General features: G+C 41.2%; 1 protein-coding gene, 1 long non-coding RNA gene and 1 pseudogene across 8 annotated transcripts; 1 reads left to right on the top strand and 2 right to left on the bottom strand.

Annotated features, from left to right (window-relative positions):
- Positions 1 to 699: 699 nt before the first annotated feature.
- LOC123329203 lies at positions 700 to 11,401 on the top strand. Its single transcript, XR_006544526.1, has 2 exons — positions 700 to 1,086; positions 11,008 to 11,401. It is a non-coding gene; the product is annotated as an uncharacterized LOC123329203 (long non-coding RNA).
- A 12,174-nt stretch (positions 11,402 to 23,575) lies between these two features.
- Positions 23,576 to 81,967, bottom strand: FERMT1 (FERM domain containing kindlin 1). 7 transcript variants are annotated; one of them, XM_044927906.1, is made up of 17 exons: positions 80,742 to 81,228; positions 80,131 to 80,219; positions 79,974 to 80,036; positions 70,961 to 71,129; positions 68,436 to 68,669; positions 65,365 to 65,511; positions 63,820 to 64,033; positions 61,689 to 61,791; positions 49,107 to 49,214; positions 48,562 to 48,693; positions 46,971 to 47,020; positions 33,386 to 33,510; positions 32,343 to 32,449; positions 30,992 to 31,213; positions 30,028 to 30,152; positions 28,728 to 28,869; positions 23,576 to 25,146 (listed from the first exon to the last, which is right to left on the bottom strand). In XM_044927906.1, exons 4-17 carry the CDS (start codon positions 71,109 to 71,111, stop codon positions 24,973 to 24,975), a joined length of 2,034 nt encoding a protein of 677 aa, XP_044783841.1. In that variant the 5' UTR covers positions 71,112 to 71,129; positions 79,974 to 80,036; positions 80,131 to 80,219; positions 80,742 to 81,228; the 3' UTR covers positions 23,576 to 24,972. The 7 variants fall into 7 exon arrangements, with proteins under 7 accessions (XP_044783841.1, XP_006047795.1, XP_044783842.1 ...); XM_006047733.3 differs by lacking the exons at positions 80,131 to 80,219; positions 80,742 to 81,228 and adding an exon at positions 81,264 to 81,967; XM_044927907.1 differs by lacking the exon at positions 79,974 to 80,036 and having other exon boundaries at positions 80,742 to 81,229.
- LOC123329099 lies at positions 39,763 to 46,672 on the bottom strand (annotated as a pseudogene).
- Positions 81,968 to 106,342: the final 24,375 nt, after the last annotated feature.

Genomic DNA, 106,342 nt, shown 5'->3' with positions numbered 1-106,342 from the left:
GTTGTCCCACTTTTTATCCTTAGAATTGCCCAGCCACAGGTGAGTCTGGTTTGCCTCTGATCTGGTTTGTAGGTCACACTTGAAGTTCTGGGATCTCTTTAATGGGAGGGCTCAGGGTTGCCTTCAGGGAAGAAAGGAGCCTCCAGACAGTTGTAGGGCTTGGGAACCTGGAGTCAAGCATTCTCTCATCCCACGCTGGTCCCAACAAAAACTCCTGAAGTCAGCCCTGCCAGCAACGGATGGCCGAGAGCTGCTCAGTGTGGAGTTTCTGGAGTACTCAGGATTACACAGGCAGCTGGGAGATCAAATTGGGGTAGGTAAGGCAGCAATGGGCTGGTGTGGGAGTGGCAAAGCTATTTCCAACTAGGTCCTGGCCTTGAGGTCCTGGCTTGACATCCCCTCATTTCTGCAGGTGTGTGTTTCTGCTCTGCTGTGTCTGTTGACTGCTAAGTCCCTGAGCAACCACCCTGGATCCAGGGAAAGGGCCTCCTCTTGCTAGTTGCGGGTCAAGGCAATGAGAAAAATCCTGGAAACTGAGTCCAGGAGTCCATGTGTCCAGCAGTATGTCATACTCACCCAGAAGCTGTCCTTTTGGAGTGTGGCAGCCCTGGGTGCCCCTGTCTGCAGTCTTCAATTTTGTCTTGTAGATTCCAGGAGCCAGTGGCTAGCAGTTCAACTTTGAATTTCAGGAGGTCTGTTTCCCAGATGCCCCAGCCCTGGCCCCACCCACCAGGGAGCCTTGGATATCCCAGTTCCCACAACCCCCCTTCCCTATTGAGACACTGTGGTCTTCAGCCAACACCCTCACTGCCTGTCTCCTCCTCCTACTCTGGACCTGGGCCAGCCCCTGCCCCTTTCCAGGCATGGCACCTCCTTTCAGGCCTCCCCCATCTTCACCTGGCCCCATGCCAGCCAGTTAGCCACCAAGCCAACCACCTTTCTGGGGCCTGAGATGGAGGGAGTCAGCTCTTCTGGGCCAACATGAGTGCTGAGGGCTGATGGCTGCAGAGGGGCAGAGGCAGCCCCATCACCTCCCAGGAATCTGATCCTCCTGCCAGGTGGTTCCCATTTCCTGGAGGCTGCATGGTAAGCTGGTATGAGGAGAAAGCCCCCTTCCCAGAAGAGGAAGGCACCCCAGTCCACAGGAAAAAAAAGAGGCAGGAGGGGCGTCTTCAGAGGAATGTGAGAGCAGGGGCAGGCATGGGGCAAATAGAGAAGGACTGGTTTTGTTTCCTTTTTTAAAAAATAATTTTATTTATTTATTTTTGGATGTGCTGGGGCTTTCTTGTTGGGCTTTTCTCTAGTTGTGGTAAGTGGGTGCTACTCTTTGTTGAGGTACATGGGCTTCTCATTGCAGTCACTTCTCTTGTTACTGAGCACAGGCTCTGGGGCATGCAGGCTTCCGTAGTTGCGACTCCTGAGCTCTAGACCACAGGCTCAATAGTTGTGGCTCAGGGGCTTAGTTGCTCCTCAGCATATGGGATCTTCCTGGCTCAGGGATCAAACCTGTGTCTCCTGCATTGGCAGGCAGATTCTTTACCACTGAGCCACCAGGGAAGCTCCATGGCTTCATTTCTCTGGGACCCAGTTTGATGAAAGTACAAATGTTTGTCTCTCATAAGGGGTGGGAATCAATAAAGAGGGCAGAAGTACAGAAAGAGCATTCCTACCCCATGGCTGGGGTGATCAGTCCTGGTTACCACAAGCCCAGGTCTTCCTGAAGCTGTGGGGATGTTAAGTGTGCGTTCCTTTGAGCATATTTGTTTAGAGCAGTCAGTGCCTTTCTTCTCCAGAATTCCAAGACTGTTTGTTCATCTAGGGTCTTTGATCTGCACACCTCCCCCACCCCCGGCCAGGGGTTAATCATTCCCAGCATTGCGTACACAGACTTCTGAGACCAGAACTTCTTCCTCCTGTCAGTCCTTATCTGAACAGCCCTGAGGAACTCCAGGACCTCTGGGGATTGGCATGTTTAATTAGATAATTGCAAATTCCTGGGCATCTCTTCTGAGGCCTTCTCTACCTAAAGCCTCAAAAATATCCTTTCAGCTAAATGCTAGCCCAGAGCCTCGCTGCTCAGAAATATACCTCCATCAGCCACACGAGAGGGCAGGGAGATACCTGTTCTGTGCAGCATTGTTTGGGGGCATTGCATTCACTATCCAAGGAGCCTGAGGTTCAGGCCCCAGAGGTAGAAATGCTGTGTCACAAATTACCTGAGGTCAAGAGGGAGGAGGGGTCAGGGAAATATGGGAAGAGTGAAAGGACTGGCATGGGGGTCAATGGGCAGCCTGAGGTAAGGCCCTGACCTCTGCCTTTGCTTGGTTCTCGTGCCAGAGAGCACCCAGCAGGTCAACCACAACCTCAGCTTCTTTCAGAGAATAACCAGCTGGGTCTGCTCTCAAGGTGACCAGCAACCTGAGGGCAGCAGAGGTTTGGGGTGTTCAGGCTGGGGTGCCCAGATGAGAGGGAGCTGAATCCACTGAAACATGCCCATTTGAACAGAGACCCTGAGGAGGAAGTGGCTGTCCATGGAGGCCTATAAAGAGGACTCCAGAGAGTGATGCTGGGCTGCTCCTCTGGACACCAGTGGGGCAAGAGGTCTGGACAGGCCCTGTTCGAGAAGCCCCCTGAGGTCATTGTCTGACACTTGCCGGAGCCCCAGGCCCTCTGAGCCACCTTCTCATTCCTGCTCTTGCTGGGGCCCACCAGTGGCAGCAAGGGCCTGGCCAGGTGAGGTGGACCCGATGTCTGAGCTCGGCCCTCTGACTGCTCTGTTGCTTTGGTCATACCCAACCCAAGCAGACCAGAGAAGGCAATGGCAACCCTTTCCAGTACTCTTGCCTGGAAAATCCCATGAATGGAGGAGCCTGGTAGGCTGTAGTCCATGGGATCGCTAAGAGTCGGACACAACTGAAGTGACTTAGCAGCAGCAGCAGCAACTCAAGCAAAGATGCTCTTGGTGGGCTGTCCAGTTGGGCCTTTAAGCCAGGGAGTCTAGAGGCAGATCCTTCATGGCAGCATTTGTTCAGGGGTCTCACCCAGGTGGTATGTTGGCCTTGCCTCAGTGGGTGCACTTTGCTTGTTACCAGCATCCTGGACCCTCCCTCTGCCTTTTAAAATTGAGCACTTACTATACTCAGAGCCCAATGCCGTATGCATTATCTTTTTGAATCCTCACTGGGTAAGATTTTTCCCATGCTACAGGTAAGGAAACTGAGGCTCTCAGAGGCTTTCTAGGCTTTGGAGCACACTACTAGTTTCTGCCTGGCTTACCCACTGCTTTATATTGCCTTCCACAGGCTTCAGGATTTCACACTGTAATATCCTTTGTAAGCACAAAAGAAACTCTTCCAAATACTTGGACCCAAATCACACTAGAAGCCAGGACAGATGGGGTATTTCCTTTCATAGTTGAGCAGCTCATTCTCCAAAGAAACAGAGCTGACTTTCTGGGCCCTTGTGGTCTCAGGACTGAGGCAGATGGCTGGGCAGGGTCACTGGGCACCTCTCAGGAAGACCCTGGTCATCTTTTCCTGCCCCTTCTCCTCCCTCAGCACCACCTCTGGAGAAGATGACTCAAGTGTTTGCCCTCTTTGGACAAGGGTGCTAAGGTCCAATGACAAAGTCCTGGAGCCAACAAGTGTGCCAGGCTGCATGCCCCCTCCCTCCCTGGGTGTCTTCCCAAGTGGGCTTTCTGTCTGGGTGCCCTCCTCCGGACCACCTTACTCTCCAATCCAGCTCACTCTTCCAGACCTCCCGTGGCTTCCCTCAGAAGTTGGCCTTTAGGTAAGGACTTGCATGCAGGTAGTTTACTCCAGAGACCATCCTGAGAGGGACGGAGAGGGAGTAAGGAAGTGAGACCCGGAAGGGCAGGTACTGCAGCTGTGTTAACTACAAGCAGTTCACTCAGCCCTCCTGGGAGCCTGTGTCCAGCTGCCTTGGGATTATTTCATCCCGTGGTGAGGAGGTGGGGTGTTTACCCCCTCAGCCTCTGCTGCTTGTTGGCTCAAGAGTTCTTCCTATGGCTCTAACTGCTCAGCACGTCTGCTTTGTCCTGAGAACTCTAAGGAGGGCTATGGGGATGGGTGGGCATTGACAGCATCTGCCTAGCACCTTCAAGGTTTTGCCCAGGCAGGCTTTCACTTGGTGTTCTCTCCCAGGTGGGCCTGGGGTTAACTGCTGTCCCATGGACTGCTGTGGCGCCTCCCTAATTTAAGAGTCAACTCCCTGAGTATGGGACACATCATTCTTCTTTTGAGCCCAGGTGCCCAGGATATAGGCTGGCACACAGGATGAGAAATGAGTTAGAATTCCTTCCAAGAGGCCCAGGAGTGGATGGGGCAGGACTCAAAACAGCGAATGTTAAATGCAAGTGCTTGGGACTTCCCTAGTGGTCTAGTGGCTAAGACTCTGCACTCACAATGCAGGGGCCCAGGGTTCAATCCCTGGTCATGGGACTGTATCTCAAACACTGAAATTAAGAGTTCACATGCTACAAATAAAAGATCCCACATGCTGCAACTAAGACCCAGCACAGCCAAATAAATAATATTTTAAAAAATGCAAGTGCCTGAGACTTACATCCCTGGTCTGCCAGCATCCCAGCCTTGAGAAGAGCTCAGGTGAAGATTGAAGTGGGCATGGTGGGTACAGGTGGAGGTGGTGGAGTTGGGAATGGAAGGAGAGAACTGAGTCCCAAAGAAGTTTCCAATCCTTTTCCTCAGGACAGCTAGGGATATTTGGGGGAAAGTTCTCTTGGAAGAAGATCACAAGGTTAGATGTTAGTAAACCCAGAGCCTTCAGAAGAAAAACAGTAGATCAGTAATTACACACCTGGCTACACAGTTTTTCTGGATTTAGATTGAAATCAGAGTCATGGGTCCTTGGCCTTAGATGTGACTTGTCTGCTTCCACCCCTCCCTGTCCGTTTTAGAGGGAGAGAACTGAGCCCCTTTGAGGAACACTGGCTTGTCTGGGGTCACATAGTTGAGTCCCAATAGTCCAGTGAGAAGGAAGGGTTGACCTAATTCTCACTGTTCTGTTTTGGACTCTGGGCTTGTTTGCATAGCCAGCCAGGTCTCATCTGCCCTGGCATTAGCATGGTGGGCCTTTCTCCATAGGCGTGACTGATGGAACACTCTCATCAGGTGACTGGCAGAGTTTCTAGGGGTGTTGACCCCTGTGGTCTTGATACCATTCCCAGTACCCCAGAGATAAATACCCCGAGACTATATGGGGCTGCCCCAGAGACTCAGATTTGGTGCTTTCCAAAGGGACCCTGTCTAGCTCTGTGAATGTTTCTGCCAGCCTGGGTGGAGTGTGGGGGCCTGGCTTATGTGATGGGTGACTGGGCAGCCAGCTGCCCCATCCTGCCTCCAGATGCCAAATGTCTGTGCCGAGGGTTCTTCCCCCAAGGGCTGGAGTTGGAATGTACAAGTTTGAGGCTCATTCTTCTCTGACATCAGAGATAAGCTGGAGGAATGGGAGGGTGATTGTGGGAGGAGGTGGTACCAGGTTGTCAAGTCTCCAGGCAGCCGCTCTCACAGAATGGTATGCAGAACAGAGGTGGGGGCTCCGCTCACGCGGCCGATCTGAACTTGACAGAATGAAATAGTAATGGGTTGAGACTCATGTTTATTTTTCTATTGACACATCAGTCAGTGACAGTGAAATTTTAACGTGAGGGTTTGTAGGGTGCTTAGAATGAGAAAAAAATTTACCATTTGAGAGCCTGTTAAAATTTGTAGTAGAAGAGAAAAAATCGACTCTAATCTGCTACTTTATTTGGTATGTGGCTGTAGGAAGTGGGATAAGGTAGTAAATAGGCTGTTTGTTTTTTAAGTTAATTTATTTGTCTGCACTAGGGTCTTTGTTGCAGCACATGGGATGTTCATTGCAGCGCATAGACTCTAGTTGTGGTGTGTGGGCTTGGTTGCTCCAAGGCATGTGTGATGTTAGTTTCCCCATCAGGGATTGAACCTGTGTCCTCTGCATTGCAAGGTGAATTCTTAACCACTGGACTGCCAGGGAAGTCCCTAGGCTGTTTTTATAAAACACATTCTGGAATTTACCACATCTCAGAGGCATGAGCTTCCCTGGTAATTCAGATGGTAAAGAATCTGCCTGCAATACAGGAGACTTGGGTTCAATCCCTGGGTCAGGAAGATCCCCTGGAGAAGGGAATGGTTACCCACTCCAGTATTCTTGCCTGGAGAATTCCATGGATAGAAGAGCCTGACAGGCTACAGTCCATGAGATTGCAAAGAGTTGGACGTGACTGAATGACTAACATTTTCACTTTTTTTCACTTTCAGAGGCAGTACACAAATAAAAAGTTCTTTAAAGTGGGACCGGATACTGTGTTTGCATCATAACAGTGCTAATCTTTGATTGGGTACAAGGTCTGCATCCTTAAGCTTCTACTTGTCTCATATATTTTCTTTCTACTCCCAATGCTGAATTTTATTTATTTATTTACTTTTGGTTGTGCTGGGTCTTTGTTGCTGCACAGGCTTTCTCTAGTCGCAGGGGCTACTCTTCATTACAGTGCACAGGCTTCTTATTGCAGTGGTTTCTCTTGTTGCAGAGCACAAGTTCTAGGGCATATGGGCTCAGCTGTGGCTCCCAGGCTCTAGAGCACGTGTTCGATAGTTGTGGTACACAGGATTAGTTGCTCTGTGGCATGTGGGATCTTCTGGGATCAGGGATCAAACCCATGTCCCTTGCACTGGCAGGAGGATTCTTTACCAGGGTCACCAGGGAAGACCCTGTCTCATATTTTTAAGTAAATTAATTGGTTCAGGCTTTGCAATTCAACACATGTTTGAGATAGTGAAGGACAGGGAAGCCTGGTGCACTGTAGTCCATGGGGTTGCAAAGAGTCAGACACGACTTAGTGACTGAACAACAAAAATAGTCCTCAGAAGATGGCAGCATTTGCCCGAGGTGCTCAGGATATAAAATGGTGACTCAGAGATGAACAGGACATGGGACTCTGTCCTCATGCAGTTGCCAGACTAGAAAGGGCAGAGGACAGAATACAGTCCTGCATAGTATGAGTGCACCATCCCGTCACAAAGGGCTGAACTGAAAGTTCTGCTAGCTCTGGAGGTGTCCAGCCTGTTCCTTGGTGTTTTCAGGGTCTGGCAGTACCTGCACACATGTATGCTTAAGAAATATTTCCTGAATGAATAAGGGTTTATTAACTGCATCTCCTTCTGTTTCTGATCAGTTATATTTCCTAATTTAGGATTTTCCATAGAAGGACTGTCAGGATTTGCCTGTATATTTATTTAGATTTTTAATATGTTGAATAAAATTCTTTCTGAAGTAACAATGTTCAAGTTGCACAAACAAGGCAATGATATAGGATTTCATGGAGCCTGAGTGTTATTTATTCCCATTGCTATAGCCACATACACATGCAATGTGGATGTTCAGTACCATTTTGTGGACTGAAGTAATGCATGTCATCCAATAAGTATATGAGTGTGTGCTCGACATCATTAGTCACCGTGGAAACACAAATTTAAGCTACAATGAGATACTATTAGGCACCCACCAGGATGGCCAAAACGAAAAAGATTGATGGTACCAAGTTGTGGGGAAGATGTGGAGCAGCTAGAACTCTGCAGATGAGAGTGTAAGGTGGTACAGCTATTTTGGAAATCTGGCACTATCGATTTGGAATGTCAAGTGTACATCTACCTGGTGACTCAGCAGTTGCGATCTTGGGTTAATATTAAAGAGAAATGAGTGTATATATCCACCAAAAGAATGTATATAACAGCTTTATTCAAAAGCCCTGAACTGAAAATAGACCAAATGATACAAATAAGAAAGTTCAGTTCAGTTCAGTCGCTCAGTCAGGTCCAGCTGTTTGTGACTGCCGCACACCAGCCTTCCCTGTCCATTACCAACTCCCGGAGCTTGCTCAAACTCATGTCCATTGAATTGGTGATGCCATCCAACCATCTCATCCTCTGTCGTCCCCTTCTCCTCCCACCTTCATTCTTTCCCAGCAACAGAGTCTTTTCCAATGAGTCAGTTCTTCACATCAGGTGGCCAAAGTATTGGAGTTTCAGCCGCAGCATCAGTCCTTCCAATGAATATTCAGGACTGATTTCCTCTAGGATGGACTGGTTGGATCTCCTTGCAGTCCAAGGGACTCTCAAGAGTCTTCTCCAACACCACATTTCAAAAGCATCAGTTCTTTAGCACTCAGCTTTCTTTATAGTCCAACTCTCACATCCATACAGAACTACTGGGAAAACCATAGTTTTGACTAGACAGACCTTTGTTGGCAAAGTAACATCTCTGTTTTTTAATATGCTGTCTAGGTTGGTCATAGCTTTTCTTCCAAGGAGCAAGCTTCTTTTAATTTCATGGCTGTAGTCACCATCTGCAGTGATTTTGGAACCCCCCAAAATAAAGTCTGCCACTGTTTCCATTGTTTCCCCTTCTATTTGCCATGAAATGATAGGACCGGATGCCATGATCTTAGTTTTCTGAATGTTGAGTTTTAAGTCAACTTTTTCACTCTCTCTCTCACTTTCATCAGGAGGCTCTTCAGTTCTTCTTCTCTTTCTGCCATAAGGATGGTGTCATCTGCATATCTGAGGTTACTGATATTTCTCCTGGCAATCTTGATTCCAGCTTGTGCTTCATCCAGCCTGATATTTTGCATGATTGTACTCTGCATAACAGTTAAATAAGCAGGGTGACAATATGCAGCCTTGATGTACTCCTTTCCTGATTTGGAACCAGTCTGTTGTTCCAATGTCCAGTTCTAACTGTTGCTTCTTGACCTGCATACAGACTTCTCAGGAGGCAGGTAAGGTGGTCTGGTATTTCCATCTCTTGATGAATTTTCCACAGTTTGTTGTGATATACACACACAAAATTGGAGAATAGATACATAAATCATGGTATAGTCATATGATGGGCTATAGCGGTTAACTCTGAAGAACATCCTAGGCAGAGGGCCCAGTATGTACAAAGAAATGGAGTTTTGACAAGGCTTGGTGTTTTGAGCGGGGGCAACCTAGTATGGCAGGAGGATTGCAAGAGCCAGGGAGGATGCTTGTAGGGAGAGAGATTGGAAGGTTTCTTGGCTCATTTTGTAAAAGGCACTGTGGTAGCCATTAATGTTATTAGCCACGTATTTCAGGTTCTCTCCCTCTGGCCACTTGGTAAGATTTTACTCCTGACCCTTTGTGGTTGAGTGGGACCATGTTTCCATGTTTTGTTCCAGTCAGTGGGTTGTAACAGGAAGCAATGTGTGTCACTTCTAGGCAATGCATTTAACTGCTATCAGTTCAGTTCAGTCTCTCAGTTGTGGCCAACTCTTTGAGACTCCATGAATTGCAGCATGCCAGGCCTCCCTGTCCATCACCAACTCCTGGAGTGCACCCAAACCCATGTCCATTGAGCAGGTGATGCCATCCAACCATCTCATCCTCTGTCATTAACTGCTATAGTGAGAACTTTGAAGGAGTTCTCTCTTCCTCTCTTGCAGTTGATACTGTTTGGGAGGTGGCTGCTCCATTAGCCTGGCCCCTAGGAAGACCAGAGATCTCTTGAGGTTGAACATATATAGTGTGAGAAATAAACTTTGTAGTTTTAGGTTGCTAGTTACTACTGAAGCATGTTTTTATCTATTTTGGTTGATACAGACTTTGGTTACAATGTCAATTGTATTTGTTCGTTAATTCGTTCAACACATTGAGCTTCTGCTCTACACTAACCACTATTCAAAATGCTGGAACAAATATAGTCTCTTCTTTTGGAAACTTTCATCCTATTGGGGAGTATAGAAGACATGCAAATTCATGGATAAGGTAATTACAGATTGCAGTAAGAGCTGTAAAGGAAATAAACAGGCTAGTGACTGTTACATTCCTTTACAATGTAAAGGAATCATGGAGGAGAGTGGAGATGGACATCAAGAGGGGTTGCTTCATTTGAACTGAGACCCAAGGATGAGAGGGAACTGTCATGCCAAGAGCCACAGGAATAATGTTCCAGGGAAAAGCCTTCAGGAAAGGGCCTGCTGGGTCTGAGTCACAGAGAGTAGATCTTTGTGTCTGTAGGAATGTAGGGGAGGGGAGAGGAAGGCAGGGACAGTATGTTGCAAGTAAATTGCACATGGCCTGCTTGGTGTGTTGAAAGGTCACTGTCTTTGCTTTGTTGTAGGCAAGAGCAAAGTTGCTAGGGAACTGTTGACCAAAATGCTGTCTGTGGCCAGGGTTAGGGTTACAATGATAACTACTTGCTTGAATTGTCTCAGAACAGGAGGTCCCAATAAGGAACTTGATGCTGCCACTGGAAGATTAACCAGTAGAACTCAGTAGGGGCCAAAAGGAGGGAGAAGATGACCAATCTCCCAGAATCCTTGTTGCCAGAATCCATCTTGGCTGAGAGATGTGCACACTACTAGGAAGGACCCTGAGTCAGAGTATGGGCCAAGCAAGACGATTGGTCAGAGACAACCTGGAAACCAACCCCATCACCATAAAACTTGAGACTGAGCCAGGTGGCAGAGTAGTTCTCTTGGGTTCCATTACTCTGCTGCTTTCTGCCTGGGCTCCCCTTTCCAATAAAGTCTCTAGCTTTGTCAGCATGTGTGTTTCCTTGGATAAAAGTCCAGTCTTGAGCCCTAGAAGGGGTCCCCCTTCCTGGAACAAAGCTAAGGAGTTACATTAGTAGGGTAATGATATTGGCTTGAGAGTGTTGATAATAAAAGTGGAGGCAAGGATAGATGTTTGATATGTATGAAGTAGAATCCACAGAATTTGTTAGTGGATTGAAAATGAGGAATGGTAGGCTGAATAATTGCCCTCAAAGATATCCAGTCTTAATCCCTGGAACCTATAAATGTTACTTTACATAGCAAAAGGAACTTTACAAGTGTGGTTAAAGTAATGGATCTTGAAGATGAGATTATTCTGGGTTATGTGGATGGGCACTGAATGTAATCACAAGTGTTTTTATTTATCTATTCAGAAGATGGAGGCAGAGAGAGATTTTGCTACAAAGAAGAAGGCAAAGTGGAGACTGAAGAAGGATGCTCCACTTGAGGAATGCAGCTTTAGAGGCTGGAAAAGACAAGGGAGTGGATCCTCTCCTAATTTCTCTGGAGAAGCATGGTCCAGCTGACACTTTGATTTTGGCTCAGTGAATCTGACTTCAGAATTCTCACCTCAAGAATTCTGAGAGAACACATGTATATGTTATTTTTTTTATTGCGGTAAAATTTACATAACTTAAAATTTATCAATTTAACTATTCATTAAGTTTACAAACCAGTAGCATTAAATACATTCACAGTGTTGTATAACCATCACCACTGTCTTTGGCTTAAAAAACCTTCATCATCTCAATAAAAACTCTGAACCCATTAAATAATAACTCCTCATTCCCCCCTCTCCCCAACTCCCGGTAACCTCTATTCTACTTTTTGTTTCTGTATTTGTCTATTCTAGATACTTCCTGTAAGTGGAGTCATACAATATTTGTCCTTCTATTCTAGCTTATTTTACTAAAGCATAACGTCTTCAAGGTCCATCATGTTGTAACATATATCAAAATTTCATTCCTTTTTAAAAAAATTTCATTCCTTTAAAATTTAATTTTATTTATTTTAATTGGAGGCTAATTAGTTTACAATATTGTATTGGTTTTGCCATACATCAACATGAATCCACCACGGGTGTACACGTGTTCCCCATCCTGAACCCCCCTCCCTCATCCCTCCCCGTACCATTCCTTTTTATAGCTGAATATTACATGTGTTGTTTTAAATCACTGAGGTTGCGGCAATTTGTTACAGTAGCTGTAGGAAACTGATACATGAGGGAGAGCAAAGAAGGTATTAAGGATGACCCGCAGGTGGTGCTAGTGGTAAAGGACCTGTCTGGGAATGTAGGAGATGTAAAAGACGTGGGTTCTATCCCTGGGTTGGGAAGATCCCCTGGAGGAGGGCATGGCAACCCACTCCAGTGTTTTTGCCTAGAGAATCCCCTGGACAGAGGAGCCTGGAGGGCTACAGTCCATAGGGTCATACAGAGTCGGACACGACTGAAGAGACTTAGCACCCATGCAGGCTTTTGGCTTGAGGACTGAATGGATTGAGATGCCATTTACTGGGAAAGAGAAGACTCAGAGAACAACAGATTCAGGGTAGGAAAATCACAGGCTCTGTTTGGGCCATACTGATTGAGATATCTGCTGGACTTCCAGAGCTATTGAGGAGATAAGCAGACATCCGACTATGGAATTCTGAGGAGGGCAGAGCGGGAGAGCTGCACTCTGGAGGTGTCACCACGTAGAGATGGTGCTTAAAGCCAGTAGCCTGACTGAGGCTTCCCAGGGAATGTGTGCAGAGAGGAAAGGAGGGGACTCAGTTACCAGCATGTGAAGGTGGAGGCAACCTAGCCAGCTGAGAAGGATCAGCGAGGGAGGGGAAGAAAACTCAAGAAAGTTTTGTTTTATCAGAGTTTTGGTGAGGAGGGCATGACCAATCAGGCTTGGAGAGACCAAATAAAGGGAGGACATGACCTGGGTGAGAGCAGAGTTTGAGGTGGGGAGCAAGGGGCAGAAGCCAGAGAGGAAAGAGTTAAGGTACAAGAAACAGGGTTTTAGCCTTCTTAATGCTTGGAAGAAATTTTGCTGTGAGAAGGAGCGGAAAAATGGGGTAAGGTGGAATTCAAAACTTTTTAAAGTTGGAAATATTGTTGTAGTTTTCAATGGCTGCCTAGCAAGTACCCTATAAATAGTGGCTTTAAGCAATAATCCTTATATTCTATTCCATGATTACTGTGGGCCAGGAATTTGGTCAGAGATTGGCTGGATGATTCTTTTGCTCCAGTTTGTATTAACTGGAGTCATTGTTAGTATTCAGCTGTTGAAGAGGTTGGTTTTGAGGGTTCAAGATGGCTTCACTCACAGGTCTGGCATCTGGTGGGTATGGGCTTCACTTGCCTGTCATCTGGAATGCCTGTTTGTGGCCTCTCTAGTATGATGGCCTCAGAGCTCCAAGAGGGAGTGTCCCATGACAAGACAGAAGCTACCTGGACTTTTATGACTAATGTTTAAGAGTCAAAGACTATCACTTTGGCTGCACTCTGTTGATCAATCTAGCCAGAAGCCCAACCAGATTAAGGGTTGGGACATAGTTCCTGCCCTTTGGTGGAAGGACAGTCAGAGAATTTGCAGCTATGTTTTAAATCCCCACAGATCAGAACATGTTTGCAGGCTGGGTGAGAGTGCACCATGAGATAGGGAGAGGTGAATGATGTGAAAGAGAGAAGAGCAAACTTTAGGAATCAAGTCCTTCACAGGTCACTAGGGGACAATACTCAAAGGCTCGAGACTGAGCACTGTTCTCATCAGGACAGGAGGGAAGAAGAACGTGGTGAGGAAGGATTTGGAGTGAAAAGATGAGACTGCTCCCCTCTGATGACTTCACTGTGCCCAGTAATGTACAGGTCATTACATTACAAATCATGAGCTAAGGGTAGGTGCTGAGGATTGAGAAAAAAGAAGCTGTACAGCACAGTGATTTCAGAAAGTGGGAACATTAGGTATTTGTTTGAAAAGCAGATTTTAACAGAGTTGCCTTTCTATTATCGCCAAAAGGAATATAGATAATACTCTTTGTGACCCCACGGACTGTGGCCCACCAGCCTCTTCTTTTTTTTGGGGGGGGGGGATGGGGGAGGGAGTCAAGTCATTTATTTGTCTTTTACATGAAAACAAAATTGAGGGAGGGCAAACAAGAGGGGAACTAGCTGGCTGCTCAGATTTTTCTGTAGTCAGAATGGGGCAGCCGGCCTTGAGACAGGATGGAATCTTCCAGACAAGAATACTATGCCATTTCCTACTCTAGGGGCTCTTCCTGACCCAGGGATTGAACCTGTGTCTCTTGCATTTGGCAGGCAGATTCTTTACCACTGCACTACCTGGGAAGCCCTAAGTATCTGATGATCAATCCTGAGTAATATATTAATAACAAAACCATTTTACTGGTGATTATTAATTATGTCAAGTATTTATGTAAACTAGGAGAGATACACTAAATTCTAGGAAGTTGATGACCAATTCTTGTTCACCACATTCCTTTCGATGGGAGGCATTTGCTGTTTCTGTTTTATTGCTTGGGGGAATTAGGATTAATTTCATAAATTAAGTCTGAGGAAGAACCCAAGCTTAGAACTCTGAGATCATTTCTTTTTTTAGGAGTATGGAGAAAATGAAAAATACCTGCCTGTTTTATTTAAGAGGATGTTTGGATCACCAACTCCTGAGTGTAATTAAAAAAAAAAAATCTGGCAAGAGTTTGTCTTGAGTGAGGTTACTTGGTAGGTGGTGTCCTTTTGTTAATGATGCTTTCATAGTTGAAACATTTGTGTTTCTTGTTGTGGGATTGCTTTTAGAAGGACTATGATATGCACATAAAACAATCAACAGAATTACTTTTATTTACTAGAACATTCACAAAAATATTTTATCAAAATCTCATAACTCACCTTATTTAGTTTTAGATATTTCCAAAAGCTGAATTCCCATGAAAACAATGAAGATTCATCCAGTCAGGATATCCCAAATAAGGTGAATGAGGCTTTGCTAAGAATTTCCAAAGGGGAGTTTTGACGATGCACCATTGCAAAGATCCACACATACTTCATAGAATTACATCGTACCCAGGAGTGACTGAGATATTAGATCACCCAAACCAAACTCATTGTCTGTGTCCACTGATTATTATCTATGCCTTCTCTCCCTCCAGTAGTCTTTGTATTTATTAATCAACTGGGTTTCCATCTCCCCAACTAGCAAAGTTAGTTTTAAAACGCTATTTTTAAAAACATTTATTTCTTTATTTGGTTGCACCGGGTCTTAGTTATGGTACGCGAGGCCTTGTTAGTTGCACATGTGAACTCTTAGTTGTGGCAGGTGGGATCTAGTTTCCTGACCAGGGATCATGCCCTGGCTCCCTGTATTGGCAATGCAAACTCTTGGCCACTGGACCATTAGGGAAGTCCCAGAATGCTGATTTTGAATTGAGTTCATGGTTACTTTGAATAAAGACCATATTTCAATCTCCCTTGTAGCTAATTGAAGCTGTAGGACATAATGCTTGAAGCTAAAGCAGCCACCAAAGAGATGACACCAAAGTCACACCATGAGATGGCAGAGGAAAAGGTTAAAAGGATGTGGGTCTCTGACATGTACATACATAATGCCTTTTTGGTCTAGGCTTGCCTTGAGAGTTTTAGGTGGAAGAGAAAAAACTTCTTGCTTGTTTATGAGTCACTATTATTTTGGGTTTTCTGTCACTTGTAGCTTAACAATTCTAACTGAAATATGTAAAAATTGTGTGTGTGTGTGATTTAAATACATTGGTTGAATTATTATTGACTGAATTCTAGCAAGGCTTGAAAACTCTTGGCCCAGTGGCTGCATCACGTTCTCAGATACATGGGACACATATTCATGTATTTTAAAGATATGTGCATACTAGACAGGGTGAGCTTCATGAAGCCCTGTGGTTTCACATGTCTGGCTGTGACCATGCGCATTGTCTTCCCCTGAACGTACTTACATTTACAGCCCCTTATCCTGGAGTGTTGTTTCCCAGTGACTCAGTGGTAAAGAATCTGCCTGCCAATGTAGGAGACACAGGTTCGATCCTTGGATCAGGAAGATCCCCTGGAGAAGAAATGACAATCCGCTCCAGTATTTTTGCCTGTGAAATCCCATGAACAGAGGAGCCTGGTGGGCTACAGTCCATGGGGTCGCAAAGTCAGAGATGACTTGGTGACTAAATAACAACAACATCCTAGAGTGGACTCTGCTGGGTTATAAACAGTTGATTATTCAACAGCTTCTTGCAGAGTGTTTGCCCATTTGTTCTCCTGATATCTACTGGTTTCAAAGAACCATCTGTAAAGGGAGGCAAAGGTTAGAATAAAAACATTTCACTCAGCCTCTGAAAATGGCACTCAGTCCCTGAGGGTCACCTCTCCCTGGTGGAATTGGCATCAATTTTTTACATGCAATGGCAGGAGCTGGGCCAACCCTGTATAGGGGTGGGAGTGGGAGTGGGTAGGGTTGTCTCCAGTCACCCTTGGGTGTTTGCACTATTGGGAAGAAGGCACAATTCTTTCCCCTCCTAAACTCTGCCTCTGTCCCATTTGCAGTCAAATGTCATATTGAACAAGTAGGTCAGCAGTTAGGTCTAAGATTTTTTTAGAAGAAATTTTCTTCATTTTGTTGTTGGAAATCTGATGTGATGTAATAGGGAGGAAAAAATGTCTATGGAGTTTTGTAGGTCTGACCTAATATGTTCTGGGAAAAATCACCTCAGGGGTATATTATTATGTATAAAGACAGTCTAGGGCTCTCTGCTCACAAGGACTTGCTGTTCACGTGGGACTATCAAGAGCAGTACTCAAGTCAGAGGTCTGGGTTCACATCCTCGCTTTCCACATTTTAGCTGGTGACCTTGATTAGTTGCTTGACCTCTCTGTACACAGTTATGGTGAGTGCTGGAGTCTTCTCAGCCCTGTCAGAGAGCCAGGTTTTGGAATCTCTTCCCAACTCTGATGTCATCTTGGGTCATGTTGGCTGTGGTAGGCATCTTTAAACCAGGGAAACTGGCAAATTGGGGCTCCCTCCTGCCCATGGAGTTATTAAAAATTTACCAGGACTCCCTGTACTTTTCCAAATCTGTATAATGGGGCTGATAATACCTATCTCACCCAGAGGATGAATGGAATGACCTTGTGGGAAGCACGAGTGATAGCCCCTAATACGTGTTAGTTTCCTAATTCTTTTAGCCATGGATCGTTACCAATGTTACTGTTGAGACTGCTCTTTGGGGAGGCAGAAGCTGACTTCACTGGCTCTTAGGTGGCTGAGCCATTTAACCTCTCAGTATTCCTTTGGCCCCTGGGGCATATTTGACTGCCATGGCAGCTTGTCATCCTACCCTGAAATTTGAGTTATATGACAACAGGTAATGCGGTTGTGTTGGCAGAATGATGACAGAGTTTTGAGAGAAAGGCAACGGTATGGTAGAAAGGCTTGGAGTGTTACACTGGAGTGGGGGATGCACCTTGACCTGACTGAGGAGGTGGGGGGAATGGACAATAATCACTGAAACCTGGGTTATAAAGGGCTACAAGAAACCACCCAGTCTTAAACCCTTGCCTTTCAGCTGAGGAGACAGATACTCTTAGATCAAGGCTTGATCTTCCTCTATGGTTGTTTTTCTGATTTCCTTTTTGACCAGGCTGATGCTTTTAGCTCTTGATTATGGTGAAAAAATGATCAAATTCAGACTCTGTAAGAGAATTTTCTAAATAGGATCAGAAAAGCAAACAGGGAAATATCTTAAAATAGGAATATAAACTGGTGCTGCCACTGTGGAAAATAGTATGGAGGTTCCTAAAAAAAAATGATAAATAGTATAAACAGAATTACCACATGATCAAGCAACTCCACTTCTGGGTATTTATCTGAAGGAAATGAAAACCACTATCTAGAAGAGGTAACTGTACCTTCATGTTCACTGCAGCATCATTCACAATGGCTAAGATGTGGAAACAATTCAAGTGTCCACTGACATGAATGGATATATCTACATAGTGGAATATTAGTCATAAAAGAAGGAAATGCTGCTACCTGTAACCACATGGATGGACCTGGATGGTTTTATGGCAAGTGAAATAAGTCAGACAGAAAAAGATTTTAATAAATACTGTATAATCACATTTATACGTGGAATCTAGAAAAACTGAACCCCTAGAAACAGAACAAATTCGTGGTTTCCAGAGGTGGGGAGTGGAGAATGGAAGAAATAGGTGAAGATGAGGGGAGAAAAAGGAAAAAAAAAAAAAGAAAATGTCTTAAAAGATGAAGCATTATGTTCCATTGTGTGGCCCAGGTGATTATCTGGGGGACCTGTTCTCACAGTGGATGACATGAGTGCAAAAGGGCAGTCAAACTGTACAAGCGCATGAGGGCCTCTGCTCACATCACTAACATCCGATTGTCCAAAGGAAGTCATGTGGCCAAATCCACACAATGGGGCAAGAGGTATGTACTACCAACACCTGGGAGGGGGGCAAGTATCCAAATTATTACACAAACTTCTTTGAAAATAAGTACATAAATATTTTATAACAGAATGTCCTCATTAAAAATAATAATGTTGTAACTTCCCTCATGGTCCAGTGGTTAAGTCTGCATTCCCAATGCAGGGGCTGAGGGTTCAATCCCTGGTCAGGGAACTAAGATCCCATATACCACACAGCATGACCAAAAAATAAAGATTTAAAAATATTAAAAAAAAATAATGTTTCATCTTTGAATTGCATTTGATAGTTTTTTCATTAACATTTATTTGGCTGCACCAGGTCTTAGTTGTGGCCTGTGGGATCTTTAGCTGATGCATGTGGGATCTAGTTCCCTGACCAGGGAATGAACTCCGGCCTTCTGAGTTGGGAGTACAGAATCTTAGCCACTGGACTACCAGGGAAATCTCTGTGTTTTATAGTTTTTGAAACATCTTTGCAGTCATTCTGTCATATATTTTTTCCAGTAACCCAGTGATTCGGTGGGGAAAGCAGCACCCCCATTTTTAAAGATGTGAACATTCTGGCTGCATTATTTTCCTAGAACTGCCATAAAATTTTACCTTAGGCTGGGTGGCTTCAAATAGAAATTTGTTCTTTTGCAGTTCTGGAATCTATATGTCTAAAATTAAGATGTCAGCTGGACCGTGATCTCTCTGAAGGGTCTTGGGAATAATGTGTTCTTGCTCTTGTGGTTGCCAGCAGTCTTTGACCTGCACGTGCACGTGTGCGTGTGTGGTAAGTTGCTTCAGTCACGTCCAACTCTATGCGACCCTATGGACTGCCAGGCTCCTCTGTCCATGGGAGTCTCCAGGGAAGAATATTGAAGTGGGTTGTCATTCCCATCCCAGGGATCAAACCTGCGTCTCTTACATCTCCTACATTGGCAAGTGGCTTCTTTACCACTAGTGCCACCTGGGAAGTCCTGGCTTGCAGCTACACCACTCTAATCTCTGCCTCAGTCATCACAGGGCCTTCTTTCTCCCTGTCTCTGCCTGTCTCTTCTCTTCTTATAAAGCCCCCAGTCATACTGGATTTAGGGGCCACCCTAATTTAGTACACCTCATCCTAACCTGATTACATCTTCAAAGACTTTATTTCCAATTAAGGTTACATTCACTGGTTCTGGGTAAACATGAAGTTTTGGGGGAAAACTAGTCAACTCATACACTGGCAAGCAGGTTTTATGGTATTTGTATTAACAATTCCTCGGTGTTTAATGTCCTCTCCGCCAAATCCATGCCATGTGTCTTAGGCCAGAGCTTCTCAGACTTTGCTGTGTACATATATCACTTGAAGGTCTTGTTTAAATTCAGGAGGTCAGGGTGGGCCTTGGAGCTGGGACAAGGATGAGATAAGGAGGCCCTGGCGGTGAGGACCTCCTTAAGTGTGCCCTGGGTGACTTGCTTGCTTCACCCTGTTCCCGGCCCTGTGGATGTGGCATCTCTAACCAGTGCTGTGGATCCAACAATACACTTTCACCAGTATTCTTGCCTGGAGAATCCCCATGGGCAGAGGTGTCTGGCAGGCTACAGTACATGGGGTTGCACAGTTGGACACAACTGAAGTGACTTAGCACTTATGTACACAAGCTGCAGTGTATGTGGGTTTAGTGCTCAGTATCTGACCCTCAGTAGCAAAGAGCGTGCTTTTCCATTTTGAAGCTGAGTGTGTGGGCTAAGTCCTAGAAGAGAAACACTGGTTCTGCTGTGTTTTTAATGCTGGGTCATGTGGACTGACCTGGCTGCTAATACTGATTTTTTGGGAACATTGCAGGTATCTGAGCCCCTTTGTAAGCCCTTCCATCAGACCTCCATCCCTGAGCCTCACCCGTTCCTGGAAGACCTCACTATTTCAGCACTGGCTTTCCCACTCTCCACTATGTTGCCTGAAAGAGCGTTCTTGTTCTCTCGCAATAGTCACAGTGGGCACAAGTCAGGGCTTCCTTTATAAGGCAGGTGCTGGGCCCAAACCAGCCACTCCACCACCAACCCCTATGTGTGGGGCCTGGGCCCCCAGGCCCTGTTGCATTCCCCATCCCTTCTTTTCTCAAAGATATACAATTCTTTCCCCCTTCCGGGACCTCATTTGCCATCCTTGCTTTGCTGTTATGGGCCCTATTTGGGGCCAACAAGGACACAGGCCTGGGGCTTTGGACCCTGTTCTCCCCTGAGGCCCTGGGTCCCCTCACAAAGGGCTCTCCCCCTCCCCTGGCACATTCCTGCCTCTGGGGATCTCAGAGAGCAGCCAGAGGCTTGCCTCCCAACTTTCAAGGGAGGAGAAGAGAAACAACACCCTGCTGGGTCTTGGACAGCACTGTCATTTGAGGTCCTCTGTATAGGACGGACTGTGGGATTTTCTCTCTGTAAGGACTGGAGAAACCGAGGCCTGCAAGGTCACACAGCGGCGAGTCAGAAGGAAGGAAATTCATTTAGTTGAAAATCTCTTTTGACAGTTGTTGGTGAGGAGCATGAGCAAATCTGAAGAGAAACCTCACATTCCCATTCTGTTTACATTCTGTTTACAGAAGGGCTGCTCTGAGGGAACTGGGTCTTCATGCAACACAGATGTCTGGGAAAATGTGGGGAGGCTCCTGAGGCTCTCTCTAAATCTTCTGACCTACTGTCATGTGAAGTGGCTTCTGGGAGCTCTGGGCTCCAGGGTGGCTTACTGGAATCTGAACTTTCACTCAGATTTCTGCTCTGAATAAATCTGAGAATCCATCACCCCAAGGCCAGCAAGAGTTCAGGGCAGTGCAGGTGTTTGTGAGGAGGGAGAACCCACAGGCTGGTTTTGTTCTCTTCGCTGGAGCTCAGTACTTCCCCTTGGCTTCAGGGAGGAACCCGCTATTGAGAAAGGGGATAGGGAAACTTGAATACAAGGAAGGGCTATGTGCAGACCGTCAGCTTTTCTAGGATTTTCAGGGTCCAATGGCTCTTGGAGGTAAGGGGCATGAAGAGGGGAAAGGGGGTGAAAAAGAAAAGGAGGCAGCTTTCTCCCACCCTTACCATCTAGAGAGATTTTGGGGCGATAGCAAGGGATGAAGAGGAAGTAGGAAACCACATGCTGTGTGGGAAAATAATAAAAATCGTATGTATGTCATTATCTCACATGATCAGCTCTCCTGTGATTTTATAAAAATCATGTGTTTGTGTGGGAAAATAATGAAAGAATGTATTTCATGTATATTTCATTATTTCACATGATTTTGCTGCCTCTTCTCTTCCTCCGGTCAGCCTGGAATCTCTCAGGGAGGTTGGTAGGGCAGAAAAGGAGCCTCCTTTTCTATTTCACTCTTTGCTGAATGTACTGAAGTGAAAAAAAAAAGTCTTTACTTACAAGAGAATTAAAAAAAAATTGTTTAAAAATTTTAAGCAATTTCAGAATGTCTTGCTTCTAATGCCTGCAACTCAAAGATGAGTTTTCAAATGAGAGACTCATCTGCTTACTTTTTCGACCTTGGGACTGAAAATGAAACTTTCCCAGAATCAAAATACTTGTGAGGCAACTCACTTCTCTGGCTCCCAGACCTTTCTGATACCCCTGTACCTCCCCAGCTCCTCAGAGGCAACCAAACCTCTAGCTCCCCTGGCCCTCCCCAAACAGTGTGTGAAATGGGGACACTGAGCTCAGGAGAGGCCTGCACTGGGGCTGGGGTTGGGGTAGGCATTTCAATGCTGCGCAGGTTTTGGTGGGGTTTGCTGGGCTAAGGTCAATGGTCTCTGCAGTTAAGACCTGCCTCTCAATCTTGTTCCATTGCTTACTCTTGCTGTGACCTTGGGCAAGTTACTTTATCTTCTGAGCCTGGTTTCTCCTTTGTGAAATGAGAAGGCAAGTCATTTCTGCCCCTTATGGGTTGATATAAGAATTGCACAAAGGGTGCAACAGTACCTGAAACCATACTCAATATCTTGTAATACCTATAATGGAAAAGAATCTGTGCCTGAAACTAATACAGTATTGAAAATCAACTGCAGTTAAAAAAAAAAGAACTGCATGAAAGGATGTCTACAAACTCCACATCCCTAATCCTTATGGACCATCTAAATGAAAGATGTGCCCTTGACATTTGGCCATAAATCAGAGGCCTTCTGATGCCTCTGGCTATTTTTGCTCTATGGTGCTTTTTCCAAAAGGTAGACCTGGATAAAAAGAGCTCACTATATGTTAGAAAATCTGGTGATGATCAATTGGTTTCAAAAAAGAAGTTGAAACCAATGATTAAGTAATGTTTCTAAGTCAATCTCACTGCAGAGAATATGCTCAAATCTTGGAATTGTGAGCAAAGGCATATGTTAAACCTGAAAGTTGCACTTCTTTTTTAAAATGGAGAAAATATTCACCTTTTTAGAGTCAACAGACTGGAGATGACACAACTAGACCATATTCAAATCTGTAGAAAACTTTTTAAAAGTCATATAAAATAACAAAAAAATGCAGATTTCCCCATGTACCATAGATAAGAAAACAAGGTTGAAAGCCACACATTAATTTCAAATTTCATCATAGGAAGTCAGGTGACCTTTGCACCCAATGTAAAAAAATCTGTAAGTTGCTTTTTAGAATAGCAATGTTTATGATTTTTGTCACACTTGCTTTTTCCTCTGGGATGTTGCTGTATAGTCATGGAAGAAATGCTCCCTTAAAAGTCTGGTTAAAACCAGTCAACTCTTTTGAGTGTTTACATGGAAATATCAGACAACTAGGAAAAGCTGAGGAAGAAAGTTGAACCAAAGGTCTAGCTCTGGTCTAGCTTTGGTAAATTAGGCAGAGCTGTGTTTGACAGCAGACAGGTAAACTGTGATATCAAGGAGCACTATTTTAATCTAGGGCCCAGCTAGGTTCTAAAATAATGGGGCCCAGGACTATGGAGAAATGACCACCAAGTTCAACACCATTCACTTGGCACTGGTTTCTGTATAGAATGTTTCAAACTCAGTTCTTTATGACATGGACAAGATTAGTCAAGTGCCTGAGGCACAATTAATCTTTAAGCTAGGCCTCAGAAGTTCAGGTACTGCCTGAAGATTCTTCACTAACATTTACTTCTAAGGTGAGGCTGAAAGAGGAACTTCCAGTGACAACTTCTGCCTCAGGGCTGAAGAGTCCCCAGCCAAGGATGTCTTGAGGTGGCCCCCCGAATTGCAGAGATCTGTCTTCTCAAATAGCTCTGTTGGAAAATAAAGTAACAGTGGATGTCTTTGGGCATCTGAGGTCCAGCCAGGCCCCCTAAGGTTTGCATCCTAAAAGAACTTCAAAGTGGAAAGGGAGTCTCGGCCTTAACCTTGCAACCCATATCCTTTGTGTGACAGAAGAATATTTATAAAAACATAATAAAATACATCTCATATATCCTTCTATCCCCAGTACTGCTTTCTACTTTCTTAAAACGCACTCATCCCAACAGTGACAAACAAAACAGGAAATGACAATTGAGGCAGCTGTTAATTGGCCCATGTTCATGTCTTATGGCAGAGATGACAAAGCAAAAAGCAGAGGAAAAAAAAAGTTTGTTATCAGCTTTTGATTTACAAAAGTCAAAAGCCTTTAGGGGAAAGGCCATGAGTCATATGTTGCTCAGCTGCTAAGTCATGTCTGACTCTTTGTGACCTGATGGACTACAGCATACTAGGCTCTTCTATTCTCCACTGTCTCCCAGAATTTGCTCAAATTCATGTCCATTGAGTTGGTGATGCTATCTAGTCGTCTCCTGGAGTAAGAAATGGCAACCTGCTCCAGTATTCTTCCCTGGAAAATTCCATGGATGGAGGAGCCTGGTGGGTCACAGTCCATGGGGTCACAGAGTCAAGCAACTGAGCACACACAATCATTAGACACAAATCTAAGAGAACACCGCTGAGTGGTAAGAGCAAGGCTTCCCTATCCCACCCACCCACCAGCCAAAGGCCCAGTAGACGGAAGTCTCCAGGGATGCCAAGAGCTCTTAAATTTGGTGGGCTTTGGGGATGGGCTGTCCTGCTCTTCTCTCCCTTACTGGCTGCAATGGAAACTTTGCTGGAAGCCTCGATGCATGTGGTGGTTTTATGAAGAGAGAACTGGACCCATCTTCTTGAGCCCCAACCCAGAGTAGAAGCTTTGGAGACATGAAGCAGTTTTGAGATGTGGGATTCCCAGAACCCATGTGTTATCACATCTTTAGAAGGACTTAAAGGTGGCTGGAATGGAATGGGACTTGCAGCGGGGTGGGGGGCAGTAACCTGTGTCCAAGACAAGAGGGGTCAATGATCACCTTGGCAGATGTCACTCTGGACTCATGACACCAAGGGCCACTACTCTGACACCTTGTCACCAACTAGTACCAGGTAACCCCACCTTAACCCAGATCTGCACCCTAGACCTTCATCCCCAGGACATCAGAATATTCAGGGCTCCCTCTGCCATTTTCACAAGATGGGAAGGTAAAAGCACTTCTGTTAAGGAAAGACCTATTTCTTTTCATATCTAAGTTTGGGGAATAAGATTTGTCCATACTACATGTGCTACCTGGCTTTCCTCTGACTTAGCAACCAAGCCATAAGCACACAGGCAGCTTCCAACCCTGTATGTGCGGGCTCTTCAAGTCACAGGTGGGGCCTTAGAGCATTGCCAAGTAAGGTGCTCTCTCCCACCCCACATATTAAGTTAACTGAGGCTCCTTCCACCACAGGTGGCAGAAGAGTTGGGGGAGGGATGCGCTAGGCAAGGTGTCTGAAATAAGGAGAGGGTCTGGGTGTCCATGGGAATATGTGCTGTCAGCCTGGAGCGTACACAAGTTTCGGGCCATGGACCCAGCTCCGGGGAGGCCGCCCTCTGTGTAGGCCTGCTTTGCTCACTCCTGGCCGCCCGTCAACTTGTGGAACAGGTCCTCGTCAAGCGTTTCATTCTGGTCCTTGGAGCGGGTGGACAGGAAAATGTAGCCTCCGATGTACTCATGCACGACTTTGCAATCCGCACTCAGGCAGGTGAACGCAATGGAGACGTTCTGGTCAAACTCGATAGCCACCTGGAAGGGGAAGGCATAGGTACGCTTAAACGTGACAAGGATGGATCTAAAAGAAGCCGCTTGGCTGGAGATGGTCCAGAGCTGAGGACTACTGAGGTGCTGACAGATAGTTTTCCCCAAACCCCACGAAACCCCACTGCTTGCATCAAAGCTTACAGAAAAACATCTCTGCTCTGCGTGCGCCCTCTTGTGGTGTAAACTTTGCCGCACACCTGGGAAAATTCGAAGACCTAAAGCAAATATACTTCTGTCTGTCTCTCTTTAGATGAAAGAACTGTCTAAACACGTGTGTGGAGGGACAGGATGCTTTGCAGAGTTTTGAGCAGAGAAGAAAAGGCTCACGTGAATTTTTCTATGGCCACGGCCCTCAGTCCTTCCCAGCTAGAAATCATAAACTCTACACCAGAAGAAATTGAAGCTTGACGGGTTCTCTACCTTGGCTACCCACTGGAATCAGCTGAGGACCTTTAAGAATTGATGATCTACATAGAAACATTCTAATCTAGAATGCTTCATTTCTCCCAATTTCTTCTTTCCATCATCCATCCAACAGTGGGTACGTATGGGCACATGTCTCACTTAGATGTGACGTACAATTTCACTTCCAAAGATCCCTTTCAGAAGATGGCCTTTCAATGAATTTTAACACAAAATGTGCAAAATGTGTTAGTTTACTAACTGTACTTTTGTCAAACATTGGCTACTCTTTAATATCTAGAGACTAGATATTAAACAATTGGGACATACTGTCCAGTATTTACAAAGAATATACAGTAAAGCTAAAATGCATGTAACTTATACAACAATGGATATGTTGAAATGTTCTTGTACACAAAGCAAAACATCTTTGCAAAGTTCATTCTCTATTTGCAACATCTAAGCCTTTTAGATGTCCTGAGGTGACAACATATGATAAAAAGTAGAGCTAGTGAATTAATCAATTTGTAAATATGATTAGGGCTATGATCATAGCCTAATCATAGCCCTAACCGTAACTCTAACCTAATCATAGCCCTAACCAATTTGTTATAATTGATAAAAAAGTAGCATCTTGGACATGGACTTATTAATCCATCTGAGAAATGTATGTCAGGACTTGTTCATTAGGTTGGCAGCAGAGGGTCAGGAGGAAGTATAAATGGAGGGATATATGTGGATGTGTTCATATATATATTTTGCTTCATGTCTCATTTTTAATGGAATATTAAGGGAATGTAGTATTTTAATCATGACTCTGCCAACATCTTTATATGTAGAGGTCTGTTGCCATTTTTTACTTTTATGAAATCTTTGTCCCAAGAAAGGTAGGACTACATTTTTTCCTTCTAGATTTAGTTGGTGTAGTGTATTCTTGGTTATCAAATACTCTATAGCTTTGGCACTTTGCAATGGTAAATATTCATGATGTGTGAAAAAGCATGATATGTAGCTCTATGATCGTAATTATATAAAAATGGATGCTTAGTTTTATAGATACACGAATGAAACCTAGAAGGACACATCAAATGGTAAACTGCTTGTGATTATGGATGACTTTGTGTTTTGCCTTTTGTGTTTTTTGGTTTCTTATTATGCACATGGTAGTTTTTAAGAAATATATGTTATTTTAAAAACCTTAAAAAAAAGAGTCACTGACTTTGGCAATTCCCAGAGTTGGATTTTTTTCCATATGGTGTTACTGAGGTATAACTGATATATCATAAACAGACCTATTTAAGGTACACAGTTGGGTTATTTTTTAAAATTGCAGTTGATTTACAATGCCATGCTAATTTCTGCTCTATAGCAAAGTGATTCAGATATATATATATATACACACACACACACACACACACACAGATTTGGCCAAACTATTTGTTCATTCTGTAACATCTTCTGGAAAAACCCAAATGAATTTTTTGGCTAACTCTATATATATATATATATATATACACACACACACACACACACACACACACATTTTTACAATAGCCTTTGCTATTATGCTTTATCATAGGATATTGAATATAGTTCTTTGTGCTATACAGCAGGACCTTGTTTATCCATTCTATATACAAAAGCTTACATCTGCTAAACCCAACCTCCCCCTCCATCCCTCCCTCAACTCTCTCCCCTGTGGCAAACATCAGTCTGTTCTCTATGTCTGTGAGTCTGTTTCTGGTTTGTAAATAGGTTCATTTGTGTCATATTTTAGATTCTGTATCATATGGTATAGCCATATAATTGATATCATATGGTATTTATCTTCCTCTTTTTGACTTGTTTCACTTAGTATGAGGATCTCTAGGTGCATGCATGTTGCTGCAAATGGCATTATTCTGTTCTTTTTCATGGCTGAGGGGTACTCCATTGTATCTATGGACCACATCTTCTCTATCCATTCATCTGTTGTTGGACGTTTAGGTGGTTTCCATGTCTTGGCTATTGTGAATAGTGCTGCTTTAAACATAGAGGTCCACATATCTTTTTGAATTAGAGTTCTGTCTGGATATATGCCCAGGAGTGGGATTTCTGGATCATATGGTAATTCTATTTTCAGTTTTCTGAGGAACCTCCATACTGTTTTCCAGAGTGGTTGCACCAACCTATACCAAGAGCGTAGGAGGTTTCCCTTTTCTCCACACCCTCTCCAGCATTTATTGTTTGCTGATTTTTTGATGATGGTCATTCTGACTAGTGTGAGGTGGTGCCTCATTGTAGTTTTGATTTCCATTTCCCGGAGGTGGATTTATATGGCCTTGAGGGTGTAGCAAGGTTTTTCAAGCCACTGCCTTAGAGTCCATCTAATCTCAGACCTTCATGCTACAAAAGAGTTAAGACTGTCAACAGCTGTGCTGAGAGGAATCCATGGTTCTTAAAAAAATGTGAGTCTCTTAACTTCCCTCTACAGTGACAGCTTTCTACTGGAAAAATGGGAATGCCAAAGGAATGAGGTAAAGATCCTCTATCATCATTAGAAGAATGTTTTAAATCATCAGGACTCTCAGGTGTCTCTGACTCAGTCCAGCACAGCCTGTGGCATAGGTGTGGCCTGGTTCCTAGGGCAGTGATGATCGGGTGGACGGCTCCTAAAGTCAGAGGTGGAATTTTCCCTTGTCACCCCTGTGTACCATGCTGGCTTCTTTGGTACTTTTCCCCTTTGGGACTAGAATGCTCTCCACGTGGGCAGCTGAGCCTGAGAGTCCTCAACCAGTTATACCTCTTGGCAGCCAGTCAGATGAGGCCTGTTTTGGATTTATTCTGTATGATATATACATCTCAGGTGGCTTCTGCTAAGTAATTATCAGCCTAAATCTTATATAATCATACATGAGTTGAAGGAAATTAAACTACTGAGCAATTTTAGAGTCTGTCTGTATGGAGACCAAGCCAACTTATGTTAATTCAAAAGCATTTGGCCTATACTTGTTAGGGAACTGCCCAGAACTGCCTGTGATTATTTTAGCAGACAATTACCACATGCTTGTGGTTTCTAAATTCTAGGTATAAGAATACCTTCTTAAAATCAGAATAAACTGCAGTTCTGAGGGAGCACAGGTTTAATAGGTTCAACACTGAATGTATCCAGACTTTCACTTTACCTGCCGAATTTCCCAGTTTACATTCCACTGTTTCATATTTGTAAATCTCCATGTTGTAATTGGGATCCCAGTGGCTGCATCGATTCTAATCAACCTATTATATGAGATTCCCAGAATGTCATCTTTTTTGCTTCCTTTAAATCTGAAAAAATTTAATTAAAAGATGTAACTGCTTCTTGTGACATGATGTTTATTCATACACAACTTCTTAAAAATAATACCAACACTTCTAAATCATTTCTGAAGAGTAGACAATGAGGGATTAACTCTCTGCAAAGGGCATTATTATTGTGATAGAGAGAATATGAAGGCTAGAGAGAATTAGGATGTCCTGCTGACATTATTTAAATGAAATTGACATCAGAGGAAAGCAAAATAAGAGGTAGTCAAGTCAATTAATTCAAATTAGTACCAACTGTGTATGCCAGGCACCCTTCTAGGCACTGCTTAGGCACAGTGACTTAAGCAGACAGAAAGAACATTCCTAACCTCATTGAGCTTATATCCTAGCTGGGGGAGAGGGTCTGAATAAGTGAAATATATATGTCAGATAAGATCATGAATGAGAATAAAGCACAGAAGTGAGACAGGGAATAATGGCGAGGAGGTTGTTACAATTTTAAATAGGGTGTCAGGGAGATCTTAGTGAGAAGGCAGATTTGATTGAAGAACTGGTGTCTAACAGGGCGTGAGTTATGTGGATACCTGGAGAAAAAGTATCTTAGGCAGAGGGCACAGTGCAAAGGCCTGAGCTCTCCTTCCCTCACCAGCCCCCTCATGCTCAAAGCTCTGCCAGGAGGCCAGTGTGGCTCCCTGCCAGGAGGCCAGTGTGGCTCCCTGCCAGGAGGCCAGTGTGGCTCCCTGCCAGGAGGCCAGTGTGGCTCCCTGCCAGGAGGCAAGGGCAGCATGAATGAGGGGAGAGGAAGTGAAATTCCAGAGTTAAGGTCCTGCAGGGCCACTGTAAGGATTTGGCCTTTACCCTGACTGTGACAGAATGCCTTTAGATGGGGTGAGAAGAAGCCTGACAGAGTTTGACTTAAAAGGATCACACAGGCTGCTAAACTGAAAACTTAGGGGACAAGCAGGAGAAGCAGAGAGATCAGGTAGGCACTCTTAACAGAGGTATGGAAGATTGTCATGAGCAGCCAAAAGTGATGGCCCATTTGTGAACAGACAGTACTCTAAAATTAAAAAAAAAAGAGACAATTTTATATTCTAGACCAAATGAGAATAAACTGGATTCCAAGGAAGCCACTTAGAATTGAACAGAAAGTAAGAGGCAAGCAAACATTATAATCACCTGACAAGGTAGTAGGTGAGGCCAAATTCAGGTAGAGATTGCCATGCCTGGATGAATCGCAGCTTGGCTTCGACCAGGGGCATCTGGGCCACGTTCTGGTGGGCTTCCAGAATGCAGGCTGCCAGCTAAGCAGAAGTGGGAGACGTCAAATTCCCTTTAGCAGACACTGACTCTCTACAGTAAGCATCCTGTTGGCTTCAGGTCTCCAGTGAGAAGAATGAACACAAAACCCAACTGTAGCTTCACAAAGACAATTCCTTTTCATTCATTCATTCATTCACTCTCTCTCTTTTTCTATAATACATACAAATCACTGGGGAGAAGCAGGATGATCAGGTAATATGTAGGCTTGCTTTCTTTCTGGGGTCTGTGGAGTCTCCATGGGCAATGGTTCTACTCGAATGATTTTACTGTGTAACTTTCAACCCACTCTTATGGAAGCATAAATTTAAAATTTTAATTTGTGGGGACTAAATCATTCTTTCAAAATTTTTATTCTGGGAATATTGCCATGTTCAGTTAGTAGTGCAGTCATCGCGATCAAAATTAACAATAATTTGGGACTTCCTTGTTGGCCCAGTGGTTAAGAATCCACCCTCCGATGCAGGAAACATGGGTTCAATATCTGGTCAGGGAACTTAGATCCCACATGCTGCAGAGCGACTAAACCTATGTGCCACAGTGACTGAGCCTGCATGCTCTAGAGCCTTTGTGTTGCAATTAGAGAGAAGGCCACTTGCCACAATGAAGACCCCTCATGCTGTAATTAAGATCCAACACAGCCAAATAAATAAATATTTAAAAAATTAATAATTTCTTAATATCATTTGATACCCAGTTCATAGTTAAATTTCCCCATTAGCTGATTTTTCATGATGATGATCTCAATCAATTTAATTCCCTATTCTATTTCAGAAAATACAGAATGTACTGCAAATAATCACCCCAGCCAGATTAGCAGTACCTGTTTAGACTTGTGCTTTTTTGCACACCGAGGTGACACAAAACATTCTGGGTTCATGTCCATGTTTTCGAGACCAGAAGCCACCTGAGATGCTGAGTTCCGGTTTTTCATTTTCAGAAAAGAAAGGATGTTGAGGACCTCTGGCTGGTAGGAGCTGTCTGCCATGGTTTTGCCCTTTGATGCCAAGATGCAGGCAGCCATCCATTGGGCATACTGACTCTCCTGCAAGAAATACCAGAGGGCTGAGAAGCAAGTTCAAATACAAAGCTGCCATGCTGGGAACAGAGCAGGATTTGCACCATCATTCTAGAAGATGTGGGGTGGCATGCATTTGAACTGTCTGTTAATCACCTAATTTAACACCATATGAGACTTTTTGAGTCCTGTATTGAGTTTCTAGATACCAAGGGACTGGAGAATAGGAATGTTGACTTTGAGAAATTCTGTGTGGAGAACTTTGAATTTAAAGATGAACCAAGGACACAAAGGAGCTTCATGGAGCACAGACAGGTGGAACATCCTTGATGTATATTCCCATTTTCATATCATGTCTTATCCCTTTGATAGAAGACAGTGAGGAAAATCATTAACTGACTTTTCATATTATTTCTCCCCCAGCCTGTCCTTAGCAAAGCTTCTAATCCTATGATAGGAATCAGGTCCATTGGTGGATGTGAACCAGCTAGTTGTGGCTTCTATTGTTCTTTAATGTCTGTGCTCATTCGCTACCTCAGGGAGCAAAGGGGAGTGGTCCCAGAAGCCAAGGGGATGTGGGTGAAGAGTGAAATTAATTCTTCAGGGCAACAGTAGGTGTGGTTCACTGAATCACTGGCCTCAGTCATCACCCTCCTTGCATCCACATCTCTAGCTGTGTAATTTTACAGTCCCTCCCATCAGAGCCAGAGTGTAATTTCCCATCTTTTGACTTTCAGCCTGGCCAAGGATGTGCTTTAATCAATGGAGTGTGGGTGGAAATGACCGGGTACCTACCAACTGACTCCAAGCTTAAGCATTAGGAGGTCTCACACATTCCTGCTTTCCTTCTGGCACTTCTGCCATCACTATGAGAAGAGCCTCCCCAGGCAGCTTGGGGCTCAAAGTAAAGCCCATGAGCTCAGCCAGTGGTAAAGAGCCAGCTGAGCCAGGTGGATGGCTTGAAGCAGATTTGTCCAGCTGCCCACCGCCTGAATCATCCAATCCCTAGTCACCTGGCAGAATGCTTATCGGTATGTGTCTTTATGATTTTTGTGATTGTTACAAAGCAGGAGCTGACTGATGAGTGCTCTGATTTGAGAAAACAACTGAGATGGTTTGTCTTGAGGCTTAATAAAAGAGAAGTGATTTTACGTACATGGTCACATCTCAGATACACTTCATTCATACCATCAGCAACCGGGATTAGTAATTTGATTCCAAATTTTCTCCCTGCTACATTCACATCCGGCACAACTTCACAACCTGAACGATAGAAGGCAGGGAAAGAACTGAGTTCTGAGAAATCAAATATCAGATGTGCATCTAAAAACAAAGAGTTTGAACATAAACTCCTCAGATTTGACTCTCTTCTGAAAAACTGAATTGCAGGCTGAAAACATTAATTAAAGCAGGGGTCCCCAACCTCTGGGACCTAATGCCTGATGGGCTGAGGTGGAGATGATGTAACAATAATAGGGATAAAGTACACAATAAATGTAGTGTGCTTGAATCATCCCCAAACCGTCCCCCACCCCCGCCCCCAATCTGTGGAAAAACTGTCTTCCACAAAACTAGTCCCTGGTGCCAAAAGGGCTAGGGACTGCTGAATTAGATGATCATTAGATAAGTTAGGACCTTAACATGGATAAATAAAAATATTTTATTTTATGGATTTCTTAAATATATCATCGATTGACTTCCTTTTCAGGCTAATTTGGCTAACTCATGTGATCAGCTATTGAACATAATCTTTGAAAGAATTAAAGGAGAGGGAATTCTCCGATTGTCACAATGATAAGGGAATTGAGTGCACTAGTTAATTAAATTTTTAGTTAATGGAGTTACCAGTACACTCACAGCCATTTTCAGAAATAAAGCCCAAATGTGACATTGAATTAAACATAATTGTTTTGGAATTCAGAAAGCTTTACAGGATCCAACAACGTCTCCTGTACTATATTTATGACAACAATTACCATCACATCAGAGACTTGGACACACGGGGAAAGAAGGGATGGCATACTAACTGATTGTTTTTTCACTGATTTGCATTCCAGGTTCGTACTTCACGGGGAGGAGGAGCTTCAGGCAGGTGGCCATTGACAGCCCATGACAGACAGAGGTTTCTCTGGGAGTGAACATGCTTTCACCCTCTTGATGGGCCAAGTCAGGACATACTGAGATACTGGACCCTCTTACCTCTAAGGTTTAATTTTTCAACTGGTTCTCCTTGTTCAAGTTCCTTATTCTTAAAGTAGGCTATAGATGTGTCTTTAAAGACAAACCAATATTGTTTGAAAGCTTTTAATATTAGCTTTTTGGGCCTGCAAATTAAAGTACAGTAAACATTTGAAAAACCATCCAGAAATGTAGGACACATTGCAAATTCAAGCGAATCAAGATGCTCTAGAGATCCTTTCAAACAACATTCTCTTTATTTTCTAATAATTTTCAAATTTCTAACTCATTTCTAAAAATGGACCATGGGGGTTTTGATATGAGATGTAGAAGTTAACACAAAATTTCGGAAGCTAGACCACTCAGTGCTACACGTTGACTCTGCTGTATAAATGTGTGACCCTGGGAAAGACACTGTGTTTGTTTGGGCCATGTGTACTACTTCTGTGTGATGGGAGAGTATCAGCCTTGAATTCACAGGGCTGTTGTGAGGGTAGAAAGAGGTAATTTCTGTAAAGTGCCTGGCAAACTGAAGTGCTCAACAAATTATTATTATTATTGTGATGATGTGAGAAACATCCATGAATATGGCAACATCTAAAATTTCAATTTATTTCTTGATTCTGAAAAAGCTGTCCATATGGACAACACAAGCCTCAAGTTACAGACATAAAGATCAGATATAAAAGTAAGCAACCTTTTCTGTATTTTCTTCTTGACCCTAAGAAAAACCAACCAGAAAATTCCCAGTGAGCCACGGAAATCACCAAAATCTATAGCTAATCCATGTAGACCCTACTGTTATTAAAAAATATTTTGAGGGAAGATTTCTAACCATGGTATCTGTTTAGGCCAGAAAACTGTACTCTGGGCTAGACAAGGTTGGCAGTGCCAAAAGAAGACCTCAGCTGAGTCATTCAAACTAGGAAACGAGAGAGCAAGCTGGGGAGCAGGGAAGAGGGTACAGCTAGACAGAGAAAAGGTAGCAGGTTTCATATGTGGTTCAGTGGGACAATTCTGGCTTTGGGGGTGGATCAGGGTACCTCGTTTCAGAGAGGTGGATTTCTGCATTCAAGAATGGGAGGAAGACAGGAAGCTTGGGGTTAACTGCACTCACATATGCTTCTAGGCAAGTCTTTTAACATGTTGGTACTAATCTTTTGTCAGCTAAAAATGTGCTATCCTTAACACAAGGATAAGGGAAATGTTAATTAAAAAAAACCAGCGTATTATAGGAGATTGTTACATAACAATTATATAATAAAATTGAAAAACATTATATGTAGTTAATATTTCCAGGATTTAAAAAACCACTGCTTAAAAAATAGTTTTATCATGTTGAGAGTTGTAAGATAATTTTAAGGGACATATTTAAAAGGTACCTGTCTAAGAATCAGATTTTCCAAAGTTAACAACATTTTCAAAATAAAATCTAAGGACACAACCTACAAACAAAATATAGTGAAGTCTCAGTTTAGTCTCAGGTGTCTAAATATTTCTATTCAGAATTAAGAATGAAACTGTTTCTCCATTTTAATTGGACTTGAAGAGTATCGAAAGATTTTAAACTCTTCCTACTATCTTCTTCCAGGTTGGGTCATCCTCCAGCTGCTTTCACACATCCCCAGACTCTCATTCCATGTTCCAGAGACGGAGGAAAGGCAGGGAAAGAAGAGTGGAGAAGGTGTCAGAACAGGGAATGATGTACACAAGAATGAGACAGTCCCTTGTACACTGGAAACTATATGACACTGTTGAAAGAAACTGGAGAAGACACAGATAAATGGGAAGATACTCCACGTTCATGGACTGGAAGAATTAACATAATTAAAATGTTCATATTACCTAAAGCAATCTTCAGATTCAATGAAATCCCTATCAAAATCCCAAGAATGTTTTTCACAGATATAGAGCAAAAATTTCTAAAGTCTATATGGAACCACAAAAAACTCTGAATAGCCAAAGAAATCCTGATGGGGGTGGGGGGACAAAGCTGGAGGTATCACACTCCCTGATTTTAAACTATATCACAAAGCCACAGTAATCAAAACAGCATGGTATAAGCAGAAAAACCCTTGCACATATGGACAATTAATTTAGATAAAGGAGCAAAGCACATACAATGGGGAAAGAATAGTCTCTTCAATAAATGGTGTTGGAAAAACTGGACTGTTACAGGCGAAAAAATGAAACAAGATCACTATCTTATTGTTGTTGTTTAATTGCTAAGTCATGTCCGACTCTTTTGTGACCCCATGGACTGTAGCCTGTCAGTCCATGGGATTTGTCCATGGATTTTCCATGGGGTTTTCCTCTGTCCATGGGATTTTCCAGGCAAGAATACTGGAGGGGGTTGTCATTTCCTTATCCAGAGGATCTTGCCAACCCCGGAATCGAACACATGTCTCTTGCATTGGCAGATGGATTTTTTACCACTGAGCCACCTGGGAAGCTTATTATCTTATACCATACACAAAAAACAACTCAAAATGGATTTAAGACTTGAATGTAAAACTTGAAACCATAAAACTCCTAGAAGAAGAATACATAGGCATTACACCTATGTTTGCCAACATTGTTTAGATATTGGTCTTAGCAATATCTTTCTAGCTAAGTCTCCTCAATCAAGGGAAACAAAAGCAAATTTTAAAAACTGGATTTTAAGAAGATTCTGGATGGCAAAGGAAACCATCAACAAAATGAACAGACAAGCTACAGAATGGAAGAAGATATTTGCAAATGATATATCCAATAAAGCAAATATATATATCCAAAATATATAAAGAGCTCATATAATTCAACACTAACAAAAACCAAACAACCCAATTAAAGACTGAGCAGAGGAGATGAACAGACACTTTTCCAAAGACATACAGGTGACCAATAGGTACATGGAAAGATGTTCAACATCACTAATTATTAGGGAAACGCAAATCAAAGCCATAAGGTTAAAATCACTTCATGCTTGTTAGACTGGCTATTATAAAAAATACTAGAAATAAAAAGTGTTGGTGAGATTATGGAGAAAAGAGAACTCTCACACACTGTTTGTTGGTGGTAATGTAAGTTGATGTAGCTACCATGGAAAACAATATGGAGATTCCTCAAAAAATTAAGAATAGAACTACTGTATAACTCAGCAATTTCATTTCTCTGAGTATTTATCCAAAGAATATGAAAACACTAATTTGAAAAGATATATGCACCCCTATGTTCAATGTGGCATTATTTACTATAGCCAAGATATGAAAACAACCAGAGTGTCAATCAATAAATGAATAAAGAAGATATGATATGAACATGTATATGAATATATATGTATATTTTCAATATATATATTCACAATGAAATATTAGCCACAAAATAGAATGAAATCTTGTCATTTGTCATGGACTTTGAGGGTACTACATTAAGTGCAATAAGTCATACAGAGGAAGACAAATACAGTATGATTTCATTCATGTGTGGAATACAAAAAACTAATTAAAAACAGACAAAATAAATGAACAAACCAAAATAAACACATAGATATAGAAATGAGAGTAGCAGTTACTAGAAGGGGAGGGTTGGGGAAAGGGGGGCACAATGGGTTAAAGGGATAAACTATATGGTGGTGGTGGTTGTGGTCTAGTTGCTTAAATTGTGTCTTGACTCTTGGGACCCCATAGACTGTGACCCACCAGGCACCTCTGTCCCTGGGATTCTCCAGGAAGTATACTGGAGTGGGTTGTCATTTCCTTCTTCTTCTGGACCCAGGGACTGAACCTGTGTCTCTGCAATGCAGGCAGATTCTTCACCACTGAGCCACCAGAGAAGCCCATGGTGATAGATGGAAACTACATTTTGGTGGTGAGCACACTGTAGGGTACACAGAAGTAGAAATATAATGATGTATATATGAAAATCACATAATACTATAAATCAGTGTTGCTGCTGCTGCTGCTAAGTCGCTTCAGTCGTGTCCGACTCTGTGCGACCCCATAGACGGCAGCCCACTAGGCTCCTCTGTCCCTGGGATTCTCCATGAAAGAACACTGGAGTGAGTTGCCATTTCCTTCTCCAATGCATGAAAGTGAAAATTGAAAGTGAAGTCACTCAGTCATGCCCAACTCTTAGCAACCCCATGGACTGCAGCCTAAATCAGTGTTACCTCAATAAAAATAAATGAAAAAGTAATCCATAAATTTTACCTGAAGAATGACAAAGAGAAATAAAAGAAAAAAGAATGAGACAGTCTCAAATCCTCATGGAGCTTCCCTTTTAAAGAGAAATGTGTAAGTAAATAAATATAAAAAAATGTGGTAAGTCACACAACAAGGATATAGGAGTTGTAACAGAGGACACAATGTTTAAACTCAGAATGAAGGATCAAAAAGCATTTGATGGGAGGAACAGAAAAGAAATTTCAAAAAGAAAAGTGCAGGCAACTGCATGTCCAAAATGCAGAGGTGAGTCAGAGTTGGGTACCTTGCTGGTAGAAGTCGGGTCAACACTTCCTGGACATCTCCCTTATGCTGGTTGCTGCTGGGTTGAGCCATGGAAATGGGCAGAGGGGCAGTTTCTGAAACTACGCCATTTCCATGTCAGGGCTGATGAAGACAAGAACAGCAAGCAGGCTGGGGCCACTGTGGGCCTCTGGATGTATGGCTAAGAAGTTGGACTTTATTTTCTAGAAAAATGGTTCTCAAACTCTGGTGTTCATAAGACATGGAAGGAACTTATTGGAGATACATAAGCCTGGACCCATTCCCAGAGTCCTATTCAGCAGGTTGAGTTTAGGGCACAGGTGTCTGCAATTTAGGTAAGCTTTCCTAACATGGTTTCCTAGTTCGCCCCATAATCTCCAAAGTAAATCTGTGCACAATCTATCTTTAAAATATTTTGAGTACCTACTTCCTAACATATTTACAGTTATTGGAAATTATATATGAAAAGTTCATTTTGTTTCAAGAAGGGAGGTTATACAAACCCCAGTGGAGGAACCCCACTGTTCGCTGTGTTTACTGATTACAATATTCATATTTTAATGCTGTCTATCTGTTTGTGAAGGTTTTTGTTGAAGCAAGGCTACTAATTTTCATATTCCTTGATGTCAATCACTCACTTATGCAAATTAATCAGGATACATTGTAATTTAGTATTTTTAATAAGTGTGTTTCAAATATACTATCACTCAATTTGGATGCTGTTTAACACAGAAAAATTCTGTTTCCAGGTTTTAAAGGTGAGCAGATAATACTGTTTTAATAGGCAGGATCGTTACTGGCAACACTGTGGCAATGGAAACATTTCCAAATAACTCTCAAAATGTTCTCTTCAGCATTCAGTTCAGTTCAGTTCATTCGCTCAGTTATGTCTGACTCTTTGCGACCCCATGAATCGCAGCACGCCAGGCCTCCCTGTTCATCACCAACTCCCGGACTTCACTCAAACTCATGTCCATCGAGTTGGTGCTGCTATCCAGCCATCTCATCCTCTGTCGTCCCCTTCTTCTTCTGCCCCCAATCCCTCCCAGCATCAGAGTCTTTTCCAATGAGTCAACTCTTCGCATGAGGTTTAATATCTTTCAAAATCTAGTTCCATACTCACTCATTTTACAATCACCTTTAAAAAATTACAGATTAACTGTATCTATTATTTTTAAAGTATCTGGAGACTCACTACCAATGGCCACTTATCATCACAGAAAAGTCATAGATTTGGAACAGTTTTTTTTTTTTTAAAGTATAACACTTATAGGTAATTTTGCATGTGATAACCAGTGAGCCTTAGAGCAGGACCAAAGATTTTCATGGTCAGCCTCGATCTCTTTAAAAGTACTGTGAAGAGTCTCATTTATAAATTGAATCACACTGACAGTTTTCTATAGCACACTGTGTATGTCTGATCGGAACTTCTTTGCTATAGTAATTTGACTGTGAATAACTCCATGAATAAATTTTATGTATAACCTCTCAGCTATAACCTTGCTGTGGAGCCATTTATTTCAAAGCAGTCTCTCCAACAGTGGTTATACCTTACAGTTTGGGGATAAATCATTGTTTTTATTAAACATATAATTGACTATTAGGATTGTATCTTGCCTGATTTATATTTAAGGGTTTGTAGCAAGTAAAATTTTGAAGAGATTGATTGGGCATAAAGTTCTAGATTGACTTATCTTCTCTTGTGTGCTGTGTGCTAAGTCGCTTCAGTCACGTCTGACTCTGTGACCCCATGGACCTGGGTCGGGAAGATCCCCTAGAGGAGGGCATGGCCACCCATTCCAGTATTCTTGCCTGGAGAATCCCATGGACAGAGGAGCCATAGGGTTGCAAAGAGTCGGACATGACTGAAGTGACTGAGCACGCACTCATAGACTCCTCTGTCCATGGGATTCTCCATGCAAGAATACTGGAATGCATGACCATGTCCTTCTTCAGGGGATATTCCCGACCAAGGATCAAACATGCGTCTTTTATGTCTCCTGCATTGGCAGGCTGGTTCTTTACGACTAGTGCCACCTGGAAAGCCCTTATCTTTCCTTAGTCCTTTCAAAATATCTTCCAGGCAACAAGAAATCTTCTGCCCCTATTCTTCTTTTGTAGGAAATCTATCTTTTCTCTCAGACTTTAACAACTTTATCTTACCAATGTTTGGCCATATCAAGATGTACATTTATATTGATTTATTTTGTTGGGATTTGAGATTTCTGAATTTAAGGATTTTGTCCTCAACAATTATGAAAAACTCTCAAGCATTCTTTTTTTTATATGTGATTTTTGCCTTATTTATAGACTTTTTGTTTGTTTGTTTTTAGTAGCTTTATTCATAGTTGCCAAAACTTGGAAGCAACCCAGGTGGCCTTCAAGATATGAATGGATGAATTATGGTACATCCAGACAATGGAGTATTCAGCATTAAGCCTAAAACTGCTAAAAAAAATCTATTAACGAAAACAAAACCAAATTACATTCTATCAATACATAGCTAGTAACAGTCACTTTCAGGTAAACCTCAAGTACAGAATACAGATATTCCCATCTGTACTTAAGGCATCAGGCCACACTGAGGATGGTGAGGACAGAGCATAGCAATCACTGGCATGTGAGTCACATTAACTGTGGGCTCTCCACCATTTATCCTTTTCCCCCTGATTGTTAGTAAGGAGACTGAATCAGTAATTAAAAACTTCTCAACAAGCAAAACTCCAAGACCTGATGGCTCCAGTGATAAATTTTAACGTTTTAAAAAATTGAGGCAAAACCAGTATATAACATTTCGTTACAGTTGTACAGGGCTTTCCAGATGGCACAGTGTTAAAGAATTCTCCTGCCAATGCAGGGGATGCAGGTTTGATCCCTGGGTCAGGAAGTTTCCCCTGGAGAAGGAAATGGCAAGTCCTCCACCAGTATTCTTGCCTGGAAAATTCCATGGACAGCAAAGCCTGTCAGACTGCAGTCCATGGGGTCCTAAAGAATCAAGCTCAACTGAACAACAGCGATTGAGCACATGCACACACATAAACATGCACACACCACTACAGATATACAACACGGTAATTCGATATTTGATACTACAAAAATTTGGTTACCATGATTACCATAAAATTACCCCTATCACCCATTTCCCCACTTCACACTCCCTCCCCTCTGGTAATCACTTATTCTGTTTTAAGACACGGCCCATTTAAAAGCAATGATGTTGATGTATCCAAAGCAGGTTTCTTCCTCCTCCCCATTGGGATTAATCTTTTCATAATCTTCTTATTCCTCTTAACACATTCAGGGCATAACATATTATCTTCCAGGTCATGAAGAGAGAGGTCATCCTTCTGGGGGTGTTGGGAACCCAGGTGTGACCTGCTTGGAACTGCAGGTGAACCCAACATTCTGTGTCTGCCAAGAGTGGTCTGCCGTGGACCACAAAACACCGGATGCTTGAGGCTTGGGGCAGAAAGGACTGAGAGGTGAGAAGGGCACACGAATTCACAGCCTTCGGCTGAACAGTCCTTGCAGCAATTCTTGACCATGCTGCCAGCACGGCTACCTGAGCTGAAGTTACCACATCAACCATGTTAGTCCTTTCTTCACTTTCACTCATCTTTCTTTTCTGTATACGTCCCCTCTTGGTCATCATGTTGTATTTCCTTGAACATGGGTGCATTTGGGCCTCCCGTGATGATTTAGGAACATACTGATCTTTTTCAGGATAAGCATGTTCTTGGAGTCTCTGATAAACTTCTATTTTCTGGACGTCGGTACTCAACTTAAGTTGTTGGCACCAGTACCACAGTGTCCTGATTCACGTCGTTAATTGGAGGCAATGTAGTTGGCTAGGGACAAACTGATCTTCTAAAGCTAGAGCTCGGACAAGCTTCCTCAAGCTCCTTTGTTTGAGGAGGAGGAACTTGATCATTTGTATTCAGTGCCTCCTCTTTGACGTCTGAAGTTGAGGAAACACCTGGTTCCACTTGATGGTCTTCAACAATTTCCTTATTAACTGGATACAATGTGAGAATCATATTTTCTTCATCTAATGGGCCTTCAAAGAAATTCTTCCTGTAATTTGCCTATGCCACTTCAAGGAATGCTCAGAGAAAGGCAGAGCCGCAATGTTCAATCTCTGCAGTTTAATCCTCTTAACCCAGGGGTTTCTCATTTGTTGACTTTTTATTTATTTATTTGGCTGTGCATGGGCTTCAGTAGTTGTGGCTCACGGGCTTAGTTGCTCTGCAGCATGTGGAATCTTCCCAGATCAGGGATCGAACCTGTGTCTCCTGCATTGGCAGGCAGAGTCTTATCCACTGTATCACCAGGCAAGTCCAGGAGTATTCTCTTTTGAATGCTTGCTTCTCCACCCTTTTTTCCTTCTTAAACTCCTAGTTGAACCCTCTTATTCTACCTATATCATATTTTCCACTTTTATCTTTCTAAGTCCTCTCCTTAACTTTTTTTATTTTTGGCCATGCTGTGCGGCTTGTGAGATCTTAGTTCCCTGACCAGGGAACAAACCTGGGCCCTTGGCAGTGAAAGCTGAGTCCTAAGCACTGGACTGACAGGGGACTCCCTTTAGCTGTGTTTTAAACTTGATGTTTAACACATGTATTCAATTTTCAATTTCTGTGACTGTGGTTTTTTTTTTTTTTCTAGAGTTTCTAGTATTACCTTTCATTAAAATGTTTACCTTTCAGTATATTTAATGATTCTTAACATACTACAGTACTCTTGCCTGGAAAATCCCATGGACGGAGGAGCCTGGTAGGCTGCAGTCCATGGGGTCGCGACGAGTCGGACACAACTGAGCGACTTCACTTTCATTTTTCACTTTCATGCATTGAAGAAGGAAATGGCAACCCACTCCAGTGTTCATGCTTGGAGAATCTCACGGACGGGGGAGCCTGGTGGGCTGCCGTCTATGGGGTCGCACAGAGTCAGACACGACTGAAGCGACTTAGCAGCAGCAGCAACATACTCATTTTATGGTTTCTTCAGATCGTTCTACTAACCTAATCCTCTTATTTATTGGGCCTACTGGCCTTTATGGTAGTTCATGAACTCACATGGTTAGCAATTTTTATTGGGAAGGTTTTTATTTGTTTGTTTATTTGAGGGGGTTTACTTTCTCTGTAGCTCTCTAGGTATTTTTGCAATTACATTTGCCAGGGTTTCATAGCTTTTGTGGTTTTGGACCAGTATGTTTTATTTTTCAGAATTCTTTTATCATATAAGACATTTAAATTTAGATCTACATCTGTGTGTGGCACAGACCATGGCTCTTATTTTTCAAAGGACATCGCATTTCCCCACACAGAACTCCATGCAAAGATGAACTTCTTACTCTTCCTTCCACTGATGGGCAGTTTTTCTATTCCCGGTTAAGCAGAGAAGGCAGCTCTTACAAGTTTCTGCCTATAGGCAGTGGGCTTCAGTCCTGGCTCACTGCCTCACAGGAGGCAATCCCACCTTAAATTTTGTACAGGGATTACAATCCCAGCCCTGAGCCATGAGAATCGATATCTATAGCCTAATCTCCCTGTGCAACTGAGGCTTCATTTGTATTGTGCGTGTGTGCTATGTCACTTCAGTTGTGTCTGACTCTTTGTGACTCTATGACCTGTAGCCCACCAGGCTCCTCTGTCCTTGCAATTCTCCAGTCAAGAATACTGGAGTGGGTTGCCATGCCCTCCTCCAGGGGATCTTCCTGACCCAGGGATCGAACCATCTCCTGTGTCTCCTGCATTGGCAGGAGGGTTCTTTACCACTGAGTCACCTGGGAAGCCCTTCATCTGTATTAGGGAAAGGGAGGGAAAACCACTAGACCATTCAGGTATGGTGGTGGTTTAGTTGCTAAGTCATGTCTGGCTCTTGCAACCCCATGGACTGTAGCTTGCTAGGCTCCTCTGTCCATGGGATTTTCCAGGCAAGAATACTGGAGTGGATTGCCATTTCCTTCTCCAGCATCTGTATTAGGTTGGTGCAAATGTAATTGCTGTTTTGGACTGTGAATTTTAAATCATTTTAACTAGGCTCAAACACATCTTTATTAATCAAAATAGGAATCATTACAATCAAAACATTTTTGCCAACAAGAAATGTTTGTTTTTCCTGTAATGTAAAAAGTCTGTGCTTCGAAATTTGATGAACTCTTGGAAAGCATTTTCTGCCTTCTGCTGGTTGTGGAAGCATTTTCCCTGCAAAAAGTTGTTGAGATGCTTGAAGAAGTGGTAGTCCAAGGTTGGCAAGAGGTCAGGTGAATATGATGGATGAGGCAAAACTTGCTACATAGCCCAATACGTTCAACTTTTGAAGCTTTGGTTGTGTGACATGCAATGTGGTTAGGTGTGAAGGACTGGGCCCTTTCTGTTGACCAGTACCAGCTACAGGTGTTGCAGTTTTTGGTGCATCTCATTGATTTGCTGAGCACACTTCTCAGATGTAATGATTTCACTGGGATTCAGAAAGCTGTAGTGGATCAGACTGGCAGCAGATCACCAAAGAGTGATCATGACATTTTTTTGGTGCAAGTTTGGCTTTGGGAAGTTCTTTGGAGTGTCTTCTTGGTCCAACCACTGAGCTGGTTGTTACTGGTCATCATATAAAATCCACTTTTTCTTGCACGTCACAATCCAATCGAGAAATGGTTGGTGGTGGTTGTATAGGAGAAGATGCTTCAAAATGATGATTTTTTGATTTTTGGTCAGCTCATGAGTCATCTACCTATCAAGCCTTTTCACCTTTCCAATTTGTTTCAAATGCTAAACGATTGTAGAATGGTCGATGCTGAGTTCTTCGGCAAATTCTCATGCAGTTGTAAGAGGATCAGCTTTGATGATTGCTCTCAATTGGTTGTTGTCAACTTTGGATGGCCAGCCACTACGCTCCTCATCTTCAAGTCTCTCATCTCCTTTGCAACACTCTTGAACTGCCACTGTACGTTCATTAGCAGTTCCTGGGCCAAATGCATTATTGCAGGTTTTATGCAACATCTCTGCTGCTTTATGACCCCTTCTGAACTCAAATCAGAAAATTGCTTGCATTTGCTTTTTGTCTAATATCATTTCCATAGTTTACATTTCTAAAATGAGTGTAAAATACACAGCAAGTAATGTCATTAGCATAAAAAAATAAAGCGAGAAATATGCATTAAATGATATATAACATAACCACATTTAAGAATGTATTCCAATATCAAATGGCAAAGTTCAACAATACAAAACCACATTTACTTTTGCACCAACCTAATAGAACTGGTTCCCTCTTCATTCCCTACAAGCTGAGGAAGTCTCACTTGTGACTTCCCAGTCTCACTTCAAGGTCGGTTTTGTATATGCAAGCAAGATTGAGATTTGTATCAGATCAGATACCACATTGCTAGGAAGAGAAGTCCATTATTTACATGTGGGTTCAATAGATGTGGCTTAGGAAAGAAAAAGGAGCTTCACTGTCAAAGAAAAAAATTTAAAACCAAAGGACTAGTTCAATGCTCTTCTGTTGAGGAGAGGAGGCCCAGAGAAAAGAATGGCCTATAAGGTCACACACCCACCAACAGCAGAGGTACTCCCTCCAACCTCCTTCCTCCTTTCCCTTCTCCTTTTCTGTGTCATCAGCTCCACTCTCCCTCTTCCCTTCGTCCTGTATTTTTTTCTTCCAGAAATAATACTGTATATTATATTCAATGCACTGAGAACTTTGGCAGACAAAGTGTCCACTGGCCAAATATGCGGACAACTTTGTGAGTTTTAGCATAAAAGTCACTTTAAAGTGATACGGATGTGGGGCTTACTTCCAGAATATCATCTCCTTTTTAGGATTTATCATTTTATAGGAAGAATACTGTTATCATTTGGTCTGTGAAGAGCTCAGTTTGCTCTATACAGAAGCTATGGCAACCAGATTTCTCTCAAGAACAATTAGTAATTTATAAAGATAGATTTGTGGATTCAAATTGTTATTATTTTTTTCTGTAATTTTGACTGTAGTGATATGCATGGTTACAATTATTTATGCCACAGAAGTTAAATGAATGACCCAATTGTTTGGACCATCTGCTAAGATCACATTAAAAAAAACCCTGCAGAAACTCAGTGACAAATACTGTTACCTTTGGACTCTTATTTCTCATTTATATCTGATTCATTGCTCATTCTTTCCAAGTTTTTCTTTGAATTGTGGTAACAAAAACAACCGGTGTTTCTTTTCAAGCCAACTAAGTGAAGTGTCAGTTTGTAAGGAAAGTCAACAAACCATAAAGTAACTGATAGAACTTCAAACGAACCTTACTCCTTTCATCCTAACCCACCTTGGCACCATCACAAATGTGGCAGTCTTTCATGAAGAAAGTAAAACACTCCTATTCCTTTTAACAGTTTCAGAGTGATCTGAGGTGACTGGGGGGTTTATCAGAAATACTTAACAGGTGAAGGTAGATAAACTAAGGTGTGTGTATGAGTGTGTTAGTCACTCAGTCATGTCTGACTCTGCGACCTCATGGATTGTAGCCCATTAGACTCCTCTGTCCTTGGAATTCTCCAGGCAAGAATACTGGAGTGGGTAGCCACTCCCTTCTCCAGGGGATTTTCCTGACCCAGGGACTGAACCCACATCTCCTGCATTGCAGGCAGATTCTTTACTCTCTGAGCCACCAGGGAAGCCAACTCTCTATAAGTCTGGGATCAAAGCTCTAGAGACAACTTGCTTTTAAATCATAAAAGAGCCTTCAAATGGTATGAGAGCCCTGAGCAGGCGGACCATAAAAAGTCTGGCATATGTGTTCACGATCACCAATACCGATCATATTTATACCAGCATTTAATGAGCCAGGAACCATGTTTAATGCTTCATATGCATCATTTAATTTAATATTCCCAACATGCCCAAGAGGAGGTATATCCCCACTTCATAGATCAGGAAACTGAGGCTCAGAGACATGACGGCAATGCCTGAGATCATCCCGCTGTTGTGCGCTATGGCGCTAGGACTCCATCCATTATCTCTCTGATGCCAAAGCTTGTGCTTTTACCTTTGAACCATGAACCTGCCTAATGGATGTTCAATTTTAACTCCTACACTCTTTACCTGCAAGATTTTGCTATGAGTAACTTCTTTCCTCTTCAAGGGTGACTTACCTAAATAATCTGAGATTATCTGCAAGTTTAGGGATATCAGTAATGTCCTCCTGAGGAAAAGCAGATAACATTTGACAAGCAGTAATTAGACAGGTGGTGCTGGCACTCTATCCCACACTGTAGCCACCTGCCACGTGGAACTATTTACATAAGAATTAATTAAATTAAATAAAATAAAAAACTCACTTCCTCAGTCATACTAGCTACATTTCCAGTAGTTACCTCAGGGGTGTGACTGAGATTAGGCACCTGTGGGGATCCTGGGGTTAATTGGTGAAGTTCTATTTCTTGATTTGGGTGGTAACTTGGCTGATAATTTAATACTGATTTGTTAAGCTGTACATTTTTGTATTTTTTCACTTTCTGTGTCATATATTACACAAATGAAAAAAGATAAAAAAAAACTGACCATACACTATCATTCAAGTTAAAAATCTGAATTAGAAACTACTACTTTTTTGTCCAAACAAAATGTTTCATAATTTTTACATCAGAGTGTGTAAGAGTAGCTATATCTAGTTTACTGATATATAGAATCCTACTGATTCTCAGAAAGAATCTGGTTCGAAGTTCATTCTATGGTATAGGTTGGTGCCTATTTTCAAACTGAAAAGACTATTGTTTGGCATCACATAAAAATATTGAGGGCGTTGAGAGGGAATTTTCCATTTGTTCTAAGAAGGACGACTTTTCCACTGTAAGTATTTAGTGGAGGAAGTAAACAAAAGAGAAATCCAGTTTCATGGGGCCCAGGTCTCATAAATGTGGTTCAGGGCCTGGATCTCTTCAGAATCTGAGAATTCCATTTGTATAAGGTAGTTGCTTTTGCATTTTAGCAATTTCCTATTTTAAGGAATTTAATCATAAGAGAACACACATTCAATACAATAATGTGTGTATTACTGTATACAATACAGTGCTATTACTATTTATACCAAATTACAATGGCTCTACCTCTCTGATTCAATGTGATTAAACTAATGATCGAAGAAGTTAAACAAAAGGGTGGCTCCCAACAAATGAATCAAACAAGGCAGGGCACTGCAATTATAAAGCTGACAGTTCAGCCACATCCATCCTGGATAAGAAGCAGGAGCGTTATTACTTTATGTTTTACTGGAGAGTTTTTATTTATTTCCTAAAGTCAAAAGGGTTCAGGAACTTTTTACAGTGTACAGTCTTGCCCAAAGAAATGCAGGACTAGGTCAACAGATCACATGGTTTTGTATCTGTGAAGCATTCTCTCTACTTTCACAGCTACCTCATTCTTCTAGACTTCAGTTAAAGGGCCCATTTCATGTTCCACTCTAGTGAAATGGAGACTGGAGCGGTCTTTCCCTCATACCAAGCTAGCTTATTTTTAAGAAGAAATACAGTACAAAAGAATTGTCATTGGGAGTGATAAAAATACCTTACAGTTACTTAGAGCTGATCTGAGAAAAGCTAGTCAAGTTTAAGTTTGTCTGAGGAAGAGAGTATTTTCCTTTCTTCAAAATCAGACAAAATATTCCCTTATTTATAATAAAAAAGCTCATTTATATTTGTCAATCAGAGCAAAGCCACAATTCTGAGTTATCAGAAACATTCATACCAAAGTGTTGTCTGCTTTTCCGCCTTCCAGGGTCACTTCCAAATTAGAAAGTGCTGCTTCTACTTCGTCAACCTCAGACTCATTTGTAAAATCCTGTATTTCAGTGGACAACGACAGTTTGCTAATGTGATACTACAACAGAAACAGAGTTTTTAGGACTATTAGAAACACAAATGAGGAAAGAAAATACTGAACATCTCCTGGAAGGAGATCTCCCGGGTATGCATGGAAAATGACATTTTAATGTAAATTATTTTGAGATTTATGGTTAGTCATGTTCCAACTCAGTTCTTCTCCATCATTGGTTGACCTTATAGCATGGAAGCAATGAGGATTGCAAGACTGATGCCTTATAAGATGTATGCATGGGTTGGTTATGAGGAATATTTTAAATTTAAATTTACTACACTAATTTTCAACTCCTTTTCTTTCTTTTTTTTTTTCAACTCATTTTCAAAGAAAAAATCAGTAGAAAGAAAATGAAACTTGAAGGAGAACAAATTTTCTTTGTTTCCTTCCAGAGGAAGGTACCAACGTTCCCATACCTGTAGTGCTGCAAAGATCAACATTTCTTCCTCTGTGCAGTCAATTTCTTCTAAGAGAATGGCCCACCTGGCTTGTTCATAGAGTTGGTTTATTCGGACAGCATCATACTAGAGAGAAGAACAGGCATGTGCTTATGTGTGTGTGCTGGGGCATATTTACATCCCATGATACAAAAGTTTTAGAATAACTGAGATCAATTCTTGTTAATCAGATGCAATGCATTTTAGTTCAGGTAACTGAAAGAAAGCCCTCTATCTTTCCACTACCCCAGTTCATTTTACTTCTGAATTAAGAACTTTCTTTCTCAAAATATTTCCCAGAGCTTCTTCAAGAGCCCAAACTGACCCATCTTAGTTAGACTCCATTATTTTTCCTTTCTTATCATACTTCTGTTGGTGGGAAACACAGCTAATGGAATGGTTTATGTGTTAAGTAAAATAAGGAGAAGTGGTCCCCAGGCTGATCTGTACTCTGTGTAATTCTAAGCAGAATCTTAACCCCCCACCCTCTGTATTTCAGTGGACAAGGACACAGGTTTTTAGTGGAACTTCATGCAAGCTGTTCAAGTTGGGCTGGAAAGACAATGTTCAAATATCTCCAAGAACATTTTGAAAAACAGCAATGTTAGGAAGGTACTTTTCCTCTCAGTTATTGAAACGTATAGTAAAGTGGCAGCAACTAAAACAGTGTGTTATTGCTGTGGTAATGGACAAAATGTCAATAAAGCAATATCTAGCAACAGACCTAATGATGGTATGTAATTTAATATAAAATAAAATGGCATTTTATAAGCAAGAGAAGCTTTCTTTCAACACTGCTAAGCTGCTAAGTCACTTCAGTCGTGTCCAACTCTGTGCAACCCCATAGACGGCGGCCCACCAGGCTCCCCCTTCCCTGGGATTCTCCAGGCAAGAACACTGGAGTGGGTTGCCATTTCCTTCTCCAATGCAGGAAAGTGAAAAGTAAAAGTGAAGTCACTCAGTCATGTCCGACTCTTAGCGACCCCATGGACTGTAGCCCACCAGGCTCCTCAGTCCATGGGATTTTCCAGGCAAGAGTACTGGAGTGGGGTGCCATTGCCTAGCCATTTGGAAAACAAGATAGAAAATCACAAAGCCTTACACATCCAAAATATACAGATAGATTAAAGAATCCAAGCATGCAAAACCACAATGTGATACCACTTCACATCCACTAGGATCAATCTAACCTAAAAGACAGATAATAACAAATGTTGCTAAGAATGTGGAGAAATTGGAACCCTTATGCATTGCTTGGGGGAATGTAAAATGGTGCAGCCTCCATAAGAAACAGTTTGGCAGTTCATGGAAAAGTTGAACACAGAATAAGATCCAGCAATTCCACTCATAAGTAGATACTGAAAAAGAATGAAAACAGGGACTTGAATGGATACTGGTACTGCAATGTTCACATTTTGAGGGAAGATTCAGTCATATCTGACTCTTTGTCACCTGATTTTTCAGTGATATATTTTATGCCTTTGGGATGTTGGTACGTGAAATGCATGGTATATGATTTTATATCTAAAGGCATATTATATTTAAAAATCTAAAGATAACAATCAAAACTATTAGAAGGAAACACAATAGAAAACTTTGTTATCTTTCAGAGGGGAAGCCCTTTCTAAGCAAGACAGGAAGCCTTTAGGTTATGATGCATAAGGCTGACTTTACAATCATTTTAAAATCATTTAAACATTTTTGATGGTGAAAAATACCCTAGAGAAGATTATATGTTAAGACAAGATATAGATTGAAAGAAAATATTTGCAATAAGTAAGTGCTCCTATAAATCAATATGAAAAATATAAAGAATTCAATAAAAAATGGGGCAAATATATATAAACAGGCAATTCACAGATGAAACCAAAATGCCACATAAACACTGGAAAATATGCTCGACCTCACTAATCATCAGAGAAGTAAAACTAAAACCCGATGACATAATTTCTATTTTCCTATCAGATTTATCTAGGTTTTAAGTACTGATAATGTGTGGTGTTGGTGAGGATGTGGTGTAAACTGGCACTTACACATATGTCAGTAGGAAGCACTTTGGCAGGATCTTTAAATATCTTTTTGCCCTTTCATGAGCATGTCCATGGTTACTATTCTAAAGAGATACAACGCATTCATCAAAGAAGAAACCCATAGGTCTTGATAAACTATGCTTTAGCCTTTTCTTTGATTATTTTGTAGTAGTTAAAAAAAGTGAGTCAGACACATATATGCTGACATGAAAATATGGCTGATATAAAGTAAAAAGAAGCAAGCTACAAAGCAAATACACATTTATAAATGTATGTGAAAAAATCTGCAAGGATGGTTAATCATTAAGCTGTTAACCAGGGCTACCTCTCAGGAGAAAGATCTTGGTAAAGGATTACTTTCCATTTTTACTGGAACTACTTCCTTTTTATGTTTGATTTTTAAAAATTCCTTTTAAAAATACATATGAAATTTACCATCTTAACCATTTTTAAGTATACACAGTGGCATTAAGTACATTCTCAATGACCACCATCTGACTCCAGAACTTGTTTCATCTTGCAAAACTGGAATTCTGTTCCGATTAAACAGTAACTCCTATGTTTGATTTCCGTTTTTTCCCTTCATATTGAGTTTATACTGTATCCTTTAAAAAAGATAAAAATGTTGAAGAAAACATGGTGGAGAAATAGAAAGACATTCAGAGCATGTAAACAGGTTTATCATCGGTTGGTTAGCGTGAGTCCACTTTTCCTTTTGCATTAACTTTATGCACGTGGGACTGTGACCTGCCCGCAGGCTTTCTCCTTCTCATGGCTTTTAAAACTGCTTGGAAAGGAGGGCAAATGCAGATCCAAGTGTGTGGTTTTCAGGAGGCTGGAATAATAACAATCTCAAGAAAGTCTGTCCTTGTTTTCTTAACTTTGCCAGGTGTCATGGAAACCCTCAGGAGTTTGCTCCAGAATCCTCCAAAAACAAACTGAAACATGACACGCATGAAAACACCCATGGCAGCATTATTCACAACAGCTCCAAACCAGAAACAGAGAATGTCCCTCAAACTGAAGATGAATAAACAAAATGTATCCATATGTATCCATCCACACGATGGGACACCACTCAGGCAGAAACACAGATACACATCAAAGCCATCAAGCCCAATGAAAGAATCCAGACACAAGCTACTCGCTGTAGATTCCGTATGTGAAATTTCTAGAAAAGGCAAAACTCAAGACAGAATGCAGATCAGGTGCAGGCTGGGGCTGGGGACAGAGACTGACCACAAATGGGTATGATTGGAAACGTTTTTGCGTGATGCAAGTGTTTTAAAATGAGATTGTGGTGATGGCTACATGACTATGTAAATTTACTAAAAATTACACTGTACACTTACAATGGTGAATTCTATGGCATGTCAATTATACTACCATCCAAAGACATGAACTAAAAAAACCACACATACACACAGTGCACACCAAAAACCAGGCAACCAACTCCCAACCCTCTCCCCACAAAAGGCCCCTGCCCTTAGCTGACACACACAATTTAAATAGTATGTGCAGTCGCTGAAATTTGAATTGGGCTAATAAACTGTCATTTGTCATATGTCATATACATATTTATATATATCTGTGTGCATGTATGTATCTATTGGTCTAACTATCACTCCTTCTCTAATTAGTGAAAGTAAATTAAATCACCCAATAAGGCTTTTCTTTCAAATGCAGTCAGTACAGATTTAAAAAATGGAAGAAGCGCTTCCACACCTAAAACTACTTATCTCCTTTCCATTACCAAGTCTGGTAAAACAATTCTTTGAAAGTATTGGTTAATAAGAGTTGCCTACTTTTCCAGACTGACATCAGGAGAACAGGCTGGGCCAGGCCTGGCTCTTGCTGAGGAACCCCAGATCGTCTGCTGTGTCCAGAGAGCTCTGGACTTTCCTCTTTGGACTGTTCACATTCCCACTGAGCACAGGGTCCTGGGTCTTTTGCAGGTTCATTTGCTAAGAGGGGCCCCAAAAGGTTTTCCCTGAGAACTCTTTCAGGGGTTTCAGTGATTCAGAAACATGTTTTTCCCTGGTGGGGACTGGCTACTGCTGCCCTCTCCTTGGTCCTCGATTTCCTTTGTCTCCTGGTTAATTGAAAATAGAAATCACCAAAACATGTGGCCTCTGCCACCCCCACTGCTCAAATCCATTTTCCCCCACCTAGTCAGTTCAATAAACCTCTCTCTCCTTCCACCAATCAACAATATGAAAAAATAATAAAGCCTACCTCCCATAGGTTTCATGCTCTCAGGAGAGGATTACTATTTGATCTGATCATTCAAGATTCTTTGTTAGTTGGGTAGCAACTTTTAGTATCTTTTAAGCCTCTTACTAAAACTGATGTGCCTTTTCTGGAGAAGGAAATGGCAACCCATTCCAGTATTTTTGCCTAGGAAATCCCATGGATAGAGGAGTCTGGTGGGCTACAGTCCATGGGGTTGCAAAAGAGTCGGACATGACTAAGCGACTTCACTTTCACTTTTCCTTTCATGCATTGGAGAAGGAAATGGCAACCCACTCCAGTGTTCTTGCCTAGAGAATCCCAAGGACGAGGGAGCCTGGTGGGCTGCTGTCTATGGGGTCCCACAGAGTTGGACACGACTGAAGCGACTTAGCAGCAGCAGCAGCAGCAGCAAGCCTCTTACTAAAACCAATGTGCCTTTTCTGGAGAAGGAAATGGCAACCCATTCCAGTATTTTTGCCTAGGAAATCCCATGGATAGAGGAGTCTGGTGGGCTACAGTCCATGGGGTTGCAAAAGAGTTGGACATGACTTAGTGACAAAAAAACAACAACTAACCCTGTAAGACACCATCCTGCAGGTTGTTGTTCTCTTTTTTGCTGTACAGCATGCATTCCTTTTTTTGTGGTTGCTAGCTGGATACTGTATTTAATGAAGTAGATAGGAGCATATGCTAAAAACATAGCCTCAGTACATAGAGATTATCATGCAGTTAGTATAATTTGGCATATGTGCTAATGTAATGAAAAGAAGATTACTTCAGTGAACTATTTTGCTTTTGTATTTTACTTAAAATGAAACTAATTGATGGGGGATGTGTAAGACCCAGCATAAGGATAAAAGCAACATATTTCTAGTTATGTGATGATCAAGATTTATTATGTCTGTGTTGCTATATGGCCTCTGTTCAGTAATCTTAAATCTAATTTTAGGCCTAAAATTCCCATTTTACTCCAGAGTAAAAGATGATTATATTGAAGCATAGACCTTGACTATGTAGCTTTAAAGAATTAATAAAACTCTGTAAACCCTGTTATATTATTTTTGTAAAAAACAAATGTAAATGTGTTTTTATATATGTGTATATATATGCACCTATCTATATAGGCTTTCCTTGTGGCCTAGACAGTAAAGAATCTACCTGTAATGCAGGAGACCTGGGTTTGATCCCTGGGTTGGGAAGATACCCTGGAGAAGGAAATGGCAACCCACTCCAGTATTCATGCCTGGAGAATTCCATGGACAGAGGAGCCTGGTGGGCTACAGTTCATGGGTTGCAAAGAGTCGGACACGATTGAGCAACTAACACACACGTATGTATGTATGAAGTATGGAAGGCCCTGGTTGATTACCTCCTACCTTGACAGCACTTTTCTCTAAGATGTTAGACTTGACTGCTGCTTGTAAACCACATACTGCAGGCCTGAGGACTGAGTGCAGTACCAAGTAGAAAATACATCTTTTAAGGACAGAGTTTGTCTGCTTCCTAAGGAGGAAGTTAATAAAAAAGAAACATTTTTCAAAGAGGTTGGACTTTAAAAAGTCCACATGAGCCTAATAAAAGGGAAAGTGTTGCTTTGAAGTTATAAAAGTTATTTTTTTTTTAATGCACACATTTTAAAATGCCCTTAAATGGGGCAAAAGAGTATATAATGATGAAATTAATTTTGAATGGACTTAAAAGAGACAAAAGATGTACAATAAAAAGTCAACTCTTTCTTCCTTGTTCCGCACAAACAAGGTGGTTTCTCTACTGATTGTTTTGTATCTTGTTCCTTTTTACTCAATAATATTCCCTGACCATGTTTCCCATCAAAAGGAAGCTGACTCATGTTTCCTAATCACAACACTATATGAATGGATCATAATGTAACTAACCAGTTCCCTACTGCTGGATGTTTAGGTGGTTTCCAGTTTTTTCCTAAAACAAACAATGTAATAATAACTATTCTTGTGTACAGACATACCGACTCACATATTTGAGTATAACTGTGGTAAAAATACCAAAGGGTAGATTTTCTGGGTCAAAGCTATGCAGAATTGTAATTCTGACAGATACTGTCAAATAGTCTTCCACAGAGACTTAATTTGTACTTTGACCTACAATCAGTCTGTGTATGAGAGCACCTGTTTCTCCACACTCTAGATAAATAAGATAGTGTATGGAACTTTTTGTTCTTTGTGGATATAAGACTAAGAGCTATTTTAGTTCCTTTTCTATGAACTATGTGTTCACATCCTTTGCTACTGCGTTGTTGCTATTTTATTACTGATTTGTAAGAGCTCTTTATATATTAGAGAGTCTGGCCTTTTGTTTGTAGTAATACAATAACATTTTTCTACTTATTTGTAGTTTTTTGCCATGTGTTCAATTTTAATTTTTAATTAAAATGTATCAATCTTTCCTTTTATGGATTCTTTTAGCCTTTCTAAAGTAATATATTTGAAATGTTGTATTCTAGTACTCTCATACATCTGAGATTTTAATCAGTTCCAGTATCCTACACCCTGTCAGTTCAGTTGCTCAGTTGTGTCCGACTCTTTGCAACCCCATGAATCGTAGCACGCCAGGCCTCCCTGTCCATCGCCAACTCCCGGAGTTCACTCAAACTCATGTCCATTGAGTTGGTGATGCCATCCAGTAGCTTGCTTGTATCTCTCCTCTGAAAGCCAGAGTAGAGAAGCTCCCTGGTCCAATTAACTGATTTAGCTCCTAAATACAGGGTGCCTTGTATATTTGCAGTGGTTTCCTGGGTGCCATCTTTGCTCTTCTTAATTTGATTGTAGATTCTTTGAAAACATGAACTCTATCTTAAGTTTCTGTATCGCTCTACCCAGTACACAGTAGAAGCCTTAAACTTGGTTTCATTTATAGCACTCTGTACTTTAGGAGGGGAAGGGAAGGAGGGCTGTCACAACTCCAGATGGTTGGGAATCATCTTGCGCCACAAAGTCATATCCTGCCAGCCTGAATCTTTCAGTCATTTTTGGGTTGGTAGCTGCTATTTGGCTGTTAGATTCAAATACATTTTGTTCATAGGCTGTGGACAGAGAATTCCTTACCAATTAAACAAGCAGAGACTGGAGGCAAAGAGCCTAGGACAATGGCCCTGGTGACCTTTGTCTTTGGTGTGCTTGCCCCCTTCTGGGATTATGATTCTTTTTAATCTTCCACTTTTAAAATTCTTTTTACTTTTTTAAAAACCATTTGGCCACACTGAGAGGCATGTGGGATCTTAGTTCCTCAACCAGGAATCAAACCCACACCCTCTGTATTGGAAGCATGGAGTCTTAACAACTGGACCATCAGGGAAGTCTCATAATCTTCCACTTCTTAGACAACACATATTTAACACTGCTCTTCCATGTTTGCTTACTTAGGCTGATGATTTGACATGTCTGAATTTTTTGACTGTGATGTCATTCACATGTTTCCGACATTTTTTTAGAAGTAGATGACTGAGTTTATTTTCAGCAATGAGCTCAATTGCCAAAGCAAGGAATTTAATGCAGAATCTCTTGTCAAGGAAACTGATAGGAGGACCTTCAAGACCTAGCTGATCCAATCACAGAGCAAGTGACCAAGGATCACTCTCCTAGCATCCTTGCAACATGTAGGGGTGGAGGGCAAAGGATATATCAGAAGTGTTCCCTATTTTCAAGGAGTCTGCAGTTTGTGGAGAAAATTCATGAACGTGGTACAATTAGAAGTATGAGTCCTGAAATCACACTCAGTTGTGGCTCAAAAAATGGAAGGGCCAGCATGACCAAGAATACAGAAAAGCTCTTATTCTAGAAGGAATAAGACCTGAGTGTGATCCTAGGGCAGGGTTTCTGAATCTGGGAGTCTAAATTAGGTAGTCCATAAACTTGGATGAGGAAAAACTACATCTCCATTTGCACCAACTCCTAATGGAAATTTAGCATTTCCATCCATAATGAATGTAGGCAACAAACCACAGTATTATAGAGCACTCCTGACTACCAGAATCACAGATTTTTCATATTCCTCAAAGTTGCTATTTTCGAATAATGCTCACATGCATCACCACCACTTCAATATTAAGCTAGTTATGAGAATGGCCACTATATATTTATTCAATTAATGAAATAGATTTACTTATATCCATTTTGGAAAAGATTTTGGTTACTGTAGTTCAATATAATTATTTCTTATTGTAATCTTATGTTTCATTTCATAAATTTGTAAACCTTATTCTACTGTCCAGCAGTTTTGGGTCCTCAGCTGCTATCTTAGCTCTTGGCACACGGTTGTTGTTTGTTGTTTAGTTGCTAAGTCATGTCCGACTCCGTGCAACCCCATGTACTGTAGCCTGTCTGGCTCTTCCATCCATGGGATTTTCCAGGTAAAAATACTGGAGTTGGGTTGCCATTTCCTTCTCCAGGGGACTGTCCTGACCCCAGGGACCATTTCCTGCATTGGCAGCAGATCCTTTACCACTGAGCCACCTGGGAAGCCCTTGGCACACAGTAGTTGTTTGATAAATAAATGAAAAAATAAACAACAGGGGTACAAGTCTGAACAGATAAGATGGAGCCACGTTCCTGACTTAGCAATTAGAAAATGCATAAATATGCTTTATTTGTGTGTTATCAGATTTCAGAAAAAACCTTATGTATTAGAATACATAGCATACAACAAGGTAGAATAAGCTACCTAGAAACTAGGCAAGGAAAGAGTAAGTTGAGTCAGGAATGAGACTAAAAATTGAGGTCATAGAAAATGTAAAGATTTGGTTCTTCGATTTCTGTCATCAGTGTCTTATAGTTTTCTGTATATAGCTCTTTTGTCTCCTTAGGTAGGTTTATTCCTAGGTATTTTATTCTTTTAGTTGCAATGGTAAATGGGATTGATTCCTTAATTTCTCTTTCTGATTTTTCATTGTTAGTATATAGGAATGCAAGTGATTTCTGTTTATTGATTTTGTATCCTGTGACTTTACCAAATTCACTAATTAGTTCTAGTAATTTTCTGATAGTGTCTTTAGGGTTTTCTATGTACAGTATCATGACGACATAAACATATGGAGGGATATTCCATGCTCCTGGGTTGGAAGAATCAATATTGTGAAAATGACTACACTACCAAAAGCAATCTACAGATTCAATGCAGTCCCTATCAAATTACCAATGACATTTTCCACAGAGCTAGAACAAAACACTTCACAATTCTGTATGGAAATACAAAAGACCCCGAATAGTCAAAGCAATCTTGAAAAAGAAGAATGGAGCTGGAGGAATCAACTTGTTTGATTTCAGACTATACTACAAAGCTACAGTCATCAAGACAGTAAGATATTGGCTCAAAAATAGAAGTATAGACCAATGGAACAGGAAAAAAAGCCCAGAGATAAATCCACACATACGGGCACTTATCTTTGACAAAGGAGGCAAGAATACACAATGTGAAAAAGACAGTCTCTTCAATAAGTGGTGCTGGAAGAACTGGACAACTACACAAGAATGAAATTAGAACATTTAGTAACACCATACACAAAGATAAACTTGAAATGGACTAAAGACCTACATGTAAGACTAGAAACTATAAAACTCTTAGAAGATAACAGGCAGAACACCATATGACATGAATCATAGCAAGATCCTTTTATGACCCACCTCTTAGAATAATAGAAATAAAAACAAAGATAAATAAATGGGACCTAATTAAACTTAAAAGCTTCTGCACAGCAAAGGAAACTACAAACAAGGTGAAAAGACAATCCACAGAATGGGATAAAATAATAGCAAACAAAATAACTGACAAAGGATTAATTTCCAAAATATATAAGAGCTCATACAACTTAATACCAGAAAAACAAACAACCCAATCAAAAAGTGCACAAAAGACCTAAACAGACATTTCTCCAAAGAAAACATACATAGATGGCTAATAAACATATGAAGAGATGTTCAACATCACTCATTATTAGAGAAATGCAAATCAAAACTACAATGAGATATCACTTCATCTCAGACAGAATGGCCATAATTAAAAAATCCACAAACAACAAGTGCTGGAGATGGTGTGGAGAAAAGGGAACCCTCCTACACTGCTGGTAGGAATGTAAATTGTTACAGCCACTGTGGAAGACAGTATGGAGATTTCTTAAAAAAACTAGGAATAAAACTACCAAATGACCCAGCAATATCACTTCTAGGCATATATCCTGAAGAAAACAGAACTGAAAAAGACACATGTACCCCAGTATTCATTGCAGCACTATTTACAATAGCCAAGACATGGAAGCAACCTAGATGTCCATTGACAGGTGAATGGATAAAGAAGTAGTGGTACATATATACAATGGAATATTACTCAGCCATATAAAGGGATGCATGTGAGTCAGTTCTAATGAGGTAGAGGAATCTAGACCCTATTACACAGAGTGAAGGAAGTCAGAAATAGAAAAGCAAATATCATATATTAACATATATATATGGAATCTAGAAGGACAATACTGACGAATCCGTTCACAGAGCAACAATGGAGATGCAGACACAGAGAACAGACTTATGGACAAGGGTGGGGGAGAAGAAGGAAAGGATGAGATAAATGGAGAGGGTAGCATGGATGTACATACACTGACATATATAAATAGATAGCCAATGGGAATTTGCTGTATGACTCAGGGAACTCAAACTGGGCTCTGTAACAGCTTAGAGGGGTGAGAATGGGCGGGAGGTGGGAGGGAGATTCAAAAGGGAGGGGACATATGTACACCTATGGTTAATTCATGTTGATGTATAACAGAAATCAAACCAACATTGTAACCAATCATCAACAATTAAAATAAATAAATATTAAAAAAAAAGATTTGGTTCTAATAGGCAACACAAAAAGAAAATCCTAATAGCTGTATAATTCACATTGCCCTTCCTGGTGTTTAGGAAAATTAAAACAATTGGTTAAGAAAAGCTGTAATAGTAATTTCTCCTCAAGATTTAATCAAAGAAGAACCAAAATTTGCTTTCTTACCATGATTTGATGGAAGTGATGCACTCCAGATACAAGCCAGGTCCAGGGGCAGAAAGCTGGATCTCAACCAAAGACTGAGCAAGAGCTCCACAGAAGGACAAGAAATAGGGCTTATTTTAAAGAAGACACCAGTTAGAGAAGCAGTGAGCCCAGAAGGCCTCTGGAGACCAGATTTAAATTGAGGACTAAGGAGAAGACAGTGGCACAAGAGACAGAGACACTGCCATGCACGAGGAAAGGATGGGCACAGAAGGCGACTTGGAGCAGGCTCCTCGAAGAGCAGCCCTTTGGTAACTGGACAAAAGCAGCCAGCATGGTACTGGGGTGGAAATAATACAATCCATCTGTGCACTCAGGTGACCAGTTTGTATTTTCTACTTTGGGCCATTTTAAGTGCTGGTTCACAGCTCTACAAAAGGGAGAGCTGGGGCAAAGAAAGGGCAGACATTCAGAGGCCTTGTTTCATCACTCAGCTGTCCTGGGAAACTTCAGGGAGGGGATGTGCACTTAATATGGGAGTTGGCAACCAGCTGGGCTCTTTATTGATCCAGGTGACCCCTCTGTCTCACCAATCAAGACTCATTCAGCACTGTGGTGGGGAGCCAAGTGTGTGCTATCATGGGGTCCTGGCTTCTTCGCCAGAACCCCTATGCCTCTCAACCTGGCCCTGACAACTCCGTTTTTAAGCATGAAGGGCTCTGGCTTCATGCTTGTGAGCCACTCACTCTCTTCTTATTCTGGGTCCCTGTGGAGAAGGACAGGACATGCCATGCATGAAGGTCCTTAGCTGCTGCTGCTGCTAAGTCGCTTCAGTCGTGTCCAACTCTGTGCGACCCCAGAGAAGGCAGCCTACTAGGCTCCCCTGTCCCTGGGATTCTCCAGGCAAGAACACTGGAGTGGGTTGCCATTTCCTTCTCCAATGCATGAAAGTGAAAAGTGAAAGTGAAGTCGCTCAGTCGTGTCTGACTCCTAGCGACCCCATGGACTGCAGCCTACCAGGCTCCTCCATTCATGGGATTTTCCAGGCAAGAGTACTGGAGTGGGGTGCCATTGCCTTCTCCGGAAGGTCCTTAGAGACTCCCCTAACTCAGGGGAAGCTCACCATTCCCACTAGAAACCAACAGGAAAATCCAGAGACCAGTATACACTTATTGGTCTAACCCTGCAGAGCTAAACAGAAGGTTACAAGAATTAATCCGAATTTTGGTAACTAAATGATTCAATTTTACATTTCTATGCATTCACATTTAAAAAAGAGAGAGAGAACAGAGAAAAAGTATCTTACTTTGGGATTCAAGTCAAAGAAAGTGTAGTATTTAAATCGTAACAGCAGCTGCTCATCCTCCTGGATGCCTTGTTCCATAAGGGAACGTGAGGAGTCTAGCCAACTAGAAAACAACAAGATAAGTTTTAAAAGTCAATCAATTTTACACACATATTTTAGTATTATATAATATGATATATATACATATATATACATATACATGTAAATGTATGCATTTGTATACATGTAAATGTATACCCTTGAACAAAGTCTGGGTAAATAACATAATCTAAACCCAGTAAAGGAGATGACTTGATAGTAGCGTGTGCCTCCATTTTATCACACAGCTTTCTAAGTGCTTTTTTGTATTTAGGTATTTTCTCACTGACTTTAGAGTGACGAAAATGAGCCTCAGTAACAGTAAGTGACACGTTCAAGGTCCTGTGCCTCCTGGTGGAGCCAGAAGGAGAATCTGAGTTGCTGACTGCTGCACCTACTTGTGCTGTGTGCACTTGCTGACTGCTGACCATTTCCACACCAGGTGATCTGACACCAAAGTGGCTTTATCTTATTGTCTAGAACTTTCTGTAACTGTGGAAATCTTCTACATTGCCCAGTCCAATTGAATAGCCACTAGCCGCATGAGGCTACTGAAGATTTAGATGTGCCTAGTGCCATGTTTTGGAGAAGGCAATGGCACCCCACTCCAGTACTCTTGCCTGGAAAATTCCATGGACAGAGGAGCCTGGTAGGCTGCAGACCATGGGGTCGTGAAGAGTCGGACACGACTGAGCGACTTCACTTTCACTTTTCCCTTTCATGCATTGGAGAAGGAAATGGCAACCCACTCCAGTGTTCTTGCCTAGAGAATCCCAGGGACGGGGGAGTCTGGTGGGCTGCCTTCTCTGGGGTCGCACAGAGTCGGACACGACTGAAGCGACTTAGCAGCAGCAGTGCCATGTTTTAATTTTAATTATATTCAAACATAAATGTAAATGTCCACATGCTGCTGGTGACTCCTGTACTGGGTAGCACAGTTCTAGAGTCTGAAAGATAAATACTGGGTAATGATGAGGACAGAATAAAAGTTAACAATAAATGAGGTGGGAATGAGGGCCCTCCAATACCACTGAAAATGGCTTGAACTTCTATATATGAATATATAGAAGATCAGTTTATATGTTTTATGTATTTTATATATGTTTATATAAATTGATTTTATTTATTTATATATAAAATATTCTATTATATAATCATATATTCCCCTGTGGGAGAATAAGAATAACCAAGATGCAGTCTCCATCCGAAAGGAACTGACAGTCAGTGGGGTAACCAAGCCTCATATTAAAGAAACAAGGTGACACTGGAGTAGTAGAACAGGACTTGAGGGAGTGATTGATCTTCTGAGAAGACTGGAAGTGGCTGGGCCTTATGGGACAAACAGGGACAGGCCAGTAGAGCAGGAGGGAAGGAGAGGGTCATGGAGCAGAGGGAAAGCTGGAGGCAAGGCAGCGACACAGGAATGAACATTCACGTTGGGGGGATGGGGAGCATGAGAGCACAGAGGGACAGACAGATGGACATACATGGGGTCTGATCTCACCGGATCAAAGGAGAGTATGAACTAGGATCCGGGGGAGTGGAATGCTAACAAATGGGACTTTACTTGGAAAACACTGAGTGAAATAAGTGGTGGTTTGAGAAATAGTTTGAGTGTATTTTCTGAGACTACTTCAAAGCTTAAGGACTCACTAATTGGAATGCAGAATGGAAAAGTGGTGCTCTACAAAAGACAGCAGGGCCACTTGGGTCTTCCCTGTTGCCACAGAGGGGACCAGCCCACTTATAAGCTGATCTACAACCCATAAAATTTGCACACGTGTCCGAACAAAGAATTAGCATTCACTAGCCAGTAAACCATTGAGTTAACCCAATGTGTAAATGTTGTCACACTTTAAATGTATTGAAATGACAAATGGCTACATTTTGTCTTTTTTGTTGCTAAAATCAGTGCTGACCTTTGTGAATAGTATACAATTCCTAGGTGTGCTGACTTGAGAACTGAACAACCCCTCCCTGCCTCATCTCCGCAGCATCTCTCTTCCTACATTAACATCAGTTCACAGAGAAGTAAAACAAGTCACGTCCTTACCCTGAGTTAAGCTTGGCTTTGTCAGCCAGAGACCGAGACTGGTACATATCAGCAAGTGCTTCTGGTGATTGTGGGGGCTGGCTGAATGCCAGGATGCTGCAGTTCTGTTCTGCCAGAGGGCTGTCACTGAACCAAGTCATTGTGGATGATGCTGGCGTTCCGTTTATGGGGTCATATGTGGGGGTCATGGTTTTACTGTATAAGCCAGGACTTACTGCAAAGCAAAGGAAAGTAAGAACTAGGATATGAGATTTGGGATAAGAATCTTTAGAACAACACTGCTTGTACTAAAATGGATTTTGAACTTAAATGTTTGTATTATTTAGAAAAATCAGATGAATGATGGCAGAAGTTAAACACAGGTAAAACTCCAGTCTGAGTATTTAGTTCCTGGAAAGCTAGGAAACTCATAGGCTGTAAAAACTTCCAAAATCAACCCAGACAAATGTAGGACTATTTTCTTCTCAATAATTCAAAATTTTTTATATCAGTAGTGCGTTCTGGCACTATTAGAAAACTGGAGCTCTCACAGAATACATACATATACTTTATTTTTGGGCAAATCTCTTAAATTGCAATGCTTACCAATTTAAAGAATTTAGCTAGTTGATGGTTTATAAATCATCTGACTCTAATTTGCATAAGGGAAGTATAATAATCCCTTTCATTCTTTGTACTGGAATGTACTATGCAAGAAACTCTCAGTGTTGCAAGCAAGGTAGAGATTCATTCTTATATACAGGCATATCTCATTGCACTATGCTTCGATGATATGTTTTTTGTTTTTTAACTTTTTTTCTTTTTAACTTTGTGACTCTGTTACATTTTGGTAACTCCTCCAATATTTCAACCTTTTTTTCATCACTATTATATTTGTCACTGTGATCAGTGATCTTTTATTTTACTACTATGACTTGCTGAATGCTCAGATGATGTTAGCATTTTTAGCAATAAAATATTTTAAATTAAGGTATGTACATTTTAAAAAGACATACTGCTATTGCACTCTTAATGGTAGCAATATAGTGTAAACATAACTTTTATATGTGCTGGGAAACAAAAAAAAATTTTATGCAACTCGCTTTATTACAGCGGTCTGCAGTATCTCTGAGTATGTCTGTAAAAATAAAAGGATGACACTTTTTTAGAGTTTTTACTGCCTCTCCTGTTACATACCCAATGCAAGATTTAAATTGAGTTCAGAAAAGAGTCATGTGAAGGTAGAATCAGGAAGAGAAGTATATTTGAATGATCTAACAAATTTCCTTATCCCACAAATTCATGGTCAATTCTGCTAAAGTTTTTCATTCATCAGCAACATAATATATACAATTAAAATAATGAGCTATATAACATACCTTATTAAAAATTTTCAGTTCTAAAATTAGTTGGATTCTTTCCTTATCACTGAAATCCTTAATTTTAGTCCTTGTTTAGGGAGAGAGGAGGAAAGGCTAAGTAGAGGGGAGGAGAGTTCTTGGGACTTAAGAAATTCTTGGATTTAATAATAAATTAAAATAATGAAACATCTATCATGAATCTTACCAGATGGACCTGAAATTGTTGGAGAACCCTCCAGGTTTAAAATATCTTCAATTATGGGCTCCTTATTATTTTTGTCTTTTTTCTTCTTCTTTTTAAAATATTCACCTGAAGGCTTTAATAACGACAGTTCTTCTGCTCTTCTAATATCTAAAAATAAATATAAAAAAGAAAAAAGAAAAGCAAGAAGTAAAAAGAAAATTCCTTCTAAGACTTTGAGTCATGTTGGTCATTTGAAACCATTTCTCAAAAAATTCCTGAGAAGTAAATGGAACTAAATGACATTCCTTTTGAAGAAATTGAAGATCAGTGACCCCCAAAATGGGTGTGTGGAGATCAAACAGTGGAGGGAGATTCATTCTAGGAAATTTCTAGTTTGTTTTTAAATCTATTGTGAAACTATTTCAAACATATTCAATGCTAGTATGGTGGCCCCTTCCCATGCTCACCACCCCCTTAAACCTTTCCTAGTGTTCCGCTGTTCTTGTATCATTTACTTACTAGCAGTTTCCCCCTCCCTCCTTCCTTCTTTCCTTTCTCCCTTCCTTTTCTGTTTTTAGGTTTTTAAGCAACCAGCAAGGACTCCATCTTTTTCTTTATGGGCCAGTGGCCCTCAGAGCCTTTCTCTGCCCAGTGGCTTCTTCCATCCCTGTGACAGACATCCTAGGCACCTTGACCATCTCCTGGCCCTCCCCATTTTGGTGCACTCTGACCTCCTTCCAGTGGTAGCTAGGATGTATCTCTTTATCCAAGGGCCTGCTCTGGATGCCAGAGTCCTCACTCCCCAGACAGAGATGCAACAGGTCACATGAGTTCAGAGAGTTAACACTCCCCAAGAGCAGCCCTCAATGACTCAGTGACTGGTGGAATGGTATATTTACACCCCAGGTCCCTCACCCCTTGGTTGCACAGCTCCAAGGCATGACCACACCGCTTCCCAGAGGGCCCCAGCTGTCCATGGTGTGAGCTGATTAGTGACACTCGCTTATTAGTGGCCTTCTCTTCCCAGTCTCACTTTACCACTCCCAGCCAGTGTTTCCTGGCATTACCTTCTAAATAAATAATATTTATACTTGAATTCTTATCTCAGGTCTTCTTCTGGAAAACTCAAGCTAAGAAGATAGTCCCCACTGTCCTCCATTACTCAAATATACTTCTAATTGCCATTTCCAATCAGAACTGATTGTACACTGGGCTGTTATGATCCCAGGTAAAAATCAAGGAATGTGGATGTTAGAATCTCTGGGCAGCTTTCCTGGAGGTAAATGCACTAATTCCACAGGTATCCCCACCTCTTAGTTCAGCTGAGGTTGAATCTGGCAGTTGAGCTGCCAGTAAACAAGCCTGACTGTCAGGTTGCAACACACACCTGTAACCATTCCAAATGCATAATTTATACACAAAACCAGGAGACGAATAAAAATTTCCAGTGCAAGCATTAGTAACTAAACAAAACAAAAACCTCACTGATACCTAAGCCCAAGGTTTGTATCTTGTCTTTTCTTTGAGAGAAAAAAAAAATCATCTTATTGCTAGATTTAAGTTCAGTTGGTCAGATATAAAAAGCGATTATTAGGAAATTCCCTGGAGGTTCAGTGGTTAGGTCTTGGAACTTTCATTGCAGGGGGCATAGGTTCAAAGTTCAATCCCTCATTGAGGAACTATGATCCTACATGCTATGCATCTTGGCCAAAAAAAAAAGTGATTATTAGAAATGCCAAGTTGAGTCATTTAGAGTTACCATGAAGGTGTAATCTGGAAAGAAAAGAATGTATGAATGCTTCTGTTTATTTAAAAACTTCAAGTTTTTGACCCCAGCCATAATGTGTGTTTCTAGTCCACTGTGGTGTCTGAAATGTACATTTTATTTACTCATTTACTGTTTTCAAATTTTCATTAGAATATTATTGAAAGCCAGGTACCTTGTGCTTCTATCATTTGCTCACCATGCATCAAGGAAAAATTCTGGAACTTACCTTTTGTAATGGAAGCTTCCAATCATTTGTCTGGTCAGCAAACAGTTACTAAGCAGGTGATATGTGTCGGGCATTGTGCTAAGTATTAGGAACAGACATGCTCAAGAAACGGCTGTCTTCATCCTATATAATACCTAACCAGCCTGCACCACTCATTACTGGCACTCTCAATACTGTGTACATTATTAGACTTTTTCCCTTTTTTCCTCCATTACCTACCCCCTTTTAACGTCTTATTTTTTACATGATTTATTTTCTGTCTCTGTATGCTACAATGGAAGCTCAGAGAGGGCAGAGGGTTTGGATTATTTTTATTGCTAACCAATCTCTAGCACTCACCATTGTGCCTGCCAAGTCAAAATATATATTTTCTGAAGGAATGAATAAGCAGTTTACAGTTTAATGGGGAAGATAGATCACCCACTCACATAGTGTGTATACTGTGTTCAAATCCTAAATATTAGCCTTGGAACTCAAGAATATACCTACACACTTAAAAAAAAATATACTTCCTGACCCAGAGTTTGCTGCTATTATGGAAGTCCCAGAAAGAAGAAATGGTTTGGGCAGTGTTGTCCCTAAAGGCTGTTAAAATTTTTGATCCATAATTAAGTGTACTTTTCTGCTTAAAATAAACTCCACAAATGATGTTTATGGACAGAGTTATTTACTGGAGCCAAGTGTTAGGGAAGCAATTAAGATACTGCATCACCATTATCTCAAGAACAACATAGACATATCAGCTCTATGGTGATAATAATTTAATGGAACTCTTTTTGTTTGTCTTCAATATAACAATTTCAGTATGGCTTAGGGAAATGAGTTTTGGGGTGGAAATCTTAATGGAGTTGTCTTTTCTGTTTACAAGTCTCTTTTGAAATAGCTTTAAGCTTTGGGAAAATGAACCTGATTTATTCTGATAATGTTCCATCTGGTTTAACTTCACTTAAATGGCTAAAGTCCCCAGAACTGGGCTTGAAAACTGTGCCCCTAATAAGGGATGTAAAGCCAACCAGTTGTGGGCAGAAGTGCATGTATTTTCCCATCCTCTTTTGCTGAGAGTACAGAGGGCAGAGGTGCCCGCCTGAGGGGACTCACTCAGGGCTCTGCAGATGTCGCTGACAGCTCTGAAGACCACAGTCGAGAAGCTGACTCGCAGTCGCACTGTCTTCATGTTTGGCAGGCGGAGGCGAAGCATTTTATGCTGAGGGGTAAAGACAAGCTTTGCGTCTGCCTGGACCCCACATTTGTCTAGAGTCCAGTGTGTTTTCAGAAGCCAGCAATGTTTCTGTTCCCACCAAAGGGCAAAGTCTGACCAGTCCTGGGCTATGTCTGCAAGAATAGAGAGCAGAGCGCAGTAAAGTGAGAACAAGCACTTGCACCCTGGAGTCAAGTCCTGCATGTGCAAAACCAAAGCCAATGCTGGTCTTCCACACTCATCTCTTCCTACAACCCAAGCCTCCATCATTCTTGGCTTCTTGTCAAAGTCCCTAAGACAAGGCAGCTAGAAGACCGACTGAATCTTACCGTCTTTATATTTAAATACTATGGAAGGAACAGAAATTTACAACTTTTATTCACGATGAAATGCTAAAGTTTTCTTCTCCCAAGTCCCTCAGTGCCATGGTCCTTTCTGGGAAGGCCAGAAGCAAGGCTTTGTTTAATCAAGATGATTTCTCGAATAGAAATGGATCCTTCCAGGTCCCTGGTGGTCTGGTGGTTAAGAATTCCTCTTTCAATGCAGGGCACCTGGGTTTGATCCCTGGTCAGGGAACTAAGAACCCACCTGCTGTGGGGCAACTAAGCCCATGTGCTACAACTAGAGAAGCCCACACACCACCAACATCACCACCACAATGAGGGAAAATAGATGAATCCTTCAGACACCAGCTCACAAGGGAATATCAAAAGCTTCCAGTCAAAGTGTACACAGAACTACTGAGAAGTTTACATTTCACCCTTCTCAGGAATGTCCACCTCTTATCAGGATCACTGCATTACCAGTTTCCAAAATTGATAACACTAAAATCAGAGCTGAATATTTTCTCTCTCAATGGTAGCATCAACACTGAACCCTTCCACTTCTTCAATGCCCCTTGGCATCAAGATTGAATCTTTCCCCTTTGCCAATGTTAGAGTCATATTCAATCTTTTATTTTGCTAAATTAAGAGCCATCAGTACTTTTACTTAAAAAATGGCTTCTCCCTCTTTCTCTCTTTTTAAATTAGAAAACCTTTCTCTTAGTGCTATTAGTAGAAGTATAAATGCTGTAGGCTTCCCCTGTGGTTCCGTGGTAAAGAATCTTCCTGCAATGCAGGAGATGTGGGTTCAGTCCTTGGGCTGGGAAGATTCCCTGGAGGAGGGCATGGCAACCCACTCCAGTATTCTTGCCTGGAGAATCCCATAGACAGAGGAGCCTGGCGGGCTACAGTCCACGGGGTCACAGGAGTCAGACATGACTGAAGCGACTGTGCACAGCACAGTGTGGCATAAATGCTGTAATGCTGTAACTATTTTGGAAAGTCCTATGATTCAGTAAATTTTCCCTGATCTATATGCCCAACAGAAATGCCTATACTTACCTAAGACAGGTACTATCTATAAAAGCCCCCATATGTAAAGAACCCAATATCCATAAACCATCAGGTAAATGGATAAATTGTGGGAAAAAAAAATCATATAATGGAATATTATACAGCAATGAGAATCAAAGAACCCAAACTATATGCAATAAAACGGATAAATCTCACAGACATAATGTGGCATGAAAGAAAGCAGATGCTTGAGGGTATATTATCCTGTGTAATTCCATGTATATACAGTTTGAAAACAAGTAAAATTATTCCTTTGGAGTAACAATTCAGGGTAATAGCTACCCTTAGTGGGACAGTGGCTGGGAGGTGTCAGACGTGGGACTTGGGTGGGGGAACAGGTACTGTTTTATATCTTGATCTGGGTGGTGGTTATATGACTTTGTGAAAATTCACTGAACTACACACTTCTGATAATTGCACTTTTTGTATGTATATTATATTCCAATGAAGACAACTTAAAAATACTTTATATCACTAGTATAAGTGAAAAGCCAACATCTGTGGTCTTAAATAGAAGACAAAAAAATAAATGCAAAGAAAATAAAACATTATTAAATTCTAGGTCCATCATGTTGACTCCTGATGTGAAGTACTCTGACCCTGAAGACTTCTTTCCTTGTTTAAACAAGGGCTAGTAGCAAACGGTGGGTAAGGACACTGGCACCAGGCTGCTTGCTCACAGAGCAATCAAGCATTGACAAAAAATCACATAACAGTCTAAGGCCCCAGGTGTGGTCTAACATTACCCTAGATGTCACCATAGAGGGTGACCTCATTCCAGTGCAAATAGGTTATTACACCTACTGGGGAGCTTCAGTTTGCTACCAAAGACTCAAGTTTTGACAGAGGGGGTCGGGGGTTGTTTGGGCTCCTTTAGGGCTCCCCACTTCTCTTCTTCCTGAAGAAAGGGGCCATTGCAAGATGGATGATCAGAAAAACTTAGATAGACAGCCTAGTTTAGTCATTCAGTGATGATGCAACATAGAGGGTTTCAAATGTAGAGAAATCATAAATAAGCAGCAACTTACTTATCTGTTCCACTAACTTGAGCATCACTCCCCCAATGTGCAGGTCTCCAGACACTCTCAGTGTGATGTCCTTCTGCTCCTCTTCATTTGGATGATCAACTCGGACCACAAGCTCCCAAGAAGCAGATGCAAAGTCACTGGATGAGAGCATTGTGGCAAATACAGGTGTCTACATGAAAAAAGGCAGACAGACCAGGAGGAAAGTGAGGCTCATAAGGTAGACTCTACAGAGCAAAACTTTCTTTTCTCTCATTTTTAGTCCCCTCCTCAAAAATGCTGCAGAGTTCCTGATATTAAATTCAGCATCTTAACTTTAAAGGCAAAAAGTCTTAAAAAATGATCTCTTCTAAATCTCTTGTACTTTAAACGTTTTACCCTCCCAGGTCCACCTAGCTATTTATTTTCTGTGCCTTCCCAATGCATCCATCCCTTTCTACTGACTTTTCTTGACCTTCTATGAACTACTTTAGCAATAGGCAACAAATTATGACAATTCTTGACATAAAAAAATCACATTTATTGAAGTATAATTTGCATACAATAAAAGGCATTGAATTGAAATGTATACTTTGATGCATTTTATTGTATGCATATTATACTTAAATAGAATTGATTTTAAAAAGAATATCTATACATAGGTATTATTACATTCGCCCATAAAATAGTAAGGACATTTTCTGGTTTGAAAATTAAAAAAAAAAAAAAACAACCAGAACAAAATAGTTTCTTTTTGAGTCATATAACATGTAGTTTTATCTTAAGTACATAAGAGATACAGGTCATTAATAATTTGTTCCTGTTGTTCAGTCACTAACTCATGCCCCTCTCTTTGCGACCCCATGGTCATATGCTAGGCATGCTAGGCTTCCTTGTCCTTCACCATCTCCCAGAGTTTGCTCAAACTCATGTCCATCCACGTGCCCATCTTGATTCCAGCTTGTGAGTCACCCAGCCCAGCATTTCGTACGATGCACATAAGTTAAATAAGCAGGGTGACAATATACACCCTTGACATACTCCTTTCCTAATTTGGAACCAGTCCATTGTTCCATGTCCAGTTCTAATTGTTGCTTCTTGACCTGCATACAGGTTTCTCAGGAGGCAGGTAATGTGGTCTGGTACTCCTATCTCATTAAGAATATTCCACAGTTTGTTGTGAACCACACAGTCAAAGGATTTAGCATAGTCAATGAAGCAGATGTTTTATTTGAATTCCGTTGCTTTCTTCATGGTCCAACAAATGTTGGCAATTTGATCTCTGGTTCCTCCACCTTTTATAATTCCAGCTTGTATATCTGGAAGTTCTCGACTCACGTACTGCTGAAGTCTACTGCATAGGATTTTGAGCATAATCTTGCTACCATTGAAATTAGTGCAATTGTACAGTAATTTGAACATTTTTTGGCATTGCCTTTCTTTGGGATTGGAATGAAAATTGACCTTTTCCAGGCCTGTGGCCGCTGCAAAGTTTTCCAAATTTGCTGGCTTAGAGTGTAACACTTTAACAGCATCATTCCAGTTCAGCTGGGATACTATTACCTCCATTAGCTTTGTTCACAGTGATGCTTCCTAAGGCCCACCTGACTTCACACTTCAGGATGTTTGGCTCTAGGTCAGTGATCACACTATCATGGTTATCCAGGTCATTTAGAGCTTTTTTATACAGTTCTTCTGTGTATGGAAGAAAGTGAAGAAGAACTAAAGAGCCTCTTGATGAAAGTGAAAGAGGAGAGTGAAAAAGTTGGCTGAAACCTCAACATTCAGAAAATAAACATCATGGCATCTGGTCCCATCACTTCATGGCAAATAGATGGAGAAACAGTGCAAACAGTAGCAGACTTTATTTTTTTTGGGCTCCAAAATCACTCCAGATGGTGACTGCAGCCATGAAATTAAAAGATGCCTACTCCTTGGAAGGAAAGTTATGACCAACCCAGACAGCATATTAAAAAGCAGAGACATTACTTTGCCAACAAAGGTCCATCTAGTCAAGGCTATGGTTTTTCCAGTAGTCATGTATGGATGTGAGAGCTGGACTATAAAGAAAGCTGAGTGCCGAAGAATTGATGCTTTTGAACTGTGGTGTTGGAGAAGACTCTTGAGAGTCCCTTGGACTGCAAGGAGATCCAGTCAGTCCATCCTAGAGGAAATCAGTCCTGAATGTTCATTGGAAGGACTGATGTTGAAGCTGAAACTCCAATACTTTGGCCACCTGATGCGAAGAGCTGACTCATTTGAAAAGACCCTGATGTTGGGAAAGATTGAAGGCAGGAGGAGAAGGGGACCACAGAGTTTGAGATGGTTGGATGGCATCACTGACTCAATGGGCATGAGTTTGAGTAAACTCCAGGAGTTGGTAATGGACAGGAGGCCTGGCGTGCTGCAGTCCATGGGGTTGCAAAGAGTCGGATATGACTGAGTGACTGAACTGAACTCTGTGTATCAGTTCAGTTTAGTTGCTTCAGTTCAGTTCAGTTCAGTCGCTCAGTCATGTCTGACTCTTTGCGACCCCATGAATCGCAGCACGCTAGGCCTCCGTGTCCATCACCAACTCCTGGAGTTCACTCAGACTCACGTCCATCGAGTCAGTGATGCCATCCAGCCATCTCATCCTCTGTCATCCCCTTCTCCTCCTGCCCCCAATCCCTCTTAGCATCAGAGTCTTTTCCAATGAGTCAACTCTTCGCAAAATACTGGAGTTTCAGCTTTAGCATCGTTCCTTCCAAAGAAATCCCAGCGCTGATCTCCTTAGTTGCTTAGTCATGTCCGACTGATTCTTTGTGACCCCATGCACTGCAGCAGGCCAGGCTTCTCTGTACATCACCAACTCCTGGAACTTGCTCAAACTCATGTCCATCGAGTCAGTGATGCCATCCAACCATTTCATCCTCTGTTGTCCCCTTCTCCTCCCGCCTTCAATTTTCCCCAACATCAGGGTCTTTTCTAATGAGTCAGTTCTTCCCATCAGGTGTCCAAAGTATTGGAGCTTCAGCTTCAGCATCAATCCTTCCAATAAATATTCAGGATTGATTTCCTTTAGGATGGACTGGTTTGATCTCCTTGCAGTCCAAGGGACTCTCAAGAATATTCTCCAACACCATAGTTCAAAAGAATCTATTCTTTGGCACTCAGCTTTCCTTATAGTCCAACTCTCACATCCATACATGACTACTGGAAAAATCATAGCTTTGACTAGACAGACCTTTGTCAGCAAAGTGATGTCTCTGCTTTTTAATATGCTTTCTTGGTTGGTTATAGGTTTTCTTCTAAGAGCCAAGCATCTTTTAACTTCATGGCTGCAATCATTATTTGCAGTGATTTTGGAGCCCAAGAAAATAGTCTGTCACTATTTCTGTTGTTTCCTCATCTATTTGCCATGAAGTGATAGGACCAGATGCCATGATCTTAGTTTTTTGAATGCTGAGTTTTAAGCCAACTTCTTCATTCTCCTCTTTCATGTTCATCAAGAGGCTCTTTAGTCCTTCTTCATTTTCTGCCATAAGGGGGGTGTCATCTGCATATCTGAGGTTATTGATATTTCTCCCAGCAATATTGATTCCAGCTTGTGCTTCATCCAGCCCAGCATTTCGTATGATGTATTCTGCATATAAGTTAAACAAGCAGGGTGACAATATACAGCCTTGATGTACTCCTTTCCCAATTTGGAACCAGTCTGTTCCATGTCTGGTTCTAACTCTTGCTTCTTGACCTTCATACAGATTTCTCAGGAGGCAGATAAAGTGGTCTGGTATTTCCATCTCTTTAAGAATTCTGCACAGTTTGTTGTGATCCACACAGTCAAAGGCTTTGGCATAGTCAATAAAGCAGAAGTAGATGTTTCTCTGGAACTCTCTTGCTTTTTCAATGATCCAACAGATCTTGGCAATTCGATCTCTGGTTCCTCTGCCTTTTCTAAATCCAGCTTGAACATCTGGAAGTTCACAGTTCACGTACTGTTGAAGCCTGGCTTGGAGAATTTTCAGCATTACTTTGCTAGCACATGAGATGAGTGTAATGGTGCCACAGTTTGAACATTCTTTGGCATTGCCTTTCTTTGGGACTGGAATGAAAGCTGACCTTTCCCAGTCCTGTGGTCACTGCTCAGTTTTCCAAATTTGTTGGCATATTGACAGCATTATCTTTTAGGATTTGAAATATCTCAGCTGGAATTCCATAACCTCCACTAGCTTTGTTTGTAGTGATGCTTCCTAAGGACCACTTGACTTCTCATTCCAGGATGGCTGGCTCTAGGTGAGTGATCACACCATCTTCTGTGTATTCTTGCCACCTTATCTTAATCTCTTCTGCTTTTGTAGGTCCTTACCATTTTTGTCCTTTATTGTGCCTATCTTTGCAATGAAATGTTCCATTGCTATCTCCAGTTTTCTTAAAGAGATCTCTAGTCATTCCAATTCTATTGTTTTCCTCTATTTCTTTGCATTGTACACTTAAGAAGGCTTTCTTATCTCTCCTTACTATTCTCTGGAACTTTGCATTCAGTTGTGTATATCTTTCCCTTCCTCCTTGCCTTTCGCCTCCCTTCTTTTCTCAGCTTCTGTAAGGCCTCCTTAGAGGTCTTTGCCATTTCCTTCTCCGGTAGACTGGATGTCCAAAGGACAGCATGGCAGCAGCAGCCTGAAGAGGCACTGGTGGCCTGGGAAGCAGCTTCACAGAGGTCACACTGGAGACAGAGGTGGGAGCAGGGTAGTGACCAGCACCACCAATTCCTAGCATAGAGCCGGAGGAGAGGAGAGGCTGGGGCCAGAGCTCGGCAGTGGTGGGGGATCAGCTCCAGGGTGACTTGCAGCAGCAGAGAGGGTGAGAGGGGCCCTCTGCTCTTGAGTGGTGGATCAGCCCCAGGGTGGCCAAGGGCAGCACATATTCAACTTACTTGAGTTACCATTTTATATTATATATATCATATAAGTTTTTGGACACACTTTTGGCAAAATATTTAAAACAGGAGTGATAGACATACAATCCCACTCTTCAAAGTGCAGATGGGGTGAGTGCTTCAAACCCACAGTGTCCCATCATTGGAAGAACTAGGATGAATGAAGCTAAGCAGTATCAAAACTGAGTGTTTTGAGTATAATAGGAAGACTGGAATCCCAAATTTGCAGAACTTAAAAATGTCAGCTCTCTCTTAAGGAGGAAGAAAATGATAATACCTCTTCTGGCTATTTTAAGATTTGAAATAAAAATCAGTCATTTAAGTTATGACAAATCTGTTTCACTTTGCTAAGTAAAGACAGCTTATAAGAAATCCCTGTTTTCATAAAGCCTGTTCTTGAAAACCATCAGTGTATGCAAAGGGCTCGGGAAAGGGTCTCTCTAAGGGAAAGTGCACAGGAACCCTGTGGATCTTATTTATATGCAGATTATATTCAGCAGGATCTTATTAACATGCAGGTTCTAGTCAGCAGATCTGGGAATGATGTGGAAACCCTGCATTCATAACAAACTCCAGCTGATGCTAGTCTTCATCTTCTACTCTTAAGTCACAACAGCCACTTAAAAAAAATTAGTTCCAGGACTCAGTTCCTCCCTTCAACCTAATTAGATCAGTATTAAGCTAGGACCATGGTGACCTTTGAGGAACATTATTTTTAGTATTAAGCACTAAATCCCGTGGATAAGGGAGCCTGGCAGGCTCCAGTCCATTTGGTCACAAGTGTTGGACATAGCTTAGTAACTAAACCATCAACCACTAATTATAGTAAAAACTCTCAAGAAAGTGGGCATAGAGGAAATCTACCTCAACATAATAAAGGTCATAAATGAGAAACCCACAGCAAACATCATTTTCAGTGATGAAAAGGTAAAAGCATTTCCCTGTAAGATCAGGAACAGGGACTTCACTGGTGGTCCAGTGGTTAAGAATCCACCTTGCAATAAAGGGGACACAGGTTTGATCCCTTGTAGGGGAACAAGATCCCACATACCCTGGAGCAACTACTGAGCCTGTGCACTCCAGAGCCTCTGTGCCAAAACTAGAGAGCCCACATGCTGCAACTACTGAAGTCTGCATGCCACAACTAGAGTCCCTGTGAGGCAATGAAGGATCCCACATGTTGCAACTAAGACCTGATGCATATAAATAAATAAATAAATAAAAGATCAGGAACAAGACAAGGATGCTCACTATAGCCACTTTTATACAACATAGTATTGGAAGACCTAGCCACAGCAATAAGACAAGAAAAAGAAATAAATGGAAGCCAAACTGGAGAGGAAGCAGTAAAACTGTCACTGTTTGCAGATAACATGGCACTATATATAGAAAACCCTAAAGATGCCACCAGAAAACTACTAGAGCTAATCAATGAATTTGGTAACATTGCAGGATACTATATATATATAGAATCTGTTGCATTTCTGTACACTAACAATGAACTATCAGAGAAATTAAGGAAACAATCCTACTTACCACTACATCTAAAATAATAAAATACTTAGTCATAAAACAATCTAAGGAGGTAAAAGATCTGTACTTGGATCTATTTACAAGAAACTGATCAAAGAAATGGAAGATAATACAAACAGATGGAAAGATATACCATGTTCATGGGTTGGAAGAATTAATATTGTTAAAATGACAATATTATGTAAGGAAATCTACAGATTTAGTGTGATCCCCATAAAAATAGCAAAGGCATTTTTCACAGATCTAGAACAAATAATTAAAAAATTTGTATGGAAACACAAAAAACCACAAATAGTGAAAACAAGCTTGAAAAAGAAGAACAGAGCTAGAGGAATCATGCTTCCTGATTTCAGATTATACTATAAGGCTATAGTACTCAAAACAGTATGGGACTGGCACAAAAACAGACACTTAGATCAATGGAATAGAACAGAGAGCTCAAAACTAAACCAACATGCTTATGGTCAATTAATCTACAACAAAGGAGACAAGAATACACAATGGAGAAAAGACAGTTTCTTCAATAAGTACTACTGGGAAAACTGGACAGTTACATGTAAAAGAATGAAATTAGAACATTCTCTAACACTATATACAAAAATTCAAAATGGATTAAAGATCTAAATGTAACCAGAAACCATAAAACTCCTAGAAGAAACCATAGACAGAACACTCTTTGACATAAATGGTAGCAACATTTTTTTTTGTATGTCTCCTAAAGCAAATGAGATAAAAGCAAAAATAAACAAATGCGACCTAATTAGATGTAAAAGCTTTTGTACAGCAAAGGAAGCTATAAACAAAACAAAAAGACAACATATAGAATGGGAGAAAATATTTGTAGAAGATGTGACAGACAAGGGATTGATTTCTAAAACATACAAACAGCTTAAACAGCTCAATTAAAAAAACCCTACCCCCTCAAAAAATGGGCAGAAGACTTAAATAAACATCTCTCCAAAGAAGACATATAAATGGCCAATAGGCACAAGAAAAGATGCTCAACATTGTTAATCACCAAAGAAATGCAAATTAAAACCACAGTGAGATACAGTCTCATACCTGTCAGAATGGTGATGATCAAAAGACTAGATATAACAAACGTTGGTGAGGACATGGAGAAAAGGGAACCTTCAATACACTGTTGGTGAAAATGTAAATTGGTGTAGCCAGTGTGGAAAACAGTATGGAGGTTTTTCAAAAAGCTAAAAATAGAGCTAGCATATGACCCAGCAATGACATTCCTGATATATATCAAAAAACAAAACAAAATAACAAAAAAAAAATCCCCCCAAAACACCAATTTGAAAAGATACAAAATATACATATTGTAAAGATATTGTTTACAATGGCCAAAATATGAAGCAGCTTAAGTGTCCATCAACATATGAGTGGATAAATATGTGGAATGGGATATTATTCAACCATAAAAAAGAATGACATTTTGCCATTTCCAACAACATGGATGGACTTGAAGATATTATGCTAAGTGAAATAAGGCAGACAGATAATACTGTATGATAACACTTATATGTGGAATCTAAAATAATAAACTACTGAATATAACAAAAAGGAAACAGATATATAGATAGAGAACACATATATAGAGAAAAACTAGTGGTTACCAGTGGGGAAAGGGAAGGATGGAGGGGCAAAATAGGGGAAATTAAGAGCCACAAACTATCATGTATAAAATAACCTTTATAGCTTATAGGATATATTGTATAACACAGGGAATATAGCCAATATTTTATAAGTATAAATGGGGTATAGCCTTTAAAATTGTGAATCACTGTTGTACATCTGTAACTTATAATGCTGTACATCAACTATATTTCATTAAAAAGTTAAAAAAATTATAAAAAGCAATAATTAAACCACCAGTGTCACTGTTTACATTTGTAAGCAAAAGAGAATGACAAGATAAATGCTGCAAATCTGAACAGGCTTAGAACAGATTTCATTTGTTCCACTCAACTTCAAGAGTTCAGAGGCGACTAGAAGGACCCTAATGTTTGCACCTCCCAATGCACAGAGGAACATACAAGACTTCTTGCATGGGCAGTGTCATGCAGTGATTATGTTGGGCCTAACCACCTCACTGTCATCTTCAGCCTCAGGTGTTATTTATTGTGTACATCATGCAGAATGATGTACTCTGGGATAACTACTATCCTCGTGTTATCTCCATCCTCTCAGCAATCCCATTTAGAAATGAGGAAACACAGAAAAGCTAGGTAATTTATCAGAAGTCACACAGCAAGTTAGACCATGGAGTGCAAACAGAAATTCAGGTTCTAACTCCAAACTCTCAACCAGCACTCTGGGACATATTTTCGATAATATTACAAAGTTAATATGAAATACAACACTTAAAACTATGAGCTAAATTCTCAGTACCTTCACCAAACATTGTAACTAACATAAATCTTTCCCAGTTAGGAGACAATAAAGATACCTCTTTCACTGTCAAATTCTTAACATGGTATTGAAGTATTTGACTTTAAGATCCTTACAGCTTTTTAAATGCTATGCTTTGAGGCTTTGTTATTTAAAATGTTTTGTACATAAAGAAAATAACCTTACTTTTAAAATGACTCCTTGCTGCTTGTTTTGGGAGCAATCAGACAGGATTTTTCTTTACCAAACCTGGGCAATAAAGTATTTCTCATTAAAAAAACAGGCCGTAGTGATTTCCTTACAACGAAATTCAGGCTAAAATTAGACAATCTGGTTTACCCACATTCCACTCCTATCTTTTCTGCTCCTTTCTTTTCGAGAGTGAACTTCTGCAGCAAGCTGTTGCTTGTTGAGGAAAGCCTCAAACTTCGGCTGGGAAAGCAGATCTAGTGTGTTAAAGATCAGAACAAGAAGCGAAGCGCACCAGCACACCTGCCTTCCCTGGGGAAACCCAGTGGCCCACTTCCGGCGGTCCTTTATAGAAAACTCAGTCAAGACAGTCAGACACAGGCAGACAGAGAGACAGAGAGGGAAATAGACCGAATGCTTCCTCTGGAGGAACAGAGAGTGAGTGGGTCCGAAGGCCACTGGCCTGTCTTTTGCCAGGTATGCAAGGTCCTGGGGCCCAGGGGAATGTGGTGGGTGGGTAGAAACCCCTCCCCACCCGTAAGGTCAGCACCGCTGCTGGACTGAGTTTATTTTGCGCAGCCAGATGCTCAAGGTCGGAGAAGGTGGTCACAAGCTGATCACGCGATTTTTAATTCAACAGCTATTTATGTGCAGGAAGCCGCAGAAAGGCAGGAGCGGGGTTCTGGGGAACCAGTGGTGCCCATTGCAGCCTCCCTTCCCCGCCAGTCTCCAGTCCCCGCCGGGGCCCAGCTCCTGGGCACTCACTTCCTTTCTCAAGCCTGCGGCGTGCGGTCTCGCGGCCGGGCACGTGTGCCGCTGCCCTCCTGGAGACGCGGGCAGAGGCCACCCAGGCCGAGCTAGGGGCGCGCGGTGGCGGCGGCTGCTCCGCGAGGCTCTGCGGGCGAGTGCTGCGCGCGGACCTACAGCCTAGACTGGCGCCCGCCCCCGCCGACTGGTCTCCGCCCCGCGCGGCCCTCCGGGCACGGCCGGCCAGAGCGGCGGGCAAGCAGCAGCACGACTAGCCCCAGCCTGCCAGGTCCCACTGCCCAGGGAGGGGGCGCTCTGCAGACTTTACGGACAAACGGTGGTCGCTGGGCTGCCGCGCGGCAGGACAGCGGGGAGAACCGGGGCGGATGCTCAGACCCACGCCCCTCTTGCGACCTCTCATCCTGCCCACCCTTCTCTAGACCGCCTCTCGTTTCCCAGTTCCCCGAGGCCCGCCCGGGACTAGCCTGGTGATTAAGATCCTGCTACTTTCCCCGCCCTCCGGGTGTACTCGTCACTCACATCCCGGGTGCATCCACTTCCTCCGAGCCCTGGCTCTAGGCAAGAACAACTGACTCCGCTCAACTGCCTCAGCCCGGAGCACCTGTGGTTGCCAGCTGGAAGAAACAAAAGTGGTTCATCTCTGAGTAACAGGATGGTGTAAACCTCTGAGAAGGGCGAGGCGTCCCAAACACGCACGTTGGAAGATCCCTGGGCAACCTAAGGCCGCTCCCCTCGCTGAAGTCTGGGTGGCTCACCTCAGATTCACCACCAAGTCCTCCACTCACCTTCCTGTCGGATTCACTTCCGAAGGAAGCAGGAAGGGTGGGTGACCTTGGGCATTTGGCACACCTCTCCAAACCTTTCGTTGAGTATTTATTGCGCACCAGGCCTGAGTCTGAGCTTTGAGGATACAGGGTTATAAAACAGGAAATTATAGTTTTCTCATTTGTAAAATGGGTAAAGGGATTCCCACCACCCGAATTTCAGTCCATTGAGGAGTTTCATGCAGTAATACAGTCTTTACCGATTTTCATCAAGTACATAAAGCTTCTGATAACTTATGTTTAATTTAAAATGTTGCAAAATTTAGAAGTGGAATCCTTGTTTTTGCTTGGCATTACCATATTCAGCCATTATTATGGTTCTGAAAGTACTTTACATTTAATTTTAAAAGGCCAGTTGAACAAACAGCAGCAAATATGGGGTTTTAGAATTAAAATGATTAAAAAAAAATAAACTCAAAATGGATTAAAGATCTAAACGTAAGACCAGAAACTATAAAACTCCTAGAGGAGAACATAGGCAAAACACACTCTGACATACATCACAGCAGGATCCTCTATGACCCACCTCCCAGAATATTGGAAATAAAAGCAAAAATAAACAAATGGGACCTAATTAAGCTTAAAAGCTTCTGCACATCAAAGGAAACTATTAGCAAGGTGAAAAGACAGCCTTCAGAATGAGAGAGAATAATAGCAAATGAAGCAACTGACAAACAACTAATCTCAAAAATATACAAGCAACTCCTACAGCTCAACTCCAGAAAAATAAATGACCCAATCAAAAAATGGGCCAAAGAACTAAATAGACATTTCTCCAAAGAAGACATACAGATGGCTAACAAACACATGAAAAGACACTCAACATCACTCATCAGAGAAATGCAAATCAAAGCCACTATGAGGTACCATTTCACACCAGTCAGAATGGCTGCGATCCTAAAGTCTACAAGTAATAAATGCTGGAGAGGGTGTGGAGAAAAGGGAACCCTCTTACACTGTTGGTGGGAATGCAAACTAGTACAGCCACTATGGAGAACAGTGTGGAGATTCCTTAAAAAACTGGAAATAGAACTGCCTTATGATCCAGCAATCCCACTGCTGGGCATACACACTGAGGAAACCAGAAGTGAAAGAGACACGTGTACCCCAATGTTCATCGCAGCACTGGTTATAATAGCCAGGACATGGAAGCAACCTAGATGTCCATCAGCAGATGAATGGATAAGAAAGCTGTGGTACATATACACAATGGAGTATTACTCAGCCATTAAGAAGAATACATTTGAATCAGTTCTAATGAGGTGGACGAAACTGGAGCCTATTATACAGAGTGAAGTAAGCCAGAAAGAAAAACACCAATACAGTATACTAACGCATATATATGGAATTTAGAAAGATGGTAACAATAACCCTGTGTACGAGACAGCAAAAGAGACACTGATGTATAGAACAGTCTTATGGACTCTGTGGGAGAGGGAGAGGGTGGGAAGATTTGGGAGAATGACATTGAAACATGTAAAATATCATGTATGAAACGAGTTGCCAGTCCAGGTTCGATGCACGATACTGGATGCTTGGGGCTGGTGCACTGGGACGACCCAGAGGGATGGAATGGGGAGGGAGGAGGGAGGAGGGTTCAGGATGGGGAACACATGTATACCTGTGGCAGATTCATTTTGATATTTGGCAAAACTAATACAATTTTGTAAAGTTTAAAAATAAAATAAAATTAAAAAAAAAATTTGAAACTGAATTTCCTAATTTGGTAGTTTGTCAACTATAGGAATGTGGTCAACTGTCATCTGGTTCCACTTTCTTGCATACCTAATACCAACTGAGCAAATATGCACTTATTTGGAGTAGAGAGTGTCTAAGACTTGCTTTCTGGAGACTGTGCATGACTGATTAGACTATAGACTGTCTTCAGGATTTTGGAAACGATCATAAAGTAGTGATGGCTTTCTCTACACCAAATTGGTTTTCCATTTTAGTTGAAAATATCTAGATTGCGCTAAAGAATTTAACTGGTTTTAAGCTTTCTGCTTGGCCTAAATTCCTTTTTAAGCTTTTCATTGAAATATACTTTTATATGCAAGAACACAAATCAAGAATATATAGCTGATGAATTTTCACATGCTGGACACATCTGTGAAATGAACATCCAGATGAAGAAACAGGACATTGCCAGTCCTCAGAAGCCCCTTAATCTCACCTTTTAGTTTTTAATACTACCACCACTCACCAAGAGTAGCCATTATCCTGACTTCAAATCCTTAAATGGATTTTTGCTGATATCTGTACCATATATAAATGGAATTGGATGATATATATTATTTTGTATCTAGTTTCTTTTGTTTAGCATTGTTTTTGAGTTTCATCTATACTGAATGTCTTAGGTTTTTTTTTTTTTTTTTTTTTTTAGTACTTGCTTATTATTGTGATAGAAGTTCAATTCATCCTCTAAGGTTCTGATTTACAAGTGTATTAAAAAGTATATTTTGGACTTCAAAATTCAATAATATATTAACAAGCAATGCTTGCTTGAATTCCTCTTAAAAGCAAGCAGAATCAACACTTTAAGTCTGTTATTTAATCCACACATGTTCATCAAGCAATGAATAAGATTATTTATTCATTCATCCATGGTATTACTGTGAGCTAGACACTGAAACAAGTGCTGAAAATACTCAGAGCAGGCATAGACTTCATCTTCAGATCCGAGGGAACATGGAGGAGTGGTGTGTATCTCTCCCAGGTGTGTGGCATGGTGGGGAGCTTTAGAAAAGGCTTCAGAGATGGTTTTTTGAGATAGAATTGGAAGTTTGGTAGTTGCCTATAATAACCTGTTGTTGTTGTTGTTAAGTCGCTTCAGTTGTGTCCGACTCTGTGCAACCCCATAGACGGCAGCCCACCAGGCTCCCCCATCCCTGGGATTCTCCAGGCAAGAACACTGGAGTGGGTTGCCATTTCCTTCTCCAATGCATGAAAGGGAAAAGCGAAAGTGAAGTCACTCAGTCGTGTCTGACTCTTTGCGACCCCGTGGACTGCAGCCTACCAGGCTCCTCCATCCATGGGATTTTCCAGGCAAGAGTACTGGAGTGGGGTGCCATCGCCTTCTCCGATAATAACCTGTAGTCTCTAGAAAACAGTTTTAAGGTATATTTTTTAGTTAGTAGATAGTTATTGTGCTTCAGGAGATATATTTCCTCATCTCAAAAATTTCCAGGTTCACAGTGCAAATATTGAAACAATAACTATTATCAGATACTTATAATACTGCAGAGCTGGACTGAAAATCATTACCCTCAATAGGTAAGTTAGTCAGGTCTGCATTATCATGTGGAATATAAAGGTATAACAGAAAAGAACAAACCTAAAATATACAGGATAGCCCATTTTCAAGGCTTTTCCTCCCTTTAAAGATATAACATTTTTCACTCATATAGAGACAAAAAGTTGTGGAACCTTTTTGGTTTACAGGAACCTTGTTGAATATTTACAGAAACATGGTGACCTGACCTACTTGGACAGCTGCAAGCACAAAGGATTCTAGTACCAAGAAGTTTGAAACAACCAGACACATGCCTCCTTTTTTGGGATAAAATAAGGCTGAATTCTAATGCTGGGAAGATGGTTCTTTGGATTGCCAGTCCATCATCTTCTTAACATGCTGACTTTCCAAATAAAGTTGCTATTCTTTGTCCCAACAGCTCATCTCTTGATTTATTGGCCTGTTGCGTGGCCAGTGGTGTGAGCTCGGACTTGGTAACAAGTACACTGGAGTGGATGATTGAAGTGGCCATGTTCTTATTCACTGAACAGAAAAGGGAAATAAACCAGTAGAGGGCCTTTGACCATCCTAGCTACTTTAACTTGTTAGACACAAATGACCTTCTTCTGCTAATACGTTTTCACTTCTACCAGATAATCCAGCACAGTTTAAAGAATTCTATATGCTTGACTTAGAGAAAATGCGAAAACTGTTAGAAAGAGAAAAGAGGGATTTTTTCCCCCTGATTGATGGTTTTATTTGACAAAACAAATAAGCCATTACCCAATGTAAATTTCTGTATTGTGCATTCAGCTCATAAATGTGTCACAAGTCTGGCAACTAAGAAAAGGCAACAGTCACTGAAAATGTATTTTTGTTTTCACTGAGTCCTTGAGACTCAGTAGCTGTATTCATGTTTGTGTTCTATTTAATGCAAAAAATAAATCACAATGTGCCTACTGCAGCTACACCCTCCTTTCCAGTTGGGAGGGTAATAAGTACTTTCTCTGCTCAGACAAGTTCTAAAATGTTCTCCCTGAGTGGGCAGAGAGGTATGTCCCAGTCTGTGGACAGGTACAATGTAAAGATAGTGAGGAAGGGCAAAGGAAATCTTGTTGCAGGCCACCGTTGAGTGAGAGGAGCAAGAAAGATTGTGCTTTCCTCCCTCTCTTTCCCTCCTTCTTTCTTTCTTCTTCCTTCCTTTGTTGTTACTGTTGTTCAGTTGCCAAGTTGTATCCGACTCTCTGTGACCCCATGGACTGCAGCATGCCAGACCTCCTTCCTTTGCATCCATTTAAATCAAAGGGTACAAAAGAATATACTCTGATAACTGTCTTCATCTTCTCTTGATAATATTAAGTTCCCTTCTCTGGAAAAAACTGTTACTAGTTTCATGGCTACGAGTCGGATACAACTGAGCGACTTCACTTTCACTTTTCAGTTTCATGCATTGGAGAAGGAAATGGCAACCCACTCCAGTGTTCTTGCCTGGAGAGTCCCAGGGACAGGGGAGCCTGGTGGGCTGCCGTCTATGGGGTCGCACAGAGTTGAACACGACTGAAGTGACTTAGCAGCAGCAGTTTCATCTTGAACCTTCCAGAGATAGTCTGTGTGAGTAGACTATTTAGCTTTTATACAAGTGGTAGTATTCTATACATATATTTTTTTCCTGTGTTTTGTTTTTTCACTTTAAAATATTTTAATAGTGGACATCATTCATAGTCATCATTGTCTACTACCCTTGGAAAGTCTTCTTTACATTTGTAGAAATTATTTCAGTCTAGAAATCAGAACTCGAATTTCCAACCTCCTTTGCAGCTGGGGCACAGGCCTGCGACCTAGACCCTTTTGCTCGGGTACACACAAGCACAACTTTAATTTGGAAATGAGTAAGATGCAAAGACAAGATGTATTTGAAGTTTCCACATCTAGTAATCATAGGAAAGAAAGGATTATAAAATAAATGAGTAAAAGTATGATGAGAAACAGGATATTTGTAGTTTCAAAGTATCTCCCTATAAGATACATTATAATTTTAGAGTGGAAAAAACTTGTAGTTATCACCTTAATCAAGTGATCAAAATAAGCATCATCTGTAATAATGCATACTGACCTTGCATACCTGAGAAGACACAGCATCACTTCCATGGTATTCTTGCCCAAAATATATAACCTCAGTTTAATCATGAAAAAATATCAGACAAACACAAATTGAAGGATAGTTTACAAAATAAGGGGCTTCCCTGGTGGCTCAGAGGGTAAAGTGTCTGCATGCAATGTGGGAGACCCAGGTTCGATCCCTGAGTCGGGAAGATCCCCTGGAGAAGGAAATAGCAACCCACTCCAGTACTCTTGCCTGGAAAATGCCATGGATGGAGAAGCCTGTAGGTTACAGTCTATGGTAGGCTACAGTCTATGGGGTTGCAAAGAGTCAGCCATGACTGAGTGACTTCACTTTCACATTTTTTATAAAATAAATCATTAATATGTTTCAAAAGTGACAATGAGAGACAGAAAAACTAAGACTGTGTCAGATTGGAGGAGACTAAAGAGACAATTAAATGCCATGTGAGATTTAATCCTGGAACAGAGAGCAGATGTCAGTAGGGAAAGTCTGTGAAATGTGAATAGGGCAGTGGATTAGTTAATAGTATTATTAGAATGCTAATTTCCTGATTTCCATAATTTTATTATGACTATGACAAGGGTTTACAAGTTCTCTGTGTACTTTTCATAACTTTCCTGTAAGACCAAGATTATTCAAAATGAGGAGAAGTAGGAAGATAGCAACAGGAGCACACTGTGACCCTGAAGCAACTCACTAAGAAGAGAAGGAGAATTGAGGTTCTGGATCCACCCATGACCTTCCAGGGAGCAGGGAGAGAAAATGTCATGTGCAGGTGGTTGTTTGTTGTAACTCAAGTTTTTTTAAAAATTAATTTATTTTTTAATTGAAGGATAAGTGCTTTATAGCATTTTGCTGCTTTTTTTGTCAAACATCAACACTAATCAGCCATAGGTTGATATATGTCCCCTCTTTCTAGGACCTCCCTCCCCTCTCCCTCCCCATCCCACCCCTCCAGGTTGATACAGAGCCCCTGTTTGAGTTCCCTGAGACATACAGCAAATTCCCATTGGCTATCTATTTTGCGTATGGTAGTGAAAGTTTTCATGTTACTCTCCCCATACATCTCACCCTCTCCTCCTCTCTCCCTGTGTCCATAAGTTTGTTTGTGATGTCTGTTTCTCTGTTGCTGCCTTGCCAATAAATTCATCAGTAACATCTTTCTAGATTCTGTATGTGTTAGGATATGATATTTATCTTTCTCTTTCTGACTTACTTCACTCTGTATAATAGGCTCTAAGTTCATCCACCTCATTAGAACCTACTCAAATGTGTTCCTTTTTATGGCTGAGTAATATTCCATTGTGTATATTTAACACAACTTCTTTATCCATTCATCTGTCGATGGATATCAAGGTTGCCTCCATGTTCTAGCTATTGTAAAAGTGCTACAGTGAATATTGGGGTACGTGTCTCTTTTTCAATTTTGGTTTCCTCAGGGTATATGCCTAGGAGTGGGATTGCTGGGTCATATGGTTATTTTATTCCTCATTTTTTAAGGAATATACATACCATCTTCCATAGTGACTGTATCAATTTACCTTCCCACCAACAATGCAAGAGTGTTCCCTTTTCTCCACACCCTTTCCAACATTTATTTTTTGTAGACTTTTTGATGATATTCATTCTGACTGGTGTGAGGTGATATCTCATTGTAGTTTTGATTTTCATTTCTCTAATAATAATTTTTTCTTGTGTTTGTTAGCCATCTGTATGTCTTTTTTGGAGAAATGTCTGTTTAGGTCTTTCCCCCACTTTTTGATTGGATTGTTTGTTTTTCTGGTATTGTAACTCAGAGTTTATGAACTAGATTGGGGTTTGGGGACCATATCTAATATTCTTATCTTGGCAGTGACTTTACAGCATGTGGTTCAGGATTTGAAAACTGACAAATCTGTGTTCACCTGCTGGTACTGCTGACATTATACATGAGAAGGATTGGGCAAATTTTAGTCTGGATCTCTGAGCTTCAGTTTCTGGTTCTATAAAATGGGACTAATAATACCCATCTCATAAGGTGCTATGAAATGAGAGGATATTGCCCAAGCATAGAGCCTGAAACTTTACTACAGTAATAAGTAAATAAGAAAGACTGGGCTGTTCTCCAATAAAGAGGAGGAATTGGAGACTCTGAAGATGTTGCATCTCATCCCAGTGCAGTAAGACTGTGCTTACCTCTCCTGCATTTTTGCTCACAGGTAAGGGATGAAAGAAGAGAAGGAATTGTCACTTAGGTGAATCTCTAGGAATTTATCAATTTTCCTAGACTGTACCACAGGGAAAATGCAACAGTTTACACCAGGCTAGTAGGAAAAGGATCAAATTAGTTCTTTCCAAATCTCAATGCATGTGTAAGGTGCTCTAGAAATATTGGAGTGATTTCTGTCCTCCTTTCTAGTAATATATATTCAATAAACACTAGCTATTATTATAGTAGCAGGTATGATTTTGAAAAATTCAGAATGCTGAGTGTGAGAATAGTCATAATCCTTAATTTTTCTAAATCTAAATTTATATTTTAATTTTTGGTTAAAGATAGTTGATTGCCACTCATCTTTTCTTCCTGTTGACTCCCTGCTAAAATTACAGTATAGGAATAAAAGGTATAAACATACAACAACAAAGGTTAACAGGAGAAAGGCCATCAACCAATAAGAGATTTCAAGATTTACTAGAAGATAGAAAATTGAAGAAGGAGTGGTTAGTAATGAAGCAGAGCAGTGAAATCCATAGTCTAGGAGTATGTGAAAATGGGAATGTAACTGTGGCTTTCTAGAATATTCTCAGAGAAATTCAAGTCCCAGAAAATGACAAGTACAACAAATAGGTATGAAATATCAAATGTGGATATGAGGTGTGTTATCAAAAACAAGGGAATGAATAGAAAATCTCTATAAAGAACGGTCAGTTGCCTCACTGTCACATTCAGGGAGAGTGTATGGCTGCAAGATCTCCACCCTGCTGGCCTGAATTCAGATGGCTCTGCTCTTTAGAAGTTAAATGTCTCTTTTGAAAAGGTTATCTGCTACAAAGATCAATTCCCCACTCAGTTACCTGAAAGCAAAGCCTATCAGTGAAACCCCCCCCCCCCCAAAAATCTATATCCTCATTTTCAAATGCTATCAAACATTTAAGGAAACCATGCAACATGAGAGAGAAACAAACTTTTAAAAATTCTTATTTATTTCCCCCAGTTTTATTGAAATAATTGACATGAGAAAATGTCACACAAAAAATGAGTAAAAAACAGGACTTCCCTGGTGGTCCAGTGGCTAAGACTCTGTATTCCCAAAGCAGGGGGCCTGGGTTCAAACCCTGCTCAGGGAACTAGATCTCACATGTGCTATGATTAAGACTTGGCATGGCCAAATAAGTAAATAATAAAAAACAAGTTAAAAAGATAAGAAACTTAGATGGTCAATACAGTTCAGTTCAGTTCAGTCACTCAGTCATGTCTGACTCTTTGCAACTCCATGGACTGCAGCATGCCAGGCCTCTCTGTCCATCACCAACTCCTGGGGTTTACTCAAACTCATGTCCATTGAGTCAGTGATGCCATCCAACTATCTCATCCTCTGTCATCCCCTTCTCCTCCCACCTTCAATCTTTCCCAGCAGTAGGATCTTTTCAAATGAGTCAGTTCTTCACATCAGGTGGCCAAAGTATTGGAGTTTCAGCTTCAGCATCAGTCCTTCCAATGAATATTCAGGGCTGATTTCCTTTAGAATGGACTGGTTGGATCTTGCTGTTCAAGGGACTCTCAAGAGTCTTCTCCAACACCACAGTTCAAAAGCATCAAGGTCAATACAAAAGAAAAGCAAAACCACAGTGGGATAAATTATCACAGAAATAGTGTGAGAAATTGTCCAGAGTGAGGAAAAAAAGTCTCCAGTTTAAAGAGTTTACTGGATATCTATCAAATTAATAAGAAATAGCTATATCAAGGCACAGCATTAAGAAATATCACTGTGGAAATATACAAACTCAAAAGCTTTTAGTATGAAAACCCAGCTTATCTATAAAAGAACTCAAATGAACTTTCTATACCGAGTCAGACCATCAATCAAATATGTTTCAGAAATGCTGGGACTCAGAAAATTTAATTCTCACAAAACCTGTCTTAGAAACATTCTCAAAATGAGTTCAAGAAAGCAAGGTAGTGAATCAAGAGAGAGGGACAATTAGGATACAGGGAACAGTAGATTCAATTCTGAAAAGCAAAGAAGACCTCTTTCCCTGAGAGGAAGTCTATAGGGCAAAAGAAGATGTCAAGAATATTTGATGCTAGGAGAGGTTTGGAAAAAGATTTGGGATTGGTAAAGGAAAATAGTGCAAGAAAAAGTGAAGTCAATTAGAAAACTCAGGAAAGAAAATAGATGTGAAAAAGGATATACAACTTTCTCAATTTCAAAAATTAATCCATAAACAAAGCAGATAAGATGAATTATAGTTATGAAACAGGATGTAAACATTGTCAGTGTGATATAGTAAGAAAGATATTTGGTCTTCATCCGGTTCCTGACACACAGTTCCTAAAACTTTTGGAATTTCCTGAGTGATAAGGGTGACAGGAGTGTCTTTTGTTGTAACTAGTGACTCTTGACAGGGCCTTAGATAGCCTCAGGCTGGGGCTGGTGGCCAGAAAGACCAGGCTTTGATTAAAAACTTTCAGCACCATCCTCTAATCTCCAGGAACTGCAGTTTGACTTTATCACCACCTGCCACAATCATGCCTATAAAACCCCTTCAGCGATGGTTTTTGGAGAGGCTCTGAGTTGGTGAACCCATCCACATGCCAGGAGATCCTGCACCCAATTCCACAGAGATAGAGGCCCCTGAACTTACCACCCTTCTGGACCTCACTCTCAGTATCTTCATCTGCCTGTTCCTTTGTATCCTTTCTAATTAACTGGAGTAGTAAGTACAGCATTTTTCCTGAGTGCTATGAATCTTTCCAGTAAATTATTTTGCATTGAGGGAAGGGGATTGTGGGAACCTCTGACTTTGTAACCAGATCAGACAGAATACAGGTAACTTGGGATGCAATTCTTGTAACTGGCATCTGAAGTGAGGACAGTCTTGTGGGACTGAGCTCTTATACCTGTGGGGTCTGCTGCTACTGCTGTGACAGAATTGCATTCACTTGAAGGACACCATTTTGTGTCAGAGAATGAGAACTGGTTGGGGGAAAAACCTTCCAGTCAACCTCAGCAATACAAAGATAAAGGCACAGGTGGCAGAGTTTTGGGGTGGAAGAAAGAGAGAATGTTGTTCAGTCACTAAGTCATGACTGACTCTTTGCAACCTCATGGACTGTAGCACACAAGGGTTCTCTGTCCTCCATTACCTTCCAGAGTTTGCTCAAATTCATGTGCATTGAGTCAGTGATGCTTTCTAACATTCTCATCCCCTGTCACCTCCTTCCCCTCTTGCCTTCAATCTTTCCCAACATCAGGGTCTTTTCCAGTGAGTCAGCTCTTTGCATCAGGTGGCCAAAGTATTGCAGCTTCAGCTACAGCATCAGTCCCTCCAATGAATATACAGAGTTGAGTTCCCTTAAGATTGACTGGTTCCCTTAAGATTTCCGTTAAGACCACCTTGCAGTTCAAGGGACTCTCAAGAGTCTTCTCCAACATCACAATTCAAAAGCATCAATTCTTCAGTGCTCAGTCTTCCTTATGGTCTAACTCTCACGTTCATATACGAGTACATGAGTACTGGAAAAACCATAGCTTTGACTATACGGACCTTTGTTGACAAAGTGATGTCCCTGCTTTTTAATATGCTGTCTAGGTTTGTCATAGCTTTCTTTCCAAGGACCCAGCATCTTTTAATTTCATGGCTGCAGTCACTGTCCACAGTGATTTTGGACCCCAAGAAAATGAAATCTGTCACTGTTTCCACTTTTCCCCTTCTATTTGCTGTGAAGTGATAGGACTGGATGCCATGATATTCATTTTTTGAATGTTGAATTTCAAGCCAACTTTTTCACTCTCTTCTTTCATCTTCCTCAAGAAACCCTTTAGCTCCTCTTCACTTTCTGCTATTAGAGTGGTATCATCTTCATATCTGGGGTTGTTGGTATTTCTCCTGGCAATCTTGATTCTAGTTTATGATTTATCCAGCATGACATTTCGCATGATGTACTCTGCATATAAGTTTAATAAACAGGGGGAAAATACGCAGCCTTGACGTATTCCTTTCCCAAAAATTTTGACCCAGTCCGTTGTTTCATGTCCAGTTCTAACTGTTGCTTCATGACCCACATACAGGTTTCTCAGGAGACAGGTAAGGTGATCTGGTACTCCTATCATTTTAAGAATTTTCAACAGTTTGTTGTGATTCACACAGTCAAAAAATGTTAGTGTAGTCAATAAAGCAGAAGTAGATGTTTTTCTGGAAAGTGAAATTCGCTCCGTTGTGTCTGACTCTTTGTGACCCCATGGACCATACAGTCCGTGGAATTCTCCAGGCCAGAATTTTGGCAACAGTAGCTGTTCCCTTCTCCAGGGGATCTTCCCAATCCAAGGGTCAAACCCAGGTCTCCCACATTGCAGGTGGATTCTTTACCAGCTGAGCCACAAGGGAAGCCCAAGAATACTGGAGTGGGTAGCCTATTCCTTCTCCAGTGGATCTTCCTGTCCCAGGAGTTGAACCGGGGTCTCCTGCATTGCAAGCAGATTCTTCACCAACTGAGCTTTCAGGGAAGCCCCGTCTTGCTTTCTTCACGATCCAACAAATGTTGGCTATTTGATCTCTGGTTCCTCTGCCTCTTCAAAACCTAGCTTATACATCTGGAAGTTCTCAGTTCATGAGAACTTTCAGAGGTGCTAAAAGCCTCATGTTACATTACAGAATGCCAAAAGATACAGTTAATAAGCAAGTAATCAAGGTATTAATATATTACTTTGTTACTTTGAAGTAACAAAAGTAGCCAAGAGAAGAACTAAATTAAAAATATTAAAAATATTCTTCAGAACCATTTTTCTAGACTCCATATATATGTGTTGCTGCTGCTGCTAAGTCGCTTCAGTCGTGTCCGACTCTGTGCGACCCCATAGATGGCAGCCCAACAGGCACCCCTGTCCCTGGGATTCTCCAGGCAAGAACACTGGAGTGGGTTGCCATTTCCTTCTCCAATGCATGAAAGTGAAAAGTGAAAGTGAAGTCGCTCAGTCGTGTCCGACCGTCAGCGACCCCATGGACTGCAGCCTTCCAGTCTCCTCCGTCCTTGGGATTTTCCAGGCAAGAGTACTGGAGTGGGGTGCCATTGCCTTCCCCGAAAAATATGTCTAAACCTCGTTTGGGAGGTGGGAGATTTGTAAAAGAACTTAATACTCATCTATTATACATGGAAGTCCACAGATGTCTCAAATTGATAACTTAAGAATTAGTAGTAGAAACATATTATATACAGTTGAGTCTTATTATTCATGGGAATTATGTTCTATAAAGTTGCCATGACCATTGAATTTGTCAATAATGAACCATTGCTCCTAGGGAGATATACGCACACAAACACACATACATACATATTTCCCATAGATCATAATTTTAAATCTAAAAACAACTTATCCTGGTAGCTTCTATTTTTAAAAATTTTCTGAGGTTCAGAAATGTTGTGGCTAATCTTAGGCTGCTCCACTAATAGATGCCAGAGTGGGGATTCACACTACATCCAAATGACCCCAGAGCTGGAGATTTTTGCAGGACACGACACTGTCCACTGATCTCCATCCTCCGGTCATCCTCCATTCTTCTTCCTCTATAATGGAAGAAATTTTCACATATTGAAGTATGGGGAAATCATTTTGGCTTGTAAATGATTTAGCTTAAAGTTTTTGCTAACTGAAACAGTCTGTTTGTGGTCGATTGAGCATATTTTGTACATCTGCTTTACTATTAAAGAAAAGGGTGTGTTGACTAGAAGTAAAGAATGTCCATATTAAAAATAAAGATTAAATTATCCCTTCTTAGGATGGCAGTGCTGGTATTTCTTCAATTATAAAACACCCTTCCCAGTTGTCAAGGACATACTGACTCACTATGCATATGCTCTGATGATTTGTTTATTTTTGAAACCTTGAAGGAATGTGTCCTTGACTTATTTGATATTTTTTTTGCTCTGACAAGATATGATACTGCTGAAAATCATGCTTCTCTAGAGCAGTTCCTCAAATTAATCTGAGAGGCTCTCTCCCACACTATAGTCCTCAATTTGGGCCAAATAAAACTCTTTTATAGTTCTATTATAGATTTTTTAATTGATTATTTCCAATGACATTGCTTGGCATAACCCATAGGATATCATAAAAATTCACCTGAGGTTACCTGGAGTCTACTTTGGGCCCCAATCCTACAAACTTCACAGCATCTTTCAGGTGCTTCATTGAGTTTTTCCTGATATCTGGATCTCCTTGCATTAAGTGATGGTCAATGAATTTTATTTGATCTGCTTGTTATCTTAAGACTTGGAGTCTTAAAGGGATACCACTATATTTCCTAATGAAAGGCGCATAGGGGAAAGTTACTAGGTAGAGAACCTAGAGGGAATTGCTAGGCAGGAAAAGCCTAGAAGGAACTTTGAAGTGAAGCTAGTTGGCTGACTTTTTAAAAAAAATATGGCTTAAAATTGGAGATATTTGTCCTTTATAGTAAAATAAAATTGGAAAAAAAAGAGGAGGAGGAAATTGTGCTTTTAAAGACTACCAGATCCTGGACAGACTGATTACCCACTGGAACTCCAGTTAGCTTCATGTACCATTGGTACAGAGCCAATACTTGCCAGTACTTATCTAGCCCTAAAATGGCAAGAATGGGACACTTTTGACATTCCAAATCTGTTTTTTGTGTGCACAGTTAGAATAAGCTGGCTTAATAAAACATCTTTTCAAAATTGTAATCCTGATAGTACAAAAGCAGTCCTAGGACAATATTTGAAATTTTAACTCTTATCATGTCCCTGAAATGTAAACACAGCCCACATTGCCTCAGACTACAGTTCAATTAGTAGATCCTAAAACTTAAAAAAAGAAAAAATGGAAAAAGAGGTCATTTAAAACTCAAGAAAGAAAACTATGAGATCTCTGTTTGTGTCTAGCTAGATGCATTATGTATGTGTACACATTATAACTATGATGTTTATACCTCTAGATAATATAAAAATTAGTTTTTTTAAAGAGCTCTACTAATTGGCTTAAGAAAAAAGCACCTATAAATTAAAAAAAAAATTTTGTTTTTTTGCTGTTCCAAGTGACATGTGGGATCTTATGAACCCTACATTGAAAGCATGATGTCCTAACCACTAGCCCTCCAGTGAATTCTCAAATCAAATATTTATAAACATAACAAAGAACTAAGCCCAAATTTTAAAAGATCATGTGATCTAGGATTAATCTTTAATGAATGAAAACAAGTTTAAGTTGTTGGTTTGACTAAGGGAGACATGTCTTTAGAGTCACCAACATTAAATATAACACATATTTTACCTCGGTTTACTAAAAATCAGTAAGCTCATGTTACCTCTGTTACAAAATTTATCAACAAGAAAATTAACTTTTCAATATGAAATTTTCATCAGTAATGAATAGAAATAAATGGGATAAAAGTTTTTAGCTGAACTCTTTAAGAATGATTGTCTTGTGGTTGTTGTTCATTGTTCAGTCGCCTAGTCATGTCCAACTCTTCACAATCCCATGGACTGCACTGTGGTAGGCTTTGTAGTTCAGTTCAGTTCAGTTCAGTCACTCAGTCGTGTCCGACTCTTTGCGACCCCATGAATTGCAGCATGTCAGGCCTCCCTGTCCATCACCAACTCCAGGAGTTCACCCAAACTCATGTCCATCGAGTCGGTGATGCCATCCAGCCATCTCATCCTCTGTCAATCCCTTCTCCTCCTGCCCCCAATCCCTCACAGCATCAGAGTCTTTTCCAATGCATCAACTCTTCGCATGAGGTGGCCAAAGTACTGGAGTTTCAGCTTTAGGATCAGTCCTTCCAAAGAACACCCAGGACTGATCTCCTGTAGAATGGACTGGTTGGATCTCCTTGCAGTCCAAGGGACTCTCAAGAGTCTTCTCCAACACCACAGTTCAAAAGCATCAATTCTTCGGCACTCAGCTTTCTTCACAGTCCAACTCTCACATCCATACATGACTACTGGAAAAACCATAGCCTTGACTAGGTGGACCTTTGTTGGCAAAGTAATGTCTCTGCTTTTGAATATGCTATCTAGGTTGGTCATAACTTTCCTTCCAAGGAGTAAGAGTCTTTTAATTTCCTGGCTGCAGTCACCATCTTCAGTGATTTTGGAGCCCCAAAAAATAAAGTCTGACACTGTTTCCATTGTTTCCCCATGTATTTCCCATGAAGTGATGGGACCAGATGCCATGATCTTCGTTTTCTGAATGTTGAGCTTTAAGCCAACTTTTTCACTCTTCTCTTTCACTTACATCAAGAGGCTTTTGAGTTCCTCTTCACTTTCTGCCATAAGGGTGGTGTCATCTGCATATCTGAGGTGATTGATATTTCTCCCGGCAATCTTGATTCCAGCTTGTGCTTCTTCCAGCCCAGTGTTTCTCATGATGTACTCTGCATATAAGTTAAATAAGCAGGGTGACAATATACAGCCTTGACGTACTCCTTTTCCTATTTGGAACCAGTCTGTTGTTCCATGTCCAGTTCTAACTGTTGCTTCCTGACCTGCATATAGGTTTCTCAAGAGGCCAGTCAGGCTTTATAGTATGTCTACCTAAAAATAGTTTCTCCAGGCTTTTGGTACCTTGAAGCTTTAAAGTTTTTTTCTGCTGCTGCTGCTAAGTCGCGTCCATTGTGTCCGACTCTGTGCGACCCCATAGACGGCAGCCGGCCAGGCTCCTTCGTCCCTGGGATTCTCCAGGCAAGAACACTGGAGTGGGTTGCCATTTCCTTCTCTAATGCATGAAAGTGAAAAGTGAAAATGAAGTCGCTCAGTCCTGTCTGACTCTTCGCGACCCAGTGGACTGCAGCCTACCAGTTTCCTCCGTCCTTGGGGTTTTCCAGGCACGAGTACTAAAGTGGGTTGTCATTTCCTTCTCTGAAAGTTTTTTCTAGATTAAGTTAAATGATGGGAATTCATTGAATATTTGGATCACTTCCAATTAAGGTAAAATACTAAAACATTAATTGCTAAGCAAGTCTAAGTTTACCTACTTTTCTCCCCTTATTAGAGAAAAATTAAAGATATTTGAGTTTATTGGAAACATGCCTTGTATGACATTGAGGGAAGAAATTTTGATACGAGTAAATGCATGTTTTTAGAGATTGCTGAGTATGTTCACAAGTTTGCCAACCAGGAAATGCTGATATGACAAACAGTTCACAATTGTTGCTTTTGTTTTTTGCTAGAGATTCAGGCTTTTTTTTTTTTTTTTTTTTGGTCTCCCCTTCCCCCTCCACCCACTCTTTCCCTGCACATCCTGTGGGGTGTGAAATCTTAGTTCTGGGACCAGGGATTGAACCCATGCCCCCTGCAGTGGAAGCACAAGTCTTAATCACTGGACTGTCAGGGAAGTTCCTGGTTTTTAAAAAAATTAAAAATGGTAATATATAGGTAATTAAAGCTATTTGAAATAGGGAAATATTTCAGTATACAATGAAAAGAAGATGTGTGTTTTCAGTAAAAGAGGGTATGAAAAATGGAAATGCATTTTGTTAAGACAAAGAAAGTGATTTTGGGGACTTCCCTGGTGGTCCAGTGGTTAAGACTTTGTGTTTCCAATGCAGGGGTACAGGTTCAATTCCTGGTCAAGGAACTGAGATCCCACATGCTGTGTGGTGAAGCCAGGATAAATGAATAAAAATTTAAAAATACAGAAATAAAAACAAAATGGGCCTTCCCTGGTGGTCTAGTGGTTAAGAATCCACCTGCCAGTAGGGGACATAGATAGGTTTGATCCTGGTCTGAGAAGATCCTATATGAAGTATAACAACTAAACCCTTGCTCCGCAACTACTGAGCCAGCACTCTAGAGCTCATGAGTCACAACTACTGAAGCCTGCACACGTGGAACCCATGATCTGCAACAAGAGAAGCCATTGCAATGAGAAGCCCAGGCACTGCAATGAAAAGTAGTCCCCACTGTGGCAACTAGAGAAAACCCTGCATGCAGCAACGAAGACTCAGCACAACCAAAGATAAATAAATAAAAAGAAAATTAAGATTTTTGTCCTGAAGCATCTCAAAGAGAGATAGTAAACTAATTAGGCTTATTCAGGATGTTGAATTATATGGGAAGCACTGTAAAATAAAAGGTAGATTAAATCATTTCCATACATGTTATATAGGTATCAGTATATATTATGTGGGCTTCCCTGGTGGCTCAGATGTTAAAGAGTCTGCCTGAAATGCAGGAGAGCCAGGTTCAATCCCTGGTTTGGGAAGATCTCCTGGAGAAGGGAATGGCAACCCACTCCAGTATTCTTGCCTGGAGAATTCCATGGACAGTGAATCTCTTGAAATTATGTGAATTCCTGGAAGTCATATGTCCTGACATAAAATGTTATCTTGTCATTAAAATTGAGGCTTATGTCAAAGGAACTGAACTCAAATGTTAGGAGAATACCCTAGTTGACTTTCATGCAGAGGTATCAACAGAATCTGTAAGATTATGGCACATATAGATAAAGTCCATTCTGCCTCTGCAAGATTGACCCCTTATCATCAGGCTTTTGCCATCATGATGTCCTTGTAACATGATCAGTCTGTTCCTAAATCAGAGAAATTAAGGTGGGTAAGTGACAACCGTGAGTGGGAAACTCAAGATGGTTGGTGGGTTCTCCCCAGCTCTCTGACAAATCCCAGTTTTCATTTGATGGGTTAAAACCTTCTCTTTCTGCAAGGCTGATGATTTCACAATGATAAACTGTTAGAAAATGTGTTTTCCAGTTAGAAAATATCTTCTACAATCTCCAGTGAGTAAGGCACCTCTTCACCAGGCAAATCAGATGAGTATTAACAAAAACCTTTGCAAATTTCTTGAAATTATCACTGACACTGTCATCCTCAATCATCAGGCAAGGTCAATAAAACTAATGGGAAAACTGGACTTGAGTAGAACAGAAATTAATTACATGAGACTAAATGAACTAAATACAATTTTAATGACTTTTTTTGTCTGAAATATTACTAATTTTTATTTTTTTTCTGAAACAAAGGAAAGTTTCCATCCTAAGCTAATTCTAACTCACAACAATTTTGTAAATTGTATCTTTGTAAGCAGACTGAAGCATTTATCTTTCCTCTCTACTTGAACCCTCCAGAATTTAGAAACTCTTGGATTCCCAGCAGCCTATCCAAGAGAGTAAGGAAGGCTACTTCCTGGCAGGTGCAGGAACCTCAAGATATTTTAGACCCTGAGAAAAGAGATATACCCCTAAATCTTTAGATATTGCAGGCAGAATCTCATGGCAAGTCCTTGGCATGACTCTCTCGGTCTTCAGAGGGCTTTTTAAAAAATTCATTTTCAATTGTAATAGATTTACAATGTTCTGTTGGTTTCTGCTATACATAAATATGAATCAGTCATAGGTATACACATGTCTCCTCCCTCTTGAACTTCCCTCCCACCTCCCATTCCATTCTATCTCTCTAGGTTGTCACAGAGCACAAGGCTGAGCTCCCTGCATAATACCGCCATGTCCCATTAGCTATCTATTTTACACATGGTAAAGACCCTGATGCTGGGAAAGATTGAGGGCAGGAGGAGAAGGGGACGACAGAGGATGAGGTGGTTGGATGGCATCACTGACTCAATGGACATGGGTTTGGGTAGACTCTGGGAGTTAGTGATGGACAGGGAGACCTGGCGTGCTGCAGTTCATGGGGTCACAAAGAGTTGGACGTGACTGAGTGACTGAACTGAACTGAACTGAATGTGTATTTTTTTTTTAATTTTATTTTATTTTTAAACTTTACATAACTGTATTAGTTTTGCCAAATATCAAAATGAATCCACCACAGGTATACATGTGTTCCCCATCCTGAACCCTCCTCCCTCCTCCCTCCCCATTCCATCCCTCTGGGTCGTCCCAGTGCACCAGCCCCAAGCATCCAGTATCGTGCATCGAACCTGGACTGGCAACTCATTTCATACATGATATTTTACATGTTTCAATGCCATTCTCCCAAATCTTCCCACCCTCTCCCTCTCCCACAGAGTCCATAAGACTGTTCTATACATCAGTGTCTCTTTTGCTGTCCCGTACACAGGGTTATTGTTACCATCTTTCTAAATTCCATATATATGCGTTAGTATACTGTATTGGTGTTTTTCTTTCTGGCTTACTTCACTCTGTATAATAGGCTCCAGTTTCATCCACCTCATTAGAACTGATTCAAATGTATTCTTTTAATGGCTGAATAATACTCCATTGTGTATATGTACCACAGCTTTCTTATCCATTCATCTGCTGATGGACATCTAGGTTGCTTCCATGTCCTGGCTATTATAAACAGTGCTGCGATGAACATTGGGGTACACGTGTCTCTTTCCCTTCTGGTTTCCTCAGTGTGTATGCCCAGCAGTGGGATTGCTGGATCATAAGGCAGGTCTATTTCCAGTTTTTTAAGGAATCTCCACACTGTTCTCCATAGTGGCTGTACTAGTTTGCATTCCCACCAACAGTGTAAGAGGGTTCCCTTTTCTCCACACCCTCTCCAGCATTTATTGCTTGTAGACTTTTGGATCGCAGCCATTCTGACTGGTGTGAAATGGTACCTCATAGTGGTTTTGATTTGCATTTCTCTGATAATGAGTGATGTTGAGCATCTTTTCATGTGTTTGTTAGCCATCTGTATGTCTTCTTTGGAGAAATGCTACTCTTTGAGAGGACTTTTGATTCCTCTTGAAAAGTTCCAGCAAAACCATATTTAAAAGAACCTATATGATCAATTCCACCTATGTAATCAGGCCAAGTTTACTGGAACCAGATTTATTTTACAAACAAATTAGTCTTAATTTGACTATTATATTTGGTAAAAATGAAGATAATTTAGAGAGAAAATTATGTTTCCATAATATGTCTTTATGGATATTGAGGTTTTGTTTATACTGAAGTTTTGCTTTTACTACCTACACCTGAGGTGCCTCGTTGTTGCTATGTTACTTTATTGTAAATTTGATTGAATTATTGAAAGAATATTCTCAGCTTTTTCTGAAGTTGATTACAGTAATTTATCTTTGGATGAAGATTAGATGCCACATGATCTGCCTCCAGGAGACCATGCTTACTGAGAGAGACACCATTTAAAGGACTTCCCATCATAGATGAAAGGTATTCTTGATGGGAGAACAAGATGGCAGAGGAGTAGGTGGATGTGGAGTACATCTTTCTCCATGGATACATCAGGAATACACCTTCAGACATAGAAGTGCATGTGTAACACCAGCTGAGAGCAGACAGGAGTACTTGACCAGTGGAAAAGAATATATAGAACCCCACAAAACTCAGTAGGACAAAGGAACTAGGAGGAAAAACAGGAGTGTTAGTAGGACTGGACCTGCCCTCGGCGGGTGGGGGCACTGAAGCAGGGCTCCAAACCCCACAGTGGGCAATTGTCTGAGTCAGAGGAGAAATATTTAAGGCTGAGAGTGAAATAGCAGATTCGTGGCAGCCTAAATGGAATGAGAATCAGACAGTCCTTGCCACAGCCATACATATGCCGGGCAGGAATGTGGGTCTCCTGGAAGGGGCAGCGGCTGGGAGATGGAACTTAGGGATTGTGGAGCAATCCCAGGGCAACGGCTGTTGCTAACTGCAGAGAGATGGATTGAGGGGATGTGAGGGAGGAGATCGTGGTGGAAAATGCCTGTGGAGGAAAGTCAGGTAGCCATGAAAGCAAGGCGATACTGCTGAGCCAGGCGTAGGAGGTGGAGCCATCACCAAAGCCTTTCTCTCTCCACATACCAGCATTAGCAGCTGAACAATAGAGAGGCCGGCCCATCAAAGACCTGATGCTCTGAACTACAGAGTAGGACTCCACCCAGGGTGCCCCTTTAAGTGCCTGATGCACCAGTTTACAGAGTAGGACGCCTGTTAGGGGGGCCCCTCTATGTGCATGACGTGTAGAACAACATAGAAGGACCTAAGGCAAGGGATGCCTCTAAGTGCCTGAATGGGTGGAGCTAGGGACAAAGACTGGACAAAGAGGCCTTCTGATCACCAGCTACATGAGGCTCGAAGAAAAGACTCTGATAGGGCCATAACTCCTGCAGCGGAGGCAGTCTGTGTCCTTGCACACTTGGCGCTGCCAGGGCCCCCACAAGCCAAGCAGCTGCACCACCTTCGTGCTCAGCTCTCACTGGGGCAGAGCTGCCAGAGGCAAAACAAACAAACAAACAAAAAACAAAACAAAACAAAACCAATAAGTCTTGTGTTTATGCGCTCAGGGTCGCTTTGGTCCTGTCTGACTCTTTGCAACCCTGTTGATTGTGGCCTGCCAGGCTTCTGTCAGAGAAAGGGTTCTCCAGGCAAGAATACTGGAGTGCATCAACCAATACTGGTTGCCATACCCTCCTAGAGCACTATATTTCTTGCTGCCCTAGCCGTCAACCCCCGTGAGTACCTGGTGCTGCCAGAACCCCTGCGACCCAAGCAGCTGCACCACCCCCACACCTGGCCCTCATAGGGGCAAATCCAAGCCCTTCAGGGCAGCCTCAGGAGCTAAACCCCAGTGGACGACCCACATGCGGAGGTGGAAATAAAATCACAATGGAAACCCAGGGGCAGTGTGACTAAGGAAGACTTCAGACCTTCTCACCAGCTGTACAAGCTACAGATTAAATTCATATGATCAACTAGGCAGACTCTGTGTCTATGGAATATATAAAAGGCTATTGAGAGCTTCCACAAAAGAAAACGTACTAGTTCTGATAGCTGAGGACATTGGAGGCAAGAACACACAAGGGTAGGACCAGATTAGAATTTGAGCTGCCCCCACAGCAGGTCCAGAGATCAGCACAGTGTTGGAAGGCATTCTAGGGAGGTAAGGTGGACTGTGATTCCCAGCATGGGAAAGGACTCTGACAGCAGCGACTCAAGAAAAATATTTACTATTCTTATTTTTTGACTTGTTCTGTAGATTCTTTTGGATCCCCCCCACCTTGTTGTAGTTGATGATTTTATTGGCACTAAGAAATCCAATTAAGCTTTTGAGCTTTTTTTTTGTTCTTCTCAGTCGCATTTTTTATTGTTGTCATAAACTTCCACATTGGGTTTTTGCAGTTCTGTGGAATTTTCCTCTTTTATTAATTTTAATCTTTTAAACCTGTTATTTTTTTCTACATTTATTCCTTTGTTTGCCTTTCCTACTATTCTGTTCCCCTTGCAGTTAATCTTTAATGTACATATATCTTTTTCATCTACCCCTATTTAACTTTGTATATCTATTCTTTCTTTCCTTTCCTCTCAACACATTTGTTACTTTTGTTTTCATTGCTTTATTCTCCACTTGGCACCTTGCTTTAGTTTTGTTTTCCAGTTTATGCACATGTTAGTTTTGTTCTTAACTGGTAAATATAATTTTTGATTTCCTTTGTTCACTGGATCACTACTGTGCTTTATTTTTGTTGGACTGCTTTCACTATGCTCATGAGTATATATATACATGGGTATATTAAATTATTTTAATTATTATTTGCCTGATTTTGTAACTGCCATTGATCTGGGGTTCCTCTTTGGTTTCTCGTTTTTGGATATTTGTGTTACTCTCCCTTCATACCATAACAAACCACTTGTGAAATCTTCATTCCTGACCAGAGATCAAACCCTGAGCCTTTTGAGTGGGAGCACTGACTCCAAGACCCTAGACTACCAGAGAACTAGCCCTAGGGAATATCAAATAGTAAGAACTCACACAAAGGAAACCACTTGAAGACCTGGCATCACCCAACCACCAGTAGCACCTTGTGCAGGTCGCCTCATCTAAACAACAAACAGAACAAAAATACAAGCTCAGTCATCAAGAGACAGGAAGACCACTTCACTCAGCCTTGCCCATCAGAGGAAAAACAAACAAACAAGAACTCAGCACAAATTTCACCCTCTACGAAGCTCACACAAACCACTGAACCAACCTTAGGAGGGCAGAAACCAAAAGGAAGAAAGAATTCAATCTTCTTCAAGGAAAGAATTGAACTTTCATTGAAGCCTGGGAAAAGGAGACCTCAAATACAGTAAGTTAAAAAAAAAAAAGAAAAGAAAAGAAAAGAAAAGGCAGAGAAATACTTCACAAATGAAGGAACAAACTAGGAACACAGAAGTTCAAGTAAATGAAGAGGAAATAGGAAAATTACCTGAAAAAGAATTCAGAATAATGATAGTAAAATGATCAAAAACCTTGAAAACAAAATGGAGAAAATGCAAGAATCAATTAACAAAGACCTAGAAGAGTTAAAGAATAAGCATACAGAGACAAACAACACAATTACTGAAATTAAAAATACTCTAGAAGGAATCAATAGCAGAATATCTGAAGCAGAAGAATGAATCAGATAAAATGGTGGAAATAACTTCTAAAGAGCAGAATAAAGTAAAAAGAATGAAAAAAGCTGAGGACAGTCTCAGAGACCTCTGGGGCCATATCAAATGAACCAACATTTGAATTATAGGGGGTCTCAGAAGAAGAGAAAAAGAAAGGGTATGAAAATTTTTTTAAAGAGATTATAGTTGAAAAATTCACCAACATGGAAAAGGAAATAACCAATCAAATCCAAGAGGCACAAAGAGTCCTATACAGGATAAACCCAAGGAGAAACACTCCAAGACACATACTAATCAAACTAACAAAGACTAAACACAAAGAAAGAATATTAAAAGCAGCAAGGAAGAAGCAACAAATAACATACAAGGGAAACCCCATATGTTTAACAGCTGATCTTTCAGCAAAGCTCTGCAGGCTAGAGGGAATGGCAAGATATATTTAAAGTACTCAAAGGGAAAAATCTACAACCAAGATTACTGTACCCAGCAAGGATCTCATTCAAAATTGATAGAGAAATAAATAGCTTTTTAAACAAGCAAACGTTAAGAGAGTTCAGTACCACCAAACCAGCTTTACAATAAGTGTTACACCAACTTCTATAGTCAAGAAATACAACAGAAGGAAAAAAAGATCTACAAAATCAACCCCAAACAATTAGAAAATGACAATAGAAACCTATATATCAATAATTATTTTAAATGTAAATGGATTAAATGCTCCAACCAAAAGACATAGACTGGCTGAATGGATACAAAAACAAGACCCATATATATACTGTCTACAAGAAGCCCATTTCAGACCTAAAGACACATATAGACTGAAAGTGAGAGGATGGAAAAAATATTCCATGCAAATGGGAGGCAAAAGAAAGATGGAGTAGCAGTCCTCAAATCAGACA

Source organism: Bubalus bubalis, chromosome 14 (genome assembly GCF_019923935.1).
Source record: "Bubalus bubalis isolate 160015118507 breed Murrah chromosome 14, NDDB_SH_1, whole genome shotgun sequence".
Taxonomy (NCBI): Eukaryota; Metazoa; Chordata; class Mammalia; order Artiodactyla; family Bovidae; genus Bubalus; species Bubalus bubalis.
This window is presented reverse-complemented; position numbering and strand designations above follow the sequence as displayed.

Bases quoted from the DNA above. Each gene is read 5' to 3' on its own strand.
- FERMT1 (XM_006047733.3), bottom strand. From the start codon at position 71,111: ATGCTCTCATCCAGTGACTTTGCATCTGCTTCTTGGGAGCTTGTGGTC. The intron at 61,792-63,819 runs GTAAGGACGTGA...GTTGTTTTCTAG, and splicing joins AAAGCCAAGCTTAACTCAGG to TTGGCTAGACTCCTCACGTT. The intron at 32,450-33,385 runs GTAAGAGGGTCC...TCTATCGTTCAG, and splicing joins TGAAAAATTAAACCTTAGAG to GTTGTGAAGTTGTGCCGGAT.